The sequence below is a fragment of the Lepidochelys kempii genome, chromosome 8 (genome assembly GCF_965140285.1).
Source record: "Lepidochelys kempii isolate rLepKem1 chromosome 8, rLepKem1.hap1, whole genome shotgun sequence".
Classification (NCBI taxonomy): domain Eukaryota; kingdom Metazoa; phylum Chordata; order Testudines; family Cheloniidae; genus Lepidochelys; species Lepidochelys kempii.
The window spans coordinates 40,879,796-40,993,627 of NC_136387.1; the positions used below are offsets into that span (position 1 = coordinate 40,879,796).

The window sequence follows — 113,832 nt, forward strand, 5'->3', positions numbered from 1 at the left end:
AATTCTTTTCTCAGCCATTTAAAGAAATCATAATCTAACACATACCTAGCTAGATTACTTACTAAAAGTTCTAAGACTCCATTCCTGGTCTATCCCCGGTAAAGACCAGCATATAGACAGACACAGACCCTTTGTTTCTCTCCCTCCTCCCAGCTTTTGAAAGTATCTTGTCTCCTCATTGGTCATTTTGGTCAGGTGCCAGCGAGGTTACCTTTAGCTTCTTAACCCTTTACAGGTGAGAGGAGCTTTCCCCTGGCCAGGAGGGATTTCAAAGGGGTTTACCCTTCCCTTTATATTTATGACACGCCCCCCAAATCTCAGCTAGGGTGAAACACTGGCTGGGATTTCTTCCTGGAGCTCTAGGAAAAACAGAGTTAATAAGACACATGCATCTCTAAATATACTACCAAGTACATAAAGACTAACAATATTTTCCACATCTCAAGGACGATTTTAACCAGTTGATTCTGGGAAACTTTCACGGGACAGTGCATCAGCCACTTTGTTAGAAGCTCCTGAGATGTGTTGGATGTCGAAATCAAAATCTTGGAGAGCTAAACTCCACCGAAGAAGTTTTTTGTTAGTTTCCTTGACGGTGTGAAGCCACTTCAGTGCAGCATGGTCGGTTTGCAGGTGGAAACGCCGTCCCCAAACATATGGGCGTAGCTTTTCCAGAGCATAGACAATGGCGTAACATTCTTTTTCAGTGATTGACCAGTGGCTTTCCCTCTCAGACAGTTTTTTGCTGAGAAACACTACAGGGTGGAATTCTTGATCAGGTCCTTTCTGCATTAAAACTGCTCCCACACCACGCTCGGATGCATCTGTGGTTACTAGGAACGGTTTGTCAAAGTCTGGGGCCCTTAGTACAGGGTCAGACATGAGTGTCGCTTTAAGCTTGTTAAAGGCCTTCTGACACTTTTCGGTCCACTGAACAGCATTTGGCTGTTTCTTTTTGGTTAGGTCTGTCAGTGGAGCAGCGATTTGGCTGTAGTGCGGTACAAATCGTCTGTAATAACCGGCCAAGCCTAAGAAGGATTGAACCTGTTTCTTTGACTTTGGGACAGGCCACTTTTGGATAGCATCCACTTTGGCCTGTAGGGGGCTGATAGTTCCTTGACCCACCTGGTGTCCAAGGTAAGTCACTCTGTTTAGGCCTATTTGACACTTCTTAGCCTTAACAGTTAGTCCTGCCTCCCTTATGCGCTCAAGGACTTTTTGTAGATGTTCCAGGTGGTCTGCCCAGGAATCCGAAAATATGGCCACGTCGTCAAGGTAGGCGACTGCATATTCTCCTAATCCCGCTAGGAGACCATCTACAAGTCTTTGGAAAGTGGCGGGTGCATTTCGCAGCCCAAAAGGGAGTACATTAAATTCATACAGCCCGAGATGTGTGATGAAGGCTGACCTTTCCTTGGCAGATTCATCTAGCGGTACCTGCCAGTACCCCTTGGTTAAGTCCAAGGTAGAGATGAACTGGGCCCGTCCCAGTTTCTCTAATAGTTCATCTGTGCGTGGCATTGGATAGTTGTCTGGGCGAGTTACAGCATTTAGCTTACGGTAGTCCACGCAAAAACGTATTTCCCCATCTGGTTTGGGAACTAGAACCACTGGAGATGCCCATGCACTTTCAGAGGGGCGGATTATACCCATCTGTAACATATCCTGGATCTCCCGTTCTATAGCAGTTTTAGCGTGAGGAGACACCCGGTAAGGTTGGACCCTAATTGGGTGAGCATTACCTGTGTCAATGGAGTGGTATGCCCGTTCAGTCAGTCCTGGGGTGGCTGAGAACGTTGGCGCGTAGCTAGTGCACAGCTCCTGGATCTGCTGTCGCTGCATATGCCCAAGGGTCATGGAGAGGTTCACCTCTTCCACACCACCAGCACATTTCCCTTCGTAGTAGACACCTTCAGGCCACTCAGCGTCGTCTCCTCCCTGGGCTGTAAACTGACAAACCTTTAATTCTCTGGAATAAAAGGGCTTTAGAGAATTAATATGGTACACCTTAGGCTTTCGGTTGGAGGTGGGGAATGCTATGAGATAATTAACAGCTCCCAGGCGCTCCTGGACCATGAATGGCCCTTCCCACGATGCTTCCATTTTATGGGCCTGGAGCGCCTTTAAGACCATGACCTGGTCTCCTACTTTGAAGGAACGCTCTCTGGCATGTTTATCATACCAGGCTTTTTGCTCTTTTTGAGCATCCTGTAAGTTTTCTCTAGCAAGGGCTAAAGAGGTTCGGAGGGTGTTTTGTAGGTTGGTTACAAAGTCCAGAATGTTAGTTCCTGGAGAAGGTGTAAATCCCTCCCATTGCTGCTTCACCAACTGCAATGGCCCCTTAACCTCACGGCCATATACAAGTTCAAATGGGGAAAACCCTAAACTGGGATGTGGTACAGCTCTGTAGGCAAAAGAGCAACTGCTGCAATACTAGGTCCCAATCATTGGAGTGCTCATTTACGAATTTACGTATCATGGCCCCCAAAGTTCCATTAAACTTCTCCACCATGCCATTTGTTTGATGATGGTAAGGAGTGGCAACCAAGTGATTTACCCCATGAGCTTCCCAAAGGTTTTTCATAGTTCCTGCCAGGAAATTAGTCCCTGCATCTGTGAGGATGTCGGAGGGCCAACCTACCCTGGCAAAAATGTCTGCTAGTGCCTGGCACACACTTTTAGCCCTGGTGTTGCTTAGAGCTACTGCTTCCGGCCATCGGGTGGCAAAATCCATGAAAGTCAGTATGTACTGCTTTCCTCTGGGTGTCTTTTTCGGAAAAGGACCCAGAATATCCACAGCTACTCGCTGAAATGGAACTTCAATGATGGGGAGTGGTTGTAGAGGGGCTTTGACCTGGTCTTGGGGTTTTCCCACTCTTTGGCACACCTCACAAGACTGGACATAGGTAGAAACATCCTTGCCCATTCCCTCCCAGTGGAATGACCCCCCCCCAAACGGTCTTTGGTCCTGTTCACCCCAGCATGGCCACTAGGGTGATCGTGGGCTAAGCTCAAGAGCTTGGCCCAGTATTTAGTTGGAACTACCAACTGTCTCTGAGGATGCCAGTCTTCCTGGTGTCCACCAGAAAGAGTTTCCTTGTATAAAAGTCCTCTTTCTACAACAAACCTGGATCGATTAGAAGAGCTGAGAGGCGGTGGGTTGCTCCGTGCCGCCGTCCAAGCTCTCTGGAGGCTTTCATCTGCTTCCTGTTCGGTCTGGAACTGTTCCCTTGATGCTGGAGACATCAGTTCCTCATTGGACTGGGGACATAGGCTTGGTCCCTCTGGAAGCGATATAGGGGATGGAGCTGTTTCTGTTGACTGTGAACCGCTCTCCGCTGGTGCACTATGTTGGGATTCAGGCTCCGGCTGAGCCTCTTGTGTAGGGTTATCGGCTGCTGCCAGTTCAGGTTCAGTGGGGCCCTCTGGTGTTGAGGTTGCAAGTACTGGATTCAGTGCTGGCACGGGGTCTGGTGTTGGTTGTTTGGCTGGTTCCGGTTCTGGGACTGGTTCCGTCTGGGTCTCTGGGACTGGATCCACTACTGCTGTTGCAGACATTGGCCTGGGGTCCGGGTCCATCACCTCTGACTGGGTCCTGATAGAAGTTTCCGGAACAGAGCTAGGCCTCACGGCTTGTTTAGCCTGGCTGCGGGTGACCATTCCCACCCTCTTGGCCTGCTTCATATGATTGGCCAAGTCTTCCCCCAACAGCATGGGGATGGGATAATCATCATAGACTGCAAAAGTCCACATTCCTGACCAGCCCTTGTACTGGACAGGCAACTTGGCTGTAGGCAAATTGAAAGAGTTGGACTTGAAGGGTTGAATCGTCACTTGGATCTCTGGGTTGATTAAATTGGGGTCCACTAAGGAAGCATGGATAGCTGACACTTGTGCTCTGGTGTCCCTCCACGCGGTGACCTTCTTCCCGCCCACACTCACAGTTTCCCTCCGCTCCAAGGGTATCTGGGAGGTATCTGGGCCTGTGGACCTCTGGTGTGATTCCGGTGCAATGAACTGCAATCTGTTGGGGTTCTTGGGGCAGTTGGCCTTTACATGCCCCAGCTCGTTACATTTAAAACATCGTCCAGCTGACGGGTCACTGGGGCGAGGAGGGTTGCTGGAGAACGGGGTGGTGGGACGATAAGGGGTCTGGAGGGTTCTTTGGGAGGTAGGTGGGGCTTTGGGCGGCCCCCGGGAATAGGGTGTGGTCTGGGGTGGTCCCTTCTGGTCTCCGCTCCAACTGCGACCAGTTTTCTTCTTCTCTGCCACCTCCCAGCTTTTGAAAGTATCTTGTCTCCTCATTGGTCATTTTGGTCAGGTGCCAGCGAGGTTACCTTTAGCTTCTTAACCCTTTACAGGTGAGAGGAGCTTTCCCCTGGCCAGGAGGGATTTCAAAGGGGTTTACCCTTCCCTTTATATTTATGACAGCAGCAGTGGGGCTGGTTGATACAGTGGAATACCGATTCTGGGCCCGGCAAACAAGCACAGACCGGTGGGACCGCATAGTGTTGCAGGTATGGGATGATTCTCAGTGGCATGTGGAACTTTTGCATGTGTAAGGCCATTTTCCTTGAACTTTGTGAGTTGCTTTCCCCCACCCTGAAGTGCAGGAATACCAAGAAGAGAGCTGCCTTGACAGTTGAGAAGCAAGTGGTGATAGCCCTGTGGAAGCTTGCAATGCCTGACTACTACCAGTCAGTCGGGAATCAATTTGGAGTGGGCAAATCTACTGTGGGGACTGCTGTGATCCAAGTAGCCAATGCAATCACTGATATGTTATCAAGGGTAGTGACTCTAGGAAATGTGCAGGTCATATTGGATGGCTTTGCTGCAATGGGGTTCCCTAACTGTGGTGGGGCGATAGGGATGTGCATTCCGTCTATCTTGGCATCGGACCACCTTGCCAACCAGTACGTAAACCGCAAGGGGTACTTCTCAATGGTGCTGCAAGTACTGGTGGATCACAAGGGATGTTTCACTGACATCAACGTGGGACGGCTGGGAAAGGTGCATGACGCTCGCATCTTTAGGAACTCTGGGCTGTTCGAGCAGCTGCAAGAAGGGACTTACTTCCCGGGCCAGAAAATTACCATTGGAGATGTTGAAATGCCAATAGTTATCCTTGGGGACCCAGCCTACCCCTTGCTCCCATGGCTCATGAAGCTGTACACAGGCAGCCTGGACAGTAGTAAGGAGCAATTCAACTATGGGCTGAGCAAGTGCAGAATGGTGGTAGAATGTGCATTTGGATGTTTAAAAGCTCGCTGGCACTGTTTGCTGACTAGGTTAGACCTCAGCACAGCCAACATTCCCATTGTTATTGCTGCTTGCTCCATAATATCTGTGAGAGTAAGGGGGAGACGTTTATGTCAGGGTGGGATGTTGAGTCAAATCGCCTGGAGGCTGATTTTGAGCAGCCAGACACCAGGACGATTAGAAGAGCACAGCTAGGCACGCTACATATCAGAGAGGCTTTGAAAACCAGTTTCATGACTGGCCAGGCTACAGTGTGACAGTTGTGTGTGTTTCTCCTTGCTGCAAACCCGCCCCCTTTGCTGATTTTAATTCCCTGTAAGCCAACCACCCTCCCCACTTCAATCACAGCTGGCAAAGGAAATAAAGTAACTATTGTTTTGAAACCATGCATTCTTTTTTTATTAATTAAAAAAAAGTGAGATAACTGACAAGGTAGCCCAGGTGTGGTGGGGTTGGGGAGGAGGTAAGGACAAGACCACATGGCTTATTGTAGCCACACTATAAATCAAAACTGTTTGATGACAGCCTTCTGTTGCTTGGGCCATCCTCTGGAGTGGAGTGGCTGGGTGCCTGGAGCCTCCCCCCTCCCGGCATTCTTGGGCATCTGGGTGAGGAGGATATGGAACTTGGGGAGAAGGGCAGGCGGTTATACAATGGCTGCAGCGGGTGTCTGTGCTCTTGTTGGCTTTCCTGTAGCTCCACCAGACACGTCATCATGTCCGTTTGCTCCCCCATTAGCCTCAACATCGCCTCCTGCCTCTGCTCATCGTGGTCACTTAATGCTTTCCTGGCCTCTGCCACTGAATGCCTCCATGCATTAAGCTGTGCCCTATCAGTGCGGGAGGACTGCATGAGCTTGGAAAACATATCATCGCGAGTGGTTTTTTTTTTGTCTTCTAATCTGCGATAACATCAGGGACGGAGATGATAGGGGGAGCATAGAAACATTTGCACCTGTGCAGGGATAAAAAGGAAGAGTAAAATTTAAGATGATACATTTCTGAGAACAAAAGGGAGACTCTTTCACAGTGAATCAAGCAATTCACAGCAGACAGCACATGTGCTTTAGGTACAAGGTCGCATTTTGCTTTTTATATTGAGTGCCTGCCAGTATGGTGACACATCACACACGGCTGGACAACAGAATTCGGTCTCTAGGCAGCCATGGTAAGCCAATGGGCATGTGGGGTTGGCTTCTTCCACTTTCATAACACGTGGGAATAGTTACAGACTGCAGCGCCCTCCTTTCCCATAGCAAGCAATGCCAGTTGGGTTTCACATTTAAAAGGAGGGGCTGTGGTTTTCGGGTGGATGTGCAGCACACACCTCCTCCCACCCCACCACGTGGCTATTCTCCAAGATGATCCCTTTTCGCCAAGTGCAAACAGCCCAGCATGAACAGGGTCCTTTTACTGTTCCCTTACAAAAATTCCACTATTTCAACCAGGTGGCCATGAATTATATCACTCTCCTGAGGCTAACACAGAAAGATATAGACCAAATGATGCTTGAATGCGACCAAAACCCAGGACCATTCGCTGCCATGCTTTGTGCTGCAATGATTCCAGACTACTTGCTACCGGCTTGGTGTGGTAAAGTGTCCTACCATGGAGAACAAAATAAGGCAGCCCCCCCCAGAAACCTTCTGCAAAGGCTTTCAGAGTACCTCCAGGAGAGCTTCCCGGAGATGTCCCTGGAGGATTCCCGCTCCATCCCCAGACACGTTAACAGACTTTTCCAGTAGCTGTATTGGCCACGAATGCATCCCAATTCTTCAGGGCAAATCAAACATTAAACACTATTGCTTTTAAACCCTGTACTGTAGTTACAAATGTGCACCCACCAGAGATGCCTTCTCTGGCTTCAGGGTCAGGGATCCCGCCTTGGGAGGGTATTGGCTCCAGGGTGATGAAAAAGTCCTGGCTGCCGGGGAGAATGGATTCATCGCTTGCCAGCTGTGCATTCTCCTCCTCCTCCTCTTCCACAAAATCCTCCTCCCTGTTGCGTGAGACTTCCCCCTTGCAGGTGTCTACGGACAGTGGTGGTGTAGTGGTAGGGTCCCCCCTAGAAGGCCATGCAGCTGATCATAGAAGCGGCATGTATGGGACTCTGACCTGGAGTGACCATTTGCCTCCTTTGTCTTTTGGTAGGCTTGCCTGAGCTCCTTAACTTTCATATGGCACTGCTGTGTGTCCCTATTGTAGCCTCTCTCCACCATGCCCTGTCCAATTTTGGCATATATATTAGCATTTCTTCTTTCTGATTGGAGTTCAGCCTGCACAGATTCTTCTCCCCATATCGCAATCAGATCCAGTGTCTCCCATTCACTCCATGCTGGAGCTCATTTACAATTCTGGGGGGACTGCATGGTCACCTGTGCTGCTGAGCTTGCCACGCTGACCAAACAGGAAATGAAATTCAAAATTTCCCAGGGCTTTTCCTGTGTACCTGGCTAGTTCATCGGAGTTCAAAGTGCTGTCCAGAGAAGTCACATTGGACCACCCTGGGATAGCTCCCAGAAGCCAATACTGTCAAATTACATCTGAACTACCCTAAATTTGACCCAGCAAGGTCGATTTTAGATCTACTCCCATCGCCGGAGAGAAGTACAGAAGTCAATTTTAAGAGCCCTTTAGGTCAACAGAACGGGATTTGTTGTGTAGATGCATTCATTTTAAAATTGACCTAACACGGCTAAATTCGACCTAACCCCATAGTGTAGACCAGGGCTTAGTGAATTTCTTTCCGCTGAGGGTTACACCTCAATCAGGACAGGCTCAGCACAGTTCTGCTCCCCTTTATCATACAGTAAAGACAACATTTCACTACCCCTGCATTCAGTACTAAAGTGTACCCAACACTAGCCAAAGTTGATCACTTCAAGGAACACAGCTTCTGTCTGCTAGATACCTATGCAGAGTAGGTGTCTTCATGTAAATAGAGTTTGCTCCTGAAGTCCTCCCAGGTAGCTGTCAGGGGAGAGCTCATTCAGACCCTGCTTACGATAAATAAGTAAAAAACTTCACCTAGAAACAGAAGGTGCAGACTGCAGCTGCATTTTGCTTCAGGTGCAGCATGAAGCAGCTAGTAAGAGAGGGGAAGTAGGCAGATAAAGATAGAACAAAGGAGAATGGTTCTGCAGTTACTGCCAGAGCTGTTCAAAAAAGCAGGGGAAGGGGGAGGAGCAAGAGAGAGCGAGAGCGAGAGAGAGAGCTTTAGCCTGTACTGAGGGTCTATAGCCAGCAGAGGGAGACTGAATACAGCCAAAGGAGTGATTTTGCATTCTGCAATGTAAGCACGCAGCCAGCAGAGGGGATTAACTGTAGACAGTGAACAGTAAATAGAAAAAAAAATTCCCTGTGGTGCTTGCCTTTCTGCGTTGCCTCCAAGGGCTCCGATACGACCGGCAGCTCTTTTTTCTTTACCCAAAGGGTCTTCTGCGAGACCTCTCAGAGCTGCCAGTCTTCTACCAGGATCTCCTTCAGACCTGGAAGCTCCTTTCGGCGACCAAGTCTGTTGTGGCCACCGAGGGGGCGGACCTCCTCGTGGAGCCCCAGCTATACAACCCCAATATACGTGTGCAGGTGGCGGAGTCTCCCTCGGTGCTCCAGAGGTTGGTCCTGGCAGAAATTACCAGGGTCGGAGACCTCCTGGACTACAACGGGGGGACTGGGTGGATTCCCATGCGCTTGGTTGGCACATGGGGCTCTCCGCCCTTCTGACCCCCCTGCACATACTCCAGGAGGTGGGCACTGCGTTGCTGCCCCCTTCTCTTGTCTTCCTACGGCGGGCCCTGCGAGAGGGCGCTCCCCGCCCACCCCTCACCCCGGGCCCTCCGGACCTTTTTATCAGGCCCCTGTTCCGTGAGCCCCCCTTCCACCCCGGCTTTCCTGCTCCCATACTCCAAGCCAGCTGCGCACCCTGCAGCCGGTTCGCTTCCAAACCATGCCCAGGGACCAACTCTACATGCTCGTGCTCCACACGTTGCATTTCCTCACCCTCTCATCCCACCCCGACACCAAGTGGAGGGACTATTTACCACCTGTGGAAGGTGAGGAGCGCCGGTTGGCCAGCCTTTATTCCACCTTGGTCCCAAAGCCTGCCGGGGACATTGGTTGGCAACTCCTTCATGGAGCCGTGAGTACGTGCATGTATTTTCTGTGGTGTGAGGGAGAACCTGCCCCACGCTTACCTCGAATGAGCCAGGTTGCAGCTCCTATTCCGGTTCCTCCAGAACCTCTTGTTGAGGTTCTGACTGCACTTTTCCCCGCACCTGTTCATTTTCGCTCACCCTATCTGAGGCCCCACAAAGTTGCGAGACCTCCTCATCAGCCTCCTCCTGAGTCTAGCTAAAGTCACCATCTATAACACCACGAGGAAGATGTTGGATGAGGGGGTGCTCTGCGACTGTGGAGCCTATTTCCACTCCTCCCTAGTCTCATGTCTCCGGGCAGAGTTCCACTGGGCAGCATCTGCTGGCTCCACAGATACCTTTGAGGAGCAGTGGGCGCTGTCTGGGGTCCTCTGCTCGGTGTCCCCATCCAGTACCCTTGTTTTGAACCTGTGGCCATCACTCCGATCCCTGTTTTTCATTAGTTGTCCCCCGTATTCATTCGGTTCCTGGGTCCAGTGGTCCCTCCTGCTAGGCTGGGAGAGGGGCCTTTAGAAGTGGGCAGGCTTGTGCCCACCCACCTCTGGGTTTTCCAATAAGTGCTAGGCCCTGGGCCCTTGCTGCTGCTGTTGTTGTTCCAGCTACTTCCTTGTCTGGGCCAGGCCCCACTCGCTTCTCTGCTACCTGGTTGCTGGCTGGTAGACCCCCAACAACCCTTGGTTGCTGCTGCTCCTGCTGCAGCCCCTTGTGGGGGCCTGCTGGCCTGCTCCCCAGAGGCGGGGAGTGAGGGACCCCAGCCCCAGCCGTTGCTACTGCTGCTGTGGACACCACTACCTGAGAGGGGTCCTTCTTGGCTGGCCACCGGACTGCCAATGGAGCTGCTGGAGCCCCAAGGAGGAGGAAGAAGAGGGCCATCTACTGGGGGAGCGCGCAGAGACTCTGAGGACCACTGTGGAGGGGGTCTCCAAGACTGAGTAACTTTCAAACTGTGCTCTTGTGGTGGGGGTCTTGACTGTATTTGTGAGGACATAGGTGGTGTGTCGTGGAGCCTGCCCCCTAGTCTATCTGTGTCCCCGCCCCTTTCCTCTCCACTACTGTCACTGCCCCCTCTAGCACCCCCTCCACCACCCCCACTGGCTATTTACCATCTGCCTCAGCTCTTACCTCAAGGACTCAGCTGCTTGCCTCGCTTGCCACACCCTTTCGCCGCCATTTGGGTCTCAAGCAGCAGCCAACACACACGCTGACCCTTGTACTGACACTCCCCCTTCCCTGCAGCAGTCTCCCCCTCTCCCCTTGCAGCCCTTTGTTCCCCCCTTTTGCCCCAGCCCCCAGCTTTAGTTTGCCTGCCCCACCCTTTTCCCTCTGCAGTTTTTGTTTGCTTCAGAATTTTGTATTTTTTGGCACAGAATTTTGAATTTTTTGATGCAGAATTCCCCCAAGAATAGTGGTTACAACTTTTTCTCAAAACAAGAACACCCATGAAAAGTGATTTTCTCCTTTATTCAGTTTGGGCCTTTGACCATTAGAGACTGTGAATAGATAATCAGTCAGACAACTGGTTTCTCTTCAAGCTGTAGCTTCAAAATTCTGGCTCTGGAGGTGGGGAATTTGCATTCCCGCTCTCCCCATGTATTTCCTAGGAAACCCACTTAACTTTGTTTAGCCCCAGAATTCCTTCGTGTCTGGCCCATTACTTAAGAGTCCTTTGACGCACATAACACTTCCCAGGATTTACATTAGGCATGTCTCTCCCTAGAGAAACAGGAATTACCTGCCACACCCATGATCTGGGACATTCCCAGGTAGAGTTTGGAGCTCCTGGAAGATACAGTGCAAACAGCACTAATCTGTTTGCCTGTCTGGGTCACTATGTGACTGTGGTGCTGGCTCAGACTGAGAGGTGAATGCTCCGATGGAATATCACTCTATGCTGCAGCAGACTTGCAACAATGGTATCATAGAGTAGTAGGACCTCATAACATGGACTTGGGGGAGAGATAAAAAGCTGAAGAAGGTTTAAACAGCCAAAAAATACCTAAACCTGCTTGGAGGAAATATCAACTGAGATCAATATATCTAGGCCCCTGAGATAAAGGCACCTGGGTCCCTGTTCTGTTCTAACATTTACGTTGTCCTCAGTGATGGCTATAACATCCCCAAGAGCCTCCAGATCCAGTTCTTCCCCAGCATAGGAGACTTCAATATCCATCTTCTCAGGCAGATCCAGGTCTTTCCCATCCATGCTGTGACCTTTGGAAGGCGCTGCAGCACGGCCAACCCCAGTACCCAGGCTCTCCTTGACAAGGTGATGGAGATTTCATTGTGTAGGAATCAGACTTCGGCTATGGAGACTCAAGTGTCTGGCAGGCTGGACGAAGGGTAGGAGTGACACCTCACAGACCAATGTGTGAAAGCATTCCAATGTCAGCATGGGAAAGATCAATACCCCCCATCCCATCAACTCCGTGTCACCCCTGGGCTTCCCCAGTTCAGCTACTCTGCCTGGCACCACCCCTAGGGATCTTCAGCTTGGCCACTCCACCCAGCACTGGCACTGGGAATCTTCAGCTGGGCCACTCTACCCTGTGCTCCCCCTGGGGATGCCCCATTAGCTCACCCCTCTAGGAAGTTCAGTGTCATATGCCCCACATAGCCTCCTGTTCCAGACTGGTAGAATAGGCCTGTGCTTGGTCACTAGGTTCTGAGGTGATGGTGCCTCTGATGTTATTGACATGAACTGTGACCGTATAGATCACTGTTGCAACCACTGTTATATATTTGCAGCAAATATAGTACAAAGGTTGTCAAGTGAGGTGTCTATGACAAGAATATGATTTGCTGGTTATGATTATGTTGTCTGTATATGCGTATCATTTTTGTATTTAAAGTTATGAATATTGGCTATGTACTTATATCTTAATGTGTTTGATTCTAAGTAACCTCAGTGAAGCATTTGGTCAGTTTCTTGAGAAAGGACTATTCTCAGTGAGTGCCCAGTCAAGAAACACTTAACTGACAATGGACCTTGGGAGCTCGTTATGGGGACTAATGGTTATGAAAACCAATACCCCAGTAAAAGAAGAAAAGGTTCTCCCGATCCCAAAGGACCAAGCTCCAGACCCAGGTCAATATACAAGTCAGATCTTACCCACAAATCACGCTGTTGCCAATCCTTTAGAATCTAAAATCTAAAGGTTTATTCAGAAAAAGAAAGAAATATAGATGAGAGCTAGAATTGATTAAATGGAATCAATTACATACAGTAATGGCAAAGTTCTTCATTCAGGATTGTAGCAGTGATAGAATAAACTGCAGGTTCAAATCAAGTCTCTGGAGTACATCCACAGCTGGGATGGGTCATTCAGTCCTTTCTTCAGAGCTTCAGTTTGCAGCAAGGTTCCTCCAGAAGTAAGAAGCAGGATTGAAGACAAAATGGAGGGGTTTCCAGGCCTTTTATATTCTCTGCCCTGTGGAAGGTCACCCCTTTGTTCTTACTGTGGAAAATCACAGCAGCAAGATGGAGTTTGGAGTCACATGCGCAAGTCACATGTCCATGCCTGACTCAGTTTGCAGGTGGCAGGCATTGCTCACATGCTACCTTGAACATCCCCAGGAAGACTTCGTATGTGGATTGGAGTCGGCACTGGTGCTGATACTGGGAAACTGGAGTGTCTAAGGGAACTGCTTGTATGACTTATGGTTAGCCAGTGGGGTGAGACCAAAGTCCTCTCTATTTGGCTGGTTTGGTGTGCCTTAGAGGTGGAGAACCACCAACCTGGGGCTGTGACTGCCCTGCTCTAAGCAATTTGTCCTGAACTGATACTCTCAGTTGTGTCCCACCAAAGGCAGCATTGTTACAGCAGCCCAAGTGGGGCAGGTGCTGGCTGTGGAGCCTGTGGAAGCTCTGCTTTAAAGTACTAAATGACCTAGGAGTGACTCACTGAGGGAAGCACCTGTCGCTACACTTTCTGGAGTTGCAGTCGGTGGCACAGTGAATGTGTACTAGCAGTGTGGGCATCATGACGGTGGCTGCCTGCAGCATTGACTCTACAGAAGGTGTCATTTCAACTGGATGTTCACCAGCAACAACTGAAAAGGAAGTGTGAAAGTAGAATGAATTATATTGAAATTATAATTCATTAAAGAAATGCTACTTGAAGGGTTTGTTGAAATATAGTTGTCAGGAAGAGAAACATTAAGGAGTGTGAGACAATGGGTCCTCAAACTAATTAACTTAGAGCTCCTACTGAGCTAGGAGATTGGTAAACGGCAAATAAGATATGTATGTATATTTGTCAGTTTCTGCTTCCTTTTGTCTCCTATGTTGGCTTCTGTATAAATAAGTTAGACTGAGCTTTTGCAGGGGGCTCACATATATCTGGGTGCACTGGCAAAGCGCTTTGCTAATAAACAGAGTGGTCTGACAAATTATGTGAGTCCTGAATCTGACTTTGACAGAAGCAAGAAAGAAGTGTATAGAAACAACTTCTAAAAGCCAGGAAAGAGCAGGAGCACCTAAGAGACAAGCACATGAGCAAGAAGCAACAGCTAAGGAGCTCTTTACAGACTGAAGGCTACCTCCTGGGACAGGGTTCTACAAATAATGACTTGTGGCCCAAACTATGCATATCTGGCGCACACTGCCAATATGGTCTGAGTCGATAGTGTTTGTGTGTGATCTGAGCCAGGGCCACGCAGAAGCCATGAGGTCACCATGTATTTAATGTAAGAACTGTAGTAGCTACTCCATGCATGCAAATTAAACATTCAGACCCACAGGATTTTAGGGAACATAGGAACTACCAGACTGGCTCAGACTAGGGTCTATCTAACCCAGCATCCCATGTCTGACAGCGTCAAGCACCAGAAGCTTCAGAGGAAGGGATAAGAAACTCTTAATCCTGAGTAGTTAGAGATGTTTTAAGATCTGAAGCATGAAGCTCCTGCAAGCCATACATTAGCAGTAACTCTTCTAACTCTGGATACCCTTGTTATCCCTAGAAATGTCCATTTTCCCCTTTGAACCTTGGGAAACAGGGAGCTGCATGGTTTAAACTAGAAGGATGATCACTGTAAGCACCACCGACCAAGGAATAGAATTACAGAATCATAGAAGATTACGGTTAGAAGAGACCTCAGGAGGTCATCTAGTCCAATCCTCTGCTCAAAGCAGGACCAACACCAACTAAATCATCCCAGCCAGGGCTTTGTCAAGCTGGGCCTTAAAAACTTCTAAGGACGGCGATTCCACCACCTCCCTAGGTAACCCATCCCACTGCTTCATCACCCTCCTAGTGAAATAGTGTTTCCTAATATCCAACTTAGACCTCCCCCACTGCAACTTGAGACCATTGCTTCTTGTTCTGTCATCTGCCATCACTGAGAACAGCCGAGCTCCATTCACTTTGGAATTCCCCTTCAGGTACTTGAAGGCTGCTATCAAATCCCCCCTCACTCTTCTCTTCTGCAGACTAAATAAGCCCAGTTCCCGCAGCCTCTCCTCATAAATCATGTGCCCCAGACCCCTAATCATTTTTGTTGCCCTCTGCTGGACTCTCTCCAATTTGTCCTTTCTGTAGTGGGGGGCCCAAAACTAGATGCAATACTCCAGATGTGGCCTCACCAGTGCCAAATAGAGGGCAATAATAATTTCCTTCGATCTGCTGACAATGCTCCTACTAATTTATGCTGTTAGCCTTCTTGGCAACATGGGCACACTGTTGACTCATATCCAGCTTCTCGTCCACTGTAATTTTCAGGTACTTTTCTGCAGAACTGCCACTTAGCCAGTCGATCCCCAGCCTGTAGCAGTGCCTGGGATTCTTCCATCCTAAGAGCAGGACTCTGCACTTGTCCTTGTTGAACCTCATCAGATTTCTTTTGGCCCAATCCTCCAATCTGTCTAGGTCACTCTGGACCCTATCCCTGCCCTCCAGCATATCTACCTCTCCCCACAGCTTAGTGTCATCCATAAACTTGATGAGGGTACAATCTATCTCATCATCCAGATCATTAATGAAGATGTTGAACAAAACCGGCACCAGGACCAACCTCTGGGGCACTCCGCTTGATACCAGCTGCCAACTAGATATCGAGCCATTGATCACTACCCATTGAGCCCGACAATCTAGCCAGTTTTCTATCCACTTTCTAGTACATTCATCCAATCCATACATCTTTAATTTGCTGGCAAGAATACTGTGGGAAGCTGTATGAAAAGCTTTGCTAAAGCAAGGTATATCACGTCCACTGCTTTACCCATATCCACAGAGCCACTTATCTCATCATAGAAGGCAATCAGGTTGGTCAGGCATGACTTGCCCTTGGCCAGTGGCTCTGCAATCACATCAGCCAACTCCCTCAGCACCCTAAGATGCACTGCATCTGGCCCCATAGACTTGTGCATGTCCACCTTTACTAAATAGTCCTTAACCTGTTCTTCCACTGCTCAGGGCTGTTCATCTCCTCCCCATACTGTGCTGCCCAGTGCAGCAGTCTGGGAGCTGACCTTGTCTGTGAAGACCAAGGCAAAAAAAAACATCACACAGCTTTTTCCACATCATGTGTCACTTCCCCATTCAGTAAGGGTCCCACACTTTCCCTGACCACCTTCTTGTTGCTAACATACCTGTAGAAACCCTTCTTGTTACTCTTCACATCCCTTATGAGCTGCAACTGCAATTGTGCTTTGGCCTTCCTGATTACATCCCTGTATGCTCGAGCAATGTTTTTATACTCCTCCCTAGTAATCTGTCCAAGTTTCCACTTCTTGTAAGATTCCTCTTTGTGTTTAAGCTCACTGAAGATTTCTCTCTTAAGCCAAATATGCCTGGGGTATTTCCTATTTTTTTTGCACATCGGGATAGTTTGTTCCTGCCCCCTCAATAAGGCTTCTTTAAAATACAGCCAGCTCTCCTGGACTCCTTTCCCTCTCATATTAGCCTCCCAGGGGATCCTGCCCATCAGTTCCCTGAGGGAGTCAAAGTCTGCTTTTCTGAAGTCCAGGGTCCGTATTCTGCAGCCCCTCCTTTCTTCCTTTTGTCAAGATCCTGAATTTGACCATCTCATGGTCACTGCTGCCCAGGATTGCCATCAACTTCTACTTCCACTACCAGTTCTTCCGTGTTTGTGAGCAGCAGGTCAAGAGAAGCATGGCCCCTAGTTGGTTCCCCCAGCACTTGTATCAGGAAGTTGTCCCCAACACTCTCCAAAAACTTCCTGCATTGTCTGTGCACTGCTGTATTGCTCTCCCAGCAGATATCAGGGTGATTGAAGTCCCCCATGAGAACCAGGATGTGTGATCTAGAAACTTCTGTAAGTGTCCGAAGAAAGCCTCGTCTACCTCATCCTCCTGGTCTGGTGGTCTATAGCAGATGCCCACCACAATATCATCCCTGTTGCTCTTGCCTCTAAACTTAACCCAAAGACTGTCAACAGGCTTTTCTCCAGTTTAATACTGGAGCTCTGAGCAATCATACTGCTCTCTTACATACAGTGCAACTCCTCCACCTTTTCTCCCCCTCCTGTCCTTCCTGAACCGTTTATACCAGGGGACTCAAAGTCCCGGCCCACGGGCCATCTGCGGCCCAAGAACCTCCGTAATGTGGCCCGCGGAAACTTTTTTAAAAGTTCTTTCATCCGGCCCTCACGGCTGCTGGCTGAGGTGGGGTGGGACGGGAGGGGAGTGGGCAGGAGAGATTCACATGTTCCTCCCCACAAGGTTGCTCCATCCTGCTGCTCCTTGGACCCTCCCAGGGGTTGCACTCGGCAACCTGTCATTCACCTCGGGCAGCTCTGCTCCCTGCAAGCAGTTCCCTATCCCTGCTATTGCCCGCACAGAGACCTATGCATCCAGGCTGCCAGCTGTCTGCTACAGGCACCGCCTCCCACAGCTCCCATTGGCTGGGGGAGAGGAACAGAGATACTATCACTGGTTGCTGGGCAGAGTCAGCCATGGAGGCAGCATCATTTGTTGCTGGGCAGAGTCAGCCATGGAGGCAACGTCACTAGTTGCCAGGCACAGTCAGCCGGGGCGACATGAGGTCAAGGGAGCGAGGGAAAAGGGTGGGAAACAGGCTGGGAGGTGGTGTGAACACTATCTTCCGTGATATTATTGGCCCGCTGGGAGGATTTGAGGACTGGCACTGGCCCTAAGATAAATTGAGTTTGAGGCCCCTGGTTTATACCCATCTATGACAGTGCTCCAATCATGTGAGTTACCCCACCAAGTCTCTGTTATTCCAATCATATTATAGTTCCTTGATTGTGCCAGGACTTCCAACTCTTCCTGCTTGTTTCCCAGGCTTCTTACATTCATGTACAGGCACCTAAGATAACTAGCTGATTGCCCTTTCTCAGTATGAATCAGGAGGCCTCCCCTGTTGCACGCACCTCCTTGTGCAGAGAGAGGATAGTCCCTCTCTGCAGACTATCGCTGAGGGCTATGGCACCACTCCCAGCATGAGCTAACAAGGCCACTAGAGTTGCGTTGGCCGGATTCAGGGATGTTCTCATCCCTGTGAATGTATGTGGCCTCACTGAACCACATAACACATCTTTCCTGCTTCAGGGCAGAGTCAGCCACTGGCCGGAGGCGGAGAGACCCTCCCCAAGGACACACCTTCCCTGAAGCGCCCATACCTTCCTGCTGGCACTACACTCCTGGTCAAGTATAGTGAGAAACTGCTATCTGTAGGAATTTGGTACATCAGATAGCAGTTTTTTACAAGAGCAGATTTTTTTTACAATCCCTTACATATGAGTAACTGCTACAGGTAGCAAATTCCTACAGGTAGCAGTTTCTCGCACTATACTTGGCCAGGAGTTCGGTGCCAGCAACAGGGGCTGAGTCACTGCAGCAGCCCTGTGAGCCCGCCTGCCGCAACCAGGCCATGTTTGCTCCGGAGCCTGGCTGGCCATGCTGAGGAGCTGGGGGGCTGAGATTCAGGCCCCCAGTGCCAATGCGTACTCAGAGGCTGCTGGGCAGCTGTGTCCCTGGACCCGTGTCTCATCCAGGGACAGGACACCACCTAAGGCGCTGCCCAGCGGGAGCGGGCCTGTGCTTTGGGTCTAAGGCAAGCTAGTCCCTAATTATCCTGGCACCGCACTGCGCCCCAGAAACGGCCAACAGGTCCAGCTCCTAGGAAGGGGCCATGGGACTCCATACGCTGCACCTGCCCCAAACAGTGGCTTCGCACTTCCATTGGCCAGGAACCGTGGCCAAAGGGAGCTGGGTGGGGTGGGGCAGTGCCTGCCGGCAAAAGCAGCATGCAGAGCCTCCTGGCCCTTCCACTTAGGAGCCAGACTGCTGGCTGCTTCCGGGGCACAGTGCGGAGCCAGGACAGGCAGGGAGCCCACCTTAGCCCCAGTGCTCCACTGACCTGGAGCCGACCGAGGTAAGCAAGCGCCCCAACCCCCGGCCCCAGACCTGACCCCTCCAACCCGGAGCCCCCTCCTGCACTCCAAACCCCTTATCCCCAGCCCCATCCCAGAGCCTGCACTCCAGCCAGAGCCCTCACCCCCCCACACACACAACCCAACTCCCTGCCCCAGCCCAGAGCCCCCTCACACATCCTGAACACCTCATCCCCAGCTCAGAGCCTGCACCCTGTGCCACACCCCAACCCCCTGTCTCAACCCACAGCCCCCTCCTGCACTCCAAATCCCTCAGCCCCACCCTCAAGTCTGGAGCCTGTTACCAGATATGCCCGTTACTTTGGGGTATGCTCATTTATTAGGGTTACTCTTCGGGGTGGGTGGGGAGGTTCTGTAATTCTATTAATGTACTGCTTATGTCACTTGTGTTCTCATATGGAGCTCTACTCCTTCCTTCTGCAAGTCCCCTCCCAGTGGAGCTATCCTGCAGGACCTAGGTTCCCCAGGACTGGGTTTCTCCAGCCCTCGAACTAAATGAAGACACACACACACACACACATACATACACTAACAGAGCAAGTCTGAGCGAACCGGGTTAATCAGCACTCTCAAGCTGATCCCCTTATATGTCCCTGTACTCAATGGACTGGTTTAAACAGCACCTTCAAGCTGTCACCCTTATGTGCCCCTCGTCTCAATAGGCTGGGCTGAGCAGCACTTTCAGCTGCCCCCCCACCCTTATGTGCCACAGGTTTAACACGTCCCTATCCCACTTTCACGTCACAATTGTACCAGTCGTTACCCACTTGATGAGCAAATCCCACAGTATTTTTGGGCACTACAAGGATCTTTAGCTCAGGTAAAAGAAGTGTTGCTGCAGAGTAAATGGGGGAAGATAAAACCACAAAAGAGTAAAGTTCAGAGACAGAGAGAGAGAGGCAACCAGCTTAACCATAAAAGTTATTTATTGAATAATAGTGATAACTACACAAGGAGAGCCAAAACCAGCATAGCATTATTAAAGGTTAATACCTGAGGTAGAAAGGAAAACAGAGAGAGAGGGGAAAAAAGGATCTCATCACTCCCTGAAGCGTGAACTGGTCGGGGTTCCCAGGTGATGGTGGTAGCTCAGGGTCCTGAGTGCAGAAGACAGGCAGAGCCCCCAGCACAATCAGTCAGGAGATGGAGTCCCAGTAGAACTGATATAGAGTTTGAGTCTATGCATCAGAACACTTACTTGGGCATAGGTAGGGGTTTTTGTAGAGAAAATACAATGGTTCAAGGGAGAACACCAGATTTGTTTATGGATAAACCAATTACTTAAGGGTTTTCTTTAGGCTAGACAATAGGAGCTGATCACTCTTGGCTATGGGTGGTGTTTTCTTCCAGGGAGCTCACAATGCAATTAAGCTGCTTCAGTATTTTGGATATCAATCAAGGATTTATTACTAGAATTGGCCTGATAATTGTTGAGCTGGGTGTGTGCAGGTGTAGGTTCATTAACATCTGGAACAGAAATTCCCATGATGCAGTGCTTCCCTGCTTTTCTGGTCCCAGAGTTCAGTGTGCTTCTCTATTCTTCACTCTTTATGCCAATCTCTGTCCCATCTTTCATGCAGATGAGGCTAGGGGAGTTATCGCTGTTCTTCATTCTGTATGCTAATAGAGATGTCTTAATCTTGTCACCCTTGCCAGGAGGGGGTCTAGGTGTGTCTCGCAAGGGCTCTTCACTGCTCTCTGTAAGCCTTTTCTCTGATCGGTTTTGGTTCAAGTAGAGACGGGGGGGGGGGTGTCTTTCATGACTCAGACTGGCTATATACTGCACCCTGGCTCCCCAAAAACACAGACCTGACTTGAATTGAGCCCCCTCCTACACCCCAAACCCCTCAGCCCCACCCCAGAGCCCTCACCTCCTCCCTGCCCCAGCCCAGCGAAAGTGAGTGAGGTGGAATCCAGTGAGCAGAGGGTGGGGCCTCAGAGAAGGGGCAGGTCTAGGGTGTTTGGTTTTGTCTCATTAGAAAGTTAGCAACCCTATCAGCGACCAGTCACCTGGGTGAGCAGGCTCGTGCCTGAGCCACCCACCACTCCTCCAGGGCCCCACGGCCCACACGTTGCTGGTCTCCGTGTGAGTGGGGCCCCGCCAGCCCTGGGGAGTCTGTCTCTCCTGTGCCCCCCGGATTTCCTCTCTTTGGCCCCTCTGACCTGTGCCTCCTTTATGATTCCGGGTTAATCTAGCCTAGCTATTGCCTCTCTATGGTCGGGTTTGGCACCGTCTAGCCTTCCCATATCCTCTCTATGGTATATGGTCCCTGGTCTACACAGCTCTTATTTATGGTTTCGGGGTGTTCTAGCCTTCACACATCCTGTCTGGTGTGTCCCCTCTAGCCTTCACGCTGCCTCTCTATGGGTTCCTTTGGCCCCCTCTAGCCCTCACTTTCCTTCTCCATGGTTTCTGCCGGGGCCCCTCCACCCCTGACGTCTCCACTCTGTGCTCTCTCGCGCGGTGCCGCCTGGGAGCCGGGACTCGGGAGCGGGATGTGGAGGCTGCCGGGGCTGCTGAGCCGAGGTCAGGGGTCTGGAGCGGGGCTCACACAACACACCCGCTGCGTATCGCGGCCGGGCCGGGCCGGGCCGGGCCGGGCCTCGGCAGCGCTGCTAGGCCGGGCTGGGCGATGTCCCGACGCCCGCGGCGGGGGCGGCCTGAGCGAAGGCATAGGCCGGCGAGCCCTGCCCCGCGCTCTGAGGGCACCCGCAACCCGGCCGGGCAGCTCTTGACCCCGGCGCGGCGCTGGGGCGGGAAGGCTCGGCCCACTTCTCGCGCAAGGTCGCATTTTCCTTTTAGCAAGTCGCCTTAGACACCCCCACCCCCGCGCTAGCTGCCTGCCTGCCTCCCTCAGCTCCCGTCCTGAGCCCTTAACGTTCCCAGAGCCCAGCCGGGCCGTCCAGCTGTGTAATCCGGTCCTAGCAATCAGCCTCCCCAGCCCGGACCTGAGCGCCCTCCCCAGCCTGTCGCTGGCTCAGTAAAGTGGTGCCCAGGACTCAGTGGCCCAGTTACACCTGCCGCGTGGGAAGGTTAGTGTAATAAATGAGGGGGGGAAGCTCCCTTTCATGAATACCTGGCCAGCCAGTTAGCTATCAAGTCCCTCTTGGTGGCTGTTCTCTGCTTGCTTTAGCTGTAAAGAGTTCCCCAGGTAAAGGAAAAGGAGAGAGCACCTGACCAAAAGAGCTAGTAGGAGGCTAAAACTTTGTAAAATGGGGGGGGGGGGGGGAACTTTGATCCACAAGCCAAAATAAACCTAATCGCATCTATTTAAATATGCCCTGTCTAATGATTTCTTCTAGGTATGGAAGATGAATTTTTGTACCTGGTTCAAGCCTTACACTGCATTCGTGCTTATAGCATTGCTGCTCCATGTCTCCTCCAGAGAACGGGACAAAGGGGAAGTTTTTTTCCCATTTTAAAAAGCTCTAGCCTCCCATTGGCTCTTTTGGTCAGGTGCCCACTCCTTTTTCTTTACTTGGGGAACTTGGTTAACCCTTTACAGGTAAAGCAAGCAGAGAATAGCCAGCAAGAGGAACTTCATAGCTAACTGACTGGATGGATGTTCATGAAAGGGAGCTCTTTCCCCCCAGCTCCTTTCAGTTATTACATGCTCGCTAAGCTGTGACTGCCAGGCAGTCCTCTAGTAAATTCAATTACTTGCTAAACTACAATTTCCATTTTAATTAACCCTACAATTCAAAATACCCCATTTTTAGGGAGCTATATGACCCCCACGTCAGAAGCATAACAAAGCAGCTGCTGCCCACCCTGCTTGAGCCAGTTTGGGTTGCAATCCATCCTTCCCTTTGGATGGAGGCTGAGTCTGGGAAATTCTGCCCCGAACAAGAGTGTTCCTGGAGGTTCAACACCAAGTGGGGATTAGACTGGAAATGCTCCGACAGCTTCCAGTTCAGGCTGCTTGCTCCCCAAATAACTAGAGATGGGGGCTTAACTTTCCTTGTGCTAGCATCAGTTCACTCCTGAAGGGAATGGGGTCTCTGGCTCCCTGTGGAGCAGAATGCATGCCAGTGAGGCAGCACAGACACCCCTATATAGCCAAACCCAATGTTCCTGAGGGTACAGAGCATGTCCTAATGCTGGGGAGGCTGCTCTGTCCTTGAGCTACATGCTGGAGTGTCTGGAATCTCCTCCAAGCAGAATCCCAATGCATTGTTCCCCTCTCCTAACTCCACATGCAGCCCTTCACCGTCTCCATGTGCTGAATGCTTCAAGCTCTGTCCATGGGATCCCAACCCTGCCTGGCAATGAGGAGCTCCGGAACGCCACCTCAGCGCTCAGTGCTGGACAGACTCCATCTGAACAGAGGTGAGGATGGTCAACCTTCTGATGTGGGAAGCAGGGAGGAGACCTGGGCAGCTCCTACAGTGCAGTACCCAGCTAGAATGCAGAATGAGGGTCAGGGAACAGGGGAAAGACCTGCATAGCCCACGTCTTATTCTGTGTTGGGGGAGAGGCAATTGAGGGCTCTGTCATCGTTCTCAGTGCCCACTATGCTTGTAGGCAGCAGGTAAGCAGCTTTTGGGGTCTGCGTGGACTGGACTTCTTAGCCAAAGGCAAGAAGTGTAAAGGGGCGTCCTGGAGATATTCCCATTTTGGTTTGGTCTGGTCATACCATCCCTTCACCTCAGTCAGTGTTGAAGACAGCAGCAAACATGCTCCAAAGGCCACCCTGTTCTCAGGAACTGCAACATGAAATCCCTTTTCCTGATGGTGATCTAAGGAATTGCTGAAGTCATCGTCTTTTAATCCGGGTCCTGGTTTTCTCTCTGTTTTTTCCTTCTTATAACCTAACTCAGTTTCACCTCTGGTCCCAGGTCCCTATCCCGTATCTTTCTCCCTCCTGGCCCATGCAGGAGTTTCAGCGTAGTGCCCTCTCCCCATATCTCTTCCCCTTCTGCCTCAGATGTCCACACTAGGGAGAGTGTTCTAGCTAAGCCCTTTGCATACACTCCAGAGTTCAGTGTGGGTAGCATGCATTTGACTGGGTGAGGTCTCCATGGTACTCTGGAACCCCTTTGGCCAGCCTGTGCAGGCCCAAGGTCAGGGTGAATTCCTGCCCTCTTCCCCAGCATTCCCACTGGTGGGCCATACTGGTGCTGCAGCATGAGTCAGGTTGTGCCACACTGTCAATCTCCCTGTGCTGCACCCGGGCCATGTCTACACAAGAACTTCATCACCACCATTTGCAGTGGGTGCTGCTCCAAAGCTGCAGTGAAGCTGGAGCTCTGCCACCTTGTCGTGTAACTTTGCCTACTCAGAGTAGAGTTAGACACCAGAGTAGTGCTTACCTAATGCTGCTCCCCCCCGGCAGTGATGAATGGCACCCAGTGCTAGTACAGCTGCTTTGTGCCTCACACACTCTACTCTCCTCCCTTCCCCTCCCCTCCCCTCCAGTCCTGTATTGCCTTTTGCCTCATCTCCTGGAGGATGGTGATTTGCTGATGTGAAGCTGCTGTCTGAGTGCCTGGAAACAATGTAAATGTTTCACAGTGGCTCTCCCAACTCAACCCCCCACGCCTGACCCATTTAAGGCTTTATATAGGCTTGGAAAACAAGCCTGAGCACTGCTGGCCTGAAGGCTGAGCCTAGTGGCTCGGTGCAATGGGCATGTCACCAGCAGGTGTAGTCTGGCAAACTACCAGCAGGACTAGAATTTACATACAACTTATGCTTGCTGCTGGCGATTGGGTGCTCAGGTGCTCTCAACTGATGAGGGCGGGGTTCAGTGCTGTGGGGCCAGGACCTTTCTCACTGGCCTTGATGCAGGATTAGGTAATGGGGTCCTTATGGCCCAGTCAGGTGGGCCCTGTGTGGGGGGGGGAAGAAATAGGTGTCCTAGGGGAACAGGACAGGGCTAGGGGAGGGATAAAGTGGCTGCTCCTCCAACCCAGTTGGAACAGAGGGTGAGGGGTTCAAAATTTAATAGTGCTTAAGGTTGAATTTTGAAACTGATATGATCCCAGAGAAATCAGGGTGAGAAAGGTCCACCCAGCTCAAGCAAAGCTTTGGGTTGCTAAAACGTTGCAGGAGTTTCCATGTGTTTCTCCCCCTGGCGCATGCTTGGTTCTGTCTGTATCCCCCTGCCACCACTTCCTCCCCACCACAGTTCTGCTGCTGATGGCCCTGGGTTTCACAGAGTCTGAATTTTAAGGACATTAGATCATGTAGTCTGACCTGTACAACACAAGTCCTTGAATTTCACCCAGTTATCTCTGTTTTGAGCCCAGCAACTTGTATTTAGCTAAAGCATCTTCCAGAAAGGCAGCCAGCCTGGATTTGAAACCATCAAGAGATGAAGAATTCACCATTTCTTTTCCTTGCTAGTTTGTTTCAATGGTTAATAACCTCACTGTCTTAAATATTTGTCCTGTATTTCTATTTTAAATGTGCCTGGCTTTATCTTCCAGCCATTGGTTCTTGTTTTGCCTTTCTGTGCTAGATTAAAGAGTGGTTTAGACCCAGTGTTTTGTTTCCTTGACAATACACAGAAATCAAGTCACCTCTCAGTCTTCATTTTGATAACCTTAAACAGACTGATCTCTTTAAGTCTTGCACTGTAAGGCATTTTCTTCAGCCTTTACATCATTCTGTGGCTTTCTTCTGCATCCTTTTTTCAACATCATTTTTAAAGTGCAGACACTGGAAATGGATGCAGTATTCCATATCAGTCTCACAGATGTCCTATACAGAGATAAAATTATCTTCCTGCTCTCCACACTCATGTTTATATCTCCAAGGACTGTATTAGCCCTTTTGCTACAGATCACACTGGGAGCGCATGTTGAATCCTTGTCAGAGTCCCTGTTTCCTTAGTCTGTAGGTGTGACCTGCGTTCCTCCTTCCTACATGTATAACTTTCCATTTGGCTGTATCAGGGTTCCCTCCCCACTCTGAACTCTAGGGTACAGACGTGAGGACCCACACGAAAGACCCCCTAAGCCTATTTCTACCAGCTTAGGTGAAAAACTCCTCAGGCACAAATTCTCCCTTGTACCTTGGGTTTAAGTAACGCTGCCACCACCAAGTGATTTAACAAAGAAACAGGGAAAAGGACCACTTGGAGTTCCTCTTCCCCCAGCAATCCCACCAAGCCCTTACACCCCCTTTCCTGGGAAGCTTGAGAATAATATCCTAACCAGTTGGTTACAAAATGTTCAAAGACCCAAACCCCTGGGTCTTGGAACAATGGAAAAATCAGTCAGGTTCTTAAAAGAAGGATTTTATTTAAAGGAAAGGTAAAAGAATCACCTCCGTAAAATCAGGATGGTAAATACTTTACAGGGTATTCAGATTCAAAACACAGAGGATTCCCCTCTGGACAAAACCTTAAAGTTACAGAAAACAGGAATAAACCTCCTTCTTAGCACAGGGAAAATTCACAAGCAAAACAAAAGATAAACTAATCTGCCTTGCCTGGCTTACCTATACTGATTGCAATATTGGAGACTTGGATTAGGATGGGTTGGAGAAGATGGATTTCTGTCTGGCCCCTCTCAGTCCCAAGAGAGAACACACACACACAAAGAGCACAAAAAAAACCTTTCCCCCCCAAGATTTTAAAGTATCTTCTTTCCCCATTGGTCCTGTTGATCAGGTGCCAACCCGGTTAGCTGAGCTTCTTAACCCCTTACAGGTAAGGAGGAATTCTAGGCTACCCCTAGCTGTATGTTTATGACAGGCTGTATTAAAAAGCATTCTATTTGAATGGTCCCAGCTTACTAAGTGATCCAGGTCATTCTGTATGGCTACCTTGTCCTCATCATTATATGCCACTTTGTCAATCTCTGTGTAATCTTCAAATCTGATCAGCTGGTTTTTTTTTTTTTTTTTTTTTTAATATTTTCTTCCTGGTCTTTATAAAGATATTGAATAGTGTTGGGCCTAATACCTATCCCTGCACAACTTCACTAGAAATACCCCCTTCCAGGATGATCTGTCAATTAGCCAGTTCTTAATCCTTTTAGTGTGGCTTGATATTGTATAGTGCTCATTTTAAAATCAGAATGTTGTGACATACCAAGGTACAGTCCAGACCAATGAGTATCTATGTCACCCCTGCCCTGTAACCTGGGGTGCCCTTTACACTGCTTTGCTGCTGGAGCCACTAACCTGGACTGCTCACAAACAGCCTGCGGTATGTAAGTCACTCCCAGCTATGTCTGTGTGCTGCTGCAGCCAGCCACCCTTTGGCTGTTACCAGCCTTAAAGAGTCCACAGAATGAGTCCAGCACATTCCCAGTCCCAGATTTTCCCCCAGAAACGTATGTCTGTACTGTCCAGCCATCTTCTGGACAGTGAATATATTGAGTCTGTTCTTCTTTTGAAAAAATAATACATACACAACTTTGGTTACCCCATATGGTGTCCCCGGACACTTCAACAAACACATTGGATTAGATGAAACAGTAAAACAAGTTTATTAACTACAGAGAAAAAGATTGTAAGTGAATACAAGTAATGAAGTGTAAAAGTCAGAATTGGTTGCAAGAAAAATAAAGGTAGAATGCTATCTGGGTGCCCAACTTAACAAACTATATTAGATTCAAAGCAAAGTTTTCTCATCACATGCTTTCAGCAGTCTTATTGACCAAACTCATAGGTCGGGCCCCTCCCCCAGAATCCAACAGCTGTCTCCTTTGTCTCTTCAGGTGCAGAGAAAGCAATGGTAAGGCCGAGAGAGAGGATGTTTGTCCCACCTTTTTATAGTTTGTGCCCCCTCTTGAAAAACATTTCTAGCTAAGACCCAGAAGACAAAGAGTCTGTATGGAAGGATATTTCCTGCTGTTTTTTCCCCCAAATGTTTGAACTTCTTTTGTTTTCTTTCACTGCTTGATGACTCTGTTTACTACTTAAATCCAAATTAAGCCAAGCAGACATTCCTTTGTTTATTTAGGACAGACCTGACTTCTGCCTGGGCAGATCTGTGGGATTTGGAACATGTGTTAGGCTATGTCTGCACTACAGACCTTACAGCAGCACAGCTGTAATGCTGCAGCTGTGCCGCTATCAGGTTTCCCGGTAGTTGCTCTATGCCGACGGGAGAGAATTCTGCCGTTGGCATAATTAAACCACCACCAACAAGCGGCAGCAGCTATGTCAGCGGGAGAGCGTCTCCCACTAACATAGTGCTGTCCACATCAGCGCTTCTGTCGATGAAATTTGTCGGTCAGGGGAGGTGTTTTTTTCACACCCCGACCGACAAAAGTTTTTCTGACAAAAGTGCTAGTATAGACATAGCCTTAATAACATCATACGGGGGAATCTTAGAACTTTATATACAATGTTGTCACACATTTTATCAGGATAATACTGACCGGCAAATTATTTTTCAAATGAGTTTTCAAATGATACCTTACAGGGCATACTTTGAACAAAGATTATTACAATAGTGTATTGGGTGTGAATATAGGGGTGTATTTTATCATAGTGGTACTAAGTCAAACTGCTTCCATACAAAAACCAGTATGTTACATCTATGCAGTCACCTGTATCAACCAAACTTGTCATCTCATCAGAGAATGAAACCAGGTTTGCTTGACAAGACCCATTCTCCATAAACCACGTTGACTGGCCTTAATTGTTTTACCCTCCTTTAATTCTTTAGTCATTGAATCCCATCTCAGCATTTCCATTATTTTGTATGGGACTAATGTCAGACTAACTGGCCTATAGTTCATCCCCCTTGCCCATTTTCAATATTGGCACAACATTAGCACTCTTCCAGTCTTCTGGAATTTCCCCAGTATTCTAACATCTGTTAAAAAATAAAATCAGCAGGCCACAGATATATTCATCCTACTCTTTTGGGATTGTTGGTTGCAAGTTATCTGGGCCTGCTGATTTAAAAATATCTGTCCTTAGTAGATGTAGTTTAATGTACTGGAAAGTACTTCCTCATCCTAATGTTATGTGAGTGTGTCATTCTGCTTCTTTCCAAACACAGAACAGAAATATTTATTTAATACTTCTGCCTTATCTGCATCGTCATTAACAATTTTACCATCTCCAGGCCTACACCATTGGTTGGATACTTTTGTATCTAATATACTTTAAAAAATTACTTCATATTGTCCATATGAAGTCCTGTCAACCATGGATTTTTTCCATCTTTAGATTCCCTTATATTTCTGCACATCATAACTTTTGATATATAATGATTGTCTATTTCCCCTTTTAGCCATTTGTTATATATGCTTTTTTTTTTCTAATTGCTGCCTTAATTTTGCCACTGAACCAGGATGGGTTAGCCAATGTTGTCCTTTTGGTTAGAAAATTGTAATGTTTAGAAACTAATGATGATTTACTGCTGGCTGCAGGACACCTTCCAACATGTCTCCTAAACTGAGGGCCTCTCAAAACAACATAGTTTTTCTGTCCACACGTTACAGATAGGAGTAACCATCTGTACTCTGGTTTTATTTGATGGTCGGTAACAGATCCTCACCAATACTTCTGCTTCGAGCAGCTGGCCCTCTCCTCTGCCCCTGTCCCAGTCTGCCCAGTTTGCTGCTCAGCCTTCGGGCTCTCAGCTGCTCCACTTTCCTACTCCCTGCATTGTCCTGAATGGAGAAGAGATTGCAGGTTTGCTGGAGTAGGTGGAACCCGGCACTCAAGCCATTTCAGTGTGGGAACTCAGCCCAGTCACTTATCCTCATGTTCATTGCCCTAAGCCAGGGGTGGCCATCCTGAGCCTGAGAGGGAGCCAGAATTTACCAATGTACTTTGCCCAAGAGCCACAGTAATACGTCAGCAGCCCCCACTATCAGCTCCCCCTCCCCCGCTCCCAGTGCTTCCCACCCACCAGTAGCCCCACTGAGCAGCGCCTCCTTCTCCCTCCCCACACCTCCCAATTAACTGTTTCGTGGCGTGCAGAAGGATCTGGGGAGGAAGGGGGAGAAGCGAAGGTACTGCAGGCTCAGGGGAGGGGCTGGGAAGGGATGAGGTGGGGGCAGGGCCAGGGGTTGAGCAGTGAGCACCCCCTGGCACACTGGAAAGTTGGCGCCTGTGTCTCCAGCCCCGGAGTCAGTGCCTGTACAAGGAGCCGCATATTAACTTCTGAAGAGCCGCAGGTTGGCCACCCCTGCCCTAAGCCATTGGCTGAGTGGAGTTTTTATGCCATGTTTGTAGGTCACCAGTAGGACCTCAGACGTCACCTAGAAAGGAATCAGCAATCAGTGCGGCTCCTGGAGCATGAGTGTATTGGGCTCCTGGCATGAGGCACTGCTTAATTTCCAGGCAGGTGTCTGCAACAGTTTGTGAATGCTCTTCAGGCACAGTGCCCTGCAGAGAGTAATACAGCAGTCACACAGGAGCCTGGAAGGCTGGACTGGAACTTTCTTGCCAAGCCCAGGCAATAAAGAGTGCTCTTGGCAACAGCTGCGACTGTGAAATCCAGGAATAGGGGGGAGTAACAGAGAGCAGGAAAATGGCCAGATGCACTCTAGTGCCGCTGCAGAGATCATCTCTGCAATCCTTGCCCTTCTAGCATCTTGGCTTAGCTTTATTGGCAGCACCAGAGACTGTCCAAGTCATGGCACCATCCCAGATCTATCCTGTCTGTATTCCTTTCCACCCTCACACTGGGATCCCCTCACTGCCCCTAATTGCTGTGGCCTTTGCCACTGTTCACATTGCTACTGCTTGCCCTGCTTCTCAGGGAGTGCACCAAGCAGTGCCGCCTAAAGGAAGAAAAGTGAAAAACAGAGCTGTAGTTAGTACTGTGCAGGCAGGAGCAGCCAAGCAGCAGCACTGGATTCCCAGCTTGGCAGGGATACAGAAGGAGAATTGGTGAATAATGGCATTAAAGTTTTTAAAGCTCTGATCCCTACAGCTGCAGCCATGAGTCTCCTGAGATGTCATTGACAGGTGTGGAGCACCTGCTGCTGGCAGTGCTTCCTGATACATCCTGTGACATGGGCATCAGGAGACATCGATGGGAATGGTGGGTTGGAGCTGTGCTGGGCACAGAAAAAATGGAAGGGTAGGAAGGGGTGAGGTTATGTTTCATTCCCATGGCCTACTGCTGGCTCCCTGGGAGCAGGGTTAAGGGGTCTTGAGATCGCACAGCTGCCAGCTCTGTCCCTGTACCTGCAGTAGCAAGCCTCCAGAGAAATGGAGCTGGCAGCTGCTCTCCTGACACAACTTCAACACCAGCTCCATGTTCACTTCATTTCGTGCTTACACTTTGGGGCCTAATAGCTTGGTAATCCCCTTAAATGATGCTAAGTTTCCCACACTGTGCAGGCATTCAACTGGCAGGTCAATTTTCAAGCCACGCTGCTCTTGCAGATAGGTCATTTTGAGGGGGCTGCATCTCAGGAACCTCTGTGCAAATGCCCCCAGATTTGTTCTCTTCAGTCTATTCCTGGTCCTTACCTGACATTCACATTTTCAAGTCAATCTAACTCTGCATGTGCATTTTACAACAGGCTGATAAGCAGAGCCAGGTCATTGTTGGGTGTGTATGGGTGGGAGTGCCTTACCCTGGGAACTGCCTGACCTAATGACCCTGTGTTTGTGCCTGTAACCCCTGGTCTGAAGTGAGTTTCAGGCTGATCTATAGAACTGAGAGTACTAACGAACATGTGCAGTGGCTTCCTGTCTCCACTCTGGATTGTTGCGTGCAGTAGCTAAGTACACCACTGGGAGAACCAGAATGGGGACATGACTACACTGCAGTAAATCACCCATGTCTTGCCTATGTCAGCTGACTCGGGATTACAGTAGCTCAATTTAGTGTTGGGAGAACCAGAATGAAGTCCAGTAACTTGAAATATTGGCTTACCAGACTTGTTCTTGGTGCTTGACACTAGCTTGGATCAGGAAGTCCTACAGTGCTAGTTTTCTGTGGCTCATGGCCATAGTTTTTTCCCCAGGTCTATGCCAAAAGCATCATAACCTGAACATTTTAAAAGCAGGTCAGGGAGGGTGGGGTCCTGTATTTCCTGAACCCCTGCATTGATGGACCTCAGATTTGCACTGCAAACCCAGCATCAGGTCTCCAATCAGACTTTGTCTGCCTCGCATAGTAGAGCCCTTTGAAAATTCAGATCTAAACAGAAAACTCTGATTGACTTAACTGTGGTGTGGGTTGGGCCCCTATAGTATAGAGAACTCATTATCTCACCCAGTTTTGCAGGGAAAGGAGTTTTACATTATTTTTTGTTTTCCAGTTATTTACTCTCACCTGGCTGGCAGAGCGGACGGGGTCGAGATGGCTGGGAGCAAGGGAATGGGCAGCGACCCTTCTTGAACCTGCAGCCTCACTACACAATCCTGGATGCCTTCACCTGGGTACGAGATAATCTCCTCCTGGTGATGGGGGAGGGAGCTGCGACCAGTGGATGCCTCTATAAAGGGCAGGGCCAAGGCACCTGTGAGGAGGGAGTTGGTGGAGCTGCACCTGGGGGTTGGGGGGAACTGTGATCAAGATGTCTTCTGCAGGGATGTGGGCAGTGGGATGCTGTGGAACTGTGACCCAGATGCCCTACAGAGGTGTGTGGGGTGGACACCCTGTGGGAATGGGGTGGGAAGCTGAGGTTGGATGGGGAGCAGCAGATGGAATGCCCTTATGGAGTGCGGTGGGGAGCTGAGCCTGGGATGCCCTGCGGGAATGGGGTGGGGAGTCAGGGATGGCTGGGGAGCTGTGGACAGGATGCGTATGGCAGTGTGGAGGGAAGTTGCGGCTGGGATGCTGTGTAGTTGCGGAGCTGTGGGCAGGATGCTCTGCTGTGTCTGAGTGCCCAGTGGAAAGGGAGAGTGATGTGCTGCAGGGAGGGGAGAAAGGAAGGGGTGGTTTTCTCTGACTTTTCTTTTCCTTCCCTTAGGGCGCACTAGCTGTGCTTGCTCTGCAGTTGGCCAGGCAGATCCCATGGCCGAGCCCTGTGCCAGGGGCAGGAAGAGAGGACGGGCATTGCCGGGTGGGTGGACTCCTCTCTTCTCTGCTGCCTCATCAGCACTCAGGTCAGTTCTGCCTCCTGCGGGAGGACAGGGGCCCAGGGTGACTGTTGGTTGAGGGTGTCTGCTGTGGGAGTGCTGTGAGTGTACAGGGAGGGCTGTGCTCCCCTGTGCAGAAGGCACCTGTCAGTCTGAAATTGGGAGCCAGTAGGGTGTGAAGTCCTGTGAGCCTGGGGGTCATGTCTCTGGGAAACACCCTATCCCTTCACACTGGCTTGGGCACCTTCTGGGCTGAGACACACACAGCAGGTTCCTTGTGTTCCCTGCCCTGGACTTTGTGGAGTTCTCTCTTCTCCTGCCCTTTGGCCCCATGCTCAGAGATGGGAGAGCTCTGAGCAAATGCTCAGGGGGCCCCAGGCACTGCCGAACATGGAGGGGGCGACCCCAGGCATGTCCCACAGGTGGCATTCTGCATGGCTTTCTGGTGTTGGGGCTTGTCTTCTGGGTTTCAGTGCCAGCTGCAGGCTCATCCAGTTGCTGCAGTAACCAGAAAGTGCCCTGCTTCCTGCTGGGAGGGATTCCAGACACTGCGCCAGAGAATCCATCCCCTGGCATCCCCTCAAGGCAAGGAGAGCACCAACTCTGCCCGGAAACAGGTACCAGCCCAGGCTGTATGGGGCAGGGTACCCAAGGCAGAGGGATTTTTTGGGAGTCTCAAGGAGCCAAGAGTGCAGGGTGTCTCCTGGAGGTGGGGAAGAAGTCTATGGTGCAACTGAGGGTGGGCTTGATTGGCCTTGGCACCTGGGACTCTACGTCCAGTTTGGTGTCCTTGCTTCAGAAGGGGTGTTGACTTGGAAAGGGTCCAGGAAAGAGTCTCAAGAGCAATTAGAGGGCTGGGAAACCTGCCTCACAGTCAGAATTGGAGGGAGTCCCATCTTTTTAGCTTATCCCTGGTTAGGAGTTAACTTTGATCATGAGCAGCTAGTTGTGCACAAGGAGATTTTGGAGAGCGGAGGACTCCTATGCAGCAGTCAAAAGCAGTGGGATCCACTGGCTGGGAGCGTAAAGCAGACAAATCTGTACTGGAAATAGAGTGCATGTTTTTAACAGAGAGGGAATTGACCATTGGGAAAACTGCTTTCAGGCTGTGATGGATTTTGCATTCTCTGAGACAGCTGTGGGGATTTGGGATCTCACTCAGCTTTATAGTGCCACTATGATTCCTAGTAATCCTGTACAAAAGGAAATCATGATTGCAATCTCCCCGTGCCACCTTCTGCCCATCCCCAAGAGCTCCTGCTGTTCAGGAGAGGCTGTATGGGTGCCAGCGGAGGGGGAAGGCATCTGCCAAGAAGACACGTGGGCCTGGGAAGAAGGGTGCTAGCAGCAGAACTGCCTCATCGTCACAGCCAAATCCCTCCCTCTGTGAGGGTCGTGGCAAGGGGCTGTAAGGAAACAGCTGTGTTTTCCCAACAAGGCTGGGCAGTGGTGGGGAGAGTGAGGAAGCGCTGCGGGCCACTCTCAGTTTGGTAGGGGGCTGGGCGTGTGGGAGAGGAAGCGCTGCGGGCCCCTGTCAGTTTGCTGTGGGTGGGTTGGGCCTGCAGAAGAGCTGCAGCCCCTGGCAGTTTGCTGTAGGGGCAGTGAAAGTGGTGTGTGTTGGAGGGTTACCTGCCAATGAGCCATCATTGGGTCTTGCTGTTGTAGTCCTGTCAGTCCCAGGATATTAGAGAGACAAGATGGGTGAGGTAATATATTTTATTGGACCCACTTCTGCTGGTGAGAGAGACAAGCTTTTGAGCCACAGAGCTCTTCTTCAGGTCCTTGAAATTAACTCCCAGTGTCACAGCAAAATGGAAGGTCAACAGATTGTTTAGCATAAGTCATTAACACACATTGTATTAAACCATTCAAAGTGAAGTGGCCTGTTATCCCCCCTGTACTCATAAGACGAAAAAGAGTGTGTTAATGGGTTACAGATCGTTGTAATAAGCCATAAATCCAGATGACCCATCATGGCAGTTTCTCCATGTGGAGAGATGATGTCACTAAGAAGCGGAGGATTCATAGAGTCATAAATTCCAAGGCCAGAAGGGACCATTGTGATCATCTAGTCCAGTGGTGGGCAACCTGCGGCCCATAGGCCGCATGTGTCCCATCAGGGAAATTCGCTGGCAGGCTTCGAGATAGTTTGTTTACATTGACCTTCCGCAGGCACCTCCGCCCGCAGCTCACAGTGGTCGCGGTTCACCGTTCCTGGCCAATGGGAGCTGTGGGAAGCGGCGACCAGCATGTCCCTGCAGCCCACGCCACTTGCCACAGCCCCCATTGGCTAGGAACAGCGAACTGCAGCCACTGGGAGCTGCAGGCGGCCATGCCTGCGGATGGTCAATGTAAACAAACCATCTCACAGCCCACCAGCAGATTACTCTGATGGGACGCAGATTGCCCACTACTGATCTAGTCTGACCCCCTGTATAACACAGGCCAGAGACTTCCCCAAAATAATTCCGGTTGGAATTAGAGCATATGTTCCAGTTCCTGATGTCAAGGAGTGTGAGGCTGTGTCTGTGAGTGCCCTGGAGCAGTGGTGCATCGAGGAGGGACACTGGTGACATAATCCAGAATGCTGCTACAGGAAGGTGCTCACTGAATGGCTGGCTACTTGTTCAGTACATATTCTTACTGCAGCCTCTGCCTTATTTGCTGCCACCATCCAAACCCCACACTGAACACAGCAGAATTAATTGCTTCCTGGCACTTGTCACTCCAGTGTTTGAGCACTTCACAGTCCAGTTTGTATCCACAACACCTGTGAGGCGGTCAGGGGTTATTATCTCTGCTTTACACATGAGGCACAGGAAGATTAAAGTCAAACGTGTTCATTAATTTTGGATGCCTGATTTTTAGAGTACACAGCATTACATAGCACTTTATATGTACACCTGTTGAGTTCAGTTACAGCTGTGGGCGCTCAGAGCTTCTGCAAATCAGACCCAAGGGGCTCAGATAAGGCACCCAGGAAATGAGGAACATGCAATGAGTGTGAAAGTTTGATTGCAGTGATTTGCCTAGCATCCTAAAGGAACTTTGTTGCAGAACAGGGATAGGATCCAATTCTCCAGAGTGGAGTGGGGTGGAGTGGAAGGAGGGAGGCAGAGGGGTTGCAGGATTCCTGGTCTGTCTCAGGCCCATGCCTTACCCTGATCTCTCCTTGCAGGGGAGCGTCCATTCCCTGAGAGCTGCAACACCAGCCTGGGGCCAGCCCACTGCAGTGCACAGGTACAGTCTCTTTGTTTCTCTGTGAATATTTGGCTTTAGAAGGAGCTTGTCCCAAAGCACGTAGTCGGTGCTCTTTCTAGTATAGCCTGACTGATGCACCGTGTCCTGGGAGAGTCATGGTCACAGAGCAGGAGTCATAGCTATGGCACTTCTGCCCCCTTTCTACCAGTTGTGTGTAGTGGCATCCTGCCCTAGGAGTCTGCACAGCACACACACTAGTGCTGTGGGAACACGCTGCCAATAGGGCCCAGTCAGGATCAGGACCTAAGTTCCTTCTAAGCTGCATGGCTGCACAGCAGGCTATCAAGGGCCATGCAGGTGCGCAGCCACAGGGTCCTGGACTGGAGAGGAGAGAGGTAGGGGGCATGTAGGGCTGCAGCAGGGAGAGGCACCTCTCCCTCGGCTCCACTCCCCTACAGCAGCCTGCACCCCAAACCCCTCGTCCCCAGCCCCACCCCAGAGCCCTCACCCCCCCCACCCCCGCACCCAACCCTCTGATCCAGCCCTGAGCCCCCTCCCGCACCTCAAACCCCTAATCCCTGGCCCCACCCCAGAGCCCACACCCCAACCCTTTGCTCCAGCCCTGAGCCCCTCCCACACTGAACCCCTCAGCCCCACCCCGCCACACATCACCTCCATATTAGTGCACATAACAAAATTCATTCCGCACATGGATGTAAAAAATTAGAGGGAACATTGATCAGGACCCCATTGTACGTACATATCACACAAAGTGCACTCAAAGAACATTAAGGTTGCAAACTCAAGCACAAAATATTAGGAAATATCAGAATCAAGGCTGCCTTAGTTCAAGACCCCTTCCTGTATCTGTATTATTGTACAATCTTTAATTACATACTTCTGCACTGTTTTTTCCCTCCCCTGTGGTTGAGCTGGCTCTGCAGAGTCCTGAGGGATGGACCCAGCTCCCTGTTCCGTGGCTGGGCCAGCTCTGCAGGGCTTGCAGGAGTGAAAAGATCCCTATATTTCTGTTGACTGAGAGTTGCTCTGACTGACCGGTGGGAAGCAAACCTGCTGGGTGAGAAGGGGCCTCTCCATCCTTCCTCTCCTGATTGAACTGCATTGTAAATAGTAGCATGCAGCTAATCTGAAATTAGATGAAGCGTGCACTGCTGCTACTTGGTGGCACCAAACTGTATAAAAGATACTAGGAAACAATTACTCCAAGCCTGGCTCCCTCCCTCTCCTGACTAGGCAAATTAGGGGGTGCTGCTAATTAGCAGGGAAGTGAGGAAAAAGCCATAAAACAAGGACAATGGGGGAGGAGGGAGCTGATTTATTTAGCTGACAGGCTATTTAAGTTTGAATGATTTAGAGTGCCAGGAGATTGGCTGCTCCATGTTTGCTGAAGGGAGATGCTGCCTATGCTGCTGAACCTGACCTGGGAACGGGAGGAGCAGGGGGTAGGGGCATTGCCAGCAGATCGAGGGACATGATAGTTCCCCTCTATTCAACATTGTGAGGCCTCATCTGGAGTACTGTGTCCAGTTTTGGGCCTCACACTACAAGAAGGATGTGGAAAAATTGGAAAGTGTCCAGCGGAGGGCAACAAAAATGATTAGGGGACTGAAATACATGATTTATGAGGAGGGACCGAAGGAACTGGGATTGTTTAGTCTGCGGAAGAGAAGAGAGAGGGGGGATTTAATAGCTGCTTTCAACTACCTGAAAGGGGGTTCCAAAGAGGATGGATCTAGACTGTTCTCGGTGGTAGCAGATGAGAGAACAAGGAGTAATGGTCTCAAGTTGCAGTGGGGAAGGTTTAGGTTGGATATTAGGAAAAACTTTTTCACTAGGAGGTTGGTGAAGCACTGGAATGTGTTACCTAGGGAGGTGGTGGAATCTCCTTCCTTAGATATTTTTAAGGTCAGGCTTGACAAAGCCCTGGCTGGGATGATTTAGTTGGGGATTGGTCCTGCTTTGAGCAGGGGGTTGGACTAGATGACCTCCTGAGGTCTCTTCCAAACCTGATATTCTATGATTCTATGCATTTCTGTGTGGGAGGGTTACTGACTGCCTTTTCAGGGCTCTCCTGATTCTATGGAGCTGCTGCTGAGTAAGAGGTGGCGCAGCACTCCCCTGGCCTGAGGGGTCTGCTCTGGGCTGGAGAAGGGTCTAGCTGGCACCATGTTAGGGGAACGTTGATGTGGCTCCCCTGGCCTGAGGAGCCCTCATGGGACCCGGGGAATGTTGAGCTGGAACCTCTGGCTTGCAGGGGCTGTTTGGGTGGGCTAGGGGAGCGTTGAGGTGGCTTACCTGGCCTGAGGACCATGTTTGGGGTTGGGGGCACTTCGATGTGACTCCCCGGCCTGAGGGTACTGAGCAGGGTGGCATTGTGGGTGTGTTCAGACAGCTCCCTAGCCTGATGGGACTGGGTGAGGAGGTTTTTGTCACCTCTTAGAGCAGGGGTCTCCAAACTTTATGAGACGAGGGCCATATTAGATTTTTGAAGGGGCTTCGCGGACCAAAGTGACTGTGAAAGAAATTAAATATATGCAAAAATGTACGCAAAATCGTTAAAAAAACAACACTACTCTACTGTGTCAGTGTTGCATTAAATTCTAAATCAGGTTTAAAAGTTAATCAATGCAGGTACTGTAAGTTGGGTCCCCTTTTTGGGTCTGCTCTGCCTCGTGCCTGCTCCCTTCTCCCTGTGCCTGCTCTGCTGAAGAAAATGACAAAAGGTTGAAAGTTTGGCTGTACTTTGGTAAGAGAAGCTCCAGGTTCCCATTGTTGGTTGGGACTGTTTGGTTCTATTAGTGCTGTAGTTAAAATTTAACCATTATGAAATTGTTAATTTTCGTTTTCTTTTCTCCATTTATTGGAGATGTAATTAAGCATCTGGCTTGTATTTTTATTCTAAGGCAGGGGTCCGTGCCTGCTTGGCTGCAGCAGCAACTCTCCCCTAAGTTGGCTCCCCTTTTGGGGGGGACACTGGCTCCCAGAGGCACTCAACCCTCTGCACAGCTCAGCTGTGCTGCTGCCCTGCGTGAGCTGCTGCCGGCGGCCCCTTCCCCTGCCTGCTCTGCGTGCCTACTCAGCTGTTCGCTTCTCCCCTGTTGGTTGGAGGGCCGGACAAATGGAAGCCCCAGGCCGAATCCAGCCCGCGGGCCAGCCGTAGTTTGGAGACCCCTGTCTTAGAGCACAAACGCCATGACAACCTGGTTTGGTATACTGTGGCCCTAATGTGGGGAAGGTGCTCTGGCAGCCATGACAGGAGCTGTCATGAGATTTGGGGGGCTTGCTAACACTCCTCTAATTCTCTTCCTTCTTAGGGGCTGTCATTTTCCACTCTCCAGGGGAAGCCAGCACAGCAGGAACGCCTGGAGAAAGCAGCTACCCAGCTGCAGCAGGTGTTCCGGGTCAGCGTTTCCATTGCACTCAATATCCTTGGTAATGTGGACCAGGCTTCATTATGTCCTAAACTGCAGATAGCAGGAATAGAGACAGGGACACCCACACACCCTCTCCTTTTTGGAGGACCTCAAATATGTTGGGAAGCCTCTTGCTGTTGTAGTCTATGGAATCTGCAGCATTAGTAATGGTTCCCAGGTGTTCTTTGTGTGAGTTGGCTGTTGTCACGGCCCCGTTACCTGTCCAGAGGGTGGGGTTCCTGCAACCATTGTCAGCCTTTGCAGAGTCTTCTGTGCCACCTCTTACTGGAATTCACCCAGCTTTGCAATGAACTCTGGGAAATAAAATGACGGGGAGCCTGGAGCATTGGAGAGGCTGGTGATGAGGCTAGAGAACCTCTCCCCCAACACAGGGCTGGGTCATTGGTCCCTCCCGACTTCTAAACTCCATGGCTTCAGGTGGGGTGGGGCCAAGAGTTGACAAACTTTGCAGGGTGCAGTGAGGCAAGCTGCTATGGGTGGGACACGATGAGCTCCATGATTCTGTCCTGCCTGATGCCTTTGTGCTGCTTTGCTGAACATGCACTGTTCCCTCCCCAGGGATTGAGAGTGTGAATAATGGCCACGACAGGGCAGCCTATTCCTGCTTCAAGCTGGCAGCAGATCGGGGCTACAGCAAAGCCCAGTTCAACGTGGGCCTTTGTTACGAGCATGGCAGAGGCACGGAGAAAGACCTGGCAAAGGTACCTGGTGGCACGCAGAGCCCTCCCCTCACACACACACTTGCACTATCAGGAGGCTGAGTAGCAGCATGAATAGGAGCAGTGGTGGAGAGGGAATGCCTGTGAGACACTTTGCTCCAAGGTCCCTTGCCTCAGGGAGCAAGGCATCGATCCCATCTATACCCTTGTGTGCATCAATGAATGCCTGTCAGCGCAGGGGCACCCTGCAACCCTTGGGTGTGTGTGGGGGTCCTCAAAAGTCCTGGGGTAGGTAGTAGAGCCCTGTGCAGGACTATTTTTTTAATCCCACTCCTGTTCAGATCCATACCCACTCCCACCGACGCTCACATTGTTTCTTAATTTTTATCCCGCTCCTGCTATTGTGGCAGTGGATCCTGCAGGACCCGCAGGATTCCAGTCCCACTGCAGGGCTCTAAAACTGTCCTTGCAATGGCTGGATGTGCTGCGCTCAGCAGATGTTTCCCCACCAGCATCCACCCACTCCCTAGATCCCCATGCAATGCGATGAGGACAGCCCAACCAGCCCAAATCACCGATACAGAGGGGTCAGAGTCCTCATGCACTCCTACGAGGAGATGAGCAACCCCAGCATCTTCCCTTCTCCACGCAAAGGGATTAGAAACCTCTAACCCTCCATGCAAATGGCTGAAGAGCCACTGTGTTGTCATGCAAAGGGGATGGGAAGCCCCCACGCTCCGCCATCTCCAGGCGTAGATAGGTTGGCAATGGGGGCTCTCCCTCAGAGCTGGTGGCCAGAGAGCAACCACTGCTGGCTGGGGTGTTTATGTTTGTGGTGATGGAGGACTGTTTTTTAATCCTGCTCCCATCCTGCCCTGCATTACTCACTCTCACTCGCTCCCACATTGTTCCTTGAATTTTTATCCCACTCCTGCTATTATCGCAGCGGGTCCTGCAGGACCCACAGGATTCCAGTCCTGCTGCAGGACTCTAGTGGGAGGTATTGTACATGTAAATGGAAACTGTTAATTATTCCAGCCAGGAAACTCCTAGGAGGGAAGGTTAGGGCTGCAGAGTCAAACACCTTCCCATCGGGAGATGGTAAAGCTAAGGCTGCATGTGTGCCAGTGTAGGCTTAAAAGGCATGGGTGCCTTGGGAGGACTGCCCCTCATGGGAGGAGACTGGGCTCCTTTGCAGCCCTGTCCTTTTCAAATGGACCTTCCCAGGCCCTGTTCCATACACTTATGTATGCAGCATTAGTAGTGGCTGGGAGAATACTGTTACCATATGGTACATATGTAAAACACCACCACATGTGCAGGAGCCATGTCCTGCCTGAACCACCTCCCAGCAGCTTTGTGTGGGTACACTGAGATGTACATCTTGAACCTAGGGAGCATTGGTTGTAGCACTGCCCCTGCTGTGGCTATTTTGTGCCACTCAGCTGGTGCAAAGGAACTGCAAAACCATCTTAGTTGGGCATTGTGCCAGTCCCAAGGCATAGAAGAGTCTTTGGTGTAACTAGCCCTATGCCACCCCCTATGGAATCGGGGTTGTGGCTAGGAAAAGAGGGTGCAGTCCCCAGCTGCCAATTATCCCATTTCCCTACTTTCACTCTCCTATGTGAGCAGTTGCTGCAGCTAGCACAGGACTGTAATGTGATGGCATTTGGATAGCAGAACGGGTGTGATGAGGCAGTGGTGCAGGCATGTGCTGTGTATGCTTGGGGGTGGGGTGTTCATGAGGGATGGTGCACACTTGGGGAGAGGCTGCGTGTCTCTCATAGTCAGTTCTCTCCCTGATGATCATACCTGGGAAGCAGGATCTCACCTGAATAGTCTCATGTTTCTGGTGCATGTCTGGGATCTGCAGGGCGCTGAGTGTGAAGGAGGTGATAGAACAAGAAGCAGTGGTCTGAAGTTGCAATGTGGGAGGTCTAGGTTGGATATTAGGAAACACTATTTCACTAGGAGGGTGGTGAAGCACTGGAATGCGTTACCTAGAGAGGTGGTGGAATCTCCATCCTTAGAGGTTTTTAAGGCCCGGCTTGACAAAGCCCTGGCTGGGATGATTTAGTTAGTGTTGGCCCTGCTTTGAGCAGGGGATTGGACTAGATGACCTCCTGAGGTCTCTTCCAACCCTAATATTCTATGATTCTAGGAGGCTGCACAGGTAGGGAGGGTATTTCTGCTAATGGCTGCCTGGGTGAGTATGCATAGCTTGTGATGAGAACCGGCAAGGGGGTTTGGATGCAAATGCATGCTGTGATGTCCTTGCCAGGCTGGGTAAGTATTGGAGAGTGGCAGCCTCCTCACAAAGGTGCCTGGGACAACGCAGCCTGGCACGCATACCTCTGGGCGCTCATGATGGTGTTTCTCTGTTTCCAGGCAGCCCTCTATTACCATCGTGCAGGCAGCAATGGGCACCCCATGGCCCAGTACCGCTATGCCAGGTTCCTCTTATGCCATGGGCCCAAAACTGAAGGGGCTGACATGCAGAAGGCAGTGGCTCTGCTGGAGCAGGCAGCTGCAGCAGGGCTAGTGGAGGTGAGTGTCTGCAGCACATGAGTTATTGCTAAGGCTGAGTGTTTGAGTAGCATGGAGCCACCAGGGAACCCCCACTGCACAGCACTGAATCTCTGTAGGGCAGTGTCCATGGGGTTGGGGGAAACCCTGCCTGTGTCCTTGCTCCTCCTGCCACCACCCCCCCGCCCATATACGGGGCATGTCAGTGTCAGCTAGTTGCAGTGGCGCATTAGTGTCACCGCCTCACCAAGGTTTGTTCCTGCCCTTGTATTTTTAGGCTTGTAGAAGCCTTGGTGTTTGGCTCTATGCTAGGTTGTTTTGGTTCCTGTGTGTCAGAGTTTGTGGTGAGCTTTCCCCACTCCAGTGTACAGCTCTTTGTTCAGGTAAGTCCAAGCCCCCTGCTCCCATTAGAGTGCTAGGCCTGTGGTGGACATGCACACTCAGTGCCTTTTCTGTCATCATTGATTTCCCTTGGGTTAGGCCTTTACTAAGCTCAAACAAGGAGAGAGGCACGAGGAGCCAGCTGTCAACAGGCCCTCAAGAGGGCTCCTCCCCAATGCCAAGCATCCAGGAGGCGGTGTCAAGGTCTTAGTCCTGTACTGTGGATTCTGACACCAGCCTTTCATATTCCATGCCCAAAAGAAGCTTGCCAATAGGGACACATCCCCCTTTCAGCTGCCAAGCAGAGATCCCTGACAGCGATCTGCACAAAGGCAACGTGCTGATCCCCAGAAGGCAAAGGGCAGGTCTCACTGCCAGAGGTCAGCGTTTGTCTCAACTGGTTAAGCTCACATGATGGTAGTGTCCATCATCACATCAAACTCACCGCGTCTCACCTTTTCTGGGCAGAGAGCTGCCTGAGACGTTCCCACAGCAGGGAGTGCTCAGACACTCACTAACCAGTGCTCGGATCTTGGGGTGGGGAGCACACAATGCCACCTGCAGCCTGCTCCGCTCTTGGGGCAGAAACAGCCCTGGGTTTCTAGCAGACCACACCTCCTGGGCTGAAACCAGGCAGCCCCCAGTCCTCGTTGCCAGGCAGTGGACCGGGCCAACATGCTGCTCTCTGCCCAGTATGGACTTTTCCAACCTGCTGGACCTGCCACTGGATTCTTTTGTCCAACCTGGATCTGCTGTCTCATGAGTAGGGCCAGATTCTGCATCCTGCCCTGAGTCTGAGCCAGATGCTGCTTGACCCACTGGGACTGTAGTTGTCCTGCAGAGGTCCAAGAGGTTTAGCTGGAGAGCAGGAGCGTCTCACCAGAAATCCCTGCTCTGTGAGGTGGAAGAGGGTTTCCATCAGATCCTCTCTTCCCCTCATCCAGGACTACCTGTTTCACTCCACACAATCTGGACTCTTGCTCAGCTCAGCTGGGATTTCAGCCTTCCACCCACCAGGCAAGACTTTACCATGTCCTCTCACCTACAGTTATAACATTCCGACTTTTTCAGGAACCACCTCCATACTGGGACATAAATGCGTCTGACCCCGGATTCCCAAGATGGACTTGGCTGAAAGTCACTGATGTCTGTAATAACAAGCTCTGTTCTACGCTGTGTTCCTGTCAATGAATAAACTTCCAGTTTTATACTGGCTGAGAGTCACGTCTGACTGTGGAGTTGGGGTGCGCGGCCCTCTGGCTTCACCAGGAGCCCCGCCTGTGTGGACTCGCTGTGGGAATCGCATGGTGTGCAAAGGGGATGCTGAATGCTCCAAGGTCAGACCCAGGAAGGTCGAAGCTGTGTAAGCTTCTTGCCCTGGAGACAGTATGCTCAGAGAGAGGAGGCATGCTCCCCCAGAGTCCTGACTGGTTTCGTATGGAGTAGTTCCAGATCATCACCCGGTGACTCCGTGACAACTGGTGGCAGTGGTGGGATCAAACTGCATCCCGTGGACAGAGCATCCTGCAGTAAGTGACTGGGGAGCAGTAAAACAAAGGGGATTAGCACGAGATGGGCATGCTGGAGTCTCCGAGAGGTGCAGTTCCAGGAGGCAGAGTCTTACGGCTTAATCCCCGAGAGAGAGTGGCCCCCCAAGAAGGGCTATCGCACTGAAGGGGTTCCTCCCAGGGATCGTGGGGAGCTCAGAGAGCACAGGCCTGTGAGTCCATGACCATGTGGGAATAGCATGGAGATGGCCTATAACCATCTCCTTAAGAGGGACATTGTAGAGCTGTGCAGAGAGAGAGGGCTGCACATGGGAAGATTCACCAAGGCACAGCTGATTGCCCAGTTGGAAGAGAATGATTGCTCTGAGGAGCTGGTTCCTGACCCAGCGGGGGCCGCGAGAGAGGCTGGGAGCAGCCAGGCAGTCCCAGGGGTCATCCCAGCCACTGACCCAACCAGGGATGCAGGAGGGGCTGAAAGCAGCCAGGCAGCCCCAGGATTGATCTTCCCAACTGAGTTCCCGGTTGGAGTTGGAAATGGAACTGAAACTGAAAGAGCTGGAGGACCGTGAGAAGGAACGGCAGGACCACGAGAGACAGAGGCAGCATGAACTGGCGGTGGCGCAGCTGAGAAGCAGAGAGACCCCTACCGTGGTGAGTGAGGATGGGCCCAGGGTGGCTAAGCCCACAGGAAACTGATTTAAGTCTTTAAAAAAGGGAAGAAGGAGGATCCTGGGAACTACAGGCCAGTCAGCCTCACCTCAGTCCCTGGAAAAATCATGGAGCAGGTCCTCAAAGAATCAATCCTGAAGCACTTGCATGAGAGGAAAGTGATCAGGAACAGCCAGCATGGATTCACCAAGGGTAGGTCATGCCTGACTAATCTAATCGCCTTTTATGATGAGATTACTGGTTCTGTGGATGAAGGGAAAGCAGTGGATGTATTGTTTCTTGACTTTAGCAAAGCTTTTGACACGGTCTCCCACAGTATTCTTGTCAGCAAGTTAAGGAAGTATGGGCTGGATGAATGCACTATAAGGTGGGTAGAAAGCTGGCTAGATTGTCGGGCTCAACGGGTAGTGATCAATGGCTCCATGTCTAGTTGGCAGCCGGTATCAAGTGGAGTGCCCCAAGGGTCGGTCCTAGGGCCGGTTTTGTTCAATATCTTCATAAATGATCTGGAGGATGGTGTGGATTGCACTCTCAGCAAATTTGCGGATGATACTAAACTGGGAGGAGTGGTAGATACGCTGGAGGGTAGGGATAGGATACAGAAGGACCTAGACAAATTGGAGGATTGGGCCAAAAGAAATCTGATGAGGTTCAATAAGGATAAGCGCAGGGTCCTGCACTTAGGACGGAAGAACCCAATGCACAGCTACAGACTAGGGACCGAATGGCTAGGCAGCAGTTCTGCGGAAAAGGACCTAGGGGTGACAGTGGACGAGAAGCTGGATATGAGTCAGCAGTGTGCCCTTGTTGCCAAAAAGGCCAATGGGATTTTGGGATGTATAAGTAGGGGCATAGCGAGCAGATCGAGGGACGTGATCGTTCCCCTCTATTCGACATTGGTGAGGCCTCATCTGGAGTACTGTGTCCAGTTTTGGGCCCCACACTTCAAGAAGGATGTGGATAAATTGGAGAGAGTCCAGCGAAGGGCAACACAAATGATTAGGGGACTGGAACACATGAGTTATGAGGAGAGGCTGAGGGAGCTGGGATTGTTTAGCCTGCAGAAGAGAAGAATGAGGGGGGATTTGATAGCTGCTTTCAACTACCTGAAAGGGGGTTCCAAAGAGGATGGCTCTAGACTGTTCTCAATGGTAGCAGATGACAGAACGAGGAGTAATGGTCTCAAGTTGCAGTGGGGGAGGTTTAGATTGGATATTAGGAAAAACTTTTTCACTAAGAGGGTGGTGAAACACTGGAATGCGTTACCTAGGGAGGTGGTAGAATCTCCTTCCTTAGAGGTTTTTAAGGTCAGGCTTGACAAAGCCCTAGCTGGGATGATTTAACTGGGAATTGGTCCTGCTTCGAGCAGGGGGTTGGACTAGATGACCTTCTGGGGTCCCTTCCAACCCTGATATTCTATGATTCTAAACTGATATAAAAGTGCTGCCTCCGTTTAAGGAAGGGGATGTTATAGATGCCTTCCTCACTACTTTTGAGAAGGCCTGCAATGTACACCAGGGTGACCCTGCAGACAGGTTTCGGCATCTCACCCCCTTACTGGGTCCCAAAGCCATAGAGATGTTCAGCCAGATGGACGAGGTGGAAGCAGTGGACTATGAACTGTTCAAACAAGCCCTGCTGCACAAGTTTGAGCTGACCCCTGAGACATACAGGAAACGGTTCCGGAGTATGCAGAAGACCCAGGAGATGACCTATCTGGAACTGGTCACGCTGATGGGGGAATACACCTGCAAGTGGGTGAACGGGGCTAGTGCACAGACCAAGGAGGACATGATTGAACTGATGGGGCTGGAGCGACTATATGAACTCTGTTCCTCTGACCTGAGGATGTGGCTGGTGGACAAGAGGCTGAAGGACCTGCGCTGCGCAGGGCTGCTGGCTGACGAGTTTGTAGACAGCAGGTCGGGATATGGAATGGAATCCTAGGGGGACAGGCCCACATCAGTGCAGAAGGGGGGTCACCCAGGGGCTTCCCTGAAGGGAGTCTCGGATAAATCCCTCCCGAGAGGCACAGCCAATACCAGAGCTGACCAACCAGACTTGAGGTGTAATTACTGTGGGCAGAAGGGCCACAGATGGTGTTGGTGCCAAAAGCTCAGGGACAGGATGAGCAAACCGAGCCCTCAAAGCGTTAACTGGGTGGGAGCCCAACCAGAGGAGGGACTGGCTCCCCAGGCAGGAGGGGCTGGCAGTTTAGCAATGGCCCAAGTGGGAGGAGTCTCCCAGGCCAGCTCCTCTGGGAGGCTTGGTGCTCTGGATTCAAAGTTCTCAGTCTACACCGTGGGTGTGGGGTTGCCCCTGAGGAGCGAGTGCCTCATTCCCCTGGAGGTGGATGGGAAGCAGGTCACTGGGTACTGGGACACCTGCGTTGAGGTGACGCTGGCCCGGCCCGAGGTGGTGGCCCCAGACCAGGTGGTGCCAAACACCTACCTAACCCTGACGGGCACGTGTGGGCCCCCGTTTAAGGTACCCGTGGCGAGGGTACATCTGAAATGGGAGGCCAAGGAGGGGCCCAAAGATGTGGGGGTGCACTATCAATTGCCAAATGAGGTGCTGATGGGGGATGACCTGGTGAATTGGCCAGGCGGCCCCCAGAGCACCCTAGTCATCACCCATAGCCAGAGCCAGCAAAGGGCACTTTGCCCTGACACCGGGGGTGGTGCCCTGCTGGGGACACAGGTCCCTACCCCGGCGGGAAAGGAGTCACTGGGGACAGGACTGGGCCTTGGACCCAGCCACTGAGAGGGAGCAGGTCCCCATCCCTTCCCCATCCGCTGAATTCCAGGCTGAGCTGCGGAAGGATCCCTCCTTAGAGAAGCTGAGGGAACTTGCTGGCCGCAGCACAGCTAAATCCCTGGGGGAAGGCTGCTGGGAGAGATTCCTGTGGAAGAAGGGATTCCCATACCAGGAATGGGCTGGTTCCGTGGGGATCAGGAGGCAGCTGGTGGTGCCCCAGAAGTACTGCCACAGGCTACTGTACCTGGCCTACGATTTCCCTCTCTCAGAACACCAGGGAATCCAGCGCACAAGGCAGAGGCTGCTACAGAACTTTTACTGGCCTGGGGTCTTTGATGCTGTCCAGCAGTACTTAGGTTCTGCGACCCCTGCCAGAGGGTGGAGAACGCCCGGGACAAGGGGGAAGCAGCTTTTAAGCCCCTGCCCATCATAGAAGAGCCTTTCCAGAAGGTGACCGTAGACGTAGTGGGACCCCTCAGCAAGGCAACTCGGACAGGGAAAAAATACATGCTGGTGGTGATAGATTTCGCTACTCGCTATCCCGATGTGGTGGCCTTGTCCTCTATCGAGGCAGACACTGTGGCAGACGCACTGCTGACCGTTTTCAGCAGAGTTGGGTTCCCCAAGGAGGTCCTTACAGACCAGAGCTCCAATTTCATGTCAGCTCTGCTCTGGTGCTTGTGGGAGAAATGTGGAGTCTGACATACCTGGGCCTCAGCATATCACCCTCAGTCCAACGGGCTGGTGGAGAGGTTCAATGGGACCCTAAAGATGATGCTGAAAACCTTTATGAACCAGCACCCACAGGACTGGGACAAGTATTTACGCCACCTGCTGTTCGTGAACCAGGAAGTGCTCCAGGAATCAACCGGGTTCTCTCCTTTTGAGTTGCTATATGGGAGGAAAGTGAGGGGTCCTCTGGACTTGAAGAGGGATGAATGGGAGGGGAAGGCCTTCCCCAATGGAGAATCAGTGGTGGAGTATGGACTGAGTTTCTGAGAAAAGCTCGCTGAGCTCATGGACTTGGCCAGGGAGAATTTAAGGTCATCAAACAGCTGAGTGAGGTGAACTATGCAGTGGAACTGTCTAACCGGGCTCACAGCCACCGGGTGTCCATGTCAACATGATGAAGTCATACTTTGACAGGGAGAATTTGGTACTGGCCATGTGTGCCCAGTGACAGGAGCAGGGAGATGACCCCCTCGTGGATCTATTCCCTGAGACGGACTGGCGCTTCACCAGAATCAATTCCCCTCTCAGACCAGCCAACCCCTGTCCAGCAGGCTGAGATCCGAGAAGTGCTGGGTTCCTACCAGCAGCTGTTCTCCAACCGGCCTGGGCTCACTAACCAGGCTGTCCACCAGATGGAGACAGGAGCCTACCCTTCTGTAAGGTGCTCCCCGCTCTGGGTCACTGAGAAAACAGCCCAGAACCTGGAGAGAGAGGAGAAGGACATGCTGGCCCCACTGAGCTCAGTCTTGGAGGGAGGGACAGATGTGATTAAGTGGGGTTTTATTCATCTTGTTATGTTGCATGTGAGTCTTACTGTCCTATACTAATACTGTGCGTACATTAGTTTCCCAGTGTACTGCATCAATACTTAGTTGGTGGAAATTGGGTGTGTGATTTTGCTGAGGCCCTCAGGGCAGGTGAGACTGCCCAGCTACCTTCCAGCCCTTGGGCCTCTCCCATGGTGTTGATCCCCAAGAAGGACGCGTCAATCCGGTTTTGTGTGGATTACTGGAGGCTTAATGCCATCACCAAGTTCGATGCCTACCCCATGCCTAGGCCTGATGAGCTTCTAGACAAGCTGCAGGGGGGCTCATTATCTCACTACTATGGATCTCACCAAGGTCTACTGGCAAGTACCTTTGGATCTGGATGCCCGGCTGAAATCTGCTTTTATCACCCCTCTGAGGTTATACGAGTTCTTGGTCCTACCTTTCGGCCTAAAGGGGACACGTGCCACCTTCCAGCGCCTGGTGGACCAGTTACTCAAGGGGATGGAGAATTTTGCCCTGGCGTATATTGGTGATATCTGCGTTTTTAGCCAGACCTGGGAGGACCATGTGTCCTAGGTTAAACAAGTGGCGGACCGGCTCCGGGATGCAGGTCTGACTATAAAAGCTGGGAAGTGCAAGGTTGAGATGTCAGAGGTGTTATGCCTGGGTCACAAAGTAGGGAGCGGCTGCCTAAAGCCAGAGCCAGCCAAGGTGAAGGTGATCAGAGATTGGCCCGCTCCCCAGACTGAGAAGCAGGTCCAGGCTTTCATTGGGATAGCAGGCTACTACCAGAGGTTCATGCCCCACTTTAGCTCCATAGCCGCCCCCATCACTGAGCTATGTAAGAAGGGTAAGCCAGATAAGGTGGTCTGGACCAAGCAGTGCCAGAGGGCTCTCTGTCCTCTGAAGGAGGCTCTGAACAAGGGCCCGGTGCTAGTAAACCCAGACTATGGTGTTCACCGACACCTCAGACACAGGGCTGGGTACAGTGCTAATGCAGGTTGACGGAAAGGGGGAAAGACACCCCATTGTGTACCTGAGCAAGAAGCTGCAGCCCTGGGAGCAGAACTATGCAGCCATAGAAAAGGAATGTCTGGCGATGGTATGGACCCTTAAAAAGCTGCAGCCATATCTATTTGGGCAGTGCTTCACCATGTACACCGACCATTCCCCCTGACATGGCTACACCAGATGAAAGGGGCCAATGCCAAACTCCTGAGGTGGAGTCTTCAGCTTCAGGATTATGACATGGAGGTAGTCCACGTTAAGGGGAGTGCCAATGTTATAGCCGATGCTTTGTCCTGGAGAGGGGGGCCGGAACTTCCCCGGGCCACTGGCTAAAGTGGCCCCGCTCAGTTCAGTCTTGGAGGGGGGACAGATGTGATGAAGTGGGGTTTTATTCATCTTGTTATGTTGCATGTGAGTCTTACTGTCCTATACTAATACTGTGCTTACCTTAGTTTCCTAGTGTACTGCACCAATACTTAGTTGGTGGGAGTTGGGTGTGTGATTTTGCAGAGGCCCTCAGGGCAGGTGAGACTGCCCAGCTATTTTTACTTATGTAACCTGAGACCCAGGAGGTGGGGTGCAACCAGGTGACACCTTTGGCCCAGGAAGTGAGACAAAGAGAAGGAGGAGGGTCATCAAGGGGATGTTGGAGGTCGGGTGGCTGGAGGCTGGCAGTCTGCGTGGGGGCACTGGAAGAGGGGAAATCCCTTGGCTGAAAGTCACTGATGTCTGTAAGAGCAAGCTCTGTTCTATGCTGTGTTCCTGTCAACAAATAAACTTTCGTTTTATGCTGGCTGAGACTCATGTCTGACTGTGGAGTTGGGGTGCAGGGCCCTCTGGCTTCCCCAGGAGCCCTGCCTGTGTGGACTTGCTGTGGGAAGCACACGGTGTGAAAAGGGGATGCTGAATGCTCCGAGGTCAGACCCAGGAAGGTCAAAGCTGTGTAAGCTTCTTGCCCTGGAAACAGTATGCTCAGAGAGAGGAGGCATGCTCCCCCAGAGTCCTGACCATACTGGCTTCGTATGGAGTAGTTCCAGAGCATCGCCCTGTGACTCCGTGACACCAGGGTAAGTGACTGGTCCTTTGGGACTGGATATAACCTGAATATTGCCGTGATCTTTGGTGTAAGGAACCATCTGTCACAAAGGCTCTGGGTGGCAAGATAGATCAGAGTACTCAAGGGGACTGTCTGTAACTCCATGTTAAGGCTATAGTGCTTGAGGAGTTCACACTTGAGTGGTAAAATCTAAGTATAGAACTCATAACCAATTTGGGGTTTGTGCCCTTTTTCTTAACAGTCTTCCCTGAGGTTGGTACTCATGGTCTTGAGTCACAGTTTGAGAAGCACTACAAGCCCCTCACTTCTCCACTGCAAAGGGACCCTGCACTGTGTTTACCAACCGCCAGACCATATCCTTCTCCTGTTCCCTTTTCCCCCAGCTTGTGCAGCGTGGTTTAGTGCAGGGAGAACCCAGACTCCAGGGATGGTAAAAAAATTGTAATCTGTCAAAGAAGAAAGGACTGCTGTGACTAACTTTTCTACAGACAACAAAAGTTTTCTACGACTGTTCTGTCCCCTTCTTTCTTGAACCTAACTCCCCAGCTCTGTTCTGCTCCTACTTGTAAAGGGGCAGTAAGATCAGTGGGGTGGGAGAAGCACTGAAACTGTGTAATCTTCCAGGGGACAAAAGACAGCTGTGACTAACTTTAGACAACCAACTATAAGTTTTCTACAACTTTCCCTTCCCCAGTCAGGAGCTGTGTAACCCACCCACTCCCATCCCCCCGTCTGCTCAACCCTGGGACCATTGCAACCTGACCACTGGCTGAGAAACACACAGACACAGGGGCAATGTTTTTTCTTAATAATCTCTTTTTAAGAAATACTTTTAGCCAAATGCATAATAGTGGTTTATCAGAAATGAGTAAAATCATTGATTGATAACTGTCAGGTTGGAGTGGGAGGGGGGGCCTGGATGGAGGAGAGAAAGTTGGAAGTTTTTTGTGAGAGGCCAGGGCATGACATTGCCATGATTTCAGCATGACAGTTAAAACTTGCAGACATAGTAATGCATGGCATAGTATCCATGGAGGAAAAGTCAGTGCACAGTACTGCAAATGCCTTTGATCTTAAAATCAGGATTGCAGCAGTGGAGTGAGAGGGGAGATTCGTGAAGAGGGTGGAGGGCTGCTGTACCTTACCAGCCTGGGGTTCTTGTTCCTGCCACCATGCAGGGTCATCTTCGGGTTGATTGCGGGGGCTTTCTTAAGTGACTCATCCAGGTAGGGCGCAGAACAACATGCTCCTCGTGTGCTGGGTCTTCCAGGGCATCCTCCGTGGTCCCTGCTGCTTCCTTGCACTTGCGCTTACTAGCATCCTGACAGACAATGAGGCTGGGGAGATTGGAGAGAGGATTGTGAGCCACTCCAGACTCTGTACTGGGAGCCCATGGCAGCATCCAGTCAATCTCCTTATAGAAGAGGCATGTACAGTGAACCCTCCTGGGGTGACTGTTCGAGTCTTTAGCCCTTTTGCATTTGAACTCAAGAGCTTGATACGTTCCAGGCACTAGGCTGAATGCCCTCCTCTCCTACTTCCATGACATTTCCTGGTACAGGTGCATGTTCCTGCCACTCCTGGCGACATTGTGGAAGATGATGTACTACGATCACACGTTGATTGACAACCAGGTGTGGTCATTGGACCAAGTGGCTGCTCTTGGAGCAGGATCCATTTTCACCTGTATTGATCTGTAAAGAGTGCACCGGGAAGCTGTTCTGATGTGGTCAGTGCAGCTCACTACTACTGGTGAAAATGGGGGACCAGGACCTTTATAGATTGGATAAGGGTCAGGAAGAAAAGAGTTCAGTGCACTGTGGGAATGGGGGTGGAGGACTTTTACCCCATCCATACTGCAAATTGGCACTCGTATGGAGCTATGCAACAGCCTCCAGTGTGTACTTACCCACACCCCTCAATAGTGCTAGCTTTATACTTGCCTTTTACTCGCCTTCAGGCATGATTGTCCAGTTTAGGTGTGGACCATGGGGTTATGGCACAACCCCACTTGCATGTACCCATGTACAGTTGCTAGTGCAGACATACCAACTATCTGAACAGGATTAAGGAGTTTCATAAATCACTTAATTATTGTAGCACATGAGGTAGTACAAGGGGTCAGTAAAGTTCCACACAGAATCCTTCCAAGGAGATTACATTTTGCTCTCTTGCTAAGAAGTAGCTGGGATCCCAGTACTAGAAAGAGTTAGAGCACATGCCACCAGACTGCATGCTTTCAAAATGCCTCCACTTCTGAGACATGCAAGGTCTGGAGTTCCAGCCACACACGCCCCTGGCCAAGCTCACCAGATTTAGCCTCTAGGACCTAAACCAACCTGCAGTCTTAACTCTCAACTGAGACTCCTAAACCTCGCCTTGTTGGAGCCTGGCTAATCCCCAGAAGGAGGGATTCCTGCAGGCTATGCTTGAAGTAAGAACAGTTACTTACCCAGTAATTGTGGTTCTCTGACATGACTCATCTGCATGGATCTATGCTCCCTTCCCTCCTTTTCTACTAGTTTGGAGTTTTACCAAAGTGGTGATTCTGTGGCAGGCACCTAGTGGCATTTGGGGCTCTGCTCCCTCATATGTATCTTTGGATAGGGAGGACATAACAAGATATAGGAATGGTGTACGCCAGCCTCAGAGACACTGCTTCCCAGAAAGTTCAGAGCTTGTGCATTGTGTGGAGCACTCCATGCTGGCAGTGTTCAAACACGCACAGCTACTGTATAAGTGACAGTCTGTAGGGCTTGGGGTAATAGCTCGTGGTCAGGACTCCTCCATGTTCATGCGCACATGTGGCTCTGTTTGCCCAGGGCTGTGGAGTATAAGAGAGTAACATGGGTGTTAGTGCAGTGGTTTTATTGCAAAGTAAAGGCTATTTACCTCCAAGCACCTTGCTTCGGAGCCTTTTGCCTTTTTTTTTATACACTTGTGGCTTCCCCACTTTTGCCATGACAGAGGTCCAGGTTTATCCTCTCGGGACAGCCCCTTCCCCTTCCGGGGGCTGTGCAGCAGGTAGGATGTTTTCCTCTCCAGTCTACTGGTGAACATCTTGCCTGTGGCACCGGAGACGATTGTTTGACATCCCACAGGGAGAGGCAACATATACCATGGTGATGGGCATGATCTATAATAAAGACAGATGATCCCTAGTGATTTGTGTTATGTGGTTTTGCTGCAGGCACAGGCCTACCTTGGGGTGCTCTACATGAAAGGGCTGCAGTCTGCAAAACAGAGGGCTCTGAAATACCTGTGGCTGGCGGTGAAGAATGGGGTAAGTGCTTTCTCTGCCAATAGAAGGCGATAATTGCTCTGGTCGTGGGCTTGCTGGGCCTTCTCAATTGGGCTCAAAGTCCAGGAGCCAGGATTGCTGGAAGTGAGATTCTCTCTAAATGTTTGCAGTGTTGTTGTAGCTGTGTTGGTCCCAGGATATTAGAGAGATGAGGTGGGTGAGGCAATATCTTTTATTGGACTAACTTCTGTCGGTAGAAGGGACCAGCTTTTGAGCATCACAGAGCTTTTCCTCCAATAAGGAAAAGGTAACCAGAGTGTCCATGCTAAATACAAGATGGTACAGATGGTTAAGTGTAAGTTGTTCATACATGCTGTAGGAGACCACTTAAAATGAAGTGGGCAGTTAAGGGTTAGCCGGCAGTAGGGTGTGTTACCAATTGTTGGAATGAACTATAAAAAAACAGTGTTTCTAGACATGTCTACACTACAACATCCACAATAATTAAAGCAGTGGTTCATGCCCACATGTACTCCTTCTGTCGGTGGTGTCCGTCCTCACCAGGAGCACTTCCATGCACTAAAGTGGGGCAGTATGGGGCACGCACAGCTGGAGCCCCATCACCCTGGGGCTGACAGCCTGAGCTCACAGCTGGAGCCTCTCCCATCTCACCCTGTGGGTGACAGCCCTTTCCTCATTGCGGAATCCCAAGCCTAGGCTCCAGCCCGAGCCCGAATGTCTACACTGCAATTGAACAGCCCCATAGCCTGAGCCCTGCGAATCCAAGTCAGCTGACCCAGGCCGGCCACAGGTGTTCAGTTGCAGCATAGACATACCCAGTAAATAGCCCTTTGTTCTTGCATTAGGAGAGGATAAACAGAGCTCCAGGGATCATCTCTAGCACACTGGTTCTTCTGTAGGTCTCTGTCATGTCCCTTCTTACACAACTCTCAGTACTAAGGAGTTCTTCTTTTTCCAGCCCGTCTCTGCAGGGCCCATCTCTAGGTCCCCTCTCTTCGTTCTAGATCTCTGGGATGGGCGTCCGAGGGGAATCCTCTGTGTTTTAAATCTTTTTATTTTCCCTGTAAAGTTACCTTCTATCCTGATTTTGCAGGTGTGATTCTCTTACTTTTTTTTTTTTTACAAATAAAATTCTTCTTTTAAGAATCTGATTGATTTTCAGTGTCCTAAAAACCAGGGGGTTTGGTCTGTGTTCACATTGTAACCAAATGGTTAGTATATTACTCTCAAGCCTCCCCAGGAAAGGGGGTGAAGGGGTTTGGGGGAATATTTTATGGGAATAGGGACTCCAAGTGACCCTTTTCCTGAATTTTTGTCTAAATCACTTGGTGGCAGCAGCAATACCGTCCAAGGACAAGGGAAGGATTTGTGCCTTAAGGAAGTTTTTAACCTAAGCTGGTAGAAGTAAGCTTAGGGGGTCTTTCATGCGGGTCCCCACATCTGTACCTCAGAGTGTGGAGGGAACCCTGACATGGTGGAGAGGTGGGATCATTTTGAACCAGAAGCATAGACCTCAGGATTTTAAAAGAACACTTTTTTTCTTTTCTTTTCTTTTTCTTTTTTTGGCTGCTTGAAAACCAGGGAGATTTTTTTTTTTTAAAAGGACACTTTTTTTTCCCTTAAAAGAAGAATTTTATTTGTTTAAAAAAAAAAAAAAAGTAAGAGAATCACACCCGCAAAATCAGGATGGAAGGTAACTTTACAGGGTAAATAAAAAGATTTAAAACACAGAGGATTCCCCTCTGACTCTGCTTCCCAGTTACAAAACAGGAATGAAAATACCTCTTAGCATAGGGAAAATTCGCAAGGTAAAAGAAAAGATAATCTAACGTATTTCCTTGCCCTTACTTACAATTTTTATAATTTTAGATGGATCATTTCCGGTATGTTTTTAGCAGATGTTTTACCTGCTTGGTCTCTCTCTCTCTGTCAAGAGAGGGAACCACAAAGAGGGCACAAACAAACCCCCCCTTCCACCCCAGATTTGAAAGTATCTTCTTTCCTTATTGGTCCTTTTGATCAGGTGCCAACCAGGTTATCTGAGCTTCTTAACCCCTTACAGGTAAAGTGATTCAGTACATCTGGCCAGGAGGGATTTTATGTTAGTGCCTACATAAAGGTTGTTACCCTTCCCTTTATATTTATGACAAGGCTTGACTGAGCAATAGTGTGGTTGTCCATTGTGTGGCTGGCAGGCAAGCTATAGTGCTTAGGTCGCCAATGGGGAGCTGTGGCTGCTGAGTCAGAGCTGTGTGCCAGTCTCTACAGCTTTACAGGACTTTGTAAATCCACACAATTCAGTGTGTCCTCTGTGCAGGAGGCAAGGTGTCCTGTGGGACAAGCACCCTTTGTGTGTGACCGTGCATTAATGATTGCTCTGCTTATGGACAAGGGGGCATACATAGGGCTGCACGTGCCCCGTTAGCTCTAGTATCCCAATTTCTGTGTGCTTCCCTGTGCAATCAGAATGTTTGCTTGAGCCAAGTGTTTGGTTTGTTCCTTCAGCATAGGCCTAGAAGTTGGGGGGAGGAATCAAATTATTTAGCAAGGGTTGGTAAAAGGAACAGACTGTGGAGGTGTCGGATAGAAAGTCTTTCTCAAGAGATCCTCAGAGGAGTAAGTAAAAGACTGTAAGTAACAGTCTAGGAGAGCCTGGGTGAATGATAGAGGAGCAAAGAGAAGTCTCAAGACTTGGACTCTCCTGTGTTTATTAAAGCTTGTCAGATCATCTTTCATGTAGTCTGATCCTGTAGTAGATCTTATATTGCTTTTCTGAAATTTTGGTTGAAGGTCTGTACTCATCCAGATTATAGATAGCCCTATCTTTGTTCCTCCATATTTCCATTGTATAAGATCTTCCAATTTATTATAGCTAGGTTGGGGTTTTCTATTACTCACTGTAATAGCGTGGCACCCACCTCTCACAAGCGCCCCTTCTGGTTGGGTGTGTCTGCAGTCTTTAAACCAGTCCCAGCCCTGGTATTGGGCCATACCCCCAGGGCTTCCTCCCTGAAGGCAATGGTTTCACCCTCTTGGTCTACTTTGGCCCCAGCTCTCCAGCCGGGCCACTAAGTAGTTCAGTTCCTCTTCTGGTGGTTTCTCATTGTCTGATTGTAGGCCAGTTTCCCAGTGGCCTATCGGGAGCAGAGGGACCTGGGCCCACCCATTACTCCAGGTCCCAGCCTAGAGACCCTAAGAATAGCAACCACGCATTGCCATGGCCCTTTAACTATGTTGGTTTCAGTTCCCTGGGCCACTTCGCCATGGCCCCAGCCTTTACAAAAGCTTCACCCTTAGCTCAGGGCTCTTTTATATTCAGGCCCAGCAGCCAGCCAATGTTCTTCCTTGCTCCCCAGGTCCCTGCCAGCACTGAGCTGTCTGTGGTACTGCAGTTCCCTTTGGCCAGCCAGGAGTGCCATCTGCATTCATCTAGCTCCAGCAAGGAAGTGCCTGTCTCTGGCTCTGCAGCTCCTTTTATATGGCACTCCTGGGCCCCGATTAGCTGCTCCCTGCAGCATCTCTCATTGGCTGCTTCCTGCGCTGTCCCTCTAGCCCGTTTGGAGGGCCTCTTTACTGCTCCTTTCCTGGGATGAGCGTGTCCACCCTGTCACACTCAGTTATTGTTGATATCTTTTAATCAACATAATCATATATGGATGGGTGGGTAGATGGATTTGGGAGAGTATATGCTCAACAAGAGAGTGACAGATATTACCCAATAAGATGATCTAGTATGAGTCATGATTCTTAGTTTGCCTTTTGGTTTTCTATTTTGAAGACAGTCACTGCTTTTTAACCATATTTGAATGAATTATCAAATCCTCATTTACATAATTCATATAGAATCATAGACTATTAGGGTTGGAAGAGACCTCAGGAGGTCATCTAGTCCAATCCCCTGCTCAAAGCAGGACCAACACCAACTAAATCATCTCAGCCATGGCTTTGTCAAGTCAGGCCTTAAAAACCTCTAAGGATGGAAATTCCACCACCTCCCTAGGTAACCCATTCCAGTGCTTCATCACCCTCCTAGTGAAATAGTGTTTCCTAATATCCAGCCTAGACCTTCCCCACTGCAACTTGAGACCATTGCTCCTTGTTCTGTCATCTGCTACCACTGAAAACAGTCTAGAGCCATCCTGTTTGGAGTCCCCCTTCAGGTAGTTGAAGGCTGCTGTCAAATCCCCCCTCACTCTTCTCTTCTGCAGACTAAATAACCCCAGTTCCCTCAGCCTCTCCTCGTAAGTCATGTACCACAGCCCCCTAATAATTTTTGTTGCCCTCCGCTGGACTCTCTCCAATTTGTCCACATCCCTTCTGTAGTGGGGGGACCAAAACTGGACGCAATACTCCAGGTATGGGCCTCATCAGTGTCGAATAGAGGGGAATAATCACTTTCCTCGATCTGCTGGTAATGCTGCTACTAATACAGCCCAATATTCTATTGGCCTTCTTGGCAACATGGGCACACTGCTGACTCATATCCAGCTTCTCGTCCACTGTAATCCCCAGGTCCTTTCCTGCAGAACTACTGCTTAGCTAGTCGGTCCCCAGCCTGTAGCAGTGCATGGGATGCTTCCTTCCTAAGTGCACTTGTCCTTATTGAACCTCATCAGATTTCTTTTGGCCCAGTCCTCCAATTTGTCTGGGTCATTCTGGACCCTATCCCTACCCTCCAGTGTATCTACCTCTCCCTGCAGCTTAGTGTCATCTACGAACTTGCTGAGGGTGCAATCTATCCCATCCTCCAGATCATTAATAAAGATGTTGCAAAACCGGCCCCAAGACCAACCCCTGGGGCACTTGGCTTGATACCAGCTGCCAACTAGACATTGTGCCGTTGATCACTACCCGTTGAGCCCGACAATCTAGCCAGCTTTCTATGCACCTTATAGTCTGTTCATCCAATCCATACTTTTTTAACTTGCTGGCAAGAATACTGTGGGAGACTGTATCAAAAGCTTTGCTAAAGTCTAGATATATCACATCCATTTCCATCGATTTCCCCATATCCACAGAGTCAGTTATCTCATCATAGAAGGCAATCAGGTTGGTCAGGCATGACTTGCCCTTGGTGAATCCATGTTGACTGTTCCTGATCACCTTCCTGTCCTCCAAGTACTTCAAAATGGATTCCTTGAGGACCTGCTCCATGATTTTGCCAGGGACTGAAGTGAGTCTGTAGTTCCCCAGGTTCTCTTTCTTCCCTTTTTTAAATTTGGGCACTATATTTGCCTTTTTCAAATCGTCCGGGACCTCCCCAGATCGCCACGAATTTTCAAAAATAATGGCCAGTGGCTCTGCCATCACATCAGCCAACTCCCTCAGCACCCTTGGATGCGTTAGATCTGGATCCATGGACTTGTGCATGTCCAGCTTTTCTAAATAGTCCTTAACCTGTTCTTTCACTACTGAGGGATGCTCACCTCCTCCCAGTACTGTGTTGCCCAGTGCAGCAGTCTGGGAGCTAACCTTGTCTGTGAAGACTGAGGCAAAAAAAGCATTGAGTACTTCAGCTTTTTCCACATCATGTGTCACTAGGTTGCCTCCCCCACTCAGTAAGGGTCCCACGCTTTCCCTGACCTTCTGCTTGTTGCTAACATACCTGTAGAAACCCTTCTTGTTACCCTTCACATCCCCTGCTAGCTTCAGCTCCAGTTGTGCTTTGGCCTTCCTATACTCAGTAAAGATCTCACACCATGGAAACTGCTGTCCTTAAAGATAAATATGGAAAAATCCCTTTATGTCTGTCTTTTTGCCCAAGTAAATCTGGAGTGTTGGAAGATTTACCTCATTATCTTTTGGACTGTAGAATTTTCCAGCTTTTGAAAGCACGCTGGATTTTACCTCTTTTGTACAATAAATCATTTTTATTACCATCTCAGAAGATAACGTTTTTAGTTAGCATTATCTTGAAGAAGAGAGGTTTTTTTAAGTTCTGATTGACATGTTATTGTGTTATATGGGTGTTGGTGTTGTTTTTAGATTGTGAATGTTTTTCTTTTTGTATTTGCCAAAGACGTATGTCATATCCATTGAATTGAAATAGTCTAGACTCCCCTCCTCCCTGACTGCTGTGTGTATATTACATCTAGGATTCCCAAAGCAGGTACCATGTTGGTGTTTGCTATGAGAAGGGCCTTGGAGTACAACAGAACTTCACAGAAGCAATGGAGCATTACCAGCACTCGGCTGCTGCAGGAAACAGACATGCTCAGGAGAGAGTGCGAGTTGTTGAGCAGGAGATGGCAGGTACTGCAGCATCAGAGGTTTAGGGCAAAAGGGACATTGGGCAGCACTTCTGTGTGGGGGGAAGCTCCTGTTGCCAGAGGCCAGGGCCCCATTAGGGGAAGCCCCTGTCACCAGAGGCCCTGACAGCGCTGTCGTGAGGGGAGACACCGCAGCTGTCGATGTTGCTACAGTAAGGGTCTCTCTCCTCTTGTTCTCCACCCTGCCCTGTGCTCACTGGCTGGTTGTTGAGGATTCTGAATGGTGGGATTGCTCACCTGCAACCCGAGGGTTTCAGTAATGTCTCCTCTTTGTGGGCTTGGCAGCCGCAGAGAGCACCCATCCAGCACCTTCTGGAATGAGAGCGTTCTCCTCCAGCCCCTGCCTCTGGGTCCTGGAGCAACTAGCAGAGCAGCGCCAGGCCTCTCCGATGGGACGTCGTGCTTTACCCCTGCCCCACTCCTGGAGCACAGGCAGTCTGCCAGGGGCTGACATCAGCTGACTGAGATGGAATCCAGCCCTGGAACACACGGCAAGTCTAACAGATTCTTCCCACCTGGACCACGGCCAGTGCTCTATTCTCAGGGGATAGCAGTTGGCTAGTAGGTACCAATGGAAACAGTCCCTTCCTGTGGAAATCATGCCAAAGAGGAGCAGTACCATCCTTCTGTAACTCCACCAGCCCTTGGGGAGAGGCAGCAGTGTGGAGGGGGTGGGGTGGTAGCGGAGGCGGGTGGGCTATGGTGTATGGAGAGGAGGGGGCAGTGCAAGTTCTCTAATGGAACAGGAATGATACAGATGCCTCCAGAGCAGTCTCCCTGTGCCCTACTGATACTACTCTGCACTACCTGGCCTAATTTCACGCTGCTCCAGCCAACCCCGGGCCCCAGGTCCTCCACTCTGACTTGGCCCAGGGGCCTGACCACATGCATTCACACAGCCCAACCCAGCTCAGCCTTCATGCTTTGTGAACTGGGCTAACGCCTCACTGTCTCTGCTGGCCTGAAGGCCTTGCTGGAGGCTCCCCCTCTGAACACCAATGCTGGAGCTGCACTTGGCTCTCTGGTCCATCCCCGACCTGCAATGTCTGGCACCGTGTCATGACTTGCCACCAGGGCTGCAGGTCACACAGTGGCTCTGCACATACAAGTTGCAGCAATTTAATTATATCAGTTAAAAGCTGATTAAGTCAAATGGATGCTGATCTCTGCCTGTGCCTGTACATGTACCCACACAAGCTAAGCTGACACAAGCAGGATTTAAGCTGTGTTAAGAGAATCTGCACACAAATTGCACTGGTTTAATTCAGTTGCAAATTCTCCCTGTAGTCAAACTGGTGCATTTCTGTGTGTAGGCCTGGCCTCACGACAGCAGCTATCCCCTGGCACCTGCACTCAATTCCAGCCTCCATTCAGCAACTGCAGGGTACAGGCTCCCCCTTTGTTCCCAGAGCCTGTGGCCTTGCATTCAGGGCCACTCAGTTTACTTGCTCTTCCTTTGTGAGGCAGGATGCAACTGGCAGGAAATCCCTCCGACGGATTTCCCTACTCTCATAATAACCAGGGCTGTTCCTGAGCATCATCTCCCTGCTGTGGAGGTGGGAGGAGGGGAGGGAGGAAGGGGGAGCTGCACCCACCCCCTTCCTTTGTTTTAGGACTCACGGAGTGTGGGGGGTGAAAGCTAAGATAGGGGAATGGAATTAATCTCTTTAATTCACTAGTTTATTGTCATCTACAAATAAGTCCAGTGGCTACATGCAAATAGTGCAGGGTGAGGAAGCTGGGAGGTTGTTAGCTGTGTCTGTGGGACGTCTTCAATCTGAGATGAGAGCAAGCCCTCCAGTGCTGAGCTCCCCCACAGCCACAAGCACCTCCCCTGTAGCTTGTAAAGGAGTTCAGGCCTGTGGCTGGGCCAGAATTTGCCTCACAGTCATTTGGTTGCTGAGGAAAAACAATTTTGTTTTCAGCAGTCAGCAAGTAGTAAAGAATTAGTGGTGTAACTAATAACAAGATGGTGCGAGCAGCGAAGAATGAGCCCCATCCTTCAGGTCACTGTTGTTTGCTTCCAAGGACCTTTGGACTTAAGTATTTTAGAGCGTCCAGTGTTAGAAGAATTTGATTTTTGAAAAGTTACAGAACTCCAAGTGCTAGAGGCTTTTTGGTTGCATTGCTCCATCACCTGAGCCAGCCACACCATGTAGAAGGCACTCTCAAGGGAATGGACAGTTGGGAGCAAGTTCCATGCCCCAAAATGACTTTTCATTTTCGCTTCTTTAAATTCCTCCCCCGTGTCTATTCCTGCTGTGGGTTGTTATGCACACACACACAAAACAAAGCTTTGTAACTGCTGTGCACATGGGAAAGGTCGTGAGAGGGCAGGGCAGGTGTGGGCATTCACTTGACAATTTTGGCCCTGTGCTGGTACTAAACAGATCTTTGCCAGCTCTGGGGAAATGCCGTTACATAAAGGGGAGTCAGAAATGCAGTTGTTTTGGAGAGCCCACCTCAAAATTTGTAACAAGAGAGACGCTAAATGGAGCTATCAGTACATCTAAACAGAAAGTGCTGCTTAGCCTTAACTAGGCCCCTGGCCATTGCCAACAAGCAGCCTCCAGCTCCAGATTACAATCACCTCAGTATTAATCTATCTGGTGGAATACTGAGTAGGTGACAACTGTCAAATATTTGGGCATTGTCAGTGCTGGAGGATGCTCAAAAGACATGGACACTCATATAGCAGAAGCTACAGCCATGTTTTAGGCCCTTCAAGTGGCCTCTGGAGATGTTGGGACATAAGTTTACCACAAAGCTGTAGGTCTATCGAACTATGGTTATACCAGTTTTATTGTATGGAAGTGAAACATGGGTGCTGAGGAAGGCTGAAGAGCATGGACTGACGTTTTCGATTCTAGTCATCATCATCAACTGCTCCTTATTTAAGGCAGGACAGGATCAGAAATGGGCAGGGGTTTGGTTTTGACAGTTATCTTGGTATGATCATGTCAGGATGGAAGAGCAACAAATTCTGATGCACATGTACCAAGGAATGCCATGAACTGGCTGGCAATCACATGGGTGCCAAAAGCTTCAGTGGTGTGATAAGGCTGCCAGTGATGGACAAACTGTGAATATCCAGCCAGACCAGAGATCAGTTTTAGTGGCGCCTGATCTGCAAGGAAGCCACCCCTACCCAGGGCTCATCCACTCTCCGAACAGCCCTATGGCATATGGCTCACCCCACACCATAAATACATGCCCCCAATACTTAGCTCCCTCTTCTCCGCCATGTTCTAGTTCTCACAAATGCGCATGCACACCTCTAAAGCTCACCATCCACCATGACTCACCCTCTGGCTTTCACACTTCCCATGGTTCACCTGCCCTCCCATACCCCTATGGCTCATCTGCCTCTCGGCTTACTCCCCATGGGTCACCTGCCCCTCCACGCCCCTCTGGCTCACCCCCCATGGTCTCACCCCCTCATCCCTATGGCTCACCCCCCTCCACATACACTAACCCCTTAGCACTGAGTTGAAGATGGTCACTGGGGTGAAGCTTGTGAACATAAGAATGGCCATACTGGGTCAGACCAAAGGTCCATCCAGACCAGTATCCTGTCTACCGACAGTGGCCAATGCCAGGTGCCCTAGAGGGAGTGAACCTAACAGGTAATGATCAAGTGATCTCTCTCCTGCCATCCATCTCCACCCTCTGACAAACAGAGGCTAGGGACATCATTCCTTACCCATCCTGGCTAATAGCCATTAATGGACTTGTGAGTGTGTATTTTTACAGCTGGGTTTCCATTGTGCTTTCCAGGGTCCTGTGCTCTGCTGCCTTCCTCCTTACTGGTCAGCTGATCTCCAGGCTGGGCTTCTTGCTCCCTCACCCCCTGGACCCTGATACACTGCAGCCTGGCTCCTGCCCCTGTGGGAAAGCTGGGGAACAAGAGGCAGCTGTGGGTAGTTCCCAGCCAGGCAGGGACACACAAACCACAGTGTTAGTCATCTGGTGCAGCACCAAGGGGGATGTGGGAGAGAAATGCTGAATTCTAAGACATCTTGGCAAAATGTATTAGTCCACAGCTATGGAATCATAGAGCCCATGAACTCTGATTGAGAAGAACAGGGCAAGTCTCACCTCTCCAAGCTGTACTTTCAGTCTCTCTGAAGACTCAGGCAGGCATTACTGTATCAGTTACACTTAGTCACATTTATGAGGTTTTTGTCACAACCATAAAGGCTAAAAACATTTTTATTTTAAATAAAATTGAAGATTCTGGAGCCTGATCCTGCGGCAGTGTGGTGAATTCTGCAGCTGGGGTCTTGTCTGTGAGCACAGGGTTGCTGAATTTGGGTCTCAGAATGAAATTTGTGTGTGACTGAGTGAGTTCTGTTAATTTTTTCTCTAGCACAATCCATTCTGCCCTACCCAGATTGGGAGGAAAGGGCCTCGTGACTTATGACCTCTGCAAGAGTGTCACTGCCTGTCAGACACCCAGGTTGCTCCAGTAACTGCAGCATCTACTGCACTTGCCATAGGGTTTGTTGCACAATTTTCATGTCCTGCTCCCAGAAGTGAAAGCCCAGGACCAGCTGGGATGTAGGGCAGATTACAGTATGGTAAATGCTCTCCTAAGTTACCTTCCCATGTCCTTGAAACAGGAATGCTGGGCCTGAGGCAAATGGATTGGAGGTGGGAACAGGCCGTGAGCAAATGGCAGGGCCAGACCATGAGCAGGGAGGAGGGGCCCAGGTCATGGGTGGAGAGATGGGGCTGGGAGATAGGCCATAGTCAGAAAGGAGGAGACAGGTGGTGAATGGGAAAGTGGGACCTGTAGCTGGGCCATAGATGGAGAGGAAGGGCTGGGGGCTGGGCCATGGGTGGAGAGGGAGAGATGGGCTATGGGCAGGGCAGGTGGGTCCAGATGCCAGGCTGTCAGTGGGGACTGGGAGGTGGGACCAGACACTGGGATGTGGCTGGGGAATTGGGGCAGGGAGATGAGCTGTGGGCAGAAGTGCAGAAAGACTGGGCTGTGGGCATGGAGGGGTGGCTGGGTGTTGGGCTATGGGCATGGAGGTGTGGCTGGGCACTGGACCATGGGGTTGGAGGTGGAGCTGGTGCCAGGCTGTGGGTGGGAAGGAGAGGCTGGGTGCTAGGCTATTAGTGTGCAGAGAGATGGGCCTGGTGGCAGGGCAAGGGCAGGGAAGCAGAGCTGGGATATAGGGGGTGGAGAAAGGGAACTCCTTTGGCAGGGACCAAGAGATGGAAGGGGATTTGGGGGAGGTGCAGTCAGACAAGGGAAGTAGGAGGGCAGATGCATCTATGACAATCTCTATTCAAGTGTGGTTCATGCTGGAACTGTTCACCAACATCATCAGTCGCTATTTTTGTGTGCAAAGAGCAGTGGTTCTGTTCACGTGTCTGCTGCAGCCGTCAGCCTTCCCACATGACCTACACAGCAGGAGCATCCCCATCAACCCCAAAGGGCTTGCTGCATGCAGACAGCTGCTGCAGGAGCCCCGAGGCCGTTGTTACATGGGCCTGTGCTTTCTGGGATAAGATCATTTCAAATAGGGTGCTCATCTCAGAGAGGAAAGTGCTGGCCAGTCTCGTCCTGGCTGTGTTTGGGTCAGATCCAGTAACTTTGCCAAATGTCTCAAAGGTTCTTGGTTTATCCCGCCCTGCATCTTCTTGGTCCTGAGAAGAGTGCAGAGAATCAGGAGAGAAAATATTGTCCTTGTAGCTGCTGGTGAGGGACAGGGAGAGCCGAGCCATCCATGCAGGGTCTGCCGTCAGCCTCTCCAGGGCCAGCCCTGCAGGGAGCAACACACCAAAAAGAAACAGATGGTGAGAGCTGGGGCTGAGCAGTCCAAGGGAGAAGAAATTAAAGACTGAGGAAAGTGCCCTGGACCAGCTGGGAGAAAGCTGGGGGTGGAGGAGAGGGAGCATTCCTGACTCCAGGCTTTCAAACCTTGTGAGTCAGCCAGCCCCAAAATCATGGAAGTGGCTTTAAAGTAATGAGATTTTAAAATAAAATAAATGTGGAGCCTCTTTGCCTTGGTAGTTTGGAGTTTTTAGTGATCACATTTTGGACTTTATTTCAGAACCACAAGGGCCGAGGAGCATTTATTCAATTAGAGGTGAGATTCTGGTGTCATCACATGGCTCCAGCATCTGGGATCTTTAAGGAAAACACCAAATAGCATGAGAGTCACTCTAAAATGGCAGGAGGTGGCATCACTGTAGTAATTGTGTGATTACCACACAGCTCTTTTACAGTCAGCAGTCCCCTAGAAAAGTTCTTTCTAAAAGGGTGGCTCAGTTTCATCCACTTAGCCAGGCTGCCTGTTAAAAAGAAACAGCCAAATCTCTGTGTTTGGCCACATTGGCTGTGTTCTCATGTGTGATGTGCCCCCAACCAGTGGCTGGTCCACACTGATAGCAGCCTACTCTTGCTGCCAGCAAAGTTGTCAAAGGTGGAGGATGGAGCTCTAGAGTTCAAACCCTGGTAAAGGCACAGGACAGGAAAAGAGTCAATGGAGATAGCCAGAGTTTGGAGTCACAGGAGGATAGAGGATGATTGACAGAAGACTGCAAGTAAGAGCAAAGGATGAGAGGACTTGCAGCCAGAAAGAACTGGAGGAGGAAGGCCAGAGAATTGCACCAACACCAGGAAGACACAGGTCTATGTGACTGGGGACTCCCTACTAAGAAAAACAGGCCTGTTACCATAGCTGATTTAGGGAACAGAAGGGTGTGCTGTATGCTGGGAGCTAAGATATGGGATGTGGTCCTGAGGCTGAAGAGGATCCTAATGAAAGCAGGAAAGAATCCACTGACTGTCGTTCACACCCTACACACTATTGTCATAATCTTTTTGTACAAACTATGCCCTGTAAAGTATCATTTGAAAACTTATAATTTGCTGGTCAGGATTATGTTGAAAAATGTGTGGTAACACTGTATGTGAAGTTATAAGATTCCCCTGTATGATGTTATTAATGTGTTACAACTCCCACAGCCCTGGCCAGGGAGAAGTGAGGTCTGTCCTAAACAAAGGAAGTAATGTGTGCTTGCCTTGCTTTTAATTTAAGCAATAAGCAAAGTCATCAAGCAGGGAGAGAAACAAACGAAGTTTCAACAGGTGAAAAAAAACAGCAGGGAGTATCCTGCCACATAGACTCTTTGTCTCCTTGGTCTCAGCCAGAAATGTTTTTCAAGAGGGCGACTGACATTATGAAAAGGAGAGACAAACAGCCCAAGACACCCCCCTTTCTCTCTCTTCCTGCCCATTACATTCTCTGCACATGAGACGACAAAAGGGAAACAGCTGTTGGACTCTGGGAGAGGGGTTCTGACCTGAGAGTTTCGCCAGTAATCTACTGTAGCATGAGCTGAAAAAGTGTGCTTTGCAACTGAGAGAGTTTCTTAAGTAGATATTAGTAAGTGTTTTGTCTCTCTTTTTCTTATAACCATTTCTGGCTTTTATACATTATTGCTTATAGACACTTAAAATCTCTCTTTGTAATTAATAAACTTGTTTTACCATTTTATTTAATCCATTGAGTTTTTTAGTGTCTGGGCAACTATTTAATGTAATAAGATGGTATAATATTACCTTAAAACACTAGTCACCAACCGGTTAATCACAATCTCCGGCAGTGCAGTGTGGCTGCCACTAAGGCAGACTCCTGGAAGCGGCCAGCATGGCCCCAGGGGCGGGGGGACAGGGGTCTCCCTCCATGTGCTGCTCCTTCCTGCAAGGACTGCCCCCGCAGCTTTCCTGGCCAATGGGAGCTGTGGGGGTGGTGCTTCCAGTGGCTGCAAAGGTACATTGGCCCCTTCTGGGAGCAGTATGGGGCCAGGGTAGGCAGGGAGCCTGCCTTAGCCTCACTGTGCCCACCACCAACCAGGAGCCACTGGAGATAAGCACTGCCCAGTGGGAGGTCACACCCCAGCCCTGAGCCCCCTCCTGTACCCCAAGCTTGATGCCCCCCCAGAGCCAGCACCCTATGCCTCCTCCTGCACCCCAACATTCTGCCCCACCCCTGACCCCCCCCTCCCAGAGCCAGCACCCTGTACCCCTTCTCTGCCCTAGCCCAAAGCCACCTCCTGCACCCAAACTCCCAGAGCCTGCACTCAAACACTCTGCTCCATCCCAGAGCTCCCTCCTGCAATCAGACTCCTTCCTAGTGCTTGCACCCCTCGTGCTCTCTTGCACCCCAACCTCCTGCCCTAGGCTCAGCTCAGAGCCGCCTCCCACACTGCAACCCCCACCCCCCAGCCCAGAGCCCTCTCCCGAACCCCAACTCCCTACACCAGCCTGGTGAAAGTGAGTGAGGGTGGGGGAGAGCGAGTGATGGAGAGAGGGGAGGATGGAGTGAGTGGAGCGGGGCCTCGGGGAAAGGGTGGGGTAGATCCTGGGTTGTCCTTAGATTCAAAAAGTGATCTTGGGCGTTAAAAGGTTGGAGACCACTGCCTTAAAAGAATAATGGACTTAATATATTAATGCTTTCCAGGAGAGGGCTAAGCAATACAGGACACATATTTCTGGGGGGGTAATCCAGGACTTGGGGTGTGCTAGGGTCACCCTGCAGTATAACTGAGACTGGTGAGAACCAGAATGTGGCTGGCAGGCTGCAGTTACACACAGACACTCAAGGTTTGACTTGCCTGCTGGAAGGCTGTTCGTGAGTGGCACTGGTGAAAGCTACTACAGGTATTGTAAGGCAGCCAAGGTTGCAGGGCAGGAGTGACACAGCCCTTCATCCACCAGCAGTCTGAATTGTGCCGCAGTATGTCACAATTTGGGGGAGGTGGTTGGGAGATGCTCATGTAATCTCTATGTCTGATTCTAATATTGAGTGAGCAGAAAATCAAGTAAAAGAGGATATAGCACTTGAGAGAGGAACAATAGTTGGTCGGAGAATGGACATCAAGAGGAAAGATAGTATCCTTGGTATTGGCACTAACAGTCAAGTAGGTGATATTGGTGGTAAAATGACTGTACCCAATTAGGTGAGGAATTTGGGCACAGCGAAGCAGAAACCACTAAGATGTCTGTACACCAAACCAAGGAGCCTGGGTATCAAAATGGAAGAACTAAAACTACTGGTGCAGAAAGTGAAACCCATTATTATCAGGATAACAGAAACATGGTGGAATATGGTCATGACTGGAGTACAGGTATTTGAAGAATGTGGGCTGTTCAGGAAAAACAGAAATAAAGGCAAAAGTGACGGAGTCGCGTTGTGTATTAGTGATGAGGTCGACTGTAAAGAAGTGATGGAATGGAATTGTGTGATTATGTGAGACTTTAATTTCCCAGATATAGATTGTAAGACAAGTGCTACTAATAATGGTAGGGCCCAGATATTTCTGGATGTGATAGCTGGCAGATTTCTTCACCAAATACTCATTGAACTAACAAGAGCTGATACCATTTTAGATTTAGAATTGATACCTAGTGAAGACCTCATAGAAGAACTGGTTGTAGAGGACAGCCTTGGTTCAGGTGATCTGGAGTTATTCAGTTTAAACTTAAATAGAAATAGGTCTGCCACTAGAGTCCTTGATTTCAAAAGGACAGACTTTAAAACATTACGGGAATTAGGGAAATGGACTGAACTGAACAAATCAAGGATCTGAATGTGGGGGAGGCTTGGGATTGCTGTAATCAAAGTTGCAGAAGCTATCTGAAGCCTGCATCCCAAGCAAGGGGAAAAAATTTGTAGGGAAGGATTGCAGACCAAATTGGATGAATAAGTATCTCTAACAGATTATTGAGAGAAAGTAGAAAACCTACAAGGAATGGAAGATGGGCTGGATCAGCAAGGAAAGCTACCTCTTAGAGGTCAGAAAGTGAGAACTGCCAAAAGCCAAGCAGAGTTGGGCCTTGCAAAGGAAACTTAAACCAATAGTAAAAGGTTCTTTAGCCATATAAATAAAAAGAAATCAAAGAAAGAAGTAGTGGGGAACTGCTAAGCATTGAGGATGGGGTGGAGATTAAAATAATCTAGGCTTGGTCCAACACCTAAACAAATACTTAATCTCATAAGAACGCCCATACTGGATCAGACCAAAGGTCCATCTAGTCCAGTATCCTGTCTTCTGACAGTAGCCAATACCAGGTGCCCCAGAGGGAATGAACAGAACAGGTAATCATCAAGTGATCTTCATCCAAGAATATTAAAGGAACTGGCATATGAAATAGCAAGCCTAGTAGCAAGGATTTTTAATGCATCTGTAAACTCGGGAGCCATACCCTATGACCGGAGACTTGCTAATATTGTATCCATTTTTAAGAAAGGAAAAAATAGTGATCCAGGAAACTACAGGTCTCTTAGTTTGACTTCAATTGTATACAAGGTCTTGGAACAAATTTTGAAAGAGACAGTAGTTACGAACGTAGAGATAAACAGTAATTAGGATAAAATACACCATGATTTTACAAAAGGTGCCAGACCAAGCAGATTTCTTTCTTTGAGAAGAAACTATTTTTTTTTTAGACAAAGGAAATCCTGTAGATCTAATCTAGATGTGGTGTGTGCCCTAACTGCTGGGCTATTGGTTATCATGGGGTGGGTGGAACTCTGTGTTTGTTTATGAAAAAGAGCTGATCAGGCTTAGATGCCTAACTCCAGGAGAGAGTTCACGGCTGTGACTTGCAAGCAGAGATAGGCACCTAGACCGAGATCCATAAAGGGTCGCAGGTGTTGTCATGGCTGGCAGGTGACCCGGGGGCTTGGGGAGGCTAGCCCCTGGCCAGCTCACCCCTTTTGCCTGGGGCCCTGCCCCCTTCCCCCACCAGAGCCCCCTATCAGCCCCTGGCTTCCCAGCCCCAGAGCGCCCAGCCCAGAGTACCTGGCAGGCAGGTAGGCAGGCATCTGAGCACAGTGGGCGGGCAGCACGACCCCCAGCACTGGCTCCAACTCGCCAGAGTCCCTGGCTGCAGGCCAGCCCTCAGTAACAAAGTGCTGGAGCTCTCCCAAAAGCGGGGAGGGATGGGGGATCCCACCCAAGGCGAAAGCAGCCCACTGCCTATGTCTCAGCCCCCCTGCCCAGGGCAGATGGAGGGACTGAGGTTTCACACAGCTGCCCATGCAGCTCTCCCTGACCTGGCTCCAGCCGGGGTGAGGGGACTCAGAGCCACAGCCCAGCCATGGTAAGAGCTGGACGGGCAGCTGTGGTGGACCCTCTACCTGCCCGTAGTGTGGGGGGCCTGAGCAGCCCCCAGCCCGCATCCCCATCCCATGGGCTCCTCAGCCTAGGAGGGGGCAGCCAGCAGCGCACAGCCCGGGACCCCAGCTGGTGCTGGGAGGGGGAGTTGGTGGGGCTGGCAGGCTCCTGAGCTGGCTCTGATTGGTGTGTCCCTGCAACTCTGCGCCTGCTCCTGCCACAAGTGCCGACTGCGCAACTCTCATTGGCCGGGAACCGCAGCCAATGGGAGCTGCAGAGGCAGCGCCTGCGGGTGTGGGCAGCGCGCAGAGCCCCCTGGTCCCTCCATCTAGGAGCTGCAGGGACTTGCTGGTGGGAGCCAGGGGGTCCCTCCCACACAGGTAAGCACTGCCCCACACCCCAAGCCCAACCCCCTGCCCCAGCCCTGAGCCTCTCCCACATACCCAAACTGCTGTTGGCCCAGGGGCTTGCCTGACTGCAGAAGTCACAGAGGTCAATGAAAGTCATGGAATCTGTCATCTCTGTGACAGACAAGCAGCCTTACTCATGAGACGTGGAACTGGAGTCAGAGGGCCCATGTTCCCTGGAGGGACTGTTATTGACAGGACACCAGGAAAAGAGTGTGCGAGCTGTACTGGGAGCAACTCAGCCACATAGAGCAGCGCATCGGGTTTAAATAAAGTTCCATTTATTCACTGTAACCTTCATTGGGCTTCTCTTCGCAAATAAAACATGGTGGCAGCATTGGAGCAGTGAGGTTTGTGCAGTGCACTAGGGTTACCAGGTGTCCAGTTTTCAACTGGAAAGTCTGGTTGAAAAGGGGACCTGACAGTGTCCGGGCAGACGTACTGACTGGACACGAAAAGTCTGGTTACCACATGCAAGGGGTGCGGAGGGGAGTGGCAACCTGTTGCCTGGCCGTGAAGAGGCAGCTCCTGCAGTAGGATGCACGTACCAGCTTGGGTGAACCCTTTGAGGAGCACAGTTTGCAGGGCTGCAGCAGAGGACAGATTGTGGGGCCCCACGGAGAGCGGGTTAAGGCATGGAATGTTCCCCGGGAGGCAAGGAATGCAGGCGGCACCACCAGGCAGCACTTCCTCTGGCTGCCTCTCAGACAGCTCCAGGGTGGGGAGGGCGCGAGCTGGCGTGGAAGAGGGCTGCTGGGCAGACAATACAGAGAGAGGTTTCCACGGTAAACATCTGATGAAGTGAGCTGTAGCTCACGAAAGCTCATGCTCAAATAAATTGGTTAGTCTCTAAGGTGCCACAAGTACTCCTTTTCTTTTTGCGAATACAGACTAACACGGCTGTTCCTCTGAAACCAGAGAGAGGTGGGAGGCTGCTGTCCCGGAGGGCCACACCTAGCTCGCCAGTGTGGCTGCCTGGCTGCTCCTCTGCAGCTTCAGCACTCTTCTGACCTGCATTACCAGGAGGCCTGCTGGAACTGGGCTTTGCAAGTCCCTTGGGGCTGCTCATGCTAGAGTTGAGGGGGCAGAGCAGCAAACGATGCGGGGAAGAGGGGAGAGAAGTGAGTGTGTGTGTGGGGGGGGGGGGGGGAATAGGGCCTTGAGGGAAGAGGCTGGGCCAGGAGGGTGTACAGTTCTCAGACATTAAAAAGTTGGTACCCCTAAGTGCAGCAGCTGGAAGTGTGAGCCATGGAGCTTGGTCTGGGGTCCCCCTGGAGTCTTGGGTTTTGCAATCCTAACCCAGCAATGGACCTGGTGGAAGGAGGAGTTCAAGCTGTATGCAGACCTGGCCATCCAGGAGGACGACAACAGCAGGAAAGTAAAACTATTATTAATAGGGAACAGCTCCCCACTGCCTCAAGCCTGGGAGCCTTGGGGAGCTATTGCTCCCCAAAGCAGAACGAAACTGTGGAGTGACATGGGTTTTTCACTAGAGACCAATGTGAAGGGGAGGGAATGCACAAGTTGAACAAGACTGACAGAAAACAAGCTTTTCAGCACTGATGCAGGAACAACAACATAAAATTCAACCCAGAAAATATGCAACTCAAACAGGATGAGGTGAAATACATTGCACATCTGCTCTCAGCAGAAAGCCTGAAATCAGATCCCAACAAGACTTAGGCAGAAACATGCCAGCTCCAGTGTATGTGAAAGAAGTATAGAGCTTCGCAGGAATGATACCTTTTCTTTCAAAGTTCTGTCCACACCTGGCTGCAATAGCAGAACCCATAGATCAGCTCATAAGGCAGGAGATTGACTGGGACTGGGCAGGTCCCTAACAGCAAGTATTTGACATGTTGTAATACATGAGAATGGCTACTCCTGTCATGAAGTACTGTATGAGCAGTCAGGAAAGCCACTGGCACTCCAGTGTCATGCATCAGAGAAAGGACTGGGTGTAGCTCTTTTGCAGGAGCAGCTGGTTGCTTATGCCAGCAAATCCTTGTCAGAGGCAGAACAGGGATACATTTAAATAGAAAAATAGCTTCTGGCGGGATATTTGGAGTGGAGCGATTCCATGGAATCCGACCACAGCCCCCTAGTGACAATCCTGGTAAAGCCCCTTCTCAGGCCTTGTCCACCCTAGCAACTTACATTGGTATAAGTGCATTGCTCAGGACGTGGGAAATCCGCCTCCCCCCTCCCGACTCCCGAGCAATGCAGTAACACCAACCTAACTCCCAGTGTAGATGGCGCTACGTCAGTGGGACGGCTTCTTCCGTTGACATTGCTACGGCCTCTCAGGAAGGTGGAGTAGCTACATTGATGGGAAAAGCCCTCACTGAAGCACTACAGCAGGGCAGCTGCAGCTTTTTAAGTGCAGACAAGCCCTTAGTGCTATAAAGAGGTTGCAGCACATGTTTATGCATCTCCAGCACTATCAGGTAGAGATCAGTTGCTGTCCAGGATGAACTGGTGTTGGCTGATACCCTGAACAGGGCATGTACAGCCAGCATCAGCAAGTTGAGAGAGGTAGATAAGGGCATTGATTGCATTAACATGCTGCACTGTCTCTGAGACTCAAAAGTGAAGCTGATGGAAATCAAAGAGGCTATGGAAAAGCACATCCAACTACAGGCACTCCCCGCAGGGTGGCCAGAAGGCAAAAGCCAAGTACAGGTAGGAGCAGAACCATATTTTCAAAAGAGAAGGACAGACACCTCTTATTTCCACCTCATTACAAAGTATTTCATAAACAAAATACATGCCTCACACCTGGGCATTGACAACTGTCTTAGATAGGCTCAGGAATATGTTTACTGGCTGAGAATAAATACACAACTCTCTTCCTTGACAGAAGGGTGGGAACCTGTCAGTCATGTGATAACTGCCAGCAGAAAGAGGCTGTTACCACATCCAGTCATGGGAAAAGGTGGGAGCGGACTTATTTACCTTCAAGGAAAAGCAGTACTTGATTACAGTGGATTTACACTTAAATTTTTGGGAGGTCAGGAGTCCTGCCTCATTCAAGAAGCAAGGCAGTGATAGGAAAACTGAGACCACTTTCTGAGATATGGTATTCCAGACCACTTTCTGAGATATGGTATTCCAGACACTGTATTCCCCATCCAGACCCCAGTTTGCCTCAGAAGAATTCATAGATTCTAAGGCCAGGAAAGGACATTGTGATCATCTAGTCTGACCTGTATAATACAGGCCAGAGAACTGCCCCCAAATCATTCCTAGAGCAGATCTTTTAGAAAATCATCCAACCTTGATTTAAAAATTGTCAGTGATGGAGGATCCAGCATAACCCTTGGTCAATTGTTCCAGTGGTTAATTACTCTCTCTGTTAAAAATTTACACCTTATATCCAGTCTGAATTTGTCTACCTTCAACTTCCAGCTGTTGGGTTGTGTTATAGGTTTCATTGGTAAATTGAGGAGCCAATTATTAAATATTTGTTTCCCATGTATGTACATATAGACTGTAATCAAGTCACCCCTTCACCATCTCTTTGTTAATACATTGGACTCCTTGAGTGATCACTGTAAGGAATTTGCATGCAAATGGGAGTTTGACCACCACAATGCCTCCCCAGTGCACCCACAGAGTGAGAGGAAGATGGAATCAGCTATGTAAACTGTTATGAGACACTGGGCATGTCTACGCTTAAAATGTTTCAGTGGCACAGCAGCAGCTCTGCAGATGCAACATTTTAGAGCTTCAGTGCAGACACTCACTACGGTGATGGGAAGGGTTCTCCAATCGAAGTAGTTAATTCATGTCCCTGAGAGGCAGTAGGTCAATGGAAGAAATTCTTCATAAAGCGGGACCTGCCCCTCTCCCCCACCGGATTTTGAATGGGTCCCCATCTGGAAGGCCTCTGAACACACCTTTTGGATTTGACGCCTGCCTTTATCTTCCCCCAGGTCGTGCATCACCCTGGTGCATAAGCAGGAGACAGATGTCTAGAGGCCTGGAGTGGTGCAGCCATGTGCATCCCTAGGTGCAAAAACTTAGGCATCTAGGGGACTTTTACCATGAAAATGTAGGCTTGGGTTTGGTGCAGCTGAGTGGGGGTTTTGTGGCTCACAAAATGAAAACTTAGCTACCTAAATACCTGTATGGATCAGGCCCTGACTCCCTTTGGGGGGCAGGGCATAAACCCCACACCTCTCCTCAACATTTCCCACTGGCTAGCTTAGGGGACTCCCCACTCAGTGTGCTGGCTTATGTGAATCCCATTGTTAGGCACCCAACTCTCTTCACACAGTGTACTCCTGCACCCCAAACCCCTCATCCCTGGCCCCACCCCAAAGCCTGCACCCCCAGCTGGAGCCCTCACCCCCCCTCCCGCACCCCAACTCCCTGTCCCAGTCCAGTGGTGAAAGTGAGTGAGGGTGAGGGAGAGCAACGGAGGGAGGGGGGATGGAGTGAACAGGCAGGGCAGAACCTCTGGGAAGCAGCGGGGCAGGGGCAGGGGCAGGGCAGTGGTGTTCAGTTTGTTTGATTAGAGAGTTGGCAACCAGAAGCCAAGCTGGTGTATTTTGCCATGCAACTCAAAACAATCACACAAAGATCACAGTGACAGACACCATGTGCGCCCATTTCAGAGATGGATGGAGTATGGGCTAGAAGCCATCCCCAAGATACCATCTACAATGAACAGCCAACTTCTGAGCCTCGTAGCTGATAGTTTTTAAAAGATGTTGAAAAATTAGGGAGGGTCAAAGAGCAAAAATGATTCAGGGTCTGGAAAATCTGCTTCACAGTGAGGGACTAAAGAAGCTCAGTCTATATAGCTTTTTTGATGACAAAGTTAAGAGGTGACTTGATCACAGCCCATAATCACCTACATGGGGAGATTCCTACATGGGGAGCTGGCTGTATTTCAAGGAATCCCTGTTGAGGTTACAGGGACAAACCATCCCGATGAGTCGAAAGAATAGTAAATATGGCAGGCGACCAGCTTGGCTTAACGGTGAAATCCTAGCGGATCTTAAACATAAAAAAGAAGGTTACAAGAAGTGGAAGGTTGGACATATGACCAGGGAAGAGTATAAATATATTGCTTGGGCATGTAGGAATGAAATCAGGAGGGCCAAATCGCACCTGGAGCTGCAGCTAGCAAGAGATGTCAAGAGTAAAAAGAAGGGTTTCTTCAGGTATGTTGGCAACAAGAAGAAAGCCAAGGAAAGTGTGGGCCCCTTACTGAATGAGAGAGGCAACCTAGTGACAGAGGATGTGGAAAAAGCTAATGTACTCAATGCTTTTTTTGCCTCTGTCTTCACGAACAAGGTCAGCTCCCAGACTGCTGCACTGGGCATCACAACATGGGGAGTAGATGGCCAGCCCTCTGTGGAGAAAGAGGTGGTTAGGGACTATTTAGAAAAGCTGGACATGCACAAGTCCAAGGGGCCGGACAAGTTGCATCCGAGAGTGCTAAAGGAATTGGCGGCTGTGATTGCAGAGCCATTGGCCATTATCTTTGAAAACTCATGGCGAACGGGGGAAGTCCCAGATGACTGGAAAAAGGCTAATGTAGTGCCAATCTTTAAAAAAGGGAAGAAGGAGGATCCTGGGAACTACAGGCCAGTCAGCCTCACCTCAGTCCCTGGAAAAATCATGGAGCAGGTCCTCAAAGAATCGATCCTGAAGCACTTACATGAGAGGAAAGTGATCAGGAACAGTCAGCCTGGATTCACCAAGGGAAGGTCATGCCTGACTAATCTAATCGCCTTCTATGATGAGATTACTGGTTCTGTGGATGAAGGGAAAGCAGTGGATGTATTGTTTCTTGACTTTAGCAAAGCTTTTGACACGGTCTCCCACAGTATTCTTGTCAGCAAGTTAAAGAAGTATGGGCTGGATGAATGCACTATAAGGTGCGTAGAAAGTTGGCTAGATTGTCGGGCTCAACAGGTAGTGATCAATGGCTCCATGTCTAGTTGGCAGCCGGTGTCAAGTGGAGTGTCCCAGGGGTCGGTCCTGGGGCCGGTTTTGTTCAATATCTTCATAAATGGTCTGGAGGATGATGTGGATTGCACTCTCAGCAAATTTGCGGATGATACTAAACTGGGATGAGTGGTAGATACGCTGGAGAGCAGGGATAGGATACAGAAGGACCTAGACAAATTGGAGGCTTGGGCCAAAAGAAATCTGATGAGGTTCAATAAGGATAAGTGCAGGGTCCTGCACTTAGGATGGAAGAATCCAATGCACAGCTACAGACTAGGGACCGACAGTGGACGAGAAGCTGGATATGAGTCAGCAGTGTGCCCTTGTTGCCAAGAAGGCCAATGGCATTTTGGGATGTATAAGTAGGGGCATAGCGAGCAGATCAAGGGACGTGATCGTTCCCCTCTATTCGACATTGGTGAGACCTCATCTGGAGTACTGTGTCCAGTTTTGGGCCCCACACTACAAGAAGGATGTGGCTAAATTGGAGAGAGTCCAGCGAAGGGCAACAAAAATTATTAGGGGGCTGGAACACATGACTTATGAGGAGAGGCTGAGGGAACTGGGATTGTTTAGTCTGCAGAAGAGAAGAATGAGGGGGGATTTGATAGCTGCTTTCAACTACCTGAGAGGTGGTTCCAGAGAGGATGGTTCTAGACTATTCTCAGTGGTAGAAGAGGACAGGACAAGGAGTAATGGTCTCAAGTTGCAGTGGGGGAGGTTTAGGTTGGATATTAGGAAAAACTTTTTCACTAAGAGGGTGGTGAAACACTGGAATGCGTTACCTAGGGAGGTGGTAGAATCTCCTTCCTTAGAAGTTTTTAAGGTCAGGCTTGACAAAGCCCTGGCTGGGATGATTTAATTGGGGATTGGTCCTGCTTTGAGCAGGGGGTTGGACTAGATGACCTCCTGAGGTCCCTTCCAACCCTGATATTCTATAATTCTATGATTCTGTGATTTCTGCTAGAAGAGGGTTCTTTTATCCAGCAAACCATTATAACAATATCTAGTGGCTGGGAATTGAAGCTAGACAAAATGAGACTGAAAATAAAGTGCAAATTTTTCACACCAAGGGGAGCACTCAAAGATGATAAGGCCAGTGCAGAGAAATTAAATGAATTTGTTGCATCCATCTACATGGCTGAGGGTGTGAGGGAGGTTCCTAAACCTGAGCCATTCTTTTTAGGTGACAAATCTAAGGAACTGTCCCAGATTGAGGTGTCATTAGAGGAGGTTTTGGAACAAATTGGTGAACTAAACAGTAATAAGTCACCAGGACCAGATGGTATTCACCCAAGAGTGCTGAAGGAACTCAAATGTGAAATTGCAGAACTACTAACTCCAGTCTGTAACCTATCATTTAAATCAGCTTCTGTACCAGATGAGTGGAGGACAGCTAATGTGATGCCAATTTTTTTAAAAAGGCTCCAGAAAACTATAGTAAAGAACAAAATGGTCTGACACATAGATGAACATAATGTATTGGGGAAGAGTCAACATGGTTTTTGTAAAGGGAAATCATGCCTCCCCAATCTACTAGAATTCTTGGAGGGGGTCAACAAACATGTGGACAAGGGAGACCCAGTGGATATAGTGTACTTAGATTTTCAGAAAACCTTTGACAAGGTACCTCACCAAAGGCTCTTAAGCCATCATGGGATAAGAGGGAAAGTCCTCTCATTGATTGGTAACTGGTTAAAAGATAGGAAACAAAGGGTAGGAATAAATGGTCAGTTTTCAGATGAGAGGTAAATAGTGGTGTCTCCCAGGGGTCTGTACTGGGCCCAGTCCTATTCAGTACATTCATAAATTATCTGGAAAAAGAGGTAAACAGTGAGGTGACAAAATTTGATGATGATACACAATTGCTCAAGATAGTTAAGTCCCAGGCAGACTGCAAAGAGCTACAAAAAGATCTCTCAAAACTGGGTGACTGGGCAACAAAATGGAAGATGAAATTCAATATTGATAAATGCAAAGTAATGCACATTGGAAAACATAATCCCAGCTATACATATAAAATGATGGGATCTAAATTGTCTGTTACCACTCAAGAAAGAGATCTTGAAGCCATTGTGGATCGTTCTCTGAAAACATCCACTCAATGTGCAGCAGCAGTCAAAAAAGCAAACAGAATCTTGGGAATCATTAGGATAGGGATAGGGATAGATAATAAGACAGAAAATATCATATTGCTGCTATATAAATCCATGGTACACCCACATCTCAAAAAAGATATATTGGAATTGGAAAAGGTTCAGAAAAGGGCAACAAAAATGATTAGGGGTATGGTACAGCTGCAATATGAGGAGAGATTAATAAGACTGGGACTTTTCAGCTTGGAAAAGAGATGACTAAGTGGGGATATGATAGAGGTCTATAAAATCATGACTGGTGTGGAGAAAGTAAATAAGGAAGTGTTATTTACTCCTTCTCATAACACAAGAACTAGGGGTCACCAAATGAAATTAATAGGCATCAGGTTTAAAATAAACAAAAGGAAGTATTTCTTCACACAACGCACAGTCAACCTGTGGAACTCTTTGCCAGAGGATATTGTGAAGGCCAAGCCTATAACAGGGTTCAAAAAAGAACTAGATAAGTTCATGGTGGATGGGTCCATAGGATAAGCTATTAGCCAGGATGGGCAGGGATGGTGTCCCTAGCCTCTGTTTGCCAGAAGCTGGGAATGGGCGACAGGAGATGGATCACTTGATGATTACCTGTTTTGTTCATTCCCTCTGGGGCACCTGGCATTGGCCACTGTCGGAAGACAGGATACTGGGCTAGATGGACCTTTGGTCTGACACAGTAGGGCCATTCTTATGTTCTTATGTTCAACAACTCACCAAGGGTTGTGGTGGATTCTCTCTGACTTGAGGTCTACAAATCAAGATTGGATGTCTAAGTGCAGGAGTCACTGGATGATATTCTCTGGCCTGTCTCTGCAAGACCTCAGACTGGATGAGCAGAATGGTCCCTTCAGGCCTTGAAAAACTCTGGATCAGTGAAAATTGTTTCCTGTGGGCAGCCTTTGTAAAGACATCTGCCCACCATGGCAGCCTTCTCTGTGGCTCTATAAAGTCAATTTGCTCTTGTAACAATAAACCCTGCTAAGGTGAGAACAGCTAGCTATTTAGTGCCTCTCTGGTGCCTTTCTGCCTTTTGCCCTAACACAGTTCCTATAGCCTATAGTTCCTATAGATTCCCCTTGCCAGGGCTTGTTGTTCTGAGTTCATTCAATTTATTCAAAACTTCTTTAAAGAAACAATGTTGTGGGGATTTATACAGCATCTGCCATTGTGGGGAGCAGCTCCCATGAACAGAGAAGAGAGACTAGCAGAAATAATTCTCCACCCTACTCACCTCTGCTCAGTACAGGAATGGAGTGAGGAGCAATAAGTGCCTTGATGTCACGCTATGTCCTGGAATTTTCTTGGGGCCTGCCCAGCTCCTGAAGTGAATTGGAGCAACCTCAGGGCTGCGGGCATTTATGCTGAATGGAAAAGCCCTACAGGCTGCTTCATCAGAATAACTGAAGTGCAATGGTCCTTTACCATGCTCCTTCTGATCCTGGAGTAACCCCTCTGCGGCGGGAAGGGCATCAAGACAGCTGTTCCAGCTCTACACCATTGGGGAAGTGCCTATGCTAGGAGTGTTAGCCAGGGACTTAGCTGTTGCCTTATGGCCCCGTATGTTGCTGGGGGGAGGGGGCAGGGGAAGATGGGCAAGAACTTGGAATAGATTTAGTTCTGTTAATTTTTTCTCTCCCTCACCCCCACCCCACCCCGTTTTGGGAAAAGTGCTGTAGAATGTAATACAAATTGTAGCCTTTCTACAGTATGTTTAAACACCCTATGGAATTGAATGGAGAATTCTTGCTATAAAATTCTATAGGCTGAGTCCAAATCCCTATAGAAAATATGCTATTCTCTATGCAGTAACTTCTCTTCATTCCTTTCCCAGTTTTATAGAATCCCAACAGTTTTGTAAGACTTTCCCATATGGTTTCTTGGATTATTTAGACTTTCTCCTCCCCCATGGAATGATGGCTACTTGCAGTATATTATTTGACTACTAGATATTTCTGTCTGCATGAAGTTCCAGATAGGGTAACTAAGGGAGACAAAGCCAGGACTCGTGCTGTGGCAAAGCCTCAGTAGGCCTGTCATCATAGTCATTTTCTTTCATACACCCTTCCCATGTAGCATGGACCATGGCTCCATCTATCATGACATCTATCTATCAGAGGAACTCTGGGAGAGGTTGATAGCTCCTCACTACAAGCCTGTTTGCTGCTCCTGAGTGGTTCAACTTTTATCAGCCCAAAACCTGAGTGGAGTGAAAGTATCAGCACTGAGCTCAGAGGGAGGAAGTTTAGGCCATGGTGTGCACTTGGTGTGCATGCCAGGGAGAGGGAAGCTAGATATGTTTACCGAGCTTTAGTGAGAGAGGAGCAAATTGGCGTGAATGCCTGTGATACAGAGTGTCCTTGAGAAATGTGGGCTGGGAATCCCACAGGAGCCCTGGGCAGTCAGGTGCCAAACTCCCTTGAAGCCTTCTGAGGCCCCAGCTGGTTATTGCCTCGACATACTATCCTCCTGGAGAGCTTATTGTCACTAGCTCAGTCACCTGCAGTATCAGCCAAGCTGTTTGCTAGAAGCCTATATAAGTTAGCAGGGGTCTGTGACTTGGGGTCAGGAACCAGGAGCACATTTCAGAGAGCACTGTACTCAGGATTTATCTGGGAAGATGAGATCCACAGCAGAGTGCTAGTGAGATGGTGCAGTGCTCAGATACACTTATAAGCCTGGGGACCAGGCCTGGGGCAACATTCCTCCTGTGGGAAAGGGAACAGCCAAACATACGCCTGACCCAACCAGACTGTCAAGCTTCCATGCAAAGATATGGTTTCCAGCCACCCAATCCTCAAGCAAGTGGCTGTGCCAACAGCTGAGGAAAATCCATTCTTAGCTCCATCCACTTACAGAGCAACTCTGAGTGCATCAGCTTAACTCAGCCCCACTGACGCTGGTAGGCAAACAGCAGCAGCTGCCGGAGCGGAGTGGGATTTGTGCCTACATGGACAGAGCCTGAGCAGATTCTGTAAGCTGATGAACCTGTCTGAGGAATAGAAAGATTGTTCTGACAAGCAGATTTCAGCAAGGCCCCACCCTGAGCTGCAGCCCGGAGAGGCAGTCATAAGAATGTCCATACTGGGTCAGACCAAAGGTCCATCCAGACCAGTATCCTGTCTGCCGACAGTGGCCAATGCCAGGTTCCCCAGAGGGAGTGAACCTAACAGGTAATGATCAAGTGATCTCTCTCTCTGACAAACAGAGGCTAGGGACACCATTCCTTACCCATCCTGGCTAACAGCCATTAATGGACTTAACCTCCATGAATTTATCTAGTTCTCTTTTAAACCCTGTTATAGTCCTAGCCTTCACAACCTCCTCAGGCAAGGAGTTCCACAGGTTGACTGTGCGCTGTGTGAAGAAGTACTTCCTTTTATTTGTTTTAAACCTGCTGCCCATTAATTTCATTTGGTGGCCCCTAGTTCTTATATTATGGGGACAAGTAAATCACTTTTTCTTATTCACTTTCTTCACACCACTCATGATTTTATATACCTCTATCATATCCTCCCTTAGTCTCCTCTTTTCCAAGCTGAAAAGTCCTAGCCTCTTTAATCTCTCCTCATATGGGACCTGTTCCAAACCCCTAATCATTTTAGTTGCCCTTCTTGTCAGAGTCAAACGGGGCAGGGAAGAGAGAGAAAGGCAGGGCAAGGTCCACAGTGCATAAGAAGAAGCACGTTTCACATAGACCGTGCTAGGCAGAGACTGCAGGGGCAAGGGGCATTGCAAAAAGAAATGCTTGAATCTGCAGACAGCCTGGAACAATAGTTCTGTGCGGGGGCTCAATGAGGGGTTAAGGAAAATGTCCTGAAATGATAATTTACAAGATAACATCATTAACCCTTTCTCATATAAGGAGGAAGAGGGAGAATCACAGCGCTGCACAATTTACTGCTCATCACTTTTTCCTCCACTCAAGGAGCCCAGCACAGTCGAGCATATGGCCATGTTCAAGCCCCACTAAGAAAACCAACAGAGCCTGGGAGCGGCACAGTCCTATTCTGAACATCTGCACAATTTAATATGAGATATATCCCAGTTTGGTGATTCATGTGTGTGAAGGTTATTTTGTGGGAGGATCTTGGAAGAGCACCACTAGAACCAGCAGGAAAAAGACTTTCCCTCCTGTGAAAAAAATGGAATTTTAGGGGAGCAGGGAAATTGTCCCACATTAGAACAAAAGGTCAAAAATTCACCATTTTTCATAGAAGAAAAAAGTGTGAAAAATTCCATTTTGGGAAAACCAAAATGGAAATTTTCAGTTTGCTCCCTCGGCATCCAGAGCTTCCCAACTCCCTGGGCAGCTAACTCCCTGGGCAGCCAAAGCTCTCAGCAGTGTCATCATCAAAAAAGCCCAACCAGCTAATTAGACTGTGGTTTCAGACAGAGTCCCGCTCCCAGGCAGCCCCACACTGGTGCAAAGAAGGTCTTCTGGGAGGATGGAGCAGGCTCTCTCTCGAGTGCCATACAGAGTATAGTGACCTCACCTGCATGGGGCTCTAGAAGGCTCTCAAGTTCTTCTCCCACCAGCTGGTGTATGGAAAGATTGAGTCCATTTTCTGAATCCCGGTCATCTGCCTCACTCTCTCCTTGGCCACTGTCCTTTATACTGAGGCAATCAGCATCCAGCCCTGCATTCCTGCAAAGGAGACCAAATCCAGAGCATTGATGCTACCCTCTGCCCAACTCCATGTCCCTCCCCGCCACCTCATCTCTTCATGGTTCAGCTCTTCCCAGAAAAACAGGTCCTGGGGGTAGCAGAGGCTGCTGTGCTACTGTCACATCTTGATTGTTTTGAAGCCCAGTATTGGTGCTTCCTGTTTCCATTGAGAAAAGGAGGGGGAGGGATAGCTCAGTGGTTTGAGCATTGGCCTGGTAAACCCAGGGTTGTGAGTTCAATCCTTGTAGGGGGCCATTTAGGAATCTGGGCCAAAAATTGGGGATTGGTCCTGCTTTGAGCAGGGGGTTGGACTAGATGACCTCCTGAGGTCCCTTCCAACCCTGATATTCTATGATTCTATGACTTGAGGCACCTTAGAGACTAACCAATTTATTTGAGCATAAGCTTTCGTGAGCTACAGCTCACTTTAGTGTTAGGAACCTTCCCTCAAGAACGCCTCTGCAATTTCAGGCGAAAAAGAAGGGATTTAACAGATGCCCAATGGTATGTAAATAACATAAGCCCCTTAACCTGGGAAGAGGCCATTGGCGGTTCCTTCATACCATTAGGGGGAGTAATACACCATGCAAAAAGGCTCCTAAGGTTACAAGCAGTAGTTGAAATAATGGCAAATGAAACCGGAGAAAGTTTAAGAGCCCTGGCCAAAGAAACAGGGGCAATCCGACAGATGGCCCTCCAAAACCGTCAGGCATTGGACATAGTGCTGGCGGCAAAAGGAGGGACTTGTGCTCTCATTGGAAAAGACTGCTGTGTGTATATACCAGACAACACCAATGAGGTAATAGATCGTGCTAGCCACTTAGAACAAATCACATATCTTCCCCACGAAGAACCAAGTTTTTTTATGGAAGTGGCTAAGTAACCTTTTCAATTTCTCTGGCATAGGAAACAGGTTGTTTCAGGGAGCCCTAACTCTCCTGTTTGGAATCCTAATAATTTTTATATGTTTTCAGTTACTTTCCTGTTGTATCCAAAATTGTGTCAGGCATGCTACACAGATAGCTGCCCCAAACCAGAGTGCTAATTTGATGATTTTAAATATCACTGATGAACAAAGAGATAAAGAATGATTGATATGTGGAACCCAGTAATTGTTGGTCATTGCGTAGCTTGACCAAAAGGAGGGATTGTGAAAGTAGAACGAATTATAGTGAGCTGTAGCTCACTAAAGCTTATTCTCAGATAAATTGGTTAGTATCTAAGATGTCACAAGTACTCCTTCTCTTTTTGTGAATACAGACTAACACGGCTGCTACTTTGAAACCTGTTTCCATTGGTTCCTCTCACCCCTCTTCCTTTCAGCACATGTCTCTATCGCTGGAATTACTTGGTCACAGACTGTTTCTTAAATAATACAATAGAATTTTGTACACTTCTGCAGCCCTGCATACTTGTGACATGTACAGAACTGGAGTATAGAGTTTGTGCTTTTTGCTATTGATTTCCAACTTAACAATATATTTGTAGCTGGACAAGCACAAATAAATTGGAGATTGATGTTTTTGTCCCATAGAGAGACCTAAAATTCATGTTGTGTTTCCAGATGTTAAAAATGTAATTGTAAACAAGGAATCATCATCAGTGGGGTGTATTTCTAGTGAGGTCCCACAGGGATCAGCTCCTGGCCCACTGCTATTTAACATTTTTGTCAGTGACCTGGAAGAAAACATAAAATTATCACTGATAAAGTTTGCAGATGAACCAAAACTGGGGAAGTGATGAATAATGAAGAGGGCAGGTCACTGATACAGAGCGATCTGAATCGCTTGGTAAGTTGGGTGCAAACGAACAACATGCCTTTTAATATGGCTAAAAGTCAATGTATACATGTAGGAACAAAGAATGGGAGACTCTATCCTGGGAAGCAGTGACTCCGAAAAAGACACATGGGTCATGGTAGATAATCAGCTGAACATGAGCTCCCAGTGCATCTCTGTAGCCAAAAGGGCTAATGTGTAACTTAAGCCCTACCCCTTTGGCACCCAAGCCAAGTCAGTTATTTTTCAAATAAACAAACAAGTAGGAGCTGCTGCCTCCTTATTACTTTTAACCCAGTGGCCAGGGCATCCAGCCAGCATGGGGTTTAAATCCTCACTCTGGTAGTTGTGGATCAGGGATTTGAATTTGGATTCTCCCAGGAAAGCACCCTAATCACTGGTATATGCTGGGGCGAGGGGTTGCCAATCGCACCTGTTAAAGCTGTTTCACTTTGTATAAAAACTTAATATTCTTTGTGCAAGTGTGTGAGAGTGACATGCTAGCCCTGTGGGGAGGGCACTCAGGGGAGAGGTAGGAGACTCTGGTTCTTGTCCCCCTGCTCTAATTGATGGAATCACAGAAGATTAGGGTTGGAAGAGACCTCAGGAGGTCATCTAGTCCAATCCCCTGCTCAAAGCAGGACCTACCCCAACTAAATCATCCCAGCCAGGCCCTTGTCAAGACGGGCCTTAAAAAACCTCTAAGGATGGAGATTCCACCACCTCCCTAGGTAACCCATTCCAGTGCTTCACCACCCTCCTAGAGAAATAGTTTTTTTTCCTAATATCCAAGCTAGACCTCCCCCACTTGAGACCATTGCTTCTTGTTCTGTCATCTGCCACCACTGAGAACAGCCTAGCTCCATCCTCTTTGGAACCCCCCTTCAGTTAGTTGAAGGCTGCTATCAAATCCCCCCTCACTCTTCTCTTCTACACACTAAATAACCCAGTTCCCTCAGCCTCGCCTCATAAATCATGTGCCCCAGACCCCTAATCATTTTTGTTGCCCTCTGCTGTACTCTCTCCAATTTGTCCACACCCCTTCTGTAGTGGGGGGACCAAAACTGGATGCAATACGCCAGATGTGGCCTCACCAGTGCCGAATAGAGAGGAATAATCACTTCCCTGGATCTGCTGGCAATGCTCCTACTAATACAGCCCAGTATGCCATTAGCCTTCTTGGCAACAAGGGCACACTGTAGACTCATAATCAGCTTCTCGTCCACTGTAATCCCCAGATCCTTTTATGCAGAACTGCCACTTAGCCAGTTGGTCCCCAGCCTGTAGCAGTGCATGGGATTCTTCTGTCCTAAGTGCAGGACTCTGCATTTGTCCTTGTTGAACCTCATCAGATTTCTTTTGGCCCAATCCTCCAATTTGTCGAGGTCAGTAGAGACCCTATCCCTATCCTCCACTATATCTACCTCTCCCCCCAGTTTAATGTCACTCGCAAACTCCCCCGTCCCGTCAAAGTTAAGTAATTATAGATGCTGGAACAGCTTCAACGGGAAAGACTGATAAAGTCCTGCCCTAGAGTACCCTGGAGCCAAGTGGTTAGGGTACTCACCTAGAAGTACTAGTAATACATTTTGAGACCTCTCAGTTTTTAATCCATTTAAATGTGCTGTGTTAATTTTATATCATTCTAGTTTTTTATCAAAATGTCATGGGTAGGGCCCTACCAAATTCAGGGTCCCTTTTGGTCAATTTCGTGGTCATAGGATTTAAAAAATCACAAATTTCATTATTTCAGATATTTAAATGTGAACTTTCATGGTGTTGTAATTGCAGGGGTTCAGACGCAAAAGGAGTTGTGGGGGGGTCACAAGGTTATTGTAGGGGGGTTGCGGTACTGCTACCTTTACTTCAGCACTGCTACCTTCAGAGCTAGGCCCACAGTCAGAGGCCGCCACTCTCTGGCTGCCCAGCTCTGAAGGCAGCAGCAGAGAAGCCAGTGTGGCATGATGTGGTTTTGCCACCCTTACTTCTGCGCTGCTGCTGGTGGGGCACTGCCTTTAGAGCTGGGCGCCTGGCCAACAGCCGCCAGCTGTCCAGTTCTGAAGATAGCACAGAAGTAAGGGTGGCAATACCATGACCCCCCTAAAATAACCTTGCAACCCCCCCAACCCCTTTTGGGTCAGGACCCCCAGTTTGAAAAACGCTAGTCTGCTTCCACAAAATCTGTATGGTATAGGGTAAAAGCACACAAAAGACCATATTTCACAGGGGCTGACCGATTTCACAGCCATGAATTTGGTAGGGCCCTAGTCATGGGGACCAAGTCAAATGCCTTACAGAAGTCTAAGTATATTACATCCATACTATTACCTTTATCAACCAAATCTGTAATCTCATCAAGTTTGTTTGACAGGACCTATTTTCTGTAAACTTGTATTGATTGGCATTAATTATATCACTCTCCTTCAATTCTTTGTTAATCAAGACCTGTATCAGCCATTACATGATCTTGCCTGAGATCTATGTCAAGGTCCTTCTTTTTGTGCTTTTTAAACATTGGCACAGCATTAGCTTTCTTCCAGTCTCCTGAAACTTCCCCAGCATTCCAAGACATACTGAAAATCAACATTAACTGACCAGCTCTTTTAAAACTCTTGGATGTGTTTTGCTTAAACTGTAGAAAGAGACTGAGCCTGGGAAGTGTCCCCCTGAAAGGTGAACATTTCAGAGAGACCTAAGTGACTGAAAGCAGCCTCTCCAATCCCTTCCTAGTCCTTTCAAAGTGTTGGCCGGAGGGTGGGCAGCCAGGGGGCCCTGGGCTCTGTTACTCACTTTCTGGGTAATGCAGGACACGTCCCTGACCCTCTGCCCAGAGATCTACAAAAGGGAATACTACTCCAGTGTCAGCTGCCTGTGCAGCAGGGCTTCCCCGGCTCAGGTGCTGCATGCAGGAAGGCAAAGCTTGGTATTTATTACAGAGGGCCCCGCTGACCCTCACTCCCTCAGCTTGTTCACCCTCAGTGTCCATTCCCTCTCAGATCTTAGGGGTCTTTGCCACCATTGGAGAGCCTTTTTCTGGTTAGGCTCTTGTCGCTTTGGAAGCAGTATGAGCTAAACCATAGAAAGTCCTCATTCCCAAATACATGTCCACATGGTGACTTAGAGCAGTAGAATTATCACAGTATAGTTATGCCAGAAAATTTCCCCACATAGACAAGTGCTCAGTACTCTTCATCCCTCCTTTCTGCCCTAGTGTCGCTCCCCTGTGCTAGTGTACTGTTTCTCCTGCTTCCTCCCCTCCAAATCCCTATGGAGACGGGACGAAGGCCCAGAGCTTCACAGGTATTTAGGCTCCTAACTCCCACTGAAATCAATGGAAGTTAGGTGCTAAACACTACTGAGGATCTGGGAGACTCTAAGATCCTATTTCAAAAAGGCTTTTCCAGCAGGGCTCCCCCAAGCCTGATCTCCCCTTGGTCCCTTTATTTCTTCTCTCCCTGCCATCCCATGAGAAGGGAAGGAAAGTTGGAGCAGCAGAGTTTGGGTGGCACAGGGTCCAGTTTGATCGTGGACAGGGAGGAGGTACAGGTTCTAGCATTGGAAAAGCAGAGAGAAAACAGTGCCTACTCTTCCCTCTGTGTACTCCTCAGCCAGACACCTTCCTTCCTCCACCTTACCCATGACTCTTGTCCCTGGCAGATGAGGATCTAGGGCATGCTTCAGGAAAGGGTAGAGCTGGGGGTGACACAATGATTAGCCCCTGGCTGCCCTTCACTGTTCTTTGCTCATGTACTTCCCAGCCTGTGTCTGCAGGCCCAGCTCCTTTGTGTGCCTTTGAAGCTCACTTGTCTCTGTACCCTCTGCTCATTCTGGGGTCCTGGCAGGGTCAGCGTGGTGGTTTGGCCACTCGCAGCACTCCCTGGAGCCACAGTATGTTGGATTGTATGCAGTGAGGCGCTGACTGTAGGTCCCCTGTGCACTGGGGGGCAGGTCAGGGTTACACCTGGTAAAAAAGGGATCCTGGCAGCTCCGGTCAGCACTGCTGACTGGGCTCTTGTCTGTCCGGTTGGCGGCACAGTGCAGCAGGGCTGGCAGGCTCCACGCTAGCCTCCGCACCGTGCAGCTCCCGGGAAGCAGCAGGCATGTACCCCCTCCAGCTCCTACGCATAGGGGGAACCAGGGGGGCTATGCATGCTGACCCTGCCCCAAGCGCTGCCCCCGCAGCTCCTATTGTCTGGGAACGTAGGCCAATGGGAGCTTCAGGGGCGGTGCCTGCAGATGGGGCAGCATGCAGAGCCGCCTGGCTACACCTCCACATAGGAGCCAGAGTGGGGACATGCTGCTGCTTCCAGGAGCTGCTTGAGGTAAGAGCCGCCTAGAGTTTGCACCCCTGAGTCACCCCCCATGCCCCAACCCCCTGCCCCAGCTCTGATCCCCCTCCCGCCCTCTGAACCCCTCGATCCCAGCCCTGAGGACCCTCCTGCACCCCAAACTCATCATCCGCAGCCCCACCACAGAGCCCACATCCCCAGCCAGATCCCTCACCCACCCCGCACCCATCCCAGAGCCCTCTCCTGCACCCCAAACTCCTCATACCTGGCCCCACTCCAGAGCCCTCATCCCCTCTCACATCCCAACCCACTGCCTCAGCCTGGAGCTCCCTCCTGCAATATGAAGTCCTCATTTCTGGCCCCATCCCAGAGCCTGCACCCCCAGCCAGAGCCCTCACCCTCTCCCGCACCCCAGTCCCCTGAGCCAGCCTGGTGAAAACGAGTGAGTGAGTGAGGGTGGGGAGAACAAGTGACAGAGGGAGGGAGGGATGAAGTGAGTGGGGCGAGGTGTTGGAGAAGGGGCAGGGTGTGGGTGGGGCCTCAGAGGAGAGGTGGGGCAGGGGGCAGGACAAAGGTGTTTGGTTTTGTGTGAGTGTAAAGTTGGCAACCCTAGGGCAGGTAGGGTTGCCAGGTGTCCAGTTTTTGACTGGAACACCTGGTCGAAAAGGGACCCTGGCGACTCCAGTCAGCACCACTGACCGGGCCATTCAAAGTCTTGGCAACAGTGCAGCAAGTCTGAGGTAGGCTCCCTGCCTGCCTTGGCTCCACATGGCTCCCAGAAGCAGTAGCATGTCCCCCCTCCAGCTCCTACGCATAGGGGCAGCCACGGGGATCCACATGCTGCCTCCCACCCCAAGTGCTGGCACTTCAGCTCCAGTTGGCCAGGAACCGTGGCCAATGGGAGCTGTGGAGGCAGCGCCTGCAGATGGGGCAGCACGCAGAGCCACCTGGCCGCGCTGCGTAGGAGCCGGAGGTGGAACATGCTGTTGCTTTGGGGAGCTGCTTGAGGTAAGCGCTGTCTGAAGCCTACACCCCGACCTCCCCCACAAGCCTCAACCCCTTGCCCCAGCCCTGATCCTCCTCCCACCCTCCAAACCCCTTATTCCCAGCCCGGAGCCCCCTCTAGCACCCCAAACCCCTCATCCCCAGCCCCACCCCAGAGTCTGCACCCCCAGCTGTAGCCCTCACACACCCCGCACCTCAACCACCTTCCCCAGCCCCCTGAACCCCTCATTTCTGGCCCCAGCCCAGACCTGCACCCTACAGCCCAGAGCCCATACCCGCTCCCACACTCCAAGCCCCTGCCTCAGCCCAGAGCCCCCTCCCATATTTTGAAGCCCTTGGCTCCACCCCCCAGTCTGAAGCCCCTTCCTTCACCTCAAACCCCTTATCCCTGGCCCCACCCCAGAGCCCATACCCCCAGCCGGAGCCCTCACCCTCTCCCGCATCCCAACCTACTGCCTCAGCCTGGAGCCCCATCTCACACCCTGAACTCCTCATTTCTGGCCCCACCCCGAGCCCGCACCCCCAGCCAGAGCTCTCACCCCTCCCACACCCCAGCTCCCTGAGCCAGCCCAGTGAAAATAAACGAGTGAGTGAGGGTGGAGAGAGCGTGCAACAGAGGGAGGGGGGATGGAGTGAGCGGGGGCGGGACCTTGGAGAAGGGTTGGGGGAGGGGAGGGGAGGGTCTTTGGAGGAGGGGTGGGGGAGGGGTGGGGCACAGGTGTTCAGTTTTGTGTGAGTAGAAAGTTGGCAACCCTAGGGGCAGGGGCAGGGCAGGTGGTAGGGTGACCAGATGTCCCGATTTTATAGGGACAGTCCTGATTTTGGGGTCTTTTTCTTATATAGGCTCCTATTCCCCCCCCCCCCATCCCGATTTTTCACATTTGCTGTCTGGTCACCCTAGCAGGTGGCAAAATGTCACAGGCCTGGTAAGTAATCATGGAGGCGATTGCCATCCTGCATACAGTTGCACAAACCCACTTGGCCAACTGTTATTATTTAAGTGCCAACAGTGAGCTGGGAACAGAACAGGGCACAGTCCAGACCCTGCCTTAGGGAGCCCACAGTCAAGTATACAAATACCACAAACACACAGGAGACTCTAGAGGTCTTTCTCTCACCCTCACACACACACATACACACGCTCGTTTTCTGGGGTTGTATTCACTAGAACATGACCCTGCGCTAGGACATGGCAGACCCCCACCTTGCAGGCAGCATAGGATGGAGTGAATGGGGGGAGGCATTGGAGAAGGGGCAGGGCATGGGTTGGGCCTCAGAGGAGGGGTGGGGCAGGGGGCAGGGGAAGGGTGTTCAGTTTTGCGTGAGTATAAAGTTGGCAACCCTAGGGCAGGTAGGGTTGCCAGGTGTCCAGTTTTCGACCAGAACGCCTGGTTGAAACGGGATCCTGGCGGCTCCAGTCAGCACCTCTGAGTGGGCCATTAAAAGGCAGCATAGGTGGGGCAAGCGTGCTCAGCATCATGTTAACAGGCCGTGGCACACCTTGATGTTGTACCTAGTAACAGTGACAGCTGATCTCACCTGGCCTTGCCTACGCTGCCGGCAATGCTACCAATTCCTCACCCAAACCAGGAGAATTTAGGCACTAAAAGTCCGGTGGTACAGCGGGGCTAAGGCAGACTCCATGCCTGCCCTTGCTCTGCGCCACTCCCGGAAGCAGCTGGTACATCCCTGTGGCTCATGGGGGGGAGTGTCAGGGGTCTCCATGCACTGTCCCAGCCCCGAGCGCTGACTCTGCAGTTCCCATTGGCCAGGAACTGTGGCCAATGGGAGCTGCGGGGGTGGTGCCTGCAGGCAGGGGCAGCATGCGGAGACCCCCTAGCCCCCCTGCCTAGGAGCCACTGCCAGAGGGATGTGCCGGTTGCTTTCGGGACCCGCCCAAGGTAAGCACCGCCTGGCTGGAACCCACCATTGTCCTCCCACACCATAACCACCTGCCCCAGCCCAGAGCCCACACCCCACACTCCAACTGCCTCCCAGAGCCCACAGCCTTCACCTCCTCCTGCACCCCAACCCCCTGCCCCAGCCTGGTGAAAATGAGCTAGTGAATGATGGTGGGCTACAGCGAGCAACGGAGGGAGAGGGAATGAAGTGAGCGGGAGCGGGGCCTCTGAGAAGGGAAGGGGAAGGGGCAAGAGTGTTTGGCTTTGTGTGATTAGAAAGCTGGCAACCCTACTCAGAATTGCCCCTCAAGCTGTCTCACAGTCTCTCCCCCTTCCCCAAGCCCTCACATTCTCTCTCTACTCTCCTGTATACCTCTGATAGTCTCTTTCCCCCTCCCAAATACTTCTCAGGGTCTCTCTCCCTTTCCCCCCAATCCCTCTCAGTCTCTGTCCTCCTCATCTCCTCCTTTGGGGCTTCCCTTTCTCCCTCACTGGCCCAGAGTTTCCTGCTCTGCCCCCCTCCCTTCACTTCCCTCTGCCAGCTGCTCTTCTCACCAAGGCCCCTCCCCTGGGTGTGGATGCTGCCGCAGGCTTTGGGATGTCTTCTCCCAGTTCCCCTTTGGGTTCTCCTTCCCTCTCAGTGCGTTCTCCTGTACCCCCACTGCCATGTTCTCTCTCTCCCATCCAGCCACTGTCCTAGTCCTAGCCATGCCAGTGGCTGCTGACCCACAGCAGCTTGTGTGGGGAGAAGGGAGAAGTGCAGCGGTATTGGTGCCCAGGTCAAAGCTACAGGCAGGACCACATGAGAGCAGGGCCTGAGGGACCAGCCAGCATGCATGGGGCTGTGGCCTGGGTCCCTGGGGAAGTCAGAGTGAGTCCAGCCCTGTCGCCTCATCCCTCTCATCTCCAAAGTCAGGTACACAGAGCAGGGAGGCAGCACACAGTCCTGTGGCCAAGCAGACAGCCTGAGGCTCCAAGGAACTCTCTTAGCATGAAGATCTTCTCTTCGGAAGCATTTGGAGCTGACTTCTCCTGGCAGGGGCTGGGGAGAAGTAGGCAGGGGCAGTAAGGCAGTGGGACTAGCTGTGTGTGAGTCTTACCTGCTGCCATTGTTGGCTGTGTATTTGTTTCCCCTGTGATTTGGTTTGGGCTGGAACTGGCCCTGATGCAGCAGAGACAGCAGCTGAGAGATTTGCTGTAAGACAGGAAGAGTCTGTTGATTGCATGCAATCACCACTCAGGATGCTTCCTGTCAGGATGTCCCCTTCTCGCTGTGCTAGCTCTTTATAGTGTTTCCTTCTCTTGCAGATGGTTTGGTATTCCCACTTGGAGACTGAAACTGAAAAGTGAGCAAGCAGCCCCCCAGCCTCAAGCCCCAGCGCTTGCTGCCTCTGCACATCCCTCTGACTCCCTTCACAGCACAGACTGTATTCAACTACACTTATGCGTAGGGAAAACAAACCAGGCATCACTCCCTCTCTGTGTGACAATCCCCCCTTCCCACCAAGCTCCCCTGGCCTGTCCCTGCAGTGCTGAACTCAGTCGGGGGCGGGGGGCAGGGATTTTGGTGTGCTGACTGCCCCACTGAGCCCCTGACATGTCCCAGCACTCTCCCAAATTGGCCCGCCCTTTGTGCAGGGTGAGGAGAGGCTGGCTCCAGGTTGTACCCTGGGAATATTTACCCAGACAGAACACGTCAAATTCTTCCCGCAGTGAGCCCTCTACATGCCCAGAGATTCACAGGAGACTGTGAAGGATAATATGGCCCTTCAATCTAACACAGCCGAGAGGCAGCTCCTACCTGAACAGGAGGCGACTCCATAGCAAGTTCTCCTGTGGGGTCCTGCTCTGCAAGTGCCACCATAGACAGCCTCACTAGGCTTCTCAGGAGGTGCTGGTGGGGATGGGCTTCCCTGGGCCCTGTGTCTGTCTTGGCAATTCTCTGTCTCTTCAGAGTCATGTCTGAGGGCTGCGTAGTTGGCAGTGAGAGGTCGCAATTCTCATCTCCCAAAGGCTTCAGCTGTGGCTTGTCTAAGCTTCTGGAGTGAGTTTGTGCATCTTGAAGGCTTGAGCTCTCTTTTGATGCATTTCTTAGCCTGTGTGGGTGGAAGGGTCTGCACTGTATTGCAGGGAGATTGAAGGCATCTTTCTGTTCAGCTGGACCTTTCTGGTTTCTAAGGGTCCTGTACAGTGTTGGGGTTAAATGAAATGGAGTCTGCAGTGGTTCATCCCAGGAACTTTCCTTCAGCAAAGCTTCTTCACAGGAGCGAACTTGCTCAGCCTCACTCTGCACAGCTTGCCTGTTTCTGAGTACAGGGACTAAATATATATCTGTTTTCTGAATGTGTTTGTGGGGCTTCTTGAGCTGCTGATGTCTGTGGGCATCTTCCGCTTCCCTGCAGTTGTAGGCCATGTTATCTTTCTTCTCTCTTTTGCATATAGACACAATTAAAGCCAAAATAAGAAGAAAAGTGCCTAATAGCACAACTAGGCAGATAACAGTCACCATGGATGGGCTCAGCATCTGAGCCTCCTGGGCTGAGTTTGTCAGCTGGTCAAGATGATTTCTGAAACTTAACTGCACAATGGCTTTAGCCTGTAGAGGTGAGTTCCCTTGATCCCTTACCAACACCCCCAATTCCCATTCCCTGCCAATGAGGCTGCTGGCATTGCCGCTGTTGATAAACACCTGCCCTGACAGTGGATCAATGAGAAACAAACTGGCATCATTCCCACTCAGAATATCATAGTGAAGGGCCCCATTCAGGCCAGAATCTGCATCACTGGCAGATATGGTGAATAGCAGAGAAACGTTTGAACTGGGTGTTGGTGTCATGGTGGTTACTGCTGTACCTTGGGGGCTGTCGTTCCCTAGGGATAGCCACAGGCATCCGGTCTGTGCATTGACTAGAACAATGATCCTTGCTTTGCCTCCCACCAGCACTGGCTGCACGATCACTGGGGAATTATCATTCCTATCAAGCAGACTAACCCTAACAGAAACATTAGACACAAGTTTGGGGTGACCCCCATCTTCTGCTGTCACCAGGAATTCCAGACTTGTCATTTGTTCATAATCAAAAGCTCTGAGCGCAAAGATTTCGCCAGTTTTTGAATCAATAGAGACCAAATCTGAAACAAGGAAGTCCTGGATGCTATAAGTGACTTTTCCATTAAAATCTAAGTCAGCATCGTGAGCCTTGACAGTAATCAGGTAGGATGGAGGCATATTGTTCTCAGCAATGGTGACATCATATGTAATTCTTTCAAACAGTGGTGGGTTGTCATTGACATCACTGATGCATACAGTGAGGTGTTTCCTCGCGGCTAAGGAGTGGTTCCCATTGTCCTGGACCATTAATGTCAGGTTATATTCTGCCCACCTCTCCCTGTCCAAGATGGCATTGGTCAACAGCATATAAGTGTATCTGTTGGTCCTTTTCAATTTGAAATGCTCAAGTCCTTGACTAAGGTAACAATGCACCTGTCCATTGTTTCCAGAATCAGGATCGCTTACTGTCACCAGAGCAACAAAACTGTCCTTAGGAAGAGCTTCAGATAGCACTGGCACCTGGGCAGCCCAAGTGATGTGCACATCTGGGGCATTGTCGTTGACATCCAGGACCTTAATGAGGATCTTGCAGTGTGCTGGGATAGGGTTGGCTCCAAGATCCCTGGCTTGTACATCTACTTCATAGGTATGATTTTCTTCATAGTCCAGGGGGTGTCTCAGAACTACACTGCCTGTCTTGGCTTCAATGATGAACATGTTCAACACCTCCAGTGAAGCATGTTTACTGAGTGAGTATTCTACCTCCCCATTGGGACCCTGATCAGGGTCAGTGGCTGTAAGGTTTATAAGAATTGTCCCAGGCAAAGCATCTTCCCAGATTTCCACTGTCAAAGAACTCTCTGCAAACATGGGGCTGTTATCATTGGAGTCTAAAACAATTACCCTAAGTAAGGTTGTGCCTGATTTTGGTGGTTCTCCATGATCAAAGGCAGTCAATACTAGATCAAAAGAAGAGTGGAGCTCTCTGTCCACTTCTTTAACAACTACAAGTTCTGCATGTTTAGTTCCATCAGATCCAGAAATTATATCCAAAGCAAAGTGGTCACTGGGTGATAATGAGTAAGAGCAGAGGGCATTGGAGCCAGTGTCTGGATCGAGGGCTCGGTCCAGTGGTATTCGTGTTCGTAAAGATGCACTCTCTGATATTTCTAGTTCCAGCTCAGGTTTTGGAAATCGGGGTGCATGATCATTGATGTCCAAGACCTGAATCTCCACGTGGATTAAAGCCAAGTGTGTGGCAGCCAGCACATCAAAAGAGAACAAGCATGGATCGTTGTGCCTGCATAACTGCTCTCTGTCCAATCGCCCTGCTGTGCTAAGCAAACCATCTCCAGACCCAACACAGACAGGGAGCTCCTTGGGAAAATGCAGCTGCTGGAAGGTCTCTACTGGTTCACTTCTTTCTTTCCAGCCAAAATCCTCAGATAATGTCCCTATCACAGTTCCACTTGGCACTTCTTCTAACACTTTGTATTGCATAGCAAAGGGGGCCACCTCCTGGCAATCCACAAAAAGGAAAAAGTGCCAACACAACACCAAGAATTGAAGCAGAAAGTGTGACAGCAAAAGCATGCTTCTGAGAAAGCCAACCACACTGTTGCTCAGCCCCAAGACAGATGGCTTTGTCCTCAAAACTTTGCACACCCAGACTAAGCTTAAAGAACCTGCCAATCATTTCTGTTTTCACCCAAGGACAGTCCCATTTCCAGATACAATAAGTGTATGTTACCAGCTGAAGGAGGAACAGAAATCCCAGGCAAATCCAGCTACATTGAGAGAAAATCCCCACCTTCTCCACCAGTGCCTAGAAGAACAGGTAGGAGGATCCAGCTGTTGTCCAGGCTGAAAAACTTCAGTGTAGGGGGAAGAGAGAGGAGTCTTTGCAAATACAGGCTGACTCTGGCAATGCAGACTCCAGTCGGCTGCCTGCCAGCACTGGGAAGCAGAACAGCTGCTGTTTCCTAGGGAAACCCCACCTACAGGAAAAGGGAGGAACAAGAGTGCCAGTACAATGCCTTCCCAGGAGTGGTGAGCTTTGTGGGATTAGCTGCTATGTGGCTCTGGGAAAAGTTTGGATATTCATAGAGTTTAAGGCCAGAAGCAACAATTATGATAATTTTGTCTGACCTCTTGCAGAACACAGGCCAGAGAACCTCAGTCAGTAATTCCTGCATCAAGCCTGTAAGTTCTGTATGAACTACAGCAGATCTTTTAAAAAGACATCCAGCCTTGACTTAAAGACTGGAAATGATGGAGAATTGACTGTGTCACTAGATAAGTTGTCCCAATAGTTAATTCCCACCACTGTTTAAAAATGTATGGCATAAACACATGGAAAAATCTGTGTGGTGCACAAAGTCTGAGACATGCATCTCACCATGCCCCATTGCTGCCATATTCGCCCTGGCCCCTTAAGCCCATCCTGCCAAGCAGTTTCCCTAGCACAACCCCAGGTGTTTCTACCTCGTTGACTCCTCTGTTTGTACCACTGCAATGCCCACTCTTCCCTGTCCCTCCTCTGCTTCTGCCCTTACAGCCTTCCTAGGCATCATTGCCACTGCTGCCCTCTCTCACACTTGGCCCATCACTACACCTGTCCCACTGCTGTCCCCCCACCCCCGCACTTCTGAATGCTGATTTTGCCCATCTCACCCTCAGCTTCAGCCTAGTACTGCCCCATTATCCAACCCTGAGTTATCTCTTCCTGTTGTCATGTTAACTTCGACTGCAAACTCTTCAGAGCAGGAGCTCTGGCTTTAAATACTTTTAAAAGTGTTTCATGGGCATCCCAGTTCCTTAATACTACTAATAATTAACCTGCTCTCCTTCGCCTTTGCTCCTGGCACTTAATCTCAAATGCTACCTGGGCATCAGGACACTTGGATGCTATTGCTGTTTCACAAACTCACTGAGTGACTTTGAGCAGTGCCAAGTAGAGCAGGACAGTTACCTCCTGTTTCTTATGTATGACACTCCTGTTAATACACCCCAGAGTAATCTTAGCCTTTTTTGCAAATGCAGCAATTGTTGACTCATATTCAATCTGTGATCCACTCTAGCCTCCAGGTCCTTTTCAGCAGTTCTACCATCTAGTGAGTTATTCCCCATTTTGTAGTTGTGCATTTGATTTTTCCTTTGTAAGTGAACTCTACTTGTCTTTATTGAATTTCATCATGTTGATTTTAGACCAATTCTCTAATTTGTCAAGATAATTTTTAATTCTAATCCTTTCTTCTGTAGCCCAAGGTCCAGTGTGCTTCAACAGCAGCCCTGGGAACTACAAGTTGTGAACTACAAACTGCAGTATGTTGGGAGAACTTCCTGGTTCCTGCCAGGATGTACCCCTTAGAATCAACAGGAAGGAAGTGTTACAATTTCTTGGATTCACTGGCTATTACAAGAGATACATCAAAGGCTACTCCAAACTGGCAGCCCCAATATTCAGATTAACTGCAGGTGAAGCCCAGACCAGAAGGAGAAATCAGAGGGGTCCCACTAAGATACCCAGTACTGTTTGGACAGATGAATGTGACCAGGCTTTCACAGAGCTGAAGACAAAGCTGACTACTGCACTAATACTGGGATATGCCAATTACAGTTTACCATTCATACTCCAGACAGACTCATCCACAGAGGGGCTAGGAGCTGTACTGGCTCAGATTCAGTCAGGGAAGGAGAGGGTCATAGTTTATGCCAGCAGGGGCTTAACTCCTTCTGAAAAAAAAATCCTGACCATAAACTGGAGTTCTTGGCATTAAAATGGGCAGCTGCAGATAAATTTAGAGACTATCAGCTAGGACACTAATTTACAGTACTGACTGACAACAATCCACTGAACTATGTTACTACTACTGCTAAATTGAACGCAACCAGTCAAAAGTGGATGGCAAAGCTGGCAGAGTTCAACTTTGACACAAAGTACCAGCCTGGGAGAAGTAATGCCAATGCTGATAGCCTGTCTTTGTTACCCCGAGAGGAGGTGGCAACAGTTTTGAATGCTGGATGCAATGTGTCCTCCATAGCAACCCAGGGTGAATGCCAAAGGAATGCAATGCAGAGAGCTGAGTCACTCCACAAGCCAGGCATAGAATTAATTCCAGGCCTGCCTAAGAAAGAATTGAGAAGGCTACAGGAAAAGGATGCAGTAATCTCCCACGTAAGGTCCTACTTGCCCAGGCAACGGGCACCCAGTGCCCAGGAGAGGCAGAAGGAAGAAACACCAGTGCTGACATTACTGAATCAATGGAAGCAATTGCAGCTGGTAGAGGGGATCCTTTACAGGAGGACAACAATCCTGGGAGAGGGACAGATCCAACAGGTGGTGCTGCCAGAGAAACTCCAGAGAGAAGTGTTTGAAGCTCTGCACATGGACACGGGATACATGGGCATTGACCATATGGTGGATATCATCCACAGTCGCTGTTATTGGCCAGGCCACCATGCCAGAGTGATGTCTCTCTTGCAAAAGGTGCTGCCTAAGAAAGAGAGGCATCTCTTGTTGGGCCAAGAATTCCTGAAGCTCAATTGGGTTCATGATATGTGTTAATGTTTATATTGGTTATATGGTTATCCAATTTCCTTGTTGTGTAAAGAAGCCATTTTGGGTTCCAAAATGGAACCCTAGTTTTCAAAATGGACTCCTGGGTCATCTGACCCAACCGTCCCACTCTTTTTGATTTAACTCTTGTAAACAACTTCCAGTTTAGACTGGGGAATGCACAGGGTTTTTCCTTAAGGAGGAATTTTTCCTGCCAAGGAAGATATATGAGGGTAATCAGCACTCACAATCAGGCTGTCCATCTTAGTGGCAGGAGTGCGTGCGTTTTCCTTTACAGGTCAACTAGATCAGGACCAGTAACATCAACATCACGTTAAGATCTTCTCCTCAAGGGACACCTTAGAGTCCTCTCCTGTGGCTTTACATTAGCCAAGGGATTGTAGGTCCTAAGCAACCAACATGGCCTGTGATGGGATGTTAGATGGGGTGGGATCTGAGTTACTACAGAGAATTCTTTCCTGGGTATCTGGCTGGTGAATCTTGCCCATATGCTCAGGGTTCAGCTGATCGCCATATTTGGGGTCGGGAAGGAATTTTCCTCCAGGGCAGATTGGAAGAGGCCCTGGGGGTTTTTCTCTTTCCTCTGTAGCATGGGGCATGGGTCACTTGCTGGAGGATTCTCTGCACCTTGAAGTCTTTAAACCATGATTTGAGGACTTCAATAGCTCAGATATAGGTGAGAGGTTTATTGCAGGACTGGGTGGGTGAGATTCTGTGGCCCGTATTGTGCAGGAGGTCAGACTAGATGATCATAATGGTCCCTTCTGACCTTGATATCTATGAATCTATGAATCTATGAAAACACCTCCCCTATAGACTGATGACGGCACTTGAACTGTGAAGAAGGTTGCTATAATTGGACTCTTATTTGATTACTTACCTTGCGGTCTATGATTTGGCCTAAGGGTTTGTAAGGGGCCAGCTTCATGCCACCTATTGTAATCGCTGTAATTGAATTATTTTTCTCTCACCCCATTTTCCCTTATCCTGTATACCAATCCCCACAATACACTTGTTCCTGTTTGCATCAAGATACTACGACTCCTCATTATTTATAGAACCTGCAGGTGAGAGATACTGAGAACGGGAAATGAATAATAAATTTATAGGGTTTATGTCTGCATCTTCCTTTCAATTTTCTGATCCTATCACTCTGAAGGGGAATTTTCTGATCTTATCACTTACCTCAATCCATACGAGTAGGCCCCTGGGGCTAGTGTGCCTCGATTTTCTCACCCTGGAACCATCCTGGGATATCTTTGTAGTCAATGACCACTTCACTCACTATGCTCAGGCATACCCTACTCGTGACCAGCCAGCATCTACTGTGGCCAAGATGATGTGCAAACAGTTCATCTGCCACTATAGCATCCCTGAAAGGATACAAAGGGATCAGGTGAGAATTTTTGAAAGTAATCTCCTGGTCTGGTTTTGCAAACTGTTTGGAACTTCAAAGAGCAGAACCACGCCCTGTCACCCTCAGGGGAATGGGACTACTGAGTGGTTCAACCAAACACTCATGAATATGCTGGGAACCCTGCATCCAGACCAAAAGGCGAACTGGAAGGACTATATTGAGCCCATGACACACGCCTATAACTTCACCCGGCATGAGTCCACTGGGTTTTCCCCATTCTTCTTCATGTTTGGACGGCACCCAAGACTGAAGGTAGATCTGGCCCTGGGTTCCCCCCACCGGGGAGATGAGAGGGTGGAGGTGGGGGGAACATCTCCCGGCTAAGGGAATGCCTAGAGAGAGCATATCATCAGGCTGCACAGGCATCTGAAGCCACCAAACATCACCAGAAACAGTACTATGACTGCCAAACGTGAGAAGCCCCACTGACTCCTGGAGACAGGGCGCTAGTAGCCAGAGAGAAGAAAGAAAAGGAGTACTTGTGGCACCTTAGAGACTAACCAATTTATTTGAGCATAAGCTCACGAAAGCTTATGCTCAAATAAATTGGTTAGTCTCTAAGGTGCCACAAGTACTCCTTTTCTTCTTGCAAATACAGACTAACACGGCTGTTACTCTGAAACTAGAGAGAAGAAAGGGAGACAGAAATTGGGAGACATATGGGAACCAATTCCATATATCATGATCAGAAGACAAGGGGACTTGCCTGTCTATGCTGTAGAGCTGGAATCAGGAGGAGGGGAACAGATGATACACTGTAACCAAATTACACCATGCATGTTTCTACCTATCGGTGGAGTCAATCAACCAGCAAGCAGGAAGGTACAAATGGAGGGAGCCAAGCTGGGACTTGAGGGAAACTTCCCACTGGAGGCAGGGAAGGAACTTAGTGGGGGCTCTGTAGATAAACCAGGCTGCTATAGGGGAAAGAAAACCACTGGTGGGTAATGTGCACAGGGGATACCTGGGACATGGGGGTTGGGCAGTGCAATGAAGGGGAGCCAGGGTTACACTGTACTGAGTCACAAGACCCAGACTCAGACCATTTTGACTCAGACCCTCAGTACTCTGACCTGGAAGAGCCTGACCAGACCATGGGGACTGCAGGAGGAAACCCACCAAACTGAGGAGAGTCTGAATAAACTTAATTGGACTGGAGAAGGGCAGACAGAGTGGGATCATATTGGAGTGGTGCCCAGAGATAGTTTACCAGCACCTCGGTGCTCAACAAGACAGCGATGGGCACCTTTCCAGCTCGATTTGGAACAGTAGGCTGCCTGATGAAAGAGGAGCAGAGACTAGGGGTTTGGCCAGTTTAGCCTAGAATTCCTCCTTACCTGTAAGGGGTTAAGAAGCTCAAATAACCTGGTTAGCACCTGACCAAAAGGACCAATGGGGAAAGAAGATACTTTCAAATCTTGAGGTGGGAGGGAGGCTTTGTTTTGGTGTGTTCTCTCGGGAAGCAGAGAGGCATCAGGTCAGAAAACTCCTTCTCCTATAAACCATCCTAAAAGTCACTCATATTACAAAGTGTAAGTAAAAGCCAGGCAAGGCGTGTTAGATTATCTTTTGTTCTGCTTGTGAATTTTTCCTTTGCTGGAGGGAGGTTTATTCCTGTTTTTTGTAACTTTGAAACTAAGCCCAGAGGAAGTTCTGCTGTGTATCTGAATCTTTTGTTACCCTGTAAAGTTATTTTCTATCCTGATTTTACAGAGATGATTTTTACCTTTTTTTAAATAAAATCCTTCTTTTAAGAACCTGAGTGATTTCTCTATTGTCATAAGACCCAGGGGTTTGGGTCTGTGATCACTTTGTAACCAATTGGTTAGGATATTATTCTCAAGCTTCCCCAGGAAAGGGGGTGTAAGGGCTTGGAGGGATATTTTGGGGGAATAGGAACTCCAAGCACAGACAGCTGCAGCAGCACAGGAGCTAGCAAACAGAGCTGTAAACAGGGGAGTTTGAGTGGGAGTTCTGTTGGAGGAGAAGGTATTTGTGTTTGTTTGGCTTTGTATTGGTAGTATTTGTATGTGTAGAGGCTTGTAGGGGCTTTGTGCTGGGAGAGAAGCTGAGCCCTGATTAGGGGGCGGGGCTTCACTGACTAGGGGTCCTATAAAGGTAGCAGCCAGTCAGGCAGCAGCACAGACAGCTGCAGCAGCACAGGAGCTAGCAAACAGAGCTGTAAACAGGGGAGTTTGAGTGGGAGTTCTGTTGGAGGAGAAGGTATTTGTGTTTGTTTGGCTTTGTATTGGTAGTATTTGTATGTGTAGAGGCTTGTAGGGGCTTTGTGCTGGGAGAGAAGCTGAGCCCTGATTAGGGGGCGGGGCTTCACTGACTAGGGGTCCTATAAAGGTAGCAGCCAGTCAGGCAGCAGCACAGACAGCTGCAGCAGCACAGGAGCTAGCAAACAGAGCTGTAAACAGGGGAGTTTGAGTGGGAGTTCTGTTGGAGGAGAAGGTATTTGTGTTTGTTTGGCTTTGTATTGGTAGTATTTGTATGTGTAGAGGCTTGTAGGGGCTTTGTGCTGGGAGAGAAGCTGAGCCCTGATTAGGGGGCGGGGCTTCACTGACTAGGGGTCCTATAAAGGTAGCAGCCAGTCAGGCAGCAGCACAGACAGCTGCAGCAGCACAGGAGCTAGCAAACAGAGCTGTAAACAGGGGAGTTTGAGTGGGAGTTCTGTTGGAGGAGAAGGTATTTGTGTTTGTTTGGCTTTGTATTGGTAGTATTTGTATGTGTAGAGGCTTGTAGGGGCTTTGTGCTGGGAGAGAAGCTGAGCCCTGATTAGGGGGCGGGGCTTCACTGACTAGGGGTCCTATAAAGGTAGCAGCCAGTCAGGCAGCAGCACAGACAGCTGCAGCAGCACAGGAGCTAGCAAACAGAGCTGTAAACAGGGGAGTTTGAGTGGGAGTTTGAAAGCAGAGTTTGTCTTGTGGTGCTTGTGTGGGGTTTGGTTTTGCTGTGGGTGGTGGTGTTTTGGTGTGGTTTGTGTTTCCCAGATTAACAGGATTTAGGTGGGAAGGCTATGACAGATTCAGAGGTGGCAGTGGGAGTGACCCATGTAGCAGATGACACAATGAAGATGACTGGATGTGGAAGCTGTGGTATGTACATGATCCTGGAGGGGGCACCTGGTAAGAGTTTTGTCTGCATGAAATGCCGTCTGATAGAGCTGATGGAGGAAAAGATCAGAGGTTTGGAGATGCAGGTGGAAAGTCTGGTAGAGTTTAGGAAGGGGTTTGAGCAGATTATGGAGCAAAGACATGAGGTATCTGAAGGGAAAAGCTCAGACTTGCAGATGGAAGCAGGACTAGGGAATTCTGAGGGGAGACTGGGTGAGGAAAGTGGTCAGTGGAAGCATGTGACTAAAAGAACTAGGCAGAGGAAAAGACGGGCTAGTGAAGGAGAAATAGAGCTTCAGAATAGGTTTGCAGAGTTGGAAAATGAAGAAGGGGCTCAGCAGGTAGTCACTGAAGGTGACCGGGCAAGGAAGAAGAGAAGAGCGGTTAGTCCTATAGGAAAAGGGGAAGAGTTAATGGAGATTACACCAAATATGAGCCCCAGGAGGATACAGGATGGGTTAAAAAGGATTACAAGGGAGAATGGGAATGGAAAAAACTTGCAGCCAGAGGGAACAGGGGATAGACTGGAGAATAGCACCGTCACTAGGAAAAGGCAGGTCTATGTGATTGGGGACTCTTTATTGAGAAGAATAGATAGGCCTGTAACCAGAGCTGATCCAGAAAATAGGAGGGTGTGCTGTCTTCCAGGTGCTAAGATACGGGATGTAGACCTGAGGTTAAAAAGGATTCTAAAGGGAGCGGGAAAGAATCCCCTAATTATCCTTCATGTGGGAACAAATGATACGGCTAGATTCTCACTGGAAAGTATTAAGGGAGACTATGTTAGGCTGGGGAGGACGCTTAAGGAAATTGAGGCTCAGGTGATCTTTAGTGGGATTCTGCCTGTTCCTAGAGAAGGGCAACAAAGGTGTGACAAGATTATGACTATCAATAGATGGCTTAGGCAGTGGTGCTATAAGGAGGGCTTTGGGATGTATGGCCATTGGGAGGCATTCATGGATAGAGGACAGTTCTCTCGGGATGGACTTCATCTGAGTAGGGAAGGAAATAGACTTCTAGGATGGAGGCTGGCACAACTGATTAAGAGAGCTTTAAACTAGGAATTTGGGGGAGATGGTTGGGAGATGTCCAGGTAATCTCCACGCCAGAATTTAGCATAGAGTGGAAAGAAAATGAAGTAAGAGTGGATACAGCTGTAGGTAGGAGGAAGGGCAGTGTAGATACAAGTCTAATAGGTTATACTGGTAGTAAAATAACCGTGCCTAATAGGGTACAGAATGTGAGTGAGGCCAAACAGCAAAAATTAAGATGTTTGTACACTAATGCAAGGAGCCTAGGTAACAAAATGGAGGAACTAGAGTTACTGGTGCAGGAAGTGAAACCAGATATTATAGGTATAACAGAGACCTGGTGGAATAGTAGTCATGACTGGGCTACAGGTATTGAAGGGTATGTGCTGTTTAGGAAAGACCGAAATAAAGGTAAAGGTGGTGGAGTAGCACTGTATATCAATGATGAGATAGAATGTAAAGAAATAAGAAGCGATGAAATGGATATGACTGAGTCTGTCTGGGCAATAATTAAATTGGGGAAGAAAGCTATTAGAGCCTCCCCTGGGATAGTGCTTGGGGTGTGCTATAGACCGCCGGGATCTAATTTGGATATGGATAGAGCCCTTTTTAATGTTTTTAATAAAGTAAATACTAATGGAAACTGTGTGATCATGGGAGACTTTAACTTCCCAGATATAGACTGGAGGATGAGTGCTAGTAATAATAATAGGGCTCAGATTTTCCTAGATGCGATAGCTGATGGATTCCTTCAACAAGTAGTTGCTGAACCGACTAGAGGGGATGCCATTTTAGATTTGGTCTTGGCGAGTAATGAGGATCTCATAGAGGAAATGGTTGTAGGGGATAATCTTGGCTCAAGTGATCATGAGCTAATTCAGTTCAAACTGAATGGAAGGATTAACAAAAATAAATCTGCAACTAGGGTTTTTGATTTCAAAAGGGCTGACTTTCAAAAATTAAGGAAATTAGTTAGGGAAGTGGATTGGACTGAAGAATTTATGGGTTTAAAGGTAGAGGAGGCCTGGGATTATTTTAAATTAAAGCTGCAGAAGCTATCGGAAGCCTGCATCCCAAGAAAGGGGAAAAAATTCATAGGCAGGAGTTGTAGACCAAGCTGGATGAGCAAGCATCTTAGAGAGGTAATTAAGAAAAAGCAGAAAGCATATAGGGAGTGGAAGAAGGGAGGGATCAGTAAGGAAAGCTACCTTATTGAGGTCAGAATATGTAGGGATAAAGTGAGACAGGCTAAAAGTGAAGTAGAGTTGGACCTTGCAAAGGGAATTAAAACCAATAGTAAAAGGTTCTATAGTCATATAAATAGGAAGAAAACAAAGAAAGAAGAAGTGGGACCGCTAAAAACTGAGGATGGAGTGGAGGTCAAGGATAATCTAGGCATGGCCCAATATCTAAACTAATACTTTGCCTCAGTCTTTAATAAGACTAAAGAGGATCTTAGGGATAATGGTAGCATGATAAATGGGAATGAGGATATGGAGGTAGACATCACCATATCTGAGGTAGAAGCGAAACTCAAACAGCTTAATGGGGCTAAATCGGGGGGCCCAGATAATCTTCATCCAAGAATATTAAAAGAATTGGCACAAGAAATTGCAAGCCCATTAGCAAGAATTTTTAATGAATCTGTAAATTCAGGGGTTGTACCATATGATTGGAGAATTGCTAACATAGTTCCTATTTTTAAGAAAGGGAAAAAAAGTGATCCAAGTAATTATAGGCCTGTTAGTTTGACATCTGTAGTATGCAAGGTCTTGGAAAAAATTTTGAAGGAGAAGGTAGTTAAGGACATTGAAGTCAATGGTAAATGGGACAAAATACAACATGGTTTTACAAAAGGTAGATCGTGCCAAACCAACCTGATTTCCTTCTTTGAGAGAGTAACAGATTTTTTAGATAAAGGAAACGCAGTGGATCTAATTTATTTAGATTTTAGTAAGGCGTTTGATACTGTGCCACATGGGGAATTATTAGTTAAATTGGATAAGATGGGCATCAATAGGAAAATTGAAAGGTGGATAGGGAATTGGTTAAAGGGGAGACTACAACGGGTCCTACTGAAAGGTGAACTGTCAAGTTGGAGGGAGGTTACCAGTGGAGTTCCTCAAGGATCAGTTTTGGGACCAATCTTATTTAATCTTTTTATTACTGACCTGGGCACAAAAAGTGGGAGTGTGCTAATAAAGTTTGCAGATGATACAAAGCTGGGAGGTATTGCTAATTTAGAGAAGGACAGGGATACCCTACAGGAGGATCTGGATGACCTTGTAAACTGGAGTAATAGGAATAGGATGAAATTTAATAGTGAGAAGTGTAAGGTCATGCATTTAGGGATTAATAACAAGAATTTTAGTTATAAGCTAGGGACGCATCAACTAGAAGTAACGGAGGAGGAAAAGGACCTTGGAGTATTGGTTGATCATAGGTTGACTATGAGCTGCCAATGTGATATGGCTGTGAAAAAAGCTAATGTCGTCTTGGGATGCATCAGGAGAGGTATTTCCAGTAGGGATAAGGAGGTTTTAGTACCGTTATATAAGGCACTGGTGAGACCTCACCTGGAATACTGTGTGCAGTTCTGGTCTCCCATGTTTAAGAAGGATGAATTCAAACTGGAACAGGTACAGAGAAGGGCTACTAGGATGATCCGAGGAATGGAAAACTTGTCTTATGAAAGGAGACTCAGGGAGCTTGGCTTGTTTAGCCTAACTAAAAGAAGGTTGAGGGGAGATATGATTGCTCTCTATAAATATATCAGAGGGATAAATACCAGAGAGGGAGAGGAATTATTTAAACTCAGTACCAATGTGGACACAAGAACAAATGGATATAAACTGGCCACTAGGAAATTTAGATTAGAAATTAGACGAAGGTTTCTAACCATCAGAGGAGTGAAGTTTTGGAATAGCCTTCCGAGGGAAGTAGTGGGGGCAAAAGATCTATCTTGCTTTAAGATTAAACTCGATAAGTTTATGGAGGAGATGGTATGATGGGATAACATGGTTTTGGTAATTAAATATTCATGGTAAAGAGGCCCAATGGCCTGTGATGGGTTTTTAGATGGGGTAAGATCCAAGTTACCCGGGAAAGAATTTTCTGTAGTATCTGGCTGATGAATCTTGCCCATATGCTCAGGGTTTAGCTGATCGCCATATTTGGGGTCGGGAAGGAATTTTCCTCCAGGGCAGATTGGAAGGCCCTGGAGGTTTTTCGCCTTCCTCTGTAGCATGGGGCATGGGTCACTTGCTGGAGGATTCTCTGCTCCTTGAGGTCTTCAAACTACAATTTGAGGACTTCAATAGCACAGATATAGGTGTGAGGTCTTTTTTAGGAGTGGTGGGTGAAGTTCTGTGGCCTGCATTGTGCAGGAGGTCAGACTAGATGATCATAATGGTCCCTTCTGACCTAAATATCTATGAATCTAAGTGGTCCTTTCCCTGATTCTTTGTTAAATCACTTGCTGGTGGCAGCGTATGTCCAAGGGCAAAGAATTTGTGCCTTGGGGAAGTTTTAACCTAAGCTGGTAGAAATAAGCTTAGGGGTTCTTTCATGTGGGTCCCCACATCTGTCATGCTGGTCCCCACATCTGGGGGGAGGGATAGCTCAGTGGTTTGAGTATTGGCCTGCTAAACCCAGAGTTGTGAGTTCAATCCTTGAGGGGGCCATTTAAGGATCTGGGGCAAAAATTGGGGATTGGTTCTGCTTTGAGCAGGGGGTTGGACTAGATGACCTCCTGAGGTCCTTTCCAACCCTATGATTCTATGATCTGGACCCTAAATTTCAGAGAGGGGAGGGAACCCTGACAGTGGGTCAGGTCTTGAGGTGAACACACACTAACACACAACACAGAGCACACAAAGGAGTCTCAGACCCAGTTTACCAAAGTTGTGTAAAAAGTCACAAGGGAAGCTTCCCCTATCTTGAACAACCTCATACTAGGCCAGTGAACAGATGGGGCTACACTTCCAAAGTGCTTTCAAGCTCTCCCACCTTGGTGTCATCCATAGATTTTCTAAGCATACGCTCCACTCCAGCTGGGAGGAAGAATTTAATCAAAAATGGGAGTGGTAAGTGGGAATCATTTATGAACACCTTACGAGTTGCCCAAAGCCACAATTCCACAATTGAGGAAGACAGTTGACCTGGTCAAAAAAGACTGACCTGAGTTAGAGGTGAGGTAAAGGCAGCTATAAAAAATAATATATAACAAATGGGAAGTTGATAGTAATGTATATAAATCAGAAGTTAGGAAATGTAGAAAATTGATAAGGGAAACAAAAGGACACAAGGAAAAATCTATGAGAAGGAGTTTTTAAAAATATATTAGAAACAAAAAGAATCCTGACAACAGTACTCATCCATTACTACTTGGAAATGGTAGACTTATCAATAATGCAGAAGTGTTCAATAAATATTTCTGTTCTGTATTTGGGGAAAAGACAGATGATGTGGTCTCATAATATGGTGACAATAACGCTCTTTCAATTCCACTGTTCTCTCTAGAGGATGCTAAATGGAAGCTACTAAAGTTAGACATTTTTAAATCAACAGGTCCAGATAACTTACATCCAAGAGTTTTAAAAGAACTGTTTGGGAGCTCACTGGACCATTACTGCTGATTTTCAATAAGACTGGAAAAAAGTTAACATGGTGCCACTTTTATAAAAGAGTAAATGGGATGATCCAGCAAATTAGAGGCCTATCAGCCTCACATTGATCCCATGCAAAATAATCATACAATCATAGAATCATAGAATATAATGAAGCAGCTGATACAGAATGAGATTGATAAAGAATTTAAAGAGGATAATGTAATTAATGGAAATTAACATGGGTTTGTGGAAAATAGATTCTGTCAAACTAACTCGATATTTTTTATGAGATTACACGTTTGGTTAATAAAAATAATAGTGTTATAACATGCTTAGACCAGTAAGTTGTTTCACTTGGTACTACATGACATTTTGATTAAAAAACTAGAATGATATCAAATGAACATGGCACACATTAAATGGACTAAAACGTGGCTAACTGATAGATAGCAATATGTAATTGTAAATATTTTTATCAATGACCTGAAAGAAAGCATAAAATCATCACTAATAAAGTTTGCAGATGACACAAAAATTGAAGGAGTGGTAAATAATGAAGACAGCTCACGGATTCAAAGGAATCTGGCTCACTTGGTAAATGGGGTGCAAGCGAACAATATGAATTTTAATATGGGTAAACGTAAATATATACACCTAGGAACAAAGAATGCAGGCCACACTTACAGAATGGGGATTATATCCTGGGAAGCAGTGACTCTGAAAAAAATTTGGTGGTCATGGTGAATAATCAGCTGAACATGAGCTCCCAGTGTGATGCTGTGGCCAAAAGAGCTAATGCAATCCTGGGATGCATAAACAGAAATCTCAAGTAGGAGTAAAGAGGTTATTTTACGTTTGTGTTTTGCACCGGTGTGACCACTGCTGGAATCCTCTGTCCAGTTCTGGTGCCCACAATTCAAGAAGGAGGTTGATTGCAGAGGGTTCGGAGAAAAGCCGCAAGCATGATTAAAGTATTAGAGATCATGTCGTACAGTGATAGACTCAAAGAGCTCAATATGTTTAGCTTAACAAAGAGAAGTTTAAGGAGTAACTTGATCACAGTCTGTAACTGTCTACATGGAGAACAAATATTTAATAATGGGCTCTTTAGTCTATCAGAGAAAGGTCTAACAGGATCCAATGGCTGGATGTTGAAACTAGACAAATTCAGATTGGAAATAAGGTGTAAAAGTTAATGGTGAGAGTAATTAACCATTGGAACAGTTTACCAAGGTTTGTGGTGGATTCTCTATCCCTAACAATTTAAAAATCAAGACTGGATGTTTTTCTAAAAGATCTGCTCTAGAAATTATTTTGGGGAAGTTCTCTGGCCTGTGTTATACAGGAGGTCAGACGATCACAATGGTCCCTTCTGACCCTGGAATTTATTAATCTATTTATTATCCAAGACATTAATGAAAATTTTGAATAGTATCAGACTCAGGACAGATCCCTGTGGGACCCCACTAGATAAGATTAAGATTCGCTATGTGACGGAGAGACTGCCAAGACTCATCAAGCCCTCAGATCGCTACCCCTTCCTGCTTCTCCACGTGGGCACCAATGATACTGCCAAGAATGACCCTGAGCGGATCACTGCGGACTACATGGCTCTGGGAAGAAGGATAAAGGAGTTTGAGGCACAAGTGGTGTTCTCGTCCATCCTCCCCATGGAAGGAAAAGGCCGGGGTAGGGACTCTCGAATCGTGGAAGTCAACGAATGGCTGCACAGGTGGTAT

General features: G+C 49.2%; 2 protein-coding genes and 1 pseudogene across 2 annotated transcripts; 2 read left to right on the plus strand and 1 right to left on the minus strand.

The window, feature by feature from the left end:
- The first annotated feature begins 21,169 nt into the window (after positions 1-21,169).
- Positions 21,170-68,520, plus strand: DELE1 (DAP3 binding cell death enhancer 1). Its single transcript, XM_073356199.1, has 13 exons — positions 21,170-21,314; positions 22,991-23,117; positions 31,985-32,105; positions 32,639-32,774; positions 33,221-33,364; positions 35,926-35,987; positions 39,284-39,401; positions 39,962-40,104; positions 42,451-42,609; positions 54,661-54,753; positions 60,828-60,984; positions 61,287-61,492; positions 64,779-68,520. The coding sequence occupies exons 1-12, from the start codon at positions 21,194-21,196 to the stop codon at positions 61,460-61,462; spliced, it is 1,557 nt and encodes a 518-aa protein (XP_073212300.1). The 5' UTR covers positions 21,170-21,193; the 3' UTR covers positions 61,463-61,492; positions 64,779-68,520.
- On the plus strand, positions 46,315-52,790 carry LOC144930786 (uncharacterized; annotated as a pseudogene).
- PCDH12 (protocadherin 12) lies at positions 66,414-99,248 on the minus strand. Its single transcript, XM_073358094.1, has 4 exons — positions 96,087-99,248; positions 95,386-95,480; positions 85,140-85,291; positions 66,414-66,775 (listed from the first exon to the last, which is right to left on the minus strand). The coding sequence occupies exons 1-4, from the start codon at positions 98,928-98,930 to the stop codon at positions 66,414-66,416; spliced, it is 3,453 nt and encodes a 1,150-aa protein (XP_073214195.1). The 5' UTR covers positions 98,931-99,248.
- Positions 99,249-113,832: the final 14,584 nt, after the last annotated feature.

Bases quoted from the DNA above. Each gene is read 5' to 3' on its own strand.
- DELE1 (XM_073356199.1), top strand. From the start codon at position 21,194: ATGGTTTCTGCCGGGGCCCCTCCACCCCTGACGTCTCCACTCTGTGCT. The intron at 32,775-33,220 runs GTCAGTTCTGCC...TCTGGGTTTCAG, and splicing joins GCTGCCTCATCAGCACTCAG to TGCCAGCTGCAGGCTCATCC. The intron at 39,402-39,961 runs GTAATGTGGACC...TTCCCTCCCCAG, and splicing joins CATTGCACTCAATATCCTTG to GGATTGAGAGTGTGAATAAT.
- PCDH12 (XM_073358094.1), bottom strand. From the start codon at position 98,930: ATGCTTTTGCTGTCACACTTTCTGCTTCAATTCTTGGTGTTGTGTTGG. The intron at 95,481-96,086 runs GTAGGAGCTGCC...CCTGTCTTACAG, and splicing joins TGGAGTCGCCTCCTGTTCAG to CAAATCTCTCAGCTGCTGTC. The intron at 66,776-85,139 runs GTGAGGTCACTA...TGCTCCCTGCAG, and splicing joins CCTTCTAGAGCCCCATGCAG to GGCTGGCCCTGGAGAGGCTG.